Consider the following 124,247-nt stretch of genomic DNA (forward strand, 5'->3'; position numbering starts at 1 on the left):
ATACCGTTAGTTTAGAGAAATACATTTTTCCGAATAAGATGCTCTCAAACATATGCTCTAAGTTTGAAGTTTCGAATAAACATGTTAGAATCAGATAAGAAATGGCACAGCTTTTGTTCTGATACATTAAGAATACTTATCAGTAACTTTATATCAGTTGCAATTTACTGTCAGTTGTATAATAAGGGAGTCATTTAATATATGTCATTCGCAAATCATGCTGAAATATTGATAATGGATGAAATTGAACTTCACGTAAATACACATGCAGAAAAGAGCATAATAGAAGCAAATTAATATCACATAGACTTACAAATGATATCACTAGACTTACAACTAATATCAACGTTTACTCAACACATAATAAGGAACCACTTGTTAAACTTAATTTAAAGATTCCCTTGTTCTTTATTATTCAAAAAATTCAAACCTTAAACGTGTTTTAAAAGTGGTACTTTGAAGTGCTTTTAGATTTATGCTTCTATTGAATTGTCAGTTTAAATTACATTTAATAACTACGTTCGTGAGTTGAAGATGCACTTATTTACCAACTTCCTTATTTCAGATTGTCACATTCGTTCAGCATGGGGGACTACCGACATGTTGGATTTATTTTTGTTTTTGTGTATCTTAACAGATTTTACTTTTCACGTAAGTTTCGTCAATTTGTACATTAGTAATTATAAAGGAATGAACTGTTTGTCCTAAAACAATCCTATCAAGCGTGGTAAATGGTGTTTCAAACTCTGTCCGCAGTGTAGTTTTTTCATCTGTTTAATCGGGGTTAAAGAATAGAAAATTGAAATTATAAGAAATGGATTATCCACATTTATCCGTGCTAGCATCATGTAGAATACTGCTTTTTACAGTCAATGAAAGCAAGACTACTTGCATAATTCGCATGCAGAGTATGTTTCTTGAAGATCGCACTTGAAGCAAATGATACAAATCATACAAAACAATGTACATATACGATATTTGATGACTGTAAAGTTGACAGATAAGCATTCTGACAACCTGGTCGAGTTAAGATAGGATCCTGACAGCTTGGCATCTTGCCAGCGTCAATTTAGCTGTCTAGCAGTCAGACAATTTGACAACGTTGAGAAAGCCTGACAGACTGGCAGCGTGGCGTTAGCAGACTTGCAGACAGGCAACATGAATGAGCAGTTTGGCAACCTGGCAGCGTGATGGCGTACAGTTTGCAGCCTTACAAAATGACAGCCTGGCCGCGTGAAACATTAATATATTGTATGTCTTTAAACGACACCAATGCATGTACTACACAGACTTAAACAGATTTGATTTATGCGATATAAAATATGTGCTCCGCCTACGTTTGGAAACAACATTTCACTTTTTGTATAGAGTAGCATAAAGACCTGAACATGGAGTGGAAAATATCACCATTTTGGTTAGAGGAATAATTGTATTAAATGTATAACGCCATGAACACATCAAAAATATATTTTGTATTTCGTTTATTTGTTCGTCTTTTTTTAAACTTCATTTAGAGGCAACAATGTTCTTTTTAACATCGAATCATAAGATTGATGAAATGTACTTCTGGTACCTTCGTGGCAGTCTAAACAATCGACATTGCAAACAACGCATTCATACAACATTAGTAATAAAAGGATATCAAATGTCGGGTTTAAATGGTGTTAACATGAGTTTTTCGGAGTTCATAACATTTATAAGCTTGTTTTTTTTCAATATCTCATTACCCGACATTTCCCGTGATTTTGGCTTCAATATAAAAATTAAACAATGAACTAAAATATACATGTATGTTGATGGCTTTAACTAAGTTGCTCGGATATTTTTCTTGCTAATCGATGCCACAAAAATGAAATGTTGTGTTGAATTGTATGCTGGGCAGACATTTGATAATGTATACATAAAAACTGTTAAGTTATCTGTTCTATATGTACTCGTGTCGTATTAAATGTATATAATTCGAATTACTTACTTTGCCAGTCCCCTAGGCTGCACGGTGCTAAGCTGCTAGGCTTTTATGTTCACACTGCTAGGCTGCTAACTTCATGCTGCCAGGCTTCCAGCCTGCTCAATTCACGCTGCCAGGCTTTGCTGCTTACTTCACATTACCAGGCTAAGATGCTTATTTCACGCTGCTAGGCTGCTTATTTTCATGCTTACGTGGGGCGCACGTGAAAATATAACTTTATGTGATGGCGAGAGAAATAGTTTTCGATATAGCACCGAAATTAAACAACTCTTTGTGTCTGTTGTGTTACAATTTGCAGACATATATTCATTTAATTCTCCTTGATTGGCATCGCGCGAAAAACCCATATTGCAATCATTTTAGTGACATCATTTCAAATCAATACTACTTGCCAAAGTAAACGTTTCGAATCGGGTTTTATAAGCAACAAGGGCGCTTTAGTATACAAGTAAACTACACCTAAGTTTATCCCATAATGATTGACCAATTAACATTAAAAGTTATAATTCCTTTTTCTAAAGCAACATTGTTATAAATAATCTGTAAATCCAGGCCAACGAAATGTCGAACGCATAATTGCTTGGAGAAAAACATGTTTATCTAAAGTTTGGTCAAAATACATTGGAAAATGAAACTGTATCTAGGTCGATGGTAACAAAAAGGTGTAATACATATTTCTCCACAGTGTAAACCCCTTGTGATTATAAACATATTTTCTTGGCAATCTCTGCATTTATCTTAGAAATTAATTGTTTTTATCTTATATGCAAATATGCAAGAATGTCACGCATATGTTGAGTGCGTTTTACAGATGTAGCTTTCAATGAAGTAAGGTACATTATATGACCACACTTCCAGTGTGAGACTATAGCTATAGGTTCAATATAGGGTAGTACTTAACTGGCACAGATTTGCAGTGAATTTTCACCTTACGGCATTTCAATCGTACCAGGACATACGGCGACTTCGCGCCATAATTGTCAAGCAAAACTGAAGTAAATGTGCGTGGAAAGACCTTTATAAGTATAAGTTTCGGTCCTGAAACCAAACAATACGACTTTAGCATTTATGTATTTATTACTTGGATTGTACCTATATTGATCGTTTTAAATATCGAATTACCTATTTCAAGCGTAATTATTTACCCATCATGTAACTGAGGAAAACTACCCAATATTAGTTATAAAATATTTTCGAGGGTTATATTTTTTTTCAGTGAGTTTAGCCTGCAATGTCGACAGTAATGGTTTTCATCGTTTCGGGCCAGACTGTGAGCACCTTTGTCACTGCGTTGGAAACAAAATGTGTGATGGTAAAACAGGGGAGTGTGACGAGTGTGAAGGACCCTGGTTTGGACCCGCATGCCAGTACTGTAAGACATAAGCTTCACATACAGCATCAGCACTAGCAGAATAATCGTCAGCAGCATTATCATTAGTATTGTCTTTTTCGATGAAGGTGCTACTTTTATTTGGATATTTTCATGTACAAGGACGTTTAACGGGTTCATTTGGCACTATAATCATTCACTTTTACAATGGTTAAAACAAGCTGTAACTTACAATTAAAACTAGTCACTTTCTATATCTATGTGTACATTTCAGATGATATTGCATTTAAATTTTCTGACCCGAACTCAACGAGGAAAGCATACGGGTCACGGCACTTAGATAATATTTCACCACCAATGTATTCGCATCTCGCCCATGATGGAAACTATTCAACCTGTAGCTCCACAAACAACACATCTGCTGGAAGTGGAAGAAAGATCAATCCTTTCTGGAGCATTTACTTTATAAACAACACACGATTTAACGATTTTCAACTGGTGTTGTCAGACAATAAAACTCTCAAAGGTATTTTGAAATCATGAACTGTCAAAGCAATTCACATACTTATTCTGTAGTAATCTAAAAATATTCTTTTCTGACACAGCAATATAAATTTCTATTAACGTTAACACATTTATTTACTTTCCATTCAATATAACATTGTCGTCATGGCAAGTATATATCAGAGGTATTTTGAAATAATGAACTGTCAAAGTAATTCACGTACTTATTCTGTAGTAATCTAAAAATGTTAATCCGACACAGCGATATAATTTTTTATTAACCTCAACACATTTATTTACTTTCCATTCAATATAACATTGTTGTTATAGCAAAATATATTGCCCTTACATTGACAAAAAACACTAAATGTAGTGTAACCACAAAACGACGTTATGTCTCATTATGTCTGTTACTATTTACTTTCGTATAAACACTGAATCTCAAAAAATTCCCTGATTACAAGGGACATATGAATTTTATGAAACAAAATGCGCTATTTAAAAATCAAACGCACAACTAAAAAGAATAGAAAAGAGTATTTCATATTCTTCCGCATGAACCTTTGCGCGCTTTCCCATCGAAAATGAATTTCGGTAGCCTTCGTCAGATATAGTGTTTGTATACTGGAATATGTCTGAGCCTTAAGCATGGCTCGTCTTATTGAGTACCTTGTTCGTCCGAAAAAACACAAGATCTGGTTTATGCCCTTGAAAATAAAGTGTCTGTTACTCGCTAAAAACTTTTTTACCACGGCTGACTTGTAAGCAATGGCATTGTCGTAAAAGCCTGGAAAAATGCCTACTTCGAAACGTGAAAGGTCCTTTTTACCGGCCTCCATCGGTAGGATGTAGCGGGCTTAAACCGATCAGGTAATGGGTTGTCCTTCCGACACAGGCACTTTGGCCATATTCCTCTGCACGTGGACAAATACGTAACATTTTTTTCTCCTGAACTTGCTTGCTTTTTCAGTTTGTTCGAAAAATGATGTTAAGGTTTCTTCACCGGTAACAGTTTCAGAACAATGCAGTCACTCACATTCGCAATGGCAACATTGCATTGAGTTTCTAATTACTTCCATCAAATGATCCTTCTCCTCCTGTTTCAAATTGTAACGTTTCTATCTCACATTTACCTTGCAAAGCTTTACTTTATCTGTAATTATGGTGTGCATCGCCGCCAATGTAATGACACAAGTCATTGCTTTCATATTTTTTTATGCAACTCTTTCTATGTAGTCCGTCGAGCAAAGTCCCTTTCATTGAAGGTCGATATTGAAAGGGCGTTTTAACCGTTTTTGTACAACAATATAAATGTCACATGTGACAGAACAATGTGGCCTATACTTTACCTTGGTCGGGTCTATATCGATGCGATTACAATGGGAAACAATGTCCACTTTAATAAATCCCCTTTGCTTACCCAATTTAGCATTAAAAACCCAGAATTAAAATAGTATCTATGAACGTGTACTCGTATTATTCAGCGTACTTTAAAGGATATAAGATCTACATAGAAAACCTCACATCATGGGGTTACTCAGATGAGGAAAAAATCAAAGTACCGCTGACCACTAGTCGTTCCCTGTGTTACCAGCAAAACGGTAGCAAAATCGCGAATCGAACCATGGTTGTGCAGTGTGAAAATACCTTAATTGGAAACTCAGTCAGGATTGAGATGGCCAACAAAAATACACAGCTAGTTCTCTGTGATATCAAAATTAGCGCAGGTAATTAGCTCCATATCATGCATTGTGTAGTATACGCTTTAAGGTAACTAAATGTATATATAAATCCAACATGTAAGTCGATTGCCTCAATTATATATATGTGAACGTATGTTTAAGTGTGTCCTTTGCTATTGTTTGTAAATATATTTTTGTACATTAGGAAGGAACATAGCGTTTGGGAAAAGGTTAACTCTAAGCCCGAACATCATACAGACTACGTATTCATCAACAGTAGCAGTTGATGGAAACACAGACACAGCTTGCCCTCGGATTAACGTGCATGATAACCAGCCTTATTGGATACAAGTTGATCTGATGCAACAAGTAGAATTGAACTTGATTGAGATCACTAGATATCCAACAGGTACATATTTGTGCATGTATGAATAAGGAGACTATTGATATGTTTCCTTTTAAAGTAAAAATACTTAAAGGAACACTATTTGGACAAAATGTTTTCCTAACCTCAATGCACGTATAACAAATCATCAGTAGTAGCAAAACTAAGATGCTCAAATCTTACAACTTGCAGGAAAATACTTTAAACGTTTAAATCGCTAACATTGAACAGCTATTGTAAACCGAAATATGTGCGCATTACTATCAGTACTATCGTGTGACAACACTGCGGATAATAGCGCTAAATTTAAAACAGATTCCCAATAAGCGGTGATTAAGTTTGCCAGTAAATGTCTTATTTAAGAACAATATATATCGTATAGAAACAAACTAATTAAATCATCAGATTAAATCGTTTCCTTTCGATACAGTTCGTTTCAGATCTATACAATTGATTAATTAATAGTTTACACATCCTACACTTTCAAATGTAGATGGTTTCCCAGATACTGGATTTAAGATTGAAGTATACAACAATTCAACAAGTCTTTTCGAAAAGGTTTTTGATAATTCAACCGACGTTCGACCAATGACTGGAATTGTCTTGACGTCAAAAGGGCAGTATTTCAAAATACGACAAATGGCCGGAAAGCAACACTTAGATATGTGTGAAATACAAATGTTTGGATGTAAGTTAATTGTTTTAAAACATATCATGAAAGGTAACTGCGTCTTCATAAATAAGTACACATAAAATATATACTAATTTGCGTTGACCGAAAATGGAACACTCTTTCTTTCAATAAGGAATCCAACTTATTATTGTTTGATTCATATTATATAGAAACATGAAACCATTATTTATGATAAAGCTATTTTGATGCGTATATGGTATGCAAAATTTTGTGGGTGTTTTTAATTCGTGTATGCGGTGTTATACTTTTGTTTCTCTAGTTTATTGTCGTGTAGGCCATTGCCTTGTGCCTCGACCGTGTTTATGTTTAGAATTCTAGACTACTGGGCTAATCCCTGTAGTTTTCATCTTTTATTGTTTTCATTAAACTTTTTGTTTAAGTATGTCTAGCTTAGTAGGATATCAGGCTATCCTTCTACAGGAAAATACCAGAAATGAATAGACCGATTGTGTTGACGGTTTAATGACATCTTAGATAAAACATTAACCAAAGTGTATTGCTGTAAACGATTTATTGTTCCATTTTGTAAATTTTAATAATGTTTGTTTCGCTTGGAAACTGTCCTATGTAAACAACAATTGGCTTCAAAATTATATGAGAAAATATAAAGAAATTTCAATAAAGGTAATCGAAAAAAAAACGTTTTTATTCCAAATGTGTGTACACAATTTTTAATATCATGTGTGAAATTCTAAAAACAGTGTTTTTTTATTAAGATGTGTATTGAACAACGGTTATATTGTTATAAATTTTAATCAAAGCGATGTTGCTGTCTCGACCAGCATACATTTCATTATGCATATATAACCAAGTCAAATAATGCTGCATAATTATTTAATATACAGTTTAAACGTTTAGATTATTGATAACACAACTTCAATGGCTGTGGTATATGTTTGTTGTCATGGGAAAGTGTGTGGGTGTGTGTGCGTGTGTGTGTGTGTGTGTGTGTGTGTGTGTGTGTGTGTGTGTGTGTGTCATGCTAAGTGTTAGTTTGGTATTGAACCATGTACATGCACATCTAAACAAGGTTACTGGACTTTTCCCTGTCGTTTCCATTGTATTCCAGATTGTCCGGAGAACTATTGCGGATACAACTGTTCTATTCCCTGTAACTGTCGAGTCCCAGGATCTATGAAAGACAGACTGACCGGAGTTTGTACTTCCGGTTGTGCTGGCAGATCAACAGGACGAAATGGACTGTGTGACCATGGTAGGCTATTCTCGATAAACCAATTTTATTAACCCAAATCTTTCTCCGATTTATTTTAAATCTCAACCAATACTCTGTTTTACTGCCTTACACGGAATTGTGTTAGTGTCAATAGGCTGTGAAGGAATGCTGTCTTGTATGGAGCTTTCTTTTATTGTTGATAAATTGTTTATTGTCATTTACGACGTTTGTGTTGTCTTCCGTGATATGTGTCTGTTAAAATCGCGATTTTTACCATTAAGCACGAACATCAAACTACTTTTAAGCTGCTCATCTTCTTCCTGTAGTTTCAATAACATAATAATAACGATTAAACGTATTTTGGCATTCGATGCCAATCAATCAAATGCGAATTAAAGACGAGCTCTCTTGTTTTGCTGACTGTCCAATTGCCAAAAAAAGAATGTTGATGCAAATATAATTAGGATATTTTTAGTTCGTCTTTGTTGTTTAGTTTGTTATATGTTTGTTGTTTAGTCTATATGAGGTTATTTGACTTGTTTCTGTAGTTACTGTTGAATTATGCTATTAATGTGTACTTCAATTAAACAGTTTGTAGTAATACCACGTGGGGAGAGGAATGTACATATCAATGTGGCCACTGCAACAATGGAGATTCGTGCAACGTTAGCAATGGGCACTGCAAGACATGTGCACCGGGCTATAAGCCGACTCCAAAGTGTGAGGATGGTGAGTAAGAGAATGTATAATCAGAGTCAGAAGTGTAAAACAATACAATACATTTGTTGAACATATTTCAGTGGTTTAACGGATGAACAGCATCTACATCATTACTTTTAATTAAAAGCAAGTATTTAAAGAAAAACAAACAGCAACAATATTTCCTTACAGAATGTGACCTTGACAAGTATGGTTTCAACTGTTCGCGAAACTGTGGTCACTGTGGACTAGGGTTAGATTGTGACAAGGCGTCTGGATATTGTTCAGCAGGGTGTGATGCTGGATGGAACGGTACACTTTGTGACCAAGGTAATTCAGTTTATAATTAATTATTTGTTTATGCCTAGAGATGTGTATAAATAAAAAACACCGATTTTGTATACAATTTGAATGTATTGTTTGCAGAAGAATTGGTTAAAGTGACACTCGTTTTTAGATTCAATACATACACATGTATAATAAACGTGAATTTTGAGTGACCATTTTGTGTAACACATATCTACCATAAATGGTTGTAAAGTAGCGTTCATATTTTGATATTGAAACTAAAACATGTTTCGCATTTCAACGAAGAATGTGAAAATGGAACGTACGGCTCGAATTGCTTAGAAACGTGCGGAAACTGCGTTGCGGGGTGTAAAAAGAGAACAGGCACTTGCTTGGGCGGATGTTTATCTGGTTTTAAAGGCGAAACCTGTAAAGACATTGGTACGTTGCTTAATTTAATTTGGTGACAAATTATAATATATGCATTATTAGAACTTTGCCAGAATCGAACAGCAAAACAAAATACAATGAACTGGTACGTATTATAAATAATTGTTTTATATCCTAAATTACTGAAATCGTATTCTATCTACTGGTAAATCGAACATATACCATAAACCAACAAATATAGCATTCATAATAAATTGTTCGAATGTGTGTTTCTTCTTCAGCGTCTTCATCTGGGTCCGTTATTGCTGGAAGCGTTGTGGTTGTTATTGTTATCGCTGTCGGCATTGTCATCTCGGTTATATTCATAAGACGAAGGAAGGCCAAACCAATAAAACGGTACACACTTACTTATTGATTTAGCTAGTGTTTCCTTTACTTGTAGTCTTAAAGTTCTTTCAATAACATTTCTGAGAATGCATGAAATGTAAATCGCTGTTATGGTCTCATGATGTGTTTGTATTTTGTGATATTTCCAGACGTACAGCAAAATCGACTTATGCAAATGGAACTGAAGATGACCAATCTGGTATAAACATGGTTGGGGAAAACAATGTTTACATCAACACCACTGCTGTTCAACAGACGAGCACTGCACAAGGTATACGCATGTTTTATGACGTAAATGTATCTACGTTTCGACCATTTACGCTAAATATGTAGCTTGTGAAATTTACAAACAGTCATGCATTTACTTGTACATATTGCTCAAGTCAATGTTATGCATAGAGTGAACTTTGGAAAAGGCTACAATTATACAATGTGCAAGGTCATCATGAAACATGGGCATTCTATTGTTACGCCTGTTTGTTTCTTCATACAATCTCACCCTGTATAAATACAATGGACTACAAGGACAAGTTCAGTAGTCAAATATTCCAATATAAATCCTGTTAAAAGGCACAAAGTACGGGCGCAAACGACAATGAACTAGAGATACAAACGTATTTACACCGCATACTCAAGTACCATCACCACAAACAGACTCGTATCAAAATAGCTTCATCGAAGGTCTTTGTTTTATTTCAGACATCGGCGAGGCAACAGTTATTGCCTCTGGTGCTTTTAACATAACAGAATGTGATGAACCGAGTGTGTATTACAATACAGAACCTTTCAAAAGAAAGGCGTCGTTCCACTCGATCAATCCCATCGCTGTCCGTGAACTTGAGGGGTATTTAAAAGTACACTACAATGATATTGATTTCTTCGAAAGAAAGTTTCAGGTATAGTTTTCTTTGTGAAACATTTATTGCTCATACTCGATTTACTACATTAATGTTCTAAAGAGTTTAAAGATACATGTTTGTTGTTGTATTAGATTGCAATACATTTAGCAAAAAAGTAATTTTACCTACAATATGCTTAAAAGGATATTAGATAACAGTTGTAGTTTCTTTAAAAAGCATGCAAAATAACATAATGAAGGATAATTCTTCAGTTTTTGATTGCGATATATTTTATTGAGTGAATGTAATATTTACATTTAGCTTTCATGAGGTGAAAAATATTGATATCGTACATTATAAAAACAATGATAACGTGCATATACACGAGGATAAATGAATAGTCTGTATTTTACGGATGGATATGGAAAGGGAAAATGAAAGGCATACATAATTACCAAATAAAACAGTGAAAATACAGTACAGTTGTATTTCATTTCTACCAACCGTCCAATATTTTAAAATTGGCCGTTTTTGTTAAAATAAGGACAGTCAGTTGAAAAAACGTTACACAATACTATAGCCTACATAGAGAATAAAAAAAACAATGAATGACTATACAACAATGTTTCAAATATCGTGATACAAACCGAATGTGTTCTGGGGCGAAGCTAAACGATTTGTTAAAATCCATTTTACACAAATGCGGTCATTCGTAGAGTTACACAGTAGTTGAAATAAAACATAATCACCTCTGTCAATTTGTGATACTGGTTGTATTTTCAAAAGCAGTTAAAAGGTTGCTTATATGTTTGCCTTTAACCCATGTAACAGTTACAATACAGCTACATGTCCAATATGTTGTTATATTGATGGCTACTTAAATCTTACAGAAAATACAACTGTAGCTATATATTGGGAGACGTAACATTTATAACCTCCAACGTTTCAGTTATACACGTGGACCTATTTTGAATTAAACTGTTTGTATAATGTTGCCAGTAGCATCCATTGTCACCCACGAATGTTTTTGTCTTCGTCACATACAAAGCCGAATGAACACTACCGGCCACTACAGTTATATGTGCCTGGCTTCAACACAGTTGTTAGGTTCAACATAACATGTATAAATAATCATTTTTGAATATTTTAAAAGATATCCGCAAAAATACTACACATGGGTTTACAACTTCTTTTGATAGAAACGCATAACTATAATTTGATCTTGTATTGCCTAAGTTAATGTTTCGTTTCCCCCTTAATTACAATTATACGGATACAATCAGTTTCAGTTTGAAAAAAAGGCAATAGGTTCATTACAAACTTTTATTATCTTGAATTGACAGTAAACAAATATTGATAATTATATTAAACAAAATCAAGTTGAGTTATTGTTTTCATATATGTGTACAAACAAAAATCAGCAACTATCATATTTTTAAAACATAAACTGTTTATTTCGGTAACAATTGTTGTTTTACATCGGTAAACAAATATATTTTGAAATGTATGCCGTTTAATAAAAAAAACGGCTTTTTGTCTTGGCCACCTTTCTGTTAATGTCCAATTAGCTAAAAGAGAAGCCATTAAATTCACATCCTAAACGCTGTGTTTTCTGAGTGCCACCAGCTATCCTTTTTCTGTCCCTTTTCATTGTGTAATACTGGACAATTTCGGCATTTCACCCGCACACAACATGTTTGCATATTTTTTTGATTACTTTTGAACAATCAATGCTATCGGAATGACGTCCTTGACGTAAAGCTGATTTCCGGGCGTTTGTTTTGTCCTAGCGTAACAATTGGAATGAAATCTCGGTCTGTTACGCACACATGTTTGTTTATTGCAATACAAGTTATGCCGGTGATTCATCTTCTAAGGTATGTCAGCCTCTCCACCATTGAAAACACATGAACATCAAGAATATAATTATCTCTTGTAGGAAATCCCATCTGGCCTTCAGTTCCCTACAACAGCAGCAAAACGATCCGAAAATATTGGCAAAAACCGATATAAGGGATTATATGCATGTAGGTTGACATGTTTACTCTTCCACTATTTATAATCAAAAAGATTTACAAATGTATATTTATAGCTCACAAAGTATCTTCTATGAGTAATGTGGCTACATGTTTTGTATACAAATGATTAATTATTAATATGATAAACTGAATTATGGGAATATATATAATTACGTAGCATGATACAGATTACATATTAATAGGTATTACATAATTATATCTGTTAACTTTAAAAATGTTATGTAAAACATTGTTACAGACGACCACTCCAGAGTTGTCCTACAAACTGAGACGAGCTACATCAATGCCTGCTTTATAAAAGTAAGGTTCTGATGTGAACGAAAATTGCTAGTAACTAATTTTTATATAAAGTTCTTTGTTTTAGAAAATAGAATACGACGTTTTTAAAATATGTAATGTTTATAAAAGTATGACACAAAGTTAGAATAGGCTTGAGTTTAGGCCGGGGTTTTATATTTATATATATAAGGTAGCACCGTATCTAAATAGTTTTATTATTTCCACCGCTCGTTCCTCCAAAGTTAGAATTAATGTTAAATAACCCATATCTCGGAACCAACTAGTGAACCGTTTATCATTACTCTGATAGGACGTATACTAAATGCGCGGGGAACAGAACAGGTACTCGTAACCATTGTAACGTCCTATTGAGGCACTTTTCTATTCTCGCAATAACTGCAACTATATTGAAAAGTTATTCACAAATTTGTTCCGATGTTTATGTTTTTTTATTAAAATCAAACCGTTGAGAAATTTAGGCGTGTATATTGTGAATTGTTTGCAGCATGCTTTTGGTTTCTCGTGGAATATGAGATGCGCTTATTTTTGGCATCAGATCCAATGATTTCAAAGAGTAATGGCCATTTTAACTTTTAATCACACCAATATGTTTCATTACTCTGCTTTTTTCTTCAGTCCCAATTTATCTCCGTCAGGGAATTCGACATTTTTTCAAAGTAACCATCAAAAATGTTTTCTGAATATGTCTATTTACATTAATATTAAAAGACAGCCCTTGACAGTGATATATTTCAAAACAATTCAACCAAATTTTCCTAAAATCTATCACGGGCCTGAGTTTCGTATGGTATAACTAAATTAAAAGATTTAAATTAATGTTTTGTTCCCTACCATGGTTGATCATATACACACACTATTGTGAATTTCAACAAGTATATCATTTATGATGAATAACAATTAGCAGTTGAATTCTGTGTTCAGGTCATTATTTTCAGTCTATTAAAGGATCTTAATTCATGCATTTGAATATTTGCGGTATTTTCTCAAACTTAGTACAGCCGTTGAACAGACTGACACAAGTCAGACGTAATTTGTCTTCATGATTGAAGAATGTCTAAAACGTCCAAAAGAAGGTCGAGGAAAACCCCGTTTTGTGTCTTTTATTTTTTCCTTCAGGACCTTTTAACCTTATTTCCTCCCCCATAACAATTGCTTTCAAATAAACTCTCGAAAATTTAAAAAGCATTCTGGACTAAATGCGTATGATTTATATTTATATGTGTAGTTTAGTTGCACAGTAATTATTCTCTATGTACAACTGCCGTTCCATTTTGTTTCAGGGATTTCAAAAGACAATTTCCTATGTTGCGTCTCAGGGTATGTACTTATTTGACGAATAAAAAAAAGATCTAACAGGAGCAGAGCTTTGTGCTGCAACACACATCTTGAGATGTGTTTCTTTTTCACTGAAACTAGGAACCTTACTAAAAATTTCTGAAAACCAGAACGTATGACTTGCTAAAATGTGCTTAATTTCTCTAGCAAAATGTGTATCAAGTTATTTAAAAGTCTTGAGCGTTTGTTTTCTTGTTGTGGCCAATGTTTAAGTGGTTTTACTACGACGAAGACTATTTCGTGACAAAATACCTTGACCGTTTTTTTCTAAACACAGACGAGCTTAACACGAATACTGGAGGCTGTAAATGTAAACCTTACCATTGAAGCCATGTTAATATTACAAAGAACTCAGAAACGATGTGATTATTGCGTTTATATCGCTTTTAAAGGTCCTATGGAATCCAACATGGAGGATTTTTGGCAGATGATTTGGGAACAAAACATACAAACGGTTGTTATGGTAACCAATCTGGTGGAGGAAACAAAGGTTTGAATCTCTCATCCAAACATAACACATATCGGTGATAATAAACATTTAGTTTTAACAGTATTTGTTTCAAATTTACATATACAATGTTTTTAACAACAATACAAAAAATAAGGATTGAAAACATAGTAAACATTTGAAAACATAATGTAATCTAAAATCATACTTAAATGTGAATACATGTTCGCATTTGAACATGTTGTAATTTGCCTTTTTTCTATACATATTTGTTCGACTTTAGATGAAATGTCTACAGTACTGGGGCGAAGGACTCAAACATAAGACGGCTTATGGCAATTTTGAAGTTACTTTGATGAAGGAGGAAGTGTTTGCTGATTTCTGTATAAGAACAGTTGGATTTCACAGAACGGTATAGCGTTATATGATTACAATATGACCTGTTTAACACATTTACTATTATATACAAACAAGTATGTTTCGTTTTTGCATTTGATGTTAAAAGACGGAAGGCATTTCTTAGGTCAATTTGCTAATGACGTTTGACCTTGGTAAATGTCAGTGATGTAAAAAGTCGACGTTGAACTATTTTTAAATACTTTACATAATCCTATAGATATGAATATTTCAGACACATCCATCGGAACGTCGTAAATTGACACAGTTTCACTACACATCCTGGCCGGACAAAGATGTGCCACAAAGTCCTATAAGCCTTATACACTTCTGGAGAAAAGTCAAACTTCGTGGTGGCCAAAGGAAACATCCGTGGCTTGTGCATTGCAGGTCCATAGCATTGCTAACATTATTTACAAAACATGCAAACATTTTTATCATTACAAAATATATCTAAATTATTTTGTACGCTTCATTATAGAAACCGTAATGCATTTAATGCATTTTCAAAACGCTATTTTTAAATACACGTTAAAGTTTAATGACGGATGTAGTAACATTTATCGACTTCCGGTAATTTGTGATGTTGTATTTTTTATGTGAGACGCATGAAGCTTGAAGTATGAGTTTTTTTGGTTGTTTATGCTCTTTTTAAAGACGTATAAATGTATATTCAAACAAATTCCTATTGTGTTTGTTAGTGCGGGGATTGGCAGAACGGGGACATTCATAGCCATGGATTATCTCTACGACCAGGGAAGAGCGACAGAAGTTGTTGATATTGCACAGTGTGTCACAGATTTGAGAGAGGACAGAGTTAACATGGTGCAAACAGTGGTAAGAGGCTTGTAGTGTTAAGTTACCATGTTTGTATGTGGCGTGGTTGGTTTGTCGGTTTGTCGGAAGGGCGGTATGTTGTAAAACTTACGGAGCGACCTTCTTCTATAGTGTTGGATGCATTGTTCTGAAGCTAGGTACAAATACCACACATGACGTGTACGAGTTTCTTAACAAATAATTCGCCAATTAGGGCCATTCGGTTAAGTTTTATGGAACTTTATAGATATATGAAGGTTTGTGTAGCATATTCCTTACACAGCTTAAAAGGGATCCTAATAAAATTTGATACACATGATCACTTTATGGTTTACTAGTGCTTAGCACTTGTTTACAATTGCAGCAAATCATTTACGGGTTATTTGCACATGACTCTTGGTTTCTTAAGTTTCTTAATCAGACGTTTTACACTGTTTAAAAGAGGTCGTTCTTAAACCAAATTGATACACATGAACACAATAAAATTTTCTAGTGACAAACATATATTTTGCTAGTTGCAAGCTCTTGAACACTTGACTGTTCAAGCGTTAACTTCAGCGCGAACTGCTCCCATAGTCATACATGAATTATTCTCATATTTGGTAAAGATTGTCGTTGTTTTACAATAATAGCTTTAACTTTAACTTAAAACTTAACTTTGACTTATATTATTTGAAATGTTTTGAGTCAGGGCGGCGTGCGGAGGTAGTCATTGCTCTTGTGATAGCTCTGTTTGTTTCAGTATCATCATAACGAATTATTAAGTGAACCATGTGCAAAACAAGAACAACATACTCAAAGTATTTATTAAAACGTACGTAACAATTCTACTCTTCATTCATATTTAAGGGCCAGTACCGGCTCCTTCATCGTCTGATGTTGGAATTATTCGTACTCCCATTTGAACCAGTACGAAACGAGCTCTTTGACAATACCTTTAGAGAGATGTCACGTGTGGCACACAAATCAAAGTCTAGAAAATCCAGATTACGTCTTCAATACGAGGTTAAATCTATGGATTCTCTCTTTCCGTTTTCGACTGAAAAAAGTTGACTCAAAAAAAGCTGATCACACTTTAAAAATGCATTATTTATAAGCAAATTATAAATCAAGGTAAACGACGTGTATGAAATATTTCTCTTAGCTTTAAATTAATATATGATGCGTAAACACCGTATGTACATGTATACAGATATACATGACATATTTTAACAACAATTACATTTTGAATAATGAACATTAATCTAATTTTCGACAAATTATCAATAAATAAATATATGGTTTTGTCAGGACTTAGACAAAGGCCTTGAGATGGATAGTGTTGATGACGACATTGCTTGCACAAATGCACTTTTACCTGACAATTACAGCAAAAACAGATTTGACCATATACTTTCAGGTACGTCATATACCTTACAAAAATTAATCTGTATTATATATATTGAGATAAAAACTTTACTTTGTAAATTATGTGCGTTTTTGTTTGTGTGTATGTTTGTTTGTAAAATTGAACGTTTGTTTGTTTTTCAATTATGTGCCACTATAAAAGACCATAAATGGGGCAGCTAGGCCTGTCTAATAATTAATAACATAAGTAGTAGTCATAAACGGTGAAAAGAAATTGATGATTATACTTATATACATAACATGGTCTGCAAGACTGTTTCACCCGTTGCCGAATAAATCTCAAAAACAAATCATAACATACACCAATTGCCTACAACAACTTGAATGATCATTTATTTTCGAGACAATCGTGCTTAAATTGTTACACTGATGTTAAGTTATTGGGCAGGGGTGAAAACCTTCATATCATTCGTTGATACAGTGTTCTATTGTTCGGGATTATTGGTTGGTTCCTGGTAGAAAATTAAATGCTATGTGTAAATGTTCTAGGAATGTTTTAGTTAGTTATAAATATTGCAGCGGATGAATATCGCCCCTTCCTGCGCAGCCAAGGTAAGGGGAGAAACAACTACATTAACGCAGTCTTTATGCCGGTAAGTGACTTGCATTGAAATAGATATCCAGTTTACACAGTAATACATATATACATTTGTCAATGACCAAGTAAGATAAAAGATGTTATTTGCCGCTTACGTAGAAACGAGCTTACATTATACAGCGGTTGCTAGATAAAGGAATATGAACAATACTTAAATCAAGAGAAAGGGATAGGTTTAAGTATGAATTTAATGTGGAAAGCTTGCAAGTAACATACTGATTAATTCTCACAATTTCCTATTTTATTTCCGGTAGAGCTACACCAACCCAAAGGGGTTCATCATTAGCCAGTTGCCTCTTCCAAGTACAGCTGTCGACGTATGCAGACTCATTATAGACGAGGAAATCAATCTTGTTGTTCAATTTGATGATAGTGGGAAAGAAGAGGTAAAGACTATATTTTACTTAAGTAGAAATCTAATTGCACTGATGACGAAAATATACTGAACAAAACTGTAAACGTACCAGATAATGCTAAATTGAAAATATAGTTATCTACCTTATTTTGGATTGAAGTATTGTTGTTGTTTTTTAATGAACTAGCAGTTACTAAGAAATATGGTATTTAAAAATGCAGTTGGTTGTAAAGGCATACAAAAGAGCGTTTTTGAAAGGTCAAAGTAAACCTTAAATGTTTATTTGCTGCAAAATGATCTATTCGACCCATATTTTGAAATATACAGAACATAAGCACAGATTCACCCTACGTATGTTTAACCTTCTAATAATCCAAATAATGAGTAGTTGTTCTCGGGGTTTCACACTTTTTTCTGATAAATGCAACACATGTACTCATTTTTAAAGTATGGCAATAGCGCAGACAATATTTAGAGGGCTGAGTGATAGGCATTTGGTTTAGTATATTCACGATGTTGTTGCAGCTGACTTATGTTTTTGTGCGTCATTAAGAAGAGCATGCGAATGTTTATATGTGTTTTTAAATATTTTAAAACTACCCTTTCAGATTGGACGTTTCTTGCCTGAAAATGAAGAAAAAATGAAAATAGACGCGTTTGAAGTTAGACGAGTACGAACGTATTCAGGGCAAGATTGTCAAATACAGACAGTCTGTCTAAAACTGAATCATAGGGTAAATAGTTCTTATAACTTATGCGCAAATACATTTGTTTGCATAGTGCATTAAAGTTATAACACTTTTAAAATGTTCTACATTGTTTTTACAGACACGCACATTCAAACACATTCTGTTCAAGAAATGGACTAGAAATCGATTGGTTCCCCCAGACAGCAGCTCCTTGTTGAATCTTGTAAAAGAGGTTGAGGGACAGCAGTCTCCAGAAGATGATTGGGATTCTCCTATTCTTGTGCTTTGTTTGTAAGTTGGATCTACATAGTTTACAATTTATTTGATGTATCAATTCATTACCTTCTTAACATTTACACGATATTAAGAAAAACATGTTTTAAATCGTGTTATATTCAGTCATTGTCTTATGTTTACCGAAAGCCTTGTGAAGACAAAAGTGAATATATTTTCTCATATCTTTAGACTAAAAAATCAAATTACGAAGCGTAGATTGCTCAGGTCAATGTTAAACTTTCTTTTATGAATAACTAACTTATTTTAAATTATCACTTTTTGTAATTACGTTTGAAATGTATTCGTGCGGCTTTATGTGTCTCGTTGAATGTATGTTGGGATATGATCATTGTGCCTGTAGAAAAACTCTTTGACAAAGGATTGGACTGCTGGTGCCTTCGCGCCCGTAGATTCCATTGTATAATTAACTTACACTATAGGAACGGAGCTGAGAGGAGTGGTCTGTTTGTGGTGCTGATGAACATCTTGGAGAGATGTCGAGTGGAAGGCGAAGTATCCATTCCGCAGGTCATCAGATATCTTCGGTCACGGAGAAAGCAGATTGTCCCGAACTTGGTAAGTACGTTTTGAGTGTAGTGTTCGTCTATTGTACTGATGAAGGTCTTGGACAGATGTTGAGTGGATGGTGAAGTATCCATTCATTAGGTCATGAGACATATTCGGTCACGGATCAAATCAATTGTCCGATTCTTTGTTAGAACGATTTGATGCATCGGTAACGCCTCGTTTTGGTGAATAATGTCCTGCAGGCATCCCAGGTCACGGATACAGCAGTTTTCTTCACAACCTTGTAAGTACGAGTAAATTATGTCTGTAATGTCTCATTTGATGAAGGATTGACTGCAGACATCTCAAATCACGGAGTCACTAGAACATTCCTAACTTTGTAAGTTCGTTTGGAGAAAAGTGTTCATCTTATGTAAAGATGAACGTTCTGGCATGTCAAAGATGTCAAATAGACGGCATGGTATGTTGTGCGCCTTAAAAGGTTAGTCAAATTCTCTGATCATCAGGAACCAGCAAATAATTAACTTTGGATAAACGTTGTGATAGCGTCAAAAACTGACTTTGAATAAACGTTGTAAATTGATTGAGAATGATTTTTTAAGTCAGACCCCGACATTGTTCCAACGTCGTGATAACGACCAACATCCAACGTATAACCATGCATACGACACAGGAATCAATATGTACAGGATTTACGTACTTTCATTATAAAACAAACACCTCGGATTATGTACTGGTTTTATTTTCACAACAAATCTATACAGATACTGAAACTGTTAAATTACAGCATTGAATTGATAAAAGCACATCCAAGTAAATGACACAGGGCAAATTTATACCATATAAATGCATACATCTAAGCTAAGCACTTTTAAAGTTTAATTATCTCATTTGAAAAAAAAATGTATTATGCAGGCAATACAATTGTTTCATTGTCCTCCAAATTACAAGCGTGCGTCTCCTCTAACTTAAAATCCATGACCTGTCGGGCACTGACTTTTGTCCATTCATAAACAGTGTGTGTATTGCCACAATGGCACACAAAATACTTAGAGGGCAGCATGACGTATGCAAACACGCAATCTGTTGAAAGCGATGCTTAATTGAACACGTGCGCCCCTCTTCTGTTATATGTTTGACTTGCCCCTGGTCAGTCACTGACTTCTTTGCCAGTTGTCCTTTCTTGAACAATATATGTATTTGCATAATGTCACAGAAAAGTAGCGAGAGAGCAGGATGGTGATCATGATGCCGATTTGAAAAAGTGAACCCCTCTTACATTAAATCACTGACATGCCCTGTTCAGTCACTGATTTCTGCCCTTTGTCATTTCAGGAGCAGTATGTGTATTGCCATAATGTCACAGCAAAGTACCTAGAGAGCAGCATGACTTATGCAAACTTGCAATCTGCCGGCAGTGATGCTTAATTAGGAAGTAGACTATAAATTCGAATGACAGTGATTGGCTTAGTGTTTACATTATATTCAGCTTAAACATCACAAGTGTGTGTGATAGCTAACTGACGTATTAAGGAACCCTTTATAAGAAAGCGTTGTATTGTATTACCGCATTGCGATAGGGATTTAAAAATGCGACTATATATTTGCTGATAAAGCGGGACTAAAGCAAGTGCCTTCGAATAGGAATCGATATGTTTTAAGAAGCTTTTGTATGCAATGTTAACCCTGGTTTTATCATGTATGATTGTAATCCACGTCGTATAATACCTCTTATGTACAAGTGTTATACTTTTCTTCAAATATACTCTAAATATATGCTGACTTTATTTTTAATTTAAGAAAAAAGCACGCTTAAACACGTTGTTGTTTTTAAATTTATTAAATTTAATTCAAATTTTTGTTATTTTGGCCAGAATATGCCAACGTTTCATCAAAACTTGTCAGCACTCGTTTAAATTAAGCACAAGTACCTGCAGTATAGTCACGTGACATGTTTGATAGTAGTGTAGTATTGTCATCTTTGAATATATGTATTTTTGTCCATATTATGTTACTAACGTAGTTCACAGTTGATGACTCCAAAGACCGGATATGATAGACATTTGCATGATACAAGCTTTAAATCACTTTTACCACATACTGCTAAAAATGTGCAATCATTCAGTCAAGAAAAATAGTTGTCCAAGAAAATAATGTGTAACAAAGTCCCTTTTCTGACATTCAGATCATATAAATATCAAACTAAATCCCATAATCAGTGAATATCAATACAATTATGTTTTATAGGTCAAGGTCAGTAGAATAAATTACTGCGATTTAAAGGGTTTTCGAGAGCTTAACCTGGTATACACTCGCTCGAACAATGAAGTCGTTTTTTATGTATGATTTATTTATTTATAGCGGAATCAATATATAAACAGGGTTAACGAGAGCAACAATGTGTAGTCAATAAAAAATGCAGCAGACTTCATTCTAGTAAATCAGCTAAAGGCATCTAGGTACAAAAAATAGATCAATCACAAAATATATGAAATGCAAGGGAAAATCAAATTAAAAAAATAAAAACACATTTTAATCACATTGTAGACCTTTTAAAAGCATTTGTTGGATTTATTTTAGAAAGTAAACATAATAACTGCAATTTTGAAAAGGATACACAAAAATCTCGATGTTTTATATTTGCACTCTCATGTTTCGCTTCTGCCAATAAATAACAAACCTCTAAAACATATCGTTAGTTCCCCTCTGTAACACACAAAGAATGACTCATCCTTCATCGGAGAAATTTAAATAATTCGAATGCCGATTAAAATGAAACGTGTGAATTTATGCATTCAATGTATGCCTATTTTATAAGCTCGCGATGTTAGGTTATATTATTGTTATAAAACGTAGATCCTTGCTACGGATGGTATTTATTCTCGAAGTAGTTCATAATCGCATACACGCTGCTGAAGAAAACAAGGAGAAGTCCAAGAACGATAGTGGCGATCAGACAACGGTTTACCCGTCGCGTGTTGCGAGTTGCCGTCTGGTCATCGGTACTGGATATCCTGGGATTGATCTAAAGTATACCGAACATTGCAATTTAAACTCGAGGTTTCCTATCATCAGAAAAAATGAACAAAACAGAAAAGTGATCAGCCAATTTTTGGAAGTATTTCACAAATATTTTATAAAAAATATCGATGTTCTGCTTTCAGAATATATTGTTTTTAAAAGGTAATATTAAAAGACAAAACTGCCTACAGCTCTTACCACTACATTATAACTTCTAGCCTCACAGGATTGGTCGTAACCGTACCCTGGCTGGGCTTGTGGAGGAGAATTCACTGTATGAAGTTCCGCTTAAAAATGAAAAAGATCTAATGTGAAGTTAATGGCTTTCTCATTATCGATCAAAATCGTTCGTCTTTTATAGCATTTGCTACGTACTTGTTTCTCTAAGTGCATTTATACTTCATAAAACATGGCCAAATATAACGAATCCTTTTAAAAATATATTTGTTCTGAACTGCTTTGATAAATAAAACCGATATATTGACAAAAGGAATAGAAGCCCTGAAAAACTATTTATGCATACCTCATAAGTTTGTGAAAAACATGTTCATTGTAACAGTTATGCACTGCACTTATTTCTTTTGAATAAATGCTAAGTTTTCTTACTTATTTATTTCAATGATTTATTATTTGTAATAAATACAAGTTCAACCAAGAAATAATTATATTTACATACAACACGCATATCTGCAACTGACATTTACAACATAATTAGGTCTTCAAATAGAATTAATATCAACATCTCTTTACACCTTTTTTTAAGATGATGTACATTATATATTTGAATGTAAATAAAACAGAGATAAAACATGTTTTACTTAAGTTAAATATCAATTATGGTTTAAATCATTGATATGTTTATTTCTTTCAGAAACATGAAAGTATGTAAAATCTAGTGTTTAAAGGAAGCATTTGAAATATTTCAATAAGCTCTTAAAACGTTAAAACACTTACCATATGTCGTCGTAGCCATTTTTACTAAAATGTTGACTTCAATACAAACAGGAAGTTTTATGGTGATATCCAATACAATAATAAGCTAGCTAAAGTAGATGACGACCGCTCTGTTAACTCAATGTTTATCTCGCTCAACATTGATTCACCGGTCTTCTTATCTTACAATGGAATAAAGGAACAAGCCTAAAAGCCAAACCTATAACCATTGTTTACAATGACTTTGTTAAGAGGAACAATGTATCTGTTGCAAACGTCCGTTATTGTAAGAACATGCATATGCTAACTTTTGTAAGCTTATAGTTCTACAATGGCGTAGCTTCAGGAAGGCATTGTATGCCCGGGCATGAACAACATATTGTTAGATGTTTTCATATGAAAACGCTAGCGCTCCTAAGATAAATTTCAAGACTAAGCATGGATGATATTAGCTGGGGCTTCTAGGATGAATGTCCAGGCAGAGCATGGCTCAAATTCGCTAGCGCTCCGAGGATGAATGTTCAGACTAAGCATGGCTCATATTCGCTAGCGCTCCGAGGATGAATGTTCAGACTGAGCATGGCTTATATTCGCTAGCGCTCCTAAGAGGGATTTTAAGACTGAGCATGGCTCATATTCGCTAGTGCTCCGAGGATGTATGTTCAGACTGAGCATGGCTCATATTCGCTAGTGCTCCGAGGATGTATGTTCAGACTGAGCATGGCTCATATTCGCTAGCGCTCCGAGGATGTATGTTTAGACTGAGCATGGCTCATATTCTCTAGCGCTCCTAAAAGGGATTTTAAGACTGAGCATGGCTCATATTCCTAGTGCTCCGAGGATGTATGTTCAGACTGAGCATTGCTCATATTCGCTAGTGCACCGAGGATGTATGTTCAAGACTGAGCATGGATCAATTGCCACTGTTACTTAAATTAGAAAAACGGCTGAAATTGAAAATATTTAATTTGGGAGATATTAAGACCAAATATGGTATCTAGGAAAAATAAATAGAGATCTTTCATGGGATTGCGTTTGGAGCCGCTTTGGTCAAGGTCATTGATACTGAAAATAGTTAAAACGGTAAAAACTGAATATCGGTAGTTCGGGTTTGACATGTTGTGACCACACTTGGGAATATAGGAAGTATTTATGCATGCTTTTTGTCATCGGTGTGTAATCTAACCAGTTTGGCATGTTTTTTTTTACATACAAACAACACTAGACTTATCAGCTTAGTTATTATTCTTACAACACAGACTTAAGTTCTTCTGACAATCATTGAAATTCTGGTTTCGTCGAATTGCAGCATTTATTGTTTAGAAATTGTTTTAAGCCTCCGTTACTTGACCCAAGGGTACATATGCTTGTAGAAGTTCGCGATGAATAGGCATGTCGAGCCTCAATGCGTTGAATATCAAGAAATATATTTTACTGCTGAGTGAATCCCTATATAACCTATTGATGTGTGGGGTACTTATCAGTTACAAGCCAGTAATTTTTAACACAGTTTATGTACATACTTTTTATTTACAGATTTGATTTTCTCATTATTTTTTTAATAACACAACTTGTAAGCACAAGAAAGCATAGCATATCAATACGTATTAAATGTTTTCTTACTTACAAATGAACCTTTATCTGGTTTTGCGATGTAATGTTTGCAAATAATGGACAACCAATGAGATGACTTAACCATACAAATAAAATAAGCACAAGTGCAGCAAAAGTTCTCAAATTTTCATATAAAACATAAGATGAGTATTGTCGATCACTTTTTAACTGGCTCCATAACAGCAGATGGCGGACGGTGTTCTGAAATGAAAGGGGAATATAGACGTTAACAGCAGGGGTGGAAATGGTCGGTGTATCACTATGTTTTAAGCAGAAGCCAACTATACAGGGAATAAAAACCTTACCATCAGCGGAAACATCAAGAATGTATCTTTATTTGGAAGAACATATCTCATATTCCTCGTATTAAAATCTACCAGAATCACTCAGAGTTGACTCCGTACTTAAAGCTACAATCTTTCACGTCCCGATGATTCATAAAACTTTTGCGCAACATCGTCACCCTGTTACAAATGACGTTATAATTAATCGGGATCCAGCCTAATTAAAACCCTAATTCATTCCCTTGATTGGTTGAAAATTATTCGGTGACGCAAGAAATGACGCAACCTGTATGACAAACGTGGCGGTAAACAGGTATCCGTTGATGTTATTTGATCTTTGCAAAGACAAAAGTGCTGTATCTGTTCTAATCAGCTGATATGTACGCTAACCATGCGCGATGGCGGGTGTGTGGACGCCTCGCGGTTGACCATGACTTTCTGATGTGTACTACTAGGGATACAGCTGGGCATTTGACAAGAATGGCGGATGTGGCCCATGTTTTACAAAAAAGATGGAGTCGACTCCTGGGATTACCAGAATTGAGAGAAATGGTGCCGGATAATGAACATTCGAGGTTAGTTTTCGTTCGGTAGGGCGACTGATGCTTTTTTGTAGGTCTGTGTGGGGGGTAGGAGTGATTTCATAATTAGGGACAGGAGATTTAAGTATTTGAATCTTGGGAAGCAAGATGTAGAACTCAGAATATATTGGCTACCCTCTTACATAAGGGACGCTGCTGTAGACACTGTGTTAATGGTGTTGTGGAGGGTGTAAAGATGGAACCCAAAACATTCTTTGGTTATTCCGTTGAAAGTTGAAAGTGGCGTGAGTGCTGTCTGTCAAGATGCGATTGTCAGCAAAGCAATTCAAATGTCTGCCATACATTGCCACTCTGTCTGATATGTAAAAACCCAACCCAACTGCCCCTAATACATATATAATGGCGGAAAATATGGCGTCATATCAGGACACTAACCAGTTTAGTATTTTGTCTTTATCTCAGAAAACGGTTATTGACAGCATGTCACAAGCCCTAAGTCCTCATATTAAACCTCCTTATACTAGTAAATGGACTACGATTTGTGTCTGATGATTTTTACCCCGTTTTGGCATGGCTTCCCTTCGTTTTGAACAGTTTATGGACTATGATTATTAAGATTTTATATGCTGGAATCAAAATAAGTTGCCTTTGTTCTTACCATATACTTTCTTTTACTGTAACATTAATACTTACTTAAATTCTTGGCTAAATACCATTATTATTATTCTAAACGAATATTTCATTATTTTCAAAGTACTAGTTAAATAACGCCATGTATACACCCCTTTAATAAATCGCTAATTTGCCAGGTTTAGAGCGTATATTTTACACACTAAAAGCATGTGTATATTCTTGTTTATTCAGTGTTAAATGTATAAAATTTCAATACTGGTTTAAATTTAAACTGTATGCATAGCTACAGAATCAGTATAAATAATTTATAAATAAATAATTTCTATCCACTACGGAAGATAGGATTTCGTCTGCTAAAATAAACTATTAAATTATACATTCATTCGGAAGATTAAAGAGTATAAGTTTTCATTGAGGACAAGCATCTTGGTCAGAGGTTAAACATGTTGACTGTACATTGTGGCGTCGCTCGTTAGTTCAGGATCGCGCTAGGATAGCTGATAGGCTAAATAAACTCGGCAAATGCATCATAATGAATAAGTGGCAGCAGGCATTCGCCCGGGAAATTTTTCGTGTGATAGTGTTAGTAGTGACGTCACAATGGCTCAGTGATAAACGTTGCGACATTGGGTATGTATGGGCATCAGTGATATGTTACCTACCAGAAAGGATGGGTAACGTTGTTGTGCAATACTTTGATGTATCATCGTGAACTAAAATGACAAGTAGCTGCGCAAAACCCGATTACGCCATACTCTGACGTCATTGAAGCACTAAGGCACCAGGCTCAGCGCACACATTATGTTGAAACTTCCCTCTACCTACTACTACGATATAGTTACCTCTTTTGTTAAACCACTCCCACAAGGACGAGCTGGTAGATGCGTTGCTTGCTCTACGTGGCGTTTCCTTCTCTTTCTTTTCTTTTGATTTTTTCGGGGGTTTGGGCTTGCGAATGGCTTTCTTTGCCTGCTTTCCTGGTTGAGGTTCAGTCTGTTTATCATTTGGCTTTTGAGGTGGTTCTAGTAGAATCCTTAGCCTAGCAACTTCTGTTTTCGAATCACCACTAATCTTGTAAATAACTACATGTCCATATGCTTCTTCTTGCTCAAATATGCCCACATGTAGACGTACGTTGTAGCCTTGTTCGCAAGAGCGGCATATCCAAAACTGAATTTTCCTGTCTGAATCCGCTGAGGGTTCTTCGAAGCTTGCATTTCCCTTGTAAAATATAAAAGTAAGTTCAAAACAGAACCACCGTGTTCATACAAATTTAAGCTAAGGTTATTGCCAGATGCCATGATTTACCTCCTTGTGCGTACGATGCATAAAAACATAATAACGGCAGCAGTGACTTTCTTAAACTGATCCGTATAACTGCTGTTCATCGAATGTTCTATCAATTGTATATAAAACATCAAATATCAAAGAAATCAATACCATAGATCCATCTACGTATACTATAGAGATTTAATTGCATTTTGTATTGTATGATGAAAGAAGGTACATTAGATTCACTATTTAGAATAACCTTAGGTATCCAACGCATTAATATGTAGTCGCCTAGTGACTCCTTAGTATTTTAATTTATTTTAAAAGAAAGAGAATAATACTGTGTAAAACAAATACCGAAAAATTGTTACAAACAAGCTTTTATGGTATTGAAATATTGCAAAAAAGGCCAGGTCACTTCCGATTTCATTTGAAGTTTATATTTATATGAGTAACTCGAAGCCAGTACCTTATCAATGGAACCAAAACTGCATGGGAACATTGTGAATCACATTTGAACATTATCGATAATGGCATTTTAAAATGAAAACTAATTTTGTACAACGGATACGTTAATGAACAATCCCAATTTACACGCCCCTTACCACGACATCAATCGTGAATGTATCCCCAAGAACAGTCATCATTTCTCCTGTTTCAGGAGGGTTCTGCTCTTCGTATCCTTGGTCTAGCCATTTGTTTCTTGTCTTTTGACTTCTATTTGCAAGACAGCAATCCACAATCAACTTATGACCTAGGCCTGAATTCAATCAAAATAGTATGGTATTGGCTTGGAATTGTAAAGAGCATTTGAACACTTCTATAGACATAGTAGAATATAAAACGTTTCTACCGATTGTATAATAGACAATCAAATCAGAATTACTTGTTTCATATTTTACTTTTGACGATATAAACTTCCATACTTTACCAAACTTACATCAAACAATTGAATAATCGAAATAAACAAGTAATTTCCATGTACATATCCCATCAGAGCGCTTATGTCCTTGTTCATACTTTGCTTTAAGTTATCAAAGAAGGTTTTTAGACGTGTTCTAGTCAATGATATGTGTAAACATACCTGTCGCATCTTCCTCATCTTTTTGCACAACTGCGTAAAAAGAAACTGGTTTGCGCTTTTCTTTCACATTCAATAATTCTTCTTTGACTTTATCGACATCCCATTTTCTCCACGTTGCAGTGAACCTGAAACGTTGCTAAAATAGTATTGGTTCAACCCTTATTTACGGCTATTTACTTACAAGATGATGATTTTGAATTTTAGTTTGCACTAGCTTCATATTCAGTAGTCGTTGTTATTCCAGATAGTTGCTAAAATATGTGTTGCAATTATTGCGTTTTTTTTTCGTCTGTTTAAAATACAATACAAAGAGCCCACTCACATGCTAAAATGAGACACCTCGAAGATCAGACTAGTGTTGACAACCTTTGGTTTGAATGGTAAAACCTCCAAGGCGTTTTCCCGGGCAAGGTCTTGCTCATTACCACTTACAATGACTATATCGTCACCAGCTTTCATTCCTTTGCACATGGGAATCTGAACTGTAACCGGCTTCTTTGGCTGGTTCCCTGCATGCAGTTTTATGTAAGTGCAAAATGTTATAACGACTAAGTTTAAAAACAACGATTGTGCTTATGCATAATTATATACTTGAAAAATGCATCGTATCTATTAATATATCAATCAAAAGCAAAAAAATGCAGATTTGCAAAGGTGTTTCTCTAGACTGGTTAATCTAAAAGACCAATGCATACCTGAAACATTTATTTGAAAAACATCTGAAACGAGAATTTGGTCATCTTGTCTTTGTTTCATTTCTGCTTCTGGTGAGACCTCTTCATCCTCAGACATGTCCATCTCATATTTATCAGAATTGTTCGGATCTTGAGACTCAAATACCTATTTCGAAAAGTTCAAAATAGTATTTGATGATTAAAATGAGAAATTATACACTGCAATACTGATACAAAATTTCTGAATTGTTTGCATTTGTTTGTTTCAATACGTTATACATGTATTACGATAACCAGTTTCAGAATTACACTGCAACACTTTTTGGTTCGTATTTTTATCAAAGTGAATATACGAATCGCTTTATCTCATAAGCCATATATTGGAGTTGAAGAAAAATTGTGGTACCTACCTGTAATTTTAAAGCAGTGTCTGTGTCAAACGTTTCTCCTTGAATATCCATTACGAAGTCTTTTTCCATATCAGATGTTATCTTTGTTTCATTCTCAGATATTTCGTGTTCTTCAATTCTTGGACGAACGAATACAATGCAGTAATACATTGTCTCTGGGGTAAGAGCTATTTCCAATGGACAGTAAACGCTCTGAAATAAACAGTCAAACTTTTGTTTGAGCTTGGATAATTTGTGTATCAACCATATTCAACGCACTCATCCAACTTATATTGATGATGATTTGCGTTTTCAGTTTTTCTTAATTCGAATTCTGTTTTGAGTATGGCGATTTTATTTCGGAAAACCTTTGGGGAAAATATTAATTATTGGTTGACATATTGATAAAAAAAGATCATTTTACGTATACCTTTTGATCGCTAACGTACTCGTCTATGACCATATCTTCGTAAGACGAGTCAATGAAACGCAAAATCATTTGTTCTTTTTTAGATGGCGGCTGATATAAAGGCAAGAACAGCACAGAGTTGCACTCCTTATTGACGTTGAAAATCTTGAAATTGTACACGTCACTCAGCGGAAATTCTTCCAGAAAATTTGGCACTTTGATTGTTGAATTCTCAACCCGCTCACTGCGGCAGTATAGGTAGGTATAAGACGCTTCCGGAATATCCATGTGGGCAATAATGACATTAACGCGGTCAAGAAATATCCCATTCTCGACCTCCTTTCGCGTAACACGAGTACCTTGCGCTTTGATACCGCTGGAATAGACGTGGCATACTTTTGATTGTTTATTTGTTTCAAAATATTGGCGAATCTCAAACTTATGAATATTGACCGAAGGTCTTTTTATCAGAATTTGTTTAGCATTTGGTGTTATTTTCAGATTGAAAACAAATACTTTTAAACTTTGTATGAAAAAAGTGCGTGTCGTTTAATATTTCAAACAAACAAATACAAGTTTTATTTGTTGTTCAGGTTACTGATTTTTCAAAATCATACCCAGTTTTATAAGCAATGGCTAGTGAGTCATACATTCGAAGACTGTCTTTAATCGTACTTGTTCTGGCGACATGTTCGGGTTTCTTTTCTTCCTAAAATTTGCAAAAGAAAATGAATAATCAAACCATCATACATTATTGTCTTACAATTCCAAAAATAAACAAGTTGTAACAGATGAACACTATTAATCATAATATGTTTGCATATCTTTACTGCAGTGCCTCAGTTGGGCACATGTGAAATAAAGAAATAGTATGTTAATCAGTACATTTTGTAGACTTTTGTTTCATTTATCGACAAAAGGGGTCTATCTTAAATCAATATTTTGACATTTTTTGTTTTACTTTTAATACCTAGCACTTCCATCTTTTTTTACTACAATCTGATCAGTATTAACAAACTTAAGTTTATTAAAGATCAGTAAAACATTGATTGGTAAATTTTGAAAGAGTTTTAGCTAAACATTTAAAACGCAAGGACTGAAGTATTTAACTTCTAGTGATCCATATCGACAATAATATATACACTTTGTCTTTGGTGATATATATCATTGATTATCATCCGTCGGGTGACTTGGCATTACGCCAGTCAACAATGTTGCAAGAAGTAATTCAATGTCCTTACGTTATTTAACACCGCGGACCTTGCGCCTTTGATCAGAAGGGCCTCCATTGCTTCTTGTGATCCCAATTTCATGGCAACATGCAGGGGTGTGTCACCCGTCACCTTTCAGGATGAAGTCAGTTAGATTAATTTTGGAATGTTTTATTCAGAAAACAAAAAACAGCATACTAACATGACATATCATCATCAACAATGGTTTAACTATACATACCGAGTTCTGTAAATTAGGATCCATACCCACATCGACTAGTGTCTCAATAATGTCCATTGGTTGTGAGCCAATGGCCCTGTGCAAAGGAGAATCACCATCCTATAAAACAAGTGACAGATTGTTTAAACAACTCTGAATGGTAATAGTTCTTATCAAAACTTAAACTGTTGAATACTTTCTTCTTTTAAATGTTCATTCTGTGTTTACAATGATTGGACATTTTGTTTTCATCCGAATCAATTGAAAAAAGACTAACTTGCAAGCCAAGAACTGTAGTACTAGTAACTGTAGCCTGGTTTCACAAACCAATAAGATAGTAAAACGGACTCTGTTTTCGTCTTAGATTTTGAAAGTACATAGTCCAAGATGTATTGCAACAAGGAAGGAAACACCATAATTAGAGTACCTAAACATGCGCATGGTCCGCAATCTCATGTTTCATTTGTTAAATAATCCCTATGGTTTATATATTTATTTTTGTTGCCTCTGTATATTATTCTACATTACAAACATTATAAAACAAACTACGAAACAGGAAGAAAACACAAACTTTGTTTAAAGGGTTCATATCCAATTTCAACTTGGCGAGGTAGCAGACAATATCGAGATACCCATCTTTGGCAGCGTAATGAAGAACTGTGTTGCCATTCTGAAATACATCTACCTTGAGAACGTTTTTGGTTTATTTTATTCAACTCATTAACTCCCATTTCGGACGTAAACAGGTTGAGGAAGCTTTACCGTTCAATAAGTATCGTGCATATAAACAATTATGTTATCTTATACCGCACGCTAGTTATAAACATCTTGGAACAAACAGTAACGTCAACCAGTAACCACGTAATTAACCACGTAAACGCTCGCGTATAATTTAAATAACTCGAGTTGAGGCTGTAGTAACAATTACATGTTATGATACGTAAAAAACTATGTTATCACGAAAGATGTTCGCATATTAATGCTAATTTAATCCAACCGTGAAAAGCAGATTAAGGTGTCACCTATCATTCGATAAATCTGTCTCTAAATTAATTCTCGATAGCACCTGTGAATTTAGCATCACGTCAGTTATGATTAAACTAGTGTTGTTGTTTTTTTTTATCTTTGAATAAAAGTGGTTCTTTACTTTATATAACTATAAACTCTCATTTGTGTCGAAATATAAATATATATATAAATTTATTTGTGTTACCTACTGACCTACATTCATTTTGGTAAAAGAATGAAACCAGCACTACACAACAGTGAACATTCAGGGTCATGAAAGAATGGACAGCTTTTATGTGTTAATGGTTATGTATGACGTACCAGACTGCTGTCGGCAGCAATGATAGGGGTGTTCATGTCCCATTGCACAAGCTTGACCGGTGTTTTATTTTCACGAATCCCAGAATGCCGTAAAGAGGAAAACATGATAAAAAAAGGGATGCTTACAATGTTACGCTGAGCGAGATCCGCCCCTATCTTTGCAAGTAATTTAAGGACATCCAGCATTCCCTTCCTGGCTGCCAGATGGACAGCATTGTCCCCCCGCTGAAAATAACATCGAGAAGTAGGGGGTTATTTTTAAGAAATGCTATACTCGAGACCAATTTTTCCTCCACTTATTGTCTAATAATTTCATGATAATAGTTCGTCCACTTCTGTTTCAAACATACCTTAACGTACACTGGGCTTGTTTCGCGACGTCATGGAAACGAATATTGCATACATCATGCATACTAAATTTGGATTATATAGTTAAAAGCAAACTAATATACAACACGCATGTATTTAAAGTTAAATCATCTGTACTTACGTCAATAACATTGAAGTCCACCTTGTGAAAGCTTTTGCCGTTGATGACCAATTCAACTACTTTCTTCTCATCACCTTTATTAATGGCGTCCAGTAACTTACGACCCCTTTCCTGCAAACCATTTTTATAATACAATTGAAAAAAGAGCAAAAATATATAGTAGCGTATAGAAGAGAAATAGGAGCCAATAATTTAACGAAGACCCTGCATATAGGTAAAGGATTTTGCTTCTCACTTACACGTAATGGTCACATTACACGTCACTTTAAATTTCACAAAATCAGATGCGAAAGAATTTTAATAAATTCAGTCCAGTTTAATCAAAGATTCAAATATCAGTTCTTCCATTTTGTTAATATGAAATATTATTATATTTTCATAAAAAATGTAAAATATGATCAAAACGTAAATGATCATTTATGCTTACCGTTGGGTCCATTTCTTCTCAGTGAAAAGAATTGCTTATTATAATGTATCCTTTATTCACATTCGATTCCCATGTAATTCTTTCCTTTCATTGGTACATTCGATCTTTCTTAAATGTTGTTTGTTATCTGGTATGTTTATAATACCAACATACGTTCTGTCAATGAGTTAATCCCTAAATTGCAACTGTTTAACAAATACTGACTGTGATATTTTATAAAAAAACGACAACTTCCGCCTTCTGTTTAACAAATGAGTGTGACTTTTTGGCAGTTAGATGGACGATATGGAACGATGAAACAATAGCTGATTGAGAATTGAACAGATCTAATTGTTCAATTTGGAATTACGCTGTATAAAGACAAATGGCATTCAAAAAACAATTATGTCTCCGGTCAAAGTATTATAATTCTTCAACTTGAACTAGTGTCATATGAAGACAGATCGTATCTTGTATCTTCAAATCCGATCATAAATAACGTTGCAATTATAATAATGCAATAGAACACGGACAAAACAAGAAGTCCGAATATATAGTTACAATATAAATGGCACACAGATCAACGGTAAACAAGCAAACCTGAAAGAAGCTCACGATGCATTCAGTTTATTATTGTATAGACATTTGATCATTATGATAATTAGGATAACAAACTTGTACCAGTTTTGATGCATATTCACGAACGGCTTTAGTCTGAGTTTTTGGCAGGTACTCAAAGAAAGCAGATTTTTTTGTGCTTTTACAGGAGAGTGGTAAAAAGCCGTTTTCGTTACAAATAATTTATTCTACAATCAGGTACACGTGTTTGCCAAAATATCTTAAATTATAGTTTGTTTGAAACATTTATGATTTCAAATTTCAATGTGTTCGTCAAGATTGACCCAGTTAAGTCAGATAGTGGTTTCGGATGCACAATCTCGCGTCAGCACAAGCAACGTGAAGGTATATGTCAAATAAATTAATATAACAAAGCTAGCAAGGCAAAGTAGTAATTTCGATTGGAGTTATGACTGCTTTACGTTGAGCACTTATATTACAAAATGATTTGTAATATTACCAGATATATAATCATCGATGATAATGAGAAATTCATTTGAAATAATCAAAATTTGAACAACGGAATCAAGAAAAAAGAGAAAAGGGAATAAACGCGCATGTGTTTGTATATTATTTTCTAATTTAATAGTATAAGATACATTTTACAACATGCGCCCTGTGTGTATTTGCACAATTCATTGTGCAGTCAAGTAGTCCTTAAATGGTATGAATAATACATAAAATCATATAGATAATGTCTCATCGAAAAGGTGCATGTATGTATATTAAACTTAATACATTATGTACAAAAACGAACAATAGAAAAATAAGTGGAAAGCAATGCTGAAATCACATTTTGTAATCAGTATAAAGGCACATGCATTATAGAGAAAGGTTTATTAATCTCAACGGAAAACATAAAACAATACTGTTAATACTGTTGTCAAAACACAAAAACCAAATGAGCTTAATACTAATATTGTAAAGAATGTATAATCTGTGTAACTATCATTTACATGTCGGAAACCGTCATATAACTGAATGTCTGATTTTATCAGGTTGAATACAATCATTAATAGTTCATTTTCTTCTCATAATTTTAGAAGAATCCGTTTCGCAATGCTATAGAATTGCACTCTGAGATCGTTGTTTATATGGATCTTGACGTTTACTTGGTTGAGTGCCATTTCCTTAGCCTTATCGTGATATCATAAATGGTTTGTTCTTGAATACGGTATGTGGCTGCAAAGTCACTCGTTGATTCCCATTTTTTGTGAATTCTTAGTAGGGAGTGTCCAATGAATATTGCAGAATAGGCAGCTCGTGATTATGAGACTAATCTTTCAATAAACATTTCAAACGATTAGTTAAAATAGCGTGTCGCCGTAATCAAATAAAAGCCATTAATATTAAAGTGCATGTACCATATATTGAAATACCCGGTGGCATCAAAGGGGAGACTGTTGTACAATTGGATGGGACATAAGAAAGAGCGTTCGCATTTCGCTGCCCCTTTATAATATTGCTTTGACAGGGACAACAGCAATCCTTTCAGAGGAATTATACGCCTCTATAACAGCTGTTTCGTTCAAAGTTGTAGAACTCAATTTTGCAATGGCGTGATCAATGAGTTGCGATGTTCCTGCCACTTCTTTACTAATACTAACATTAGCTACTCTTACTTTATCTTCAACTAAATAGCATATTGCCTTCTCTCGGCGAATCGCTAACCTATCACAGGTTTTCTTGTCGGTCAATTTATCCGTGTTTTCAGACACTTGTAAGTGTTCCTAGTTTGAAATTATCACTGATGTGTTGGTAGAAAAACATGTCTCTTTTTTCGCTCTGGGCATACACCGTTGCAACGAATCAACGAGTTGGTTGCCATCGCGGTATTTCGATGCCACTTTATAATACAACACGCTATTTAAGATTGGCAGACGAATACCGTACGTGAGCAACATCGAGGTACTTATAATAGCATAGTACTGGTATACTAGTAATAGTTTTGTCAACTTGATCAAGTTTAGATCGTATAGGGTTAAACATCATGCCCGTATAACTCGACGACATACCATGAACTGATGGGTGCAATGAACTTAAGTTAAGCGATTGGAATCCGAAAAGGTATGACCTTGTCTTCCGTAAGGAAAGACACTCGAACTACATGTTCTTTTTGGCCTTTATACCGACTGTAATATGTTGCCTGGCGCGTCAAGTGATTTCTCGATGTCGTTTCTTTCGATAAGAGAAGACACAATTTTATCTGCAGTTGAATATAAAGCAAGTAAAGTATCTGCATTACAATGTGAATCAGTAATGGATATATAAAAGAGAAAATACTGTTCCGCAGCATCGAGAAGAAACATGAAAAAATGGCGAATATTTCCACAATAAAACGCTGTCATAATAATTTGTTTTTTTTTCTGTTCAAAGAATCCAAATACCCAAGTTTGCCTCGATCTATGGTCCTGAATATAGTTGTATCATTGCAACGATCCTAACTGTCGAGGAGATGCAGGACTTCCATTTGGTTTACGATAGATTTGCGATGTCTGTGTTAATTTCAGGAGATACATTTCTCACCAAATCGAAAAGCTCCGTCGTCTTTCAAAGCCACCTAGTTGAACATTCAGAACACCATATTTGACAATAGGATTTCTTTCCTGCGAGAGATAAGTCTTAAGTGTTTCTAATCCATTCTAGCATTTCGTGGACAATTTTTAAAGAATGCTTATCTAAAGATCCGGGCATCTCTTAGCAATTCATTTTCGCCCCAGCCTCCAACGACTATAAAACACGTATTAAGCAACACAGACTTTTTTTTAATTGTGTGGTAAAAGGTCTTTACCACTTTGATGGCGTCATATGCCTGCGTTGCTCTTATGTCCTAGGCGGTAACGAGGCGCTATTTTTTTATCTTTGTTTGGCATGCCTTACAGTTTACGTTTGAAAAAAAAATAGAACACATTTACACATTAAAACGAGTAACATTTTAACTATGCATAACTCAGTAGACATACATACATGTACATTTCAAAGTCATACATACTGCAGCACGTCGGAATACAAAAGACAGCAGCTACATATCATTATAAAGCACCATATGCACGCAAAAAAATGACACATATACATATACTAAAGTCACATCAAACATGCATATTCACACATAACATAAACAACTATTACCCAAAAAACAGCTGAACTTGAAGCCTCTCCAGGTCTGGATCAGTCTCTTGAACTCACCATAGACTGACCTCGCTCACCATCACGTGTTTAGTGTTTTATTTTAGTATTTAGACTTGCAAATAACTAAAGAATTTACATTATTGTTTGACAACAGTAAATAGCATACGTAAACATTTACGAACTGAGCTTTTTTGTTATGTACCGCATCTTTTTGGAAGTTTTTTTGTGACCCGCATCACGGACCTGTAAGGTTCCCGCATTTGAACCAATACAATAAAATGAGCACGGTACGGATACGTACGGGCTTTACACGTGGAAAATTCTCTATGGTTGACTGTTGCCTCGGAAGGTAATCCTGTAGTTGTTTTTATTATGAACGTGTATACATGTTTCATATGTATCATATCAAAATAAACATTGCACATTTTTAGGTGACACGATTGTTTTGTGTACGACTCTTGCAAAGTTGTAAATAAGTGCTTGTACAGTTTTAATTCATATTTTATTTTTACCTGTTTTAAACAGGTGTTTGTTTATCGCGCGTTAAAGTTAAACCTCATTTTCTAATTTCTAAAGTAGGGTAACTGTCGTAGAGGCCGAAACGTTAAGAACCTGTTGCTAAATGCACGGTATGCAAATGATTAAACTTAACAGTTTTCCCAAGTGCATATATATAAATCAATCACCTGTGTTACACTCAGTCCAGGGTTCTGTTAGTCTTGATAATATTGTCCTTGATGTTGGGGATAAGAAGAATACAGTATTAAACATCAATTATTTTATATCACACATTACTATTTATTTATTACATGTTTAGTAAAGAAATTTTGTCAATGACAATTACCAATTAGAATATGACATGTTATATAAAATACACATCTGCCTCACCATGTAGCTACAATAATGAGTGACCAGGGATACTTTTTTATTATTTTGACATTTCTTATGTATCCCTGCAATGCTACAACTCTCTACCATTTAACACCGGGCGAAATAATATATAGTAATGTTATGCATCGATGTTAAATAATAATGACAAAATTGGACTACCTCACCATGCACAGTTTAATTGTTGTTCTTTGCTGCTCTGTATCTATAGGTGGACTAGTATAAAGAACTACAGTTGCCCTTACCATGGTTACAATTCCTGTCTGTGCACCACTGGTTCTGTAAGCAATTTCGGAGAACAACTAAAGAATCGTAGAAATAAATGAATGTGCTTTACTGATTATTGCTTCTTTTACAAAAATTGATACAGGCACACTATTTACCCTCTTGTCCTTGGGCCCGTCCCAATTATTTTTTGAAGAATGAAACCCTGCTTTAGACTCTGAAAACAAAAGAAGACGGCTAGCACAGTTCATAAATTTATAAATTTTGTCGATCAATGTTAACTTACTCATATATTGACTTAAGTTCATGATACCTGTGTTCAATGCATTAGTTTAGTCATTCTTACCAATGAAAGATTTCGAGGAGTCTGACAAACACATGTGTTTTTTAAAATGAAAAATGTATACAAAATGACAAAGTACAGCCATTATATTTGAGTTCAGCCAACTTTATTGTTTGCTTCAATCTTTTAAACCACTGTAGTATGGACAACAGCATTTTTTTATAGAAATAAATAGGTTCAAAGCGTGTCTAAAAAGTGACTTATCTGGAAATGGAAAAGTAGGGACTTGCCATGGCAGTCGGCATTTAGTAGTTTAACAGTTAAAAAACGAGAATCAATTCATTCTTACTAGTAATATACTTAATGTAAGGTGTGCTCTGGATATGGCAAGCCATTTTTTTTATACTCTGTGCAGATGCACTTACCCTGTGCAAACTAACAATTTAAAAATACAGACAAAAAACCTCTAAAAGTGCTTACAGAACCAGTATGGCCCACATCCTAACAACCAGAAGGCTAATACTTTCACTGTGTCCCATTCTGATGGATAAATTTCCCCACTAATTACCAACAATAGTGTTTCGCCAATTTTAAATATTGATTTTCAAGGTTAAAAGAGAACTTATATATCCTTGGTGTTATTCTGTGAGCAAAATTATAATAATTAGATCATTATTATAGACTGTCACCGACATCATAGGACTGATGTTTTTTAAGGACATATAAATTAACCTTCAAAATAAATATGCTGCATGTCATGCTTTGTTTAAAAAGGAAACTTTATGTTGACATAAATTTGTGGGGTCCGGATTGAAAATATGTGTACATGTCAAATAATTGCATTTTATTCATGACCTTGACTTAGCAGATTAAAACGTTTGTATGCTGTTTCAAGATATGTAATAAACAAAAGTGGGTTTATTATTTTCTTCGTTGAAAAATAAAAGATTACAGGCTGTTGAAATTGCATGAATAATTGAAAAAAATCATATCAGAAACTTCTTCCTTCCTGTATTCTCCCTCTGTGTTGATATAACATTAGTCCAAAAATTTCCTTGATGTGACTTACAAGCCAAAAATTCCTGACCATTTCAAAGCTGCTAATGGAATGGTTTATGGACACCAGTACTGATTCAAGAGTGATTATATGAGCTATCAACTTAAGTCACATTTGAGCTTAAAAAAATCAGTATAAACTATAAAGCAATTTGTTTTTATAATTTTTAATTAATTTTGAATAAGTACCGACAACATACGGTTATCTCTAAAAGCATGTATTGCAATAAACCGATCGATGGGTTTGATGGAAATTGTATCTTGGTTTGATTAATTCTGTCATTAAATTACTGGTATAAATAGGTATACCAGTATGGTATAATGGGCTTATTGAAAAAATCATGTTGCAACCATAGATATAGAACTAGAACCATTAGTGCACTATTATGTCCATTATTGGCAAATGAAGTGTTATTTTCAATGCTTGAATCTGTAACAGATCCAAGGTAACTGTAAAAAACGTTGGTTAAGCTTGTGATACATGGATTTAGTTATGGGTGCTGCACTTTGCCCTATTTTTGGTAGTATCTCAGAATCTGCCCTCATGGAGACCAGGAGGTCACGAGCTTAGCACAAGGCAGTTGTCACTCTTTTTAAAAAGTGATATTTTTTTATATATTTTAAGCTTTTTCACCCTTAGGACCTTGTCCCATTTCTGAGTAAATCATGATTTAAAAAGTAAAGTTATAACGTGCAATCTGATGACAAAGTGAAGGTCAAGATGGCAGCTAAGGTTGATTTCTTATGATGTGCCACATTCACGTCCAAGGTGGCAGTTAAGGTTGATTTCCTGTAATGACTGCCACTTTCACCACTCAGTATTACATAGTAAAGTCCAGGGTGGCAGCTAAGTCAATTTTCTATAATGTGTTTTTTTAATACCACTTTGGTATTATTTGGATACCTCTTTTGAGACCTTTTTAAGACCTTGAATGTATTTTTTTCACTATTGTGCTATGCTAACATGGCATGCAATATGGATATATCAAAGAATGAGTTTAATTTTTAAATGCAATATAATATAGGAAGATCCATGGACATGTACTTCAATATTTACTCTCCAACTTAACCCTTTATTTGTAAGGGTGATGGATTTTCTTCAATGGGAATATCATATTAAAGTTTAAGGTCATTTTTCCAAAGCCTGAGGTTGTTTTTATTTTCTAATCTTAACCTATTGAACTTGAATCAAAGTCCCCAGCATAATATTTAGACAAGTATTCTTTGATGGATAGTAATATTGTAAAGTGTTGTAAACTATCAAGCGCACTGATGCTTCCCCTATTATTTTCACACGCTTGTGATGAACTACATTTGAATTCAGTCAACCAGGCAACTAAAGATCTGTCCTTTCAAATCTTAATTTTTGTATCATATGATCATTTAATAGACTTTAAAGAGGGATATAAATGCAGGTGATTTAAAGAGGTACTGTTTTCATGTGTTTATGCAAATAATAAAGAACTATAATATTTGAGGTTTTATGTTTATTATCAGTGTAATATTACTGTCATGGACCTGGTTTATAGGGGACCTGGTTTATATGTCCGTGTTACCATGCAGTTACATATTTTCAATTTTAGATGTAAAATTGTTGTGCATTCTATAAATCTATGAAGGTCATGGCTGAGATGGTAGATTTATGTATAATACACTATGCATTGCTAGAAATTATGTCTCCCCCTCTCTGGGGGAGACATATTGTTTTTGCCCTGTCCGTCAGTCCGGTAGTCCGATAGTCCGGTAGTCCGGTAGTCCGTCAGTCCGTCCGTACGTCACACTTCGTTTCCGATCGATAACTGGAAAACCGCATGACCTAGGATCACCAAACTTGGTAGGGAGGTTGGTCATGAGGTGTAGAAGATCCCTATTGTTTTTGGGGTCACTAGGTCAAAGGTCAAGGTCGCGGCGACCCCCAATGTAAAAAACATTTCCGCTCAATATCTTGACAATGGTTTGACCTAGGTTCACCAAACTTGGTAGGGAGGTTGGTCATGAGGTGTAGAAGATCCCTATTGTTTTTGGGGTCACTAGGTCAAAGGTCAAGGTCGCGGCGACCCCCAATGTAAAAAACATTTCCGCTCAATATCTTGAGAATGGTTTGATCTAGGTTCACCAAACTTGGTAGGGAGGTTGGTCGTGAGGTGTAGAGGATCCCTATTGTTTTTGGGGTCACTAGGTCAAAGGTCAAGGTCGCGGCGACCCCCAATGTAAAAAACATTTCCGCTCAATATCTTGAGAATGGTTTGACCTAGGTTCACCAAACTTGGTAGGGAGGTTGGTCGTGAGGTGTAGAGGATCCCTATTGTTTTTGGGGTCACTAGGTCAAAGGTCAAGGTCGCGGCGACCCCCAATGTAAAAAACATTTCCGCTCAATATCTTGAGAATGGTTTGATCTAGGTTCACCAAACTTGGTAGGGAGGTTGGTCGTGAGGTGTAGAGGATCCCTATTGTTTTTGGGGTCACTAGGTCAAAGGTCAAGGTCGCGGCGACCCCCAATATAAAAAACATTTCTGCTCAAAATCTTGAGAATGGTTTGACCTAGGTTCACCAAACTTGGTAGGGAGGTTGGTCATGAGGTGTAGAAGATCCCTATTGTTTTTGGGGTCACTAGGTCAAAGGTCAAGGTCGCGGCGACCCCCAATGTAAAAAACATTTCCGCTCAATATCTTGAGAATGGTTTGACCTAGGTTCACCAAACTTGGTAGGGAGGTTGGTCGTGAGGTGTAGAGGATCCCTATTGTTTTTGGGGTCACTAGGTCAAAGGTCAAGGTCGCGGCGACCCCCAATGTAAAAAACATTTCCGCTCAATATCTTGAGAATGGTTTGACCTAGGTTCACCAAACTTGGTAGGGAGGTTGGTCGTGAGGTGTAGAGGATCCCTATTGTTTTTGGGGTCACTAGGTCAAAGGTCAAGGTCGCGGCGACCCCCAATATAAAAAACATTTCTGCTCAAAATCTTGAGAACGGTTTGACCTAGGTTCACCAAACTTGGTAGGGAGGTTGGTCATGAGGTGTAGAAGATCCCTATTGTTTTTGGGGTCACTAGGTCAAAGGTCAAGGTCGCGGCGACCCCCAATGTAAAAAACATTTCCGCTCAATATCTTGAGAATGGTTTGACCTAGGTTCACCAAACTTGGTAGGGAGGTTGATCATGAGGTTTAGAAAACTCCTATGTTTTGGGGGGTCACAAGGTCAAAGGTCAACGTCGCTGTGACCTCTAATGTAAAAAAATATTTCCGTGCAATATCAGGAGAATGCTTTGATCTAGGTTCATCAAACTTTGAAGTGAGGTTGGTCATGATGTCTAGTTGATTTTGCAATCAGTTGGTCAAAGGTCAAGGTCACTGACCTTGAGGTGAAGAACCGGTTTCTGCTCAATAACTCAAGAACGTTTACACCCAGGAACTTCATACTTGGTATGCCAGTTAGTCATGACTAGTTGATGGCCCCTATTGATTTTGGGATCCATCATTGATTATTTCTCACCTACGACCACACAATGGGGGAGACATGCGCTTTTTCGAAAAAGCAATCTCTAGTTCTATCATATTTAAAACATGGATCACTTTATTATGTTTAAACATAAATTTCCTAGTCTGCTTATTTTTGCAAGCATTATTGAGTTGCTAGTCAACTACCTTGATAACGTGCCAGAGAAGAAATGGTTTTTCAATTTTAAATCTTCTTCTTATCTGCAAGATCTATTGTATATTTAAGTACTCATAATCGTGTGATGTTTTGAGTAATAAATCAAAATTAAAGTTTTTCATACTTAAAAAGCGTAAATTGTGTTAATAATGAATCACCCTGTTAAGTTACGTTGAACAAGGGTTTCTGATCATCTCTCATTTTTAGGTGATGATCTTATACTTTTTTCTTGCTACTAAAATTTTGTCCATCAATGGACATTGCATTTTTTGTATTCACCTTTGATAGGTTAGTGTGACAGGTTTGGAAGAAGACCTTTTTTCAACCATGAGATGCAAACTAAACAGAATTGTTTTTTTGCCACTTCAGTTTTGCAGTTACATCTCATTACTGTACTAGAAATCTAGTAACCAGCGCCTCTCAGAGAATCTAAACAGTTTGGAAAAAGTTTACTTGAAGTGGTGGTGGTGTGGTTTATGGCTGCAGGAATCATTACCACAGAGTGGTACTTATAAAGTGCTTACAGGATACTTCTGCTGGAGAAAAAATTAACATACAAATACAGGCTGAAGATGGAAGAAAATCAAACTGAATATTAGCTTGTTTTAATTCTCTTCTTTTATGGTTGAATATGAAATATTCCGTATAAAACTTGGTGTGGTTGTTAAATTTTGAATGTTTGAGTGAGTCTGACTACATATTAATATTAACAGGCTTGCTTCTAGTAGAGGTTTTGTGTTTTGGTGCTTTTTTATTCATGTTATTTTAATAAGGAATTAAAGCGATGATTCATAATGAGTTTGTTATCAACCAAGACATAGATGTGAATTTGGTAAGGGTGTACCGATAATCAACGGATATTTAGAAGAATTTATATATTTTTTATTCGACCTTATCAAGGCTTGTGGTATATTTTTTGACACTGCAAGTTTTATCTGTTTAACATGGTCCAAGGTCCATGTTCCATCAGAAACTGTCATGATTGAAGTCCATGTTTCACTCTTTGTTTGGATTTTCCTGTACTGGTAGGTCAATATGTTTTGGTAAATGTGTGTGTTTTATGACATTTAAAATAGTGCCATCATTTTTAGATGAACTTTGGAAGTGTTGATTTTACTGCTATTTCACATTTCATTGAAACCTTTTTTTATTACAAAGAGAGTATAACACATTTTAGAAAAATAGCCATATATATATAGTTACCTTATAAGAAATAAATGATTTACCCGTTGTCAAGGTATGAAAATTTCTTTTATGCTTTGCAAATATAATATAGTGTTATGTTGTTTTAACTTTATATTTTGGTTCACCAAAATGATGTCATGAAGTTTCTCTTGATGACAGAAAATTCTATTTTACTTCATTTTTTTTAAAATAATGCTTCCTGCAATCATTCTGTGATAAAAAATATAAGAAATATCCTCTTTGTCCTTGCTTTTATTTTAAATCTGCTGTTGTCTTTATTTTCAGGTGAAGTACATATGGGCTGAAACTATCAGTTGTCTGTAACCTCCAGGATACGGGTAAGAGCATCACCATGGCAATGGCAACAGGGCAGGAATCTCAGAAAGAGGATCTGAACATGAACCAATCTCACAAACTGTAAGAGCTTTAGAAGTTTATGAAATTAAATTTGATAGGGGCATACTTTATTTTAAGGCATATTCCTGTACACCCGGGCCATTGAAATCAATTTTGCTTTCCCCAAAATATTGGCATATATGCTGAAATCTTGAGATCAGGATAAACAGATAAGTCTAAGGATGTGAATACATTTAACTTTCAACTGGTTAAAGGGACTTGTTCATATTTTATAGGGTACGTTTACGGTAAGACAGCGAAAAATATTTTTAGTGGAAAAACCTAATAAAAAAACACTATCAAAATTTTCGGCTTGGCTTAAAACAAAATATGTTTAAATAAGTATCTGCCGGCTGCTGTGTGGTGTCTGTTCTTAAATGTAAGTGAAATAACTCAGTTATAACAAATGTAAAAAAAGTTGTCAAAATAAAATTAAAGAAATCTTAGTCCCTTTAAAATTTGTCATGTTTCCAATCATCGTTAGCCTTTAGAATACAGTTGAAACCTGTTGGCTTGATATCCAAGGGACTGACAGAAAAACTTTGAGGCTAACAAATAATGAGTCAAGTGGGAACGCTTACACAGATTTAAACAAAATCGGACCTTTACATCCAGTTCGAGCCAATGACGGAATTGAGCCATCGATATCGAGCCAACAGATTTCGACTGTACTTAAAAATCGTTATTTCATGTCCCGTAGAATTTTAGGAAATAACCCTCAAGATGACTCACTATGTTTAACATATTGAGAACAAACTTAGCTTCACATGTACGACCAATACAATAAAAATGCTACAGGTACACTCCTGTTTAAAGAAGCATGGTTAACTCGTTTAATGACAGTCATGCTGATTATAAATGCCTCTGTTATGATATGCTAGCCCTACATTAATTTGAAACTATCAGAATGAGTTTAATCCTCATTGTCTGCCAAAGGTTGGTGAATAGTATGTTGGGATATGGGGAAGACACAGAAAAATTTGAATACCTGATTACAATCACAGGTAAAAAATACATTGTAGTTAACAACTGAATAGATCTGGGTCAAAGTAATAAGATCTTCAAGATTTAGACACTACTTAACTTATTCATGCATCATGAATAATTCTATACAAAGTATTCTATACTGATGTAGAATTAAATTTAGTCTTCTTGTTTATATTGAACAATGTAATCTATGCATTCAATTATTCAATACATGAGACTGAATCAGACTTTTAAAAACTGTGCATTACACTAAATAACAAGCTTAGTCTACATTAGGGCCTTTTTTGCACAAAGCATCTGCTACTCACTCAGAGCCTACACAAAATCAAGTTCCTTGACCTGATCCTTAGATTCCCCTCTCCCCTCTTGGCCCTACCTTATCCGCACTTTAAGTAAACAACATGGTCTCTATCCCTGCCCCTGTCTCCAACTCTCAACTATTTGTACTTGCCCGTACCAATAATACCTCCCTTCACTGATGCTTGCCTCCACCCATGTTGTCTGTGACTTTAGCTGAACCTTAAACTTTAGCTTGACAATTACTAGTATCCCAGCCCTATTCACTCACACTGTATTTGCCAATGGCTATTTTGATGATTTTGACATACATGTCTAAAGCATTATTAATTGTTATTTTGATATAAATGGTTGGGTAATATTAACATTGCAGCTTTTATAGCTATAATATCCCCTCTGATCACATATAAGTTAGTCTAATAGAATAACCCCACATAGTGGTCTCGTTCCATATTGCTCCATGCAGACCTACCCTAAAATCCCCTCCCTCTGATCCCCTGCTGCAAGTGCACTTATCCCACAAAGACTCTCCTACCCCTATCCCCTACCCCAAAATCCCCCATCCACCAAATCCTCTGCGACTGATCCCCTGCTGCAGGTGCACTTATTCCACAAAGACTCTCCTACCCCTATCCCCTACCCCAAAATCCCCACATCCACCACATCCTCTGCGACTGATCCCCTGCTGCAAGTGCACTTAACCCACAAAGACTCTCCTACCCCTTTCCCCTACCCCCAAATTCCCCATCCACCACATCCCCTCCCTCTGCTCACGTGCAGCAAATGCACTTATCCCACAAACACTCCTACCCCTTTCCCCTATCCGAAATCCCCCATCCAACACATCCCCTCCCTCTGCTCCCATGCAGCAAATGTACTTATCCCACAAACACTCCTACCCCTTTCCCCTACCCCGAAATCCCCCATCCAACACACCCCCTCTGACTGATGCCCTGCCCCAAATGCACTAAAACCACAAGCACACTCCATGTAAACCCTTTTCCCTATCCACAAACCCCCCCATCCAACACACCCCCTCCCACTGATCCCCTGCCCCAAATGCATTAAAACCACAAACACACTCCATGTACCCTATCCACAAGTCCCCCATCCAACACACCCCCTCCCACTGATCACCTGCCCCAAATGCACTAAAACCACAAACACACTCCATGTACCCTATCCACAAACCCCCCATCCAACACACCCCCTCCCACTGATCCCCTGCCCCAAATGCACTAAAACCACAAACACACTCCATGTACCCTATCCACAAGTCCCCCATCCAACACACCCCCTTCCACTGATCCCCTGCCCCAAATGCACTAAAACCACAAACACACTCCATGTACCCTATCCACAAACCCCCCATCCAACACACCCCCTCCCACTGATCCCCTGCCCCAAATGCACTAAAACCACAAACACACTCCATGTACCCTATCCACAAGTCCCCCATCCAACACACCCCCTTCCACTGATCCCCTGCCCCAAATGCACTAAAACCACAAACACACTCCATGTACCCTATCCACAAGTCCCCCATCCAACACACCCCCTCCCACTGATCACCTGCCCCAAATGCACTAAAACCACAAACACACTCCATGTACCCTATCCACAAGTCCCCCATCCAACACACCCCCTTCCACTGATCACCTGCCCCAAATGCACTAAAACCACAAACACACTCCATGTACCCTATCCACAAGTCCCCCATCCAACACACCCCCTCCCACTGATCACCTGCCCCAAATGCACTAAAACCACAAACACACTCCATGTACCCTATCCACAAGTCCCCCATCCAACACACCCCCTCCCACTGATCACCTGCCCCAATGCACTAAAACCACAAACAAACTCCATGTACCCTATCCACAAATCCCCCATCCAACACACCCCCTCCCACTGATCACCTGCCCCAAATGCACTAAAACCACAAACACACTCCATGTACCCTATCCACAAACCCCCATCCAACACACCCCCTCCCACTGATCACCTGCCCCAAATGCACTAAAACCACAAACACACTCCATGTACCCTATCCACAAATCCCCCATCCAACACACCCCCTCCCACTGATCACCTGCCCCAAATGCACTAAAACCACAAACACACTCCATGTACCCTATCCACAAATCCCCCATCCAACACACCCCCTCCCACTGATCCCCTGCCCCAAATGCACTAAAACCACAAACACACTCCATGTACCCTATCCACAAATCCCCCATCCAACATACCCCCTCCCACTGATCACCTGCCCCAAATGCACTAAAACCACAAACACACTCCATGTACCCTATCCACAAATCCCCCATCCAACACACCCCCTCCCACTGATCCCAGTGTTGCAAATGCACTTAACCTACAAACACACCCCTCTCCACTTATCTACATACAATGTATGCTGTCAGTGCACATTGTTTTAACAATAGAAGAGGGTAATTTGATGATATTAACGTTATCTATTAATTGAAGAAGTTAAACCCAAGATAAAGCATCAGCAGATACAGTTAATTGTATTCAATTTGCCTCCCTTTACATACTGCTTTATCAAGTTGAACTTCATGATTTGCATCAATAGTAAATAACTACTCTAGTAAATATTATAAATAAATGATGAGGTTTTGTAAAGGGGAATAGATGGTGGTAGTACCACATATAAAGCATGGATTATTGATTATAGGACAGACAATTTTTATGCCAGTGATTTTGTTTACTGTTTTAGCAATTTCTTTGTAACTTGTAAGATAACAACATTGTCTGAAGAAAGATGTTAAACAAATGTAGCGAATGTTGAACTGTTGTTAATGGAGTTTATTGTGTTCTGATACAGAAGGTATTGTTTTTAAGCCTGAAGCTTTTTAAATGTTATTAACTATTAAAATTTAAATGGAACAATGTTTTATACTTCAAATTTGGGTCATAAATTGGCATGGGCTTTTGTATTGAAATCACCATAAACATTGAGACCCATCACACTTTGTGCAATTCTCTTAAGAAAGGAACTTAATTATGTCTTTAAATGCCATATTTTTACTAGTTGAAAAGGTAAAGCAAATATTCTATTTTTAGTATTAAGTAATTTTAATGGTAAATGCTAAGGGGTAATAGGACAGTTTCAAACAAGAGTTTCTCAAATTAATAATGATACAATTCTATAAAACAAGCCAGAATATTATCCTAAAAATTGCTTGACTTCATTAGCTATTAAGCTTTTTTATGCCCCCACAAAGTGGCGGCATATAGGGTTGCCCTTGTCCGTACGTCTGTCTGTCTGTACGTACGTACGTCCCGAAGATTGTTTCCGATCTAATTCTTGAAAACCGTTTGTCCAATCCTCACCAAACTTTAAACACATGTTTGTGACCATAATATCTTGATCAAGTTCGATAGTCATGGAAATCGCTTTAGTCATTTAGGAGTTACGGCCCTTTTTTGCCAAAAATACTTCAAAAATATATGTTTCCAATCTAATTCTTGAAAAGTATGTGTCCAATCCTCACCAAACTTTACATACATGATTGTGACCATAATATCTTGATCAAGTTCGATAGCCATGGAAATCGCTTTTGTCATTTAGGAGTTACGGCCCTTTATTTGCAAAAAAAGACTTGAAAAATACGTCCCGAAGATTGTTTCCGATCTAATTCTTGAAAACTGTTTGTCCAATCCTCACCAAACTTTTAACACATGTTTGTGACCATAATACCTTGATCAAGTTCGATAGCCATGGAAAGCGCTTTAATCATTTAGGAGTTAGGGCCCTTTATTTCCCAACAATACTTAAAAAATATCTTATCCGATCTAATTTTTGAAAAGGATTTGCCCTTGTGCAGATTATCCTGAATAATCATTATGGCTTATTTTCTGTGACAAAAAATCGAAGTGGGGGCATCCGTGTCCTATGGACACATTTCTAGTTATTCCATGCATTAAAAGTACTTGGCACCCTTAGGTTTTATCATGTACCAACTAAAAAACAGCATTACTTTTGGTTTATAATCTGAATTCATTAATGAGAGGAATTTCCAAATTGGTTAAAAATTTACATAGTTACTAGAAATTGAATAATTTAATAATAAGGGAAGACATTAGTGTGCCTGATTTAAAGTTCTCTTTTTTGGTCAACTTATTGAATTCATGTTCCTTCTTTGTTTTAAACATTCAGTGAACAGTAAAGGCTTGAAACAATCTATGATTTAAGCTGATATGTGGCTATTAAAACTAACAATGGCATTTCCCACTGCCATCAATACTTGAAAAAACTTAATACTCCTTTAACCGAATTACTTATTGATTGACTGAAGTTTTTTTTTCTGTTTTGAGTTCAGTTTAGTCAGTGAGTTTTTTTTCAATATTGATACTCATAACAAAAAATGGATTTTAGTTTCTCTAAGAATTCTTGTTACATATATATACCTACAAATTGTATGATGCACTTCCAGAGATCTGAGTGGCGGCGGTGAGCAGACCGCGGAGTTAGTGACCACGCCCGTTGAAGCGGCTGCTGCGGGTGACATTGGTGACGGAATGGGTAACTCAAGTAGTGGAACAGGGGCAGTAACTCTCACACAGATCCAGCCCCTTTCAGAAAAAGGGGATGTAAAGGTTGTGGGAAATGGTGTCAAGAAAGGTCAGTATTTGAAAGTTCATGGTTGAATTATTGATTAATTGTTGAAAAAAACCTTATTAGAAACCTAACTGTATTTATAATTATATGATAATTTTACTGGCAGTGAGTGAGACTTGAACCAGACTACATAGATAGTATTCTGCCAAACATAGTTTTTTCATTTGTACTTCACAGGGTTCTCAATAAGTTTTGGTTGAACCGTCTCAAATAGTAAAGTAACCGACCAGCTTCTACTTATTCTACTGAAAATCAATTTAGTTTTCCAAATTTGAAGCGGCCCTATTGCCACTTGAACCGTCCATTTTGGTTTTTATTGAGAACACTGCTTCAATCAGTGTAAAAATACCATAAGCAAAATAAGCTTTCTTTTGCACAGCAATAGTCATCTTATCAACCTAGTCAATATGAGTGTGTAATAAATTTATAGTCATTTCCTTAAAATCATATGGATTAATGGTGAGAAGTAAAACAAAAAAGTATAAATATAATTAAAATGCAATGACTCTTAAATTACCATACACAAAACAATGTTTCTTTTGCACTGCACTTTCTCCTCATCTTAGTCAATATAGGTATGAAGTTTAAAGTCAATACCTCAAAAAGTTATGGAGAAAAGTAGACTTGACCGGATGTGCCAGGGCAGATGGACAGGACGAGGTGATTCCTTTATAGAATCCAACACCCAAGTAGTGGAGATATAAACATACATAGTTATATTTAATAAACATGTTTTTTCAGAACTGGATGACCTGCTCAAAGCAACAAATCTGACCACCACATCTATAGATGGCGCTGTAAGGTTACGGATGGAAAACGAGGGGTATGGTGCTGAGAAACCAATAACTGTACAGACCATGTTCCTCCAGACAGTACAACAAGTACCAGATAATCTTGCACTCGGTGAGTGATTGGAGAAGATGATTTCTATTTAGTTCTATTCTTTGTAGTTTGTATTTGTATTTGGAAAACCTAAAAATGTTATTGTCAAATGAGTGCTGCAGTCAGACACAGAAAGGATGGAGACATTGTTTCTATGGTAAATAAAGAAAGTAAAAGTAAAAAAATAGTTTGCTTATTCAATAGTATTCTAAAGTATTTGTTATGTGAAAATTTTATTTGTATTTATTCTATGATTAACATTAAATAGCAATTATATTGTTACATTACAGCTGTGAAAAGGAATGGAATTTGGGAAAAGATTACATTCCGTGAATACTACAATCAGTCGCAACAGGCTGCCAAATCACTCATCAAGGTATGAATAGATCATATACCATTAATAGTTTGTCCATTTAAGGATATTTGTCAACTATGGCATGGAATTGTTTTACCTTTGTTCATACCTAAAATATTCACATTACGCACATGAAACTTGGTATGCATGTTACTAGTCTAAGCACTATACTTTTGTTTAGCAAGGCCCTTAAGTCTGGATTTAAGAATTGTTGAGTTATGTCCCTTGATGAGGTGAGAAACTCTATGAGCGTTGGCATGCCTTTGTGATGTTCTTGATTGTCAATTGCAAAAGTCTATAGACAGCCATGCTATGTAATCAATTTATAGTAACAGCTGAAAACCATCTTAATTTGAATTTAATGTTCTCTTTTTGACTAAATCCATAGTCTTATCTTATCTAACAATGTTGGTTGATTGATTGGTCACAGCAATTTACAGGGCGCCAAACCATCCTGATAAATACTCTTGATTGTATTGGCCAATGTAGAGATTAAGTAGTCACAACGATTACCCAGGACAAATGCATGTTGACTTGGCTTTCAGTAGGTAATAATCAAGGTTTAAAATGTATATTTTGCTACATATGGATAGTAAAAATGAAAATGATTAAGAAATTCTGTTATTCAAAGACAATTATTCAATCTAATGAGTAAAGAATCTAAAGAATAAAAACCTGATCATAATCTTGTACTCATACATTTCCAGCTTGGCTTAGAGCCCCACCATGGCGTGTCCATCCTCGGGTTTAACTCACCAGAGTGGTATATCTCATTCCTTGGTGCAGTGTTTGCAGGGTGAGAATATTTAATAGTTGAGATGATACGTTTAAGTTTCAAATGTTTAAAGAAATGCAAGTCTATGTATGTTCATTAGGTTTGCACTCCTATGACTGCCACAGTAAATATGGTCAACTTTTACATTGACATTTACTCTAACTAAATACATTTATTATACATATATAAGAAACATTATATACATAATTCTTATGAAACAACACTCCTGTTAAGTTTAACACTTGTGAATTTGTCATAAATGTTGAGAAATACCCATTGTTTAAGCTGTATCATAACTGGTCTATCCTTCAAGAGGCAAGGGGACGGGTATCTATGCAACGAACACTGCAGAGGCGTGTGGGTATGTTTTGAAGAATTCGCGGTCCAATGTCGTTGTTGTTGAGAACCACGCACAGCTGAAAAAGATCCTACAGGTGTGGGAGGAGCTTCCTGACCTGAAGGCCATCGTACAGTACACCGGTGAGGTCGCTGAACGCAAGGATAACATATATTCAGTAAGAGTTCATGAAAACTTACACTTGAAGTTTCGACAACATTAGCTGAAGCTTGACTTAGGAAATACCTGATTTGAATATATACAGTCTGTAGGTCAAATATAAAAGCAGAAAAAACACCTTTAAAGCAATGACCTATTTGTTGCGATTAGATGTTCTGTTTAAGTCAACCAGTATGATATACTTTTAAAGCCCTGCCATTGGGTTTGGCAGAATGCCAAAACTTGTACAGTTGTTTATTATGTTAATTTTCCATGTGTATAGCTACTCATTGTGGTAAAAATAGTTGCACAGTTATGTTCCTTGTAAATTTGAAACTGCATTGCCCAAATAGCACTAAAGTCATGCTCCTTTTACAGTGAAAAACAGTTGGCTCATTTCTTGCTTTGGTATAACAATCAGACAGTTCTAAAACTCAGCTTTGACTCATTTACCATAAAATTACTATATTTGGTTGGCAATTGATGAGTGTTTACATCAGGAGACTCATCTTATGTCAGGGATATCTACTTATCCTTCCTGACACTGTCTCTCATTTTCAGTGGGCAGAGTTTCTACAATTCGGTAAAGATGTCCCAGACTCAGCGCTGGAAGAGAGAACCCTGATCCAAGCCCCAAATACCTGTTGCTCACTTATATACACAGTATGTGAGGATATAATTGAATTGCGTAAATTTGTATGAATATATGTATACTTTTGTTTAGATTCTTAGTTGTCATAAGATAATTGGTTGTAAATTATTTGTTGTTTCTTTATAGGTATATTTTACTGGAACTGTTCTTTTAATAATAAACAAATGTGGAAAAGTTCTGTTTTATGTATTTTCTTATTTTGTATGTTGAAATGTTGGGTATTCTATTGTAAAGGACCTATCTTTATAATTAATTGCTTATGCTTTAATTCTCTTTTAATTATTACAGTCAGGAACAACTGGAAATCCAAAGGGTGTGATGATCAGTCATGATAATGTAAGTTCTTTTAAATCCTTCACACCGATTTTGTGATAATATCATTAAAATTGAATTTTAGTTCTTGCGTAATTTAACTAGTTTCTGTGCATAAACAAGACAATATTAAATCATAATGCATGTCATCTTAAGGTTTTCCTCCAGAAACAAACTTAAATCTTTTAGTTTAAACTAAACTTTAATTTTTAAAGGATGTAAACATTTTAACAAATCCATTATGCAATTTTTTTGTGATTGGATGCTTTGCTGACCTCCTGTTGTGTTTGGTGTATAATTGTGTATCAATTTAAAGCGCAAAAATTCACCTTAATGTTTCAATGAATGTTTCCACCAATATGTTGCCAGACAAATTCTGATTTAATAATTTAGGAAGATTCTGACCAAAACCGTCATTAATAAATCTTGTTAATTGTATGGGCAAAAGCTAATACGGGTGTAATCGGCTCGTCCACTATGACCATTAACTATGCTCTACTTATGAAGTAAATTAAGAGAACAAACATGTACATGTTAGACGTATTGGAATGTATTTTTATTCTTTTTTAAGTATACATGGGTAGCTGACAAAGTTGGCCGTCAGATCAAGGTGGTGTTTGGGAAGGAAATCTCCATATCGTTCCTCCCCTTGAGTCACATAGCGGCACAGATGTTGGATTTCATCGTGGCACTGAAATTCGGTGGTGCAGTATACTTTGCTCAACCAGATGCCTTGAAGGTATATTTTTAAGTTAAGTTCAAAATTCAATTAAAAATGGGCTAAAGTTTTATAAAGTATTAATACTAAATTCAGTACATTAGAAAAAATTCTTCCTACACAATGTATGGTAACAATGACATTTTCAGTACTGAAACAACCAAGTTTAGTATTTTTGATTTTCAAACTTTCATTTATAAATACGGGACATATGTTCATTCATTGAAAACAATTAATCCAATAAAAGTGAATATTTTAAAAAAAAATATTTTTTATTTTTTTTAGTTATCATTAATTACCATAAATATTGTTACCTTTTCGATTATAAGACTGAAAATGATAGAAGCACATTACAAATCAGCCAATAAAATTGATGATACTAATTTATTTTGTGTGTATATATATATATATATATATATATATATATATATATATATATATATATATATATATATATATTTATATATATATAAATGTATGGCAGTATCTGATATCAAGATTGGAATTCCAAAATCATTCAATTCTTATTCTATATTTTTTCGTAGCACCTTACTATTTTTAAAAATTGACCAATATTTTAAGGTCAATATCTGTTAAAACTAGAACACAACAAATTTTAAATACCCCTTGTAGGGCTCATTACTGGAGACCTGGAAGGAGGTGCGGCCGACAACTGTCTTTGCAGTCCCGCGTCTTTGGGAGAAGATCAACGAGAGACTGGCATCAGAGGGGTCGAAAAGGTCCAACATGGCCCGCAAGATATCAGCTTGGGCCAGGGATAAGGGCCGAAGGGGCTCACAAGCGCAAAGTAATGGGTAGGCATAGCAGTGGGTAGGCATAGCAGTTGGTAGGCATAGCAGTTTACTGTCCTTTTCATTAATTTTCATGCTAAATGTTTTCATTTTATCAATGTACAAATTGAATACTATCAGTTAATATGGAGCAAAATTATCCTTCACATACATTTGCAAATGTTTATAACACTAAATGTCAGCCACCAGAATTGTCCTATACGGCAAGATAATTTCTGAGAAAATCCCATCTTTCACAGTTTGAGTTAAGAGTAGAGATAAAGCTTTGTATGGTGTCTACAAAAATTGAAAACACTATTAAGCAAGTATTTGTATGTTTACAGCAGGATGGTTCGTTCTTTTAGGCAAAAGAATGTAACATTTATGAAATAAGATTTAAAAATCAATTTTGACTGATAAAAGAGCAGAGAAAACAAGGAATTGACTGTTTACTGAGCATTAATGCATGCACAATTTAAAATCATTATGTACATTTCTATTTTCCAAGTGGAAGCAAACCATGGGGCTGGAGTATAGCCAACATCCTTGTGTTCCGTAAACTGAAAACGTTGCTGGGACTGGACCGATGCAAACTGTTTGGTTCAGGGGCTGCTCCTATCATGAAGGACACGCTAGAGTTTTTTTCCAGCCTCAACATTCGCATTGATGAGGTGTATGGAATGAGTGAATGTACAGGTGGGTGGCATAATCAAACATTTAAATCAGATTATGAGCATTATAACATGTTTGTACTTGTTGTGGGTATCTGCCCTAATTGGCATATTGTCTCTCTCTAGCACTTAAGCTTAGTAATGAACTATAGTTTGGATTTTTTATTCAAAAAATGAAAATACATGAATTTAAAGTTGTCCTTTTTCGAAAAACCATGAAATTTCATACCCTTAAATATAATGGATTTCACAGTATTTAATTTTATTCATTCTGTCCCCCTCATAAGGGCCTCACATTTTCAATATGAATTCATTGTACTTCTCAGGGCCGCACACATTCAACACAGATGGAGCATACAAAATGACGAGTGTTGGCAAGGAAATGTGGGGGGTTAAGACACGCTTACATGAGATGGACCATGAGAGCAATGGGGAGGTAGTGTATGGTTTAGTTTCCATTTTTCCATGTCCTCGTTCTGGGCCTCACACATTCATTGGGGGGGGGGGACATGCAGGATGATGAGTATTGGGGGTTTAGACACATCTTCCCACATCCCTGTTCTGGGCCTCACTTATTCATTTGGTGGGGAGCATACAGGATGATGAGTAGGGTAAAGACACATCTTCCCATATTCCTGTTCTGGGCCTCACACATTTATTGGGTGGGGGTGGGGGAGGAGCATACATGATGATGAGTATTTGGGGTTAAGACGCATCTAAACGAACGAAACCAGGAGGGCAGTTTGGAGGTATTTTAAGGTTAAGTTACCATTTTCTATTTACCTTATCAGCATCGTATGTTCAACCCAGAGTGTACAAACAGGATGAAGAATGTTTGCTATAAGATGTGAGGGTGAGACGAACCTACATTAGATGGACCAGGAGGGAAAAGAGAAGTTTTGTTGAGATTTGTCTACAATTCAATTAAGACTAATTAATAAACTACCATTATTTGCTATTGCATACATACATTCAGCCAACAAAACTTCACTTCTTACTTAAGGGAGACTCATTTTTTGGCCATCATGTGGCAAAGATTTAAGAGGCTAAAACCTCCTTTTTTAAGCATGCAACATTCTAGCATGTCAAAGACTGTTTACTGTTTACATATCTGTTGCTGGGGTTGACATTCCATAGCATGTCATAGATTGTGTACTGTTTACAGATCTGTTTCTGGGGTCGACATGTGTTCATGGGATATCTTAACGAGCCAGAGAAGAACAAGGAGATATTCGGCGATGATGATTGGTTACATTCCGGGGACATCGGCAGACATGATGAGGACGGCTTCCTCTATATTACTGGAAGAATAAAAGGTTTGTAAGCAGGGGGTGGAGGATGCTTTCTTGACTTGATTCATCAGCTTTTAAAACAATCCAACATATTGACACTAGATCGGAAATTATTTGTAATTTTTTAGTTAAAAAAATACCTTATTATAGAAAAAAAATCATGTGATTTTTCATCTATGGACACAATAATGAACCTCAATTTTGCTAATATTCAAAAGTGTTTCATCTCTAAACTTAGATTTTCACTTAATTGCTGCTACATCCATGTACTTGTATTCCATTTAGCATAATTTTCTAAAAAAATAATCTTACTTTTATATCCCCTGCAATTAACCAGTTTTTCATTTGTTTGGATCTAACATTTTCATTTTTTTTCAGAGTTGATCATCACAGCGGGTGGAGAGAATGTGGCCCCAGTACCGATTGAGGACAATGTGAAGGAGGCCCTGCCTTGTGTTAGCAACTGTATGCTCATTGGAGACAAAAGAAAATTCCTCTCCATGCTCATTACACTTAAGGTGGGGTTTTAATTCTAGTTAATCACTGTTTTTTATGCTCCAAAAAGGATGCGTGTATTTAGCAGTCACACTGTCTGAGCATCCGTAACTATCATTTTACAACTGTGACTGACTCACTTTGAAATTCCATAACAAAGAAATGTACAACAGCATGGAGAAGGTGTTTTGTGCATGGCATTCATGCTTATGTCTGAAAGGCCAAGATCAAACTAAGAGGTCAAATAGCGATCACTCAAACAAGGCCGAATCGGGACTTTTGATAGGTTCCTGTAAAAGCTCTTTAGCAATTGGTTAAGTGCAAAAAGGTTAATTTTTAGTTATTGCAGGTAAATTGTTTAAGATATTCACATGAACTTGGTCTCCATGCTTATAAATACAAATATTTGTATGTGTAGCAAGTCCAATCCCTTTGGCCAAAATAATTTGTGTTCTGCCCTTTGGGCGGGTTGTCTGAAAAAAACAACAACAAATGATTTGACAATATTGCATACATTTCGTTTACTTTAACAGTGATCATTATTATGTCTTCTGTGAGATTTTAATAAACCATATCTGTAGTAATTAGTTGTCTGCCTTATCTACAGACTGATCTTAACCTTGACACAAATGAACCACTGGACACACTGACCAAGGAAACCCTGTCATGGTATCAGTCGATTGGCTCACAGGCTCGTACAGTAGAGGACGCTCTCAATGATAAATCTGTCTTGCAGGTTTGTTATTATACTATAGAGAGGTTCTAAAGTTCAAGATAAATTCTGAAATCAGGACTGACAGGTTTTAAATCCGGACTTTTGTATAGTTAAGATTGTTTTCACCATATGGACATTTCTAAACAACAACTTTTATTGCAATTCAGGCAAAAAATGCCAATACATGTTCAGGGTTAGTAATTGAGCATGTTTTGTGAACATACAACAAGTGTAAAACATACAACAAGTGTAAAACCTATTGAATTCACTTATTTATGAGAGGCATTATAAATAATGATGATGAACAATGATGAAAATTTTAATTATACAAGGGACATTACAACATTCTATATGATTATGTTAAGTTTTCTGGATTAATCTCCCCTAAATAATCACACTGTAATGCATTCGGAACTCCTCACACTGTAATGCATTCGGAACTCCTCTGTCATTTTACAAGGAACATAACAACAAATTATATGATAATTTTAAGTTTACTGAATTTATCTCCCCTACGTAATCACACTGAATAATGATGTAAATTTAATGATGCAAGGGAAGTTACAACGAATTAAATGTTAAATTTAAGTTAACTGAATTGATCTCCCTTATTTTATGGAGAAGTCACATGTAATAAGAGTTTACAAATCATAAATATAGGTACAACAATTACTGATATTCGTTATAAAACATTTTAAACAACAGACTGTAAATGTAATAAAACAGCACTGGCTGACAAGATCAAAGTGATAGATTGTTAAATGTCTTATGTGTGTTTGTGAACTTGAATAAAATGGTGCGATTTTTGTCCAGGGTCATTTCATTGCAAAAATACTAATCATCTATCATATTCCACAGGCTATCCAAGCAGGAGTGGACAAAGCAAACAAGAAAGCTGTATCTAATGCAGCTCGTGTCCAGAAGTGGACAATTCTTCCAAAAGACTTCTCCCTTCCAGGCGGTGAATTGGGTATGTAAACATTTGTATATTAGTTAATTTATCAGCAATAACTGTGATTTAGAAACCCTGGGGGTTCTTCCTATTAAATGATGGAAGAGGAATGTCTCAAAAAAAGATCATCATACTTCTCTAAATGGGCATTTAACTGTGTGTATGTGATACTTATCATACTGATTTTTAATTACTTGCATTTGAAGAGGAAGAGCTTTGTTGGAATGTTTGTGACATTATGATACTAAGATGTGAATAATCTTATGTGAAGAAGATATTGTGCCTGAAATAGGAATTACAAGTTGTGTTTTTCCAGAGTGAGAGTGGCCTACTGGTATAGGTGTTCGCCTCACACCTCAGGGGTTTTGTATTTGGGCCCCACCAGGGTGAGAGTTTTCAAGTGGTAAAGGTGTCTGCTTCTCATACAAAGTTTGTGTAGTCGATCCCCACCCGTTGAACTGTCTTGTGCCCACTATGGCACTAAAAATTTGCACACCAGTTTTTTTCGGGGGAAATGGAATCTAGTGTGATTTAATATGCTGTCAGCTTTCCAAGTATAAATTTAAGTACATATTTGCATATATCCCATGTATGTACCGGTATATTTTTGTTTTTCCAGGGCCAACATTGAAGCTTAGAAGACCGATAGTTGTAAAAATGTATGACAAGACAATATCTGCCTTCTATGAGGAGTAAATGTGTGTTAGCAAGTGAATGTTGCTGCTACACAATGATTGATCTGATGTCATTTGATAAGTTTTCAAATTATGTGTAACATTGCATAATCAATTGGTATGTTGTTAAAATGGAACTTAAAGCACATCGCATGTTGCCATTCAACTATTTAACTGACACAAAAAAAGGGGTTAGATTTGTACAATCAAATGGGTAACTTTGACCTCCTGATAAACTAGTGACCAGGCAGAGGTAGGTTCCCATTTGCCTAACGCTTATTGCAATAATTGAAATCCATTGTCATCAAGTAGTCTTCAGTTTGCTCAAAATTTATTTTTTGTTATTTTTGTTAAGGAAATTGTAAAATATTTCGACAAAAGCCTTATATAAGTAGTAACTACTTAGAAAGCACCCATGTATGAGGTAGTTTACCTTATTTAGGCCAATGGGGTATCTGTATTTAAAAAAATGAGGTAAATATTGTGAAAAGATTATACAATTGTGAATGCCATTTCATATGAATACACAAACTTTTTAATTATTTTTGTACTATTTTCAGACTATATAATGATGTAGTGTCTGATTGTGGTTGTGATATTAAACCAAACCAAATTGATTTTATGTTTAGGGTCAGGTTAAAATTTTTAAACCTACCCAGTAGGAAAAAACAAGGGCTTTGAAAAGTACAATCATCTTTTGGTTTCTTTGACAGCAAGTACTAAGCTGATTTTATCATAAATATGTAATTATAAGGTCACATACATGGGTAGGTCCTTATATGACAAGAAAATAAACTACATGGTAACAACTATTTAACCTTGACTGATCCTGACTCATTTGATCATTTTCAGCACCTTAAATATGTTTACTCTGGCTCAATTATTGTGTATTGTAATTGTTGTGTCATTTTTTTACGATTTTAAAAAATGGAAAACTACTTGCCTAAAAAATCAACATAAAACCGATTTGAGATGGCCCTATGCCTTCAGACTGCTTTAACTTTGGTGCTTTGTGCTTCCTTTTTCCATGACACTATTTTGATCTCACATTGTTGGCCTCAGTGGTCCAATGTTCCCCTTGGTGACCTGGCTATTGACTGAATGGTATTGAAAACTTTTATCAGTTACATGTTATGTAAGTGCTTTAAGGTTATAGTAATCGTTGCTCATTAAGTTCAATCTTGTGAGATGCATAAACATGTGTAGTTGATTTGTTAATGTTAAATCTTGTTCTTAGTTTTGTTATGGAGTTACACACTTTTAATTAAAATCTAAAAATGTTTAATATCTGATTTCACATATAATTGTACATACATGTAGTTTGTATTTCATATAATATTGCATATCTTTATAATTCTGTGAACACTGTTTTTTTGCATTTATCTCCAATGTTCTATGACACAAATTATGCATCATTGTAATTCTATTTTTGTAACATACAAATAAAAGAGACACACTCATGAAATCATCATCAGTTATGTCAAGTTGTGATGTTAAACACTCTCAATAGAATATTGAGATATTTAGATGAAGCATGTAACCTAAGAGAGGAAAACATTAACCTTTTAGCTGTTTCTTAAAGCTGCACTCTTACAGATTGAACGTTTGACAACTTTTTTATTTTTTGTCTTGGAACAAGTCAATTGTTTGCGAAAATGCATGGAAACCAGTTATATAAGACTGCTGCCAGAAAACAAGATCACAGATTTTTATTTTCAAGTTCAAAAATTGATGTTTTATGCATTTTCTTAACCGTTAGTAAAGGTTTAAGCCATAAAACATTAATTTTCGAACTGAAATATGAAAATCTTCGATCTGATCTTTTGTCAGCAATCTTATATCATTGGTTTGCAGATATTAATGCAAAAATTTGCTCTTTCGAAGACAGTATATCTGTGAGAGTGCAGCTTTAAACAGCTTGGTTCATGATGAATTAAAATCTGTTAATTTTATTTACACTAACTACTCATCATTATTCATATCTTAGAGTTGTGTTTGAGTATCAGTTTCTTTAAGGCTTTACATTCCTAAAAATGCTTGAAATTAGTAGTTAACTGCCTTATCCACTGCACTAGACATGCTTTATTGAAGGGTACCTGGGTATAATGGTATGCAGTGGAGGGTTTCATTGGAATGTAAAGCCTTAAGAAAACACATTATATGATGTTCACAATGTTTGATATTTTTTCCAGAACTATAATGCGATATGTGTACACTATGTTAATGTGCTATACTGAATATTATTATTTGTGCTGGTTAATTGATGTGTTCATGATGATGAATATATTTTATTATGTAATACAAAGTCCCTATCTCATAGTATCTGTTTCAAATTTTTCATATACATTGTATCATATCAATTCTGATATTGTATTTTTGTAGAACTACATTGTATTAAGGTATAAGAAAAGAAATAGTTTGTTTCCGGTTTCCTACCAACCTACTTCTTATTGCCACTGGACAATTTTTTTTCTGGTGGTTGGATTTTTATCCTTTTTAGTGTTTCAACATTTTCCTGTAACAGCAAGAGGCATAAATGTAATGATTTTATAGAGTCTAGTTAACATGCACCCAGACAAAATGGTTAGGGTTACATGTGTGAAAATGTCATTCAGACAAAACTAAACCTAACATAAAAATCTCGACCTTCCAATTAGTTATGTTTCGTTGATCGATTATTATTATAAAAAATCCATTGGTTGGGCCTGAAATGGTGACAATCTTTTGTATTTGATTAGAATCGATCATCGAAAAAAAAAAATATATATATATATATTTATGTGTGTTCAGATTTTATCTTTCACAAAATGGCAGATGAAAGCCACATTGAGCAAGTAAATGAACTAATTTTTATACTACAACACTTAATAACTTCAAACATAACATATATGCATATAATTATTAAGAGTTCAATTCTGTACATGAATAAAACTACAATTCAGGTACTATATATTATTTAAAAAAAAGATTGAACTATCGAAAATTGGTTTAATACTTGAGTGGAACCGATTATCGATAGTAAACTTGGAACTGATTCCCATCACTACTTCCAATGCTATTTTCTGGCAGTGAAATCGGGAACAAACAATTGTTTTGGGGCCTGAAGAATTAGTATAAAGTTATGGTAGTTAATAATATTGATATATTATAGATGATATTTTTGGGTAGGGAATTGCCAACTTGTATTTTAATGCTTGGTTTCCAGGTTTATACACATTTTAGGAATAGGCTGTTATATGTAATATTCATGATTTCAATATAGTGCCTTGGTGTTATTAATGGTGATTTGTTTATTGGCAATTTAATGTTACTTATTGTAAGATTAGTCTGGTTGTTGTTAATTTAGAATCATTTTAAACAAATGCAAAGAAAAGTATGATTTATGGTTTTACTTTTCTGTAAACAAAAAAATGGTGCTTCCAAATTGTTCTTGATCTTTCAATGATAAACAATTATATTTTTTATTGGAGTATGACAATAGGTTGGCAAAAGACAAATAATAAATAATAATATTGTGATATTTCCTAATATTTGCATAATCTTCTTTCTGTGATTACTGGCTTCTGGAGTTATAATTACAGTGAGGAAATTATATCAGCATCAAGTGGTTAGAGATAATGGGTTCATTAGTGTCTTTACTTAGAGAAACTTCGAACATTTCTGTTTTCACCTCTTTTGTAGTTTTCTACCCATTTTCAGCAGCTTTAAATAAAACATTCCAGCATGCTTTTGTGTTTCATTTTCTATGCATAAATGCCTTTGTTTATGATGTACATATTGAATCATTCGGCTAGATGGATGAATTAGAGTTTATTTATGTGAATAAAGGGATATTTAAGAATGTGAGTTTTGTTTTTTATGGACAAAATTGGATCCCTGATCTTGGGCCTTTTTCAATCATTAAAGTCAATGGACTAATTTATAACAACTGTCATGATATTTTAACCCATAAAATTTAAAATTACCATGGAATGTCAGATGCAACAAGCAATTTGTGGTTATGCAAAAGTTTCATGTATGCCTCGAGTTATCACAAAGGATCTTTAAACAAGTATGTGAAGTTTGGATGCCAGTGACCCCATATTATGACCCATTTTGAAAAAAGGGCGAATAGGTTTGCAAATGTTGGTAATTTGGATGGAAGGTCGGTATACCAAGTAGTTTTTGCTCTATAACTTGAGAATGTTTTGACCTAGTACCATGAATCTTCAATGGTATGTTGCTCTTAACCAGAGTAGGATTTCTATCGTTTTAAACATTAGAAGGTCATGGTCAGGGTCAACAGTACTAATGAATTTCAGTTGTAATAAAAAAAAATAAAAATACAAAATTATCTTTATGAAGGTTTGGTTATTTATTTAGCATACTAGTTCTCAGCAGGAAATACTCTCTCAAAAACAATATACTTATGGTGTCGTCAGACATGAATATTTAACATTAGGGTTAATGGCTTGAGCTATGGGAGAATTAGCTTATTTGTAGGTCAAATGTATGTAATGCAATATTTTGTAGCCACAGCCTGAACTAAATTGCATTCTTCTTCCCTTTGGTGTTTTGAATATATTACTTTATCTCCATTCATCTTAAAGGTTCGAATTGATGATAGGGATGTAGAATTAAGGATATACTTTCATAATTGTAGAAAAAAAAGCATTTTAGTTATTTGGAACAAGTCCTACAAAGCTTGGACTTACTGTAAAGGGATGTAACTGCTTCATAGATTTTAGTAAAACTGTTGTCTGCTACTGTCTAAAGTCAGTGTTATGTGGCCGAAGATTTTCAATATAGGTAAAGTTTACTCCCTTATTTAAATTTATACCATGGATCAAAAATGTTTTTTTCCCGGTAGAATGGAAACGGTAGCTTCTGCGACGTGTAAGAAGTTAAAACGGGTAGGAATCATTTGATAGTGCTAGTAAACTATTGTCTTTTTGCAACCTTTATCAAAATCCGTTTTTTTAAATAACCTGAAATGTTATTATTGGTAGTAAATGAGTTGTAATCACACTGGCGCAGGGTTTTCTCTCGATATTTTTACCCCATACGTCAAATCAAATCAAACCAGATTTTATGTTCAGTCAGTATGACATAACAGAGAAGTTTGCATTCAAAACAGTTAAGAGGGTTAATTCATGCATCAGTCAATTGTAACCACGGTCCCCCGAGGTCCGGGGAATAGCTGGGACTTTGACTTTTGGTTCAGCCAACCCCGGGTAAAATCTCGGGCCTCTGGGGAAGAACCGGTGGTAAAATCCCCGCCAAATGCCAACATACCCCACGGACCCTAGGCAAGGCCCATTCCCTGCTAGTTGTGGCGCGAAGACAAAACAACCGCATTCACCCGCCACTGCGGGGCCACCTGGAAGGTAAAAACACGGCCTATTTCCCAGGCTATCCCTGGTATACCCCCGGACCTGGGGGGGCCGTGATTAAAATTGACTGGTGCATTAAGGATTGATGTGAACTCTTGCCAATTTACCTTTAAGTGCTTAGAGTGCACTCAATGGAATTTCAAGAATGCGCCCTAGTGCAATGATTCATTAACACACAGAAAAGGGATCAGTCCTAAATTGAATCAGAAATAATTTGCCTGTGGTTATTTTATGAGTTTCGTTCAATTCGTTATGAAATTATATTCTGTTAATAATCAGGAAATTCTTATATAACAAAAAATGCAGCATATAAATATTTGTTTTCAGATACATATTCTGATTGTATCCAGCTCTCTACTTTGAAGAGGTTCTGAAATTGATTATTCCTTTTTTGACCATGGAGAACACAACACCAAGTCTCAGCATGTGTGAAGTACAAGATGTATTTACCTGCAGCCAAGCTCGGTCTCTGCTTTGTATCAGGTATGGAAAAAAGCACAACAAAGTTCAGTGTGTTTTATATATGTAAGGGTGGTCATGGGTTTGATCCCCACAATATTCAAAAAGTGATCTTGTGTTGGAAATATATCTCTTTTCTTAGCAAATTAAATCAGAACAAGATATAATTTTAGTTCCTACATTTAACCAACAATAACGCAAACGTTCTGTATACATTTGTACATGCAAATATCTGTAATCATAATACTTAATATGAACTGGTTTGACTTAATTTCTTGATACAAATTTGTATCCATGTACATAAATAGGCAAACGCTGCGAAGATCTGCGAGAGTGACGATACATGGGAGCGTGCTCTTCTTGAGTGGCCTTGTAGCAGTGAAGGACACACAACTGTTCCTTGTGAGACTAGAGCAAGGAGTCAACATTATTGTCAAGGTAGGTAACAGTTTAATAGTAAGTTAAATGTATAATACTTGACCCAATTTCTTTGATGCCATTCGATGATTGCTTGATGCTGTCTTTCTATTCCAAATAACTTAATTGATAAGGTAATTGTCGTAGTTTAAATTCTAAATAGTATATTCAGGTGTAACATTGAACACTGAACACCTTCTAAAAGGTGATTTACATTAAACTGTTCACACTAGCAAGTAGTGTGATGTCTAGTGCAATTATATACTATGATGTATCTTGATAGTATGCTATTTGTTTTAGAAATCCAGCTACCTTTACTGGCAGAAGGAGCTAGAGTTGAATGAAGACTATGTGTTCACAGAATTGATACCTACATCTTTACAGAAGGTGACCTTTAATACGTATTCCTTTATAGTCTTTCATTTTTCTCCCAAAAGGTAACTGTTGCAAATTACCCGGTAGAAGTATTTTCTAATTTTTCTCTATGACAGGCTTAAAATATTTTTTTGAAAAATGTAGTATTTCAAATTTGCCAAGGTCAGTTTTTTCATGTGGGTTTTGACAGTGGGTTTCTGGCAATAATCACTTTTGTGCCTGTGAAAATTTGACCTTTCAAGAATCAGAACAGCTTTCTAGCTTGACTTATAATCACTGTATATTTTCTCTGTATTAATTCTGTGTTTTTTATGGAATCTTAAAACTTCATATTATAATGATTTTAATTGTGGACGCAGTATGTAATCATGCTGGATCTGACTGTCCACAGGGTAGCAGGGAGCAGCATCTGCTGTATGCAGTAAGTGACCACAGTCAGTTACATGAGGCTTCCAAGGTGAGATTGACCCTGGTGAACATTGACCACTGGCTAACTTCACACAGGAGGCCTGTGACTAATGATGCCCTGCCAGGCGACTATCAACTGGACAATGGACAGGCTGAGACTGAAGACAAGCTAGATGTCTTCTCTTACCAGGTTAACATCAAGGCATCAAACACACAAGCAATTAAAAATGTTGATTTTTTTTATCATTTAAGCATCCATACATATAATTTACTTTTTTTTTTCATTCCTGGAAACATTTTACAGAAATGTAATCTTATAAAAATCAGATAATGAAATGAATTTGGCGTCACGATATGATTTTAATGAGATTTACAGTAAAGGTAAGGTTTTTGCATCAATATGGGACAAATTAAAAATAATAGTATTTATTATCTATCTATTTCTATTCCTCGTTTCCAGGGTATGGTGACTGCAGTTTTGGATGCCTCTGTTGGAGTTTTTGAGCTGGATGGAAAAGTCAGGTAGAACTCAACCAATCAAATGTTTTCCATAAAAGTTCACTAATCTTGAAGAAATGAGTTTTTTTTGATAAAAAAATTTCTATGAATGTTTTAAAGGCTCTCTATTAATGATTGTATGACAAATCGTTTTAAGACCAGGATTTTTGTCTATTGAATTAATAGTATTCAATGATTTAAAATGAATGATTTCCTATTTAAGTAAATGCCTTATAAAGAAAACATATAATATTGAGATAAATGATCATATCATCAGAATGATTTGCTTAATGCCTGAATTAAAAGCTTGAAGTAACATGTTTGTATTGAGAAAGTTATGTAGATGTTTGGCTTGATTTTCCTCAATTACTACACTAAGGACTGTTTGCGCCAGTTATTTGCATTTTCTGCTAGCCAGTTTGAGGGTAAAAAAATCTTGGTATTGTGATAAGCCTTGTTGTCATTGTTGGCGGCCGTGTCTGTGTGTTAAAACTTGGTCATATGTTAAAAACATTTTAGCCCCTTGTTCAACTAAAATAAGACAAATGAGGGTTGGTGTTTGCTCTGCGGCCTCTTGTTGAATTATTGAAATTGATCTTACAAATTGACTGGTACATGTATATTTTTGTCGCAAGGTAGATAGATATTCAAATGTAAATGACTACTTACAAGGGGAATGCTTGTCCAATTTTGTAGATTGTATGCTGGCCATTTGCATAGCAGTACCACAGATCAGCTGAAAACTGGACAGATAGTTCTGGTACAGAATGCTCACTATAGACTTCATACCAAGGTAAACTTGTGGCTTCTGTGGAATAGAAGCATTGACAAATACTTTTGAACTGAATATGATAGATAACAAAGTACACAGTAAACTCACAAAAAGCATACTGTCTGACCCGGTGCTCCACCCAGGATTTGAAAAGGGCAGGGTGCTAGGTCAGATAGGGCACTTTTGATAGACATTGAATGACAAATGGCCAATTCATGTACTTTTTTCAGAAAATTGTGTCAAACAAAAGGGCACAGCAGGGTGTAGTTAAAAGGCAGCAGGATGCTGGAAATGGGCAGCAGGGTGCCTCACCCTGCTTTTTAGGCCTTGATGGAGCACTGACTGTCAACCTTATACTGAAAAAAAAACAAAAAAACAATGTTGTTTTCTTATCAGCAAGCATACCATAAGATATTATTAGAACATGAAATTTGGTTTATATATGTAAGGTAACTTATGGAATTCTAATGTCCTTTGCCAATTCATCCTAGCTGTGTCTTCTATGGCTAATTAGACATTTTGTTTGAAGAAACAGTTCTAAAAAGTGATCGTATGATGCAATGATTGATAATAGTGTCTAGTTGTCGGCTTATAAGCCAAATGCACTTGACTTGTATATATATATATCATTGTGATATATGAATCATTTTAGTCCTTTTAGTTCTTCAATGTTCGTCCACTGCATTGATGAAGATGTCTTAAAAAAGGGATATGCCGCAAAGGCTGGCAATATACCTTAATGAATATTTCTGACAGAAAATCACTCTTTTTCTTAAACTGTTGCAGCACTCCATGTTGTCCCTGTATTGCTGCATCCTGGCGAGTGTCAGTGTGATAGAGGGACCGACTGCTGATCAGGTATAAACCAGGGATGTAGGTACAGACACTTTACAGATACCACCAGTTGACATAGTTTACACTGTCTCGCCTGGATTAATAATGTCAGTATTCAATCTATTTGGAAATGTGTTGTCTTTTTAGCAATTTATGTGCAAAAATCTGGCTAAAAACGCTTTCCACGAAAAGGACCATCTAGGTAAACATATATTTCATCAGTTAAAGAATGATGATTTTTACACCCCTAACTCATTAGATTATAAGCACTTAATTTTTATTTTAAAGTGATTTTGTATTGTATTAGAATTATGATCAATTATTGTTCATTAAAATACATGTACAGGTACTTTATGTTTATTTTAGAACATCAAAACACAGTCTTCAGATGGTTTAAGAAAGCAGATTTATACAAGCAGTCTGTCCCAAGCCCATATGGACCTGCTGGGTCAGCTAAGACTTAAACTAAACCTGCAGTTTCTGTCTGGGTTTGGTCAGAAGTAAGTTCAAAATAGATTTATGGTAATATTGATATAATATGAAAACCTGAAGCTGTAACTTATTAAGCTCTGTCAAAGTTAGGATGATTTGCAGTAGACTTTAAATATAAAATCATCAAACATATGAGTATTATCCATCTATTGCGGTTACTTCCCTTTACCTATAGCCAAATGAATTTGTACATAATATTCCTTGCCTTTGATAAGACTTGATGCCTTTGAAGGATGCATTTAAATCATAAAGAATCATGTCAATTTGTTTAAGGTCACAATAAATGCTAATACTTTTTGTTATTTTTTCTCCTTTTCAGGTTTGTAGACAAATTATTTAGTCGGCTGTTGAGCACAGATTATGCCCAGCATGTGAAAATGGACGGTAGGTCGCGTAATGCTATTGATGAATTCCTTACACTACCTCACCAATGTGGGCTCATGGTACAGGGAGAGGAGGTATGTAAAATAAAACTTTATTGAACAAATTTTTAGCTGAAAATTTCAAAATTCTTCATGTCTCTTTTTAATTTAGTTATGTTCCTTTGAATTTAAACGATCAAAAAGAAATATTAGGAAGATGCTTTTAGTCTTTAAAGACAATTTCTAATAAGAATTTAACATGCTTCTTTTATGAACTTTGAATGTGTTTGAATAGATGGATTAACGGTGAGGGTGGTCTAGTGGTAAAGGTGGCCGCCTCTCACCCAAGAGATTGCTTCAATCCCAACCAGGAGGTACTATCTCATGGCCTTTCAAAAAGGACACAGTACTGGTTTCTGCCCAGGAAAAGGACCCGTGATTGATCTTGTAAGCAATCAGCTATCGTCACAATCAAGCTAAAAAAATTAGTATAAACCAAATAAATGCATTCAAGTTGAAATAAAAATGCTGATTCAGAGTTTTTATGCATTATGTCTTACTTCAGATCCAGTTGAAAATGTGTAGTATTGCTGATATACAGAAAGTCAAGCTGGCTGATAGCCCTGCTGTGGCAGTAGAAGGGAAAGATGCCACAGACTGGTGCGCTAATATAAAGGCTCTCCCTGACATGGTAACATCCTTTGAATAGTTCTTTGTAAGGCTTGTAAAGCTAGGAAGGGAAAGGGTGAGACTGGTCCTAAATGTGTCCTATTTTCACCCAAAAGTTTGTGTGACGATCTGCACTAAGGATATTTTCTGGCTCTCAAACAGGACAGCAGTACTGGCTTCAACCAAGAAGGCGGACTTAAGTGTGATTTATAGTAGCTTTCAGCTGTCTTCGCAATCCAGCTGAAAGAGATTACTTTAAATAAAGCTAGGCAATAGGTTTCAAGTTGGTGTTGTTAGAATGGGAATGATCAGAACACATATTATACTGAGACATAGGTGTTCTCTAAAATAAGGATAACTCATTAACTTCAATGATATATTAATTTCCTAGCCAAGTAGATCACATAGGCTTCCATGATAATGTATCAACAGCAATGTGTAGCTTTGTTATGCACTTGATTAGATGCTTAAATCAGGTTATGACCAAACTTTTTAGTCAGTTACATTGTATACCAAAAGAATATATTGAATCCATGTCCATGTGCATTAGTTTGTCCAGAGATTACCCTTTATTATATGCTTTCCTGTTGTTGATAGAGATTTATCCGTGAAATAAGATTAAAATTTCACTGTTTCAAACAGTGAGAATATCAAATTGATTTTTTTCACTGTTTTGAAGTTTTAGTCCACTCTCAGTTCCAAATCAAACAACAGCCATACAGGGCTGGGACAAAATTTCAACTACACCATTTCCGAAATTATGTTACGACTGCACATTCAAAATGGCGCTTTTTTCTAGAAAAGTGTATTTGAAATTATTAACTCCAACTTTAGGCATATAATAAAAAAATTGTTTGTATCAGTGTATATATATTTCACCTCGTGAACACCAAAGTGAATATATCACTCGTGGCTAAGCCATTCGTGAAATACCTCTTTTGGTCGTATACTGAAACAAACAATTATCCTCTATATCATGTCACTGGTTTAATTTCTCCATTAGATAAACAGTTACGAGTATCTATATCAGGGTCGTTTGGCGTCATATTCATTTCTCTGTAGGTTGTTATACACTTTTTCATTACTGCTAGTTATTCTTTCAGGAAATTCCCTGCATAATAGATACTTGCAGAGAAACAGGTCAACTCATTCTGCATGACAACACTGGTAGAATAGGTGTGGTTGTTTGCTGTCTCCATAGCAACCATAGCGATAAGACTGCCTCCCTGGCAACATGTGTACATGGAGGGAAGACGGGAGAAAATTCTGCTTCACTAGTGAATCAAGAACAAGAACAGCTTCCAGAAGATAAATATATTAGTGAAAACAAATCAAAATTTTGTATGGATACATCTAAGCAAAATGAAGAACACAGCTTTGAAAAATGTGAATCTGAATATACTAGGTTAAAAAATGAAAACCTTGAAGCAGTAGAAGGTAACTCTGGTAACTCTGCTGACCTACCTTCGAAAAATGAGCAGAAAGGAATAGAAATGAAGCATATCTGTGATATGAAATGTAAATGTGATAGTCTTCAACCAGGACAATCCTTCACATGCCCTTTTGTTCATAAATGTTGCTTAGGGAAAGCAGTTTTGGTGAAAAAATGTTATGTTGGTGAAGAATTGAAGTTACAGTCAAAAGTTGATCTGATGGTTGCTTCGACCTCAAAGAGATCAAGTAAACCAATGGAGAAAAAGTGTTTATATCTCTTTGTAGATTTACGATATGTTTTTTTTATTTGTCATAGTTCAAGAAAATCAGAAAGTAGTGCTAGTGTAAGTGGACATCTTCAAGGCTTAGAGATGGATAGATCTACATCAGTATTCCAGAAAGAAACACCTATGTTACACACACATGAGCGTGAAGATGGTGGAACTATTTTCTGTAGGAAGAAAGAATGTTATGTTAAAAAGACTCCTGGTAAATGTGAGATCAACAGTGAAAACAAGAACACAAGTGTTGAATATATAAACAGGAATGATACCTTGTCAAATGTAATGAGGCTAGGTGCAAGGTCTGCCAGTGAAGAAAAGTTAGCCGATTCTTGTTTCAAATCGAGTTTGTCCAATACCAGTAAGTCACAAGGTAAAGTGTTTACACCAAAATTTGTTGTTAAAGGAGTCAAAAGGTGTCATGTCCGTAACAAGGACAAACATGTCAGAAAAACAACACTATCAGAAAAATGTGTTCTAAATGAAAAACAAAATATTGATGAACATTTATCATTGACCACTGTCGATAATTCAAAGCTAAGGGTTGTCATTGAAGGAAGTTCTCAGACTGAAAATTCAAATCATTCTGCCAGTAAATTAAAACTGATTTCGAAAAAATGTGACTTAAGTGATATCAACAGAGTTTGTGAGCTGACCAAGGTTGTGATACATGTTGAAAACAGGGGCAGTGTTCAAGATGAAAAGATTGTGAAGGATGGCAAGCATATGAGGCAGTTTTACATCGACTGTGAACTGGTTACTGGTGACAAAACTTTCAAGGTATGAAGTAGAGCTTAGAAAAACAAGTATGCATTGAGTATACAATGTGGAGTAGATGAAGATGATGATGAGATCCTTTGAAATATTTTTCTGCATGAAAAATCTGGCAATTTTCTGACCCAGCTGTTGTTGTTTAGAGTTTATAAATCTGCGTCGTCTGGCTGCATTTTTGGCTCAATTGCTGGGTATCCCAGCATGATTTAATATTATTTATATCTAAATGCCAAATAAGGCATCAGATAAAAGGGACTGCAATTATCATTTACATGAGATTTGCCTAGAAAAAATCATTCTCGATCATAATATACATGTACATCGAAGTTCTACTTAAAATCATTTTCTTTTCAGGTTTGTTTGCAATTCCCAGACGGACTGATTCGGTATCACGCAGTTATATCCCCTGGAGCGTTTTACTTACTCACCGTTCCATCTGAGTTATCCCCCTTGCTAGCTCTTAACATTTCCAATGTGAAGGTACAAAAGGCTGCCCTCAAGAGTAAAACAAGGTAGGTTTATACACGTTATTGCAAATTAAATTGAACAGCATATAGGATTAACATGATGTTAGTAGAACAATCCTGATTGTAAATATTAATAACTGTTAAACCAATGAAGAGATTCACGAGTCACATACTAACCTGGACACAAAAAAACACAAATAATTCTTTGATCCAATGTTTTCTTTTGTTAAACTAAGAATAAAATTATTGTGGGCGGTCATAATGCAATTTAGCATCACATCAATTGGTTGTCTAGGGTGTTGGTCAGTAAGTTCTGTTGGAAGTCTTTAACAATGTTTTGTAGTAAAATGTTTCCACAGGGCTTCCATTAGGAATTTTAAATTGGAAGTATAATCTTCCTTGTAATCATTTTTGGAAGTTCTCCCAAACGTTGAAGTCTCTCAAACACTAAATATTTCACCAAGTTTTTATGTTTTGAACTTCTTCTATTTAAAAATATGGAAGTTTCTGTAACTCCAAGGACTAAATTTGGAAGTTTAAGCACATTTCTAGGGAGTAATATACTTTTAAACTTCTTTTAAACGAAGCCCTGTTTCCACAGCTTTATTTGATTTACAATTAAACTTGATTAGTATAAAGTACTTTCTGTATTTCAGGTTGTTACTATCAGTTAATGACCACGCAGATATACAAGAGGCATGGAATGATGAGTCATCACCATGGCAACCAGAGTCATCACCATGGCAACATCTTGTTTCCCTAACAGCATTGCTTCAAACAGGGTAGAATATATATTTTTAACTTACTAGTAATTCGTTAGTCTACATTTCGAAGAAGGGAGTCAAAATATTGTCATACCTTTGATGTTGTTGTTGTCTTTCATATTTTTTACATAAAGCCAAAACTTACAAACCCTTAATTATGTTAACACTTAAATGACATAGACATGTACACATGCTTACATCTGGCTTATAGCTAGCAAGTACCATAACTCTGGCTGAAGTATTTAAGTAGTTATGCACCTAGACCATTTGCTTCAAATGACAACTGTTGGCGTCTGCTTGGCATACTTATATACATCTAAATCGAATGGCATTGTTAGTAAATAGAAGAAGTATGTGTATTTGCATTTATTCATTTTGTAAGAGAGATTTATTGAACATTAATTTGTCAGGATAAAGGTCATGCTTCTTGGTTTGTTTGCCAGGTTTTCCGACACATTTGTGAGTTTTGAGGGGTTTATAGTGAAGCGTTCTTACACGAATATTAGCACGGATGCTCGGACTGTGGACATCTCAACACGACAGTGTGTGAGGATACTTGTGCAAGACTGCAGCCTGGAGCATAAGAAAATATGGGTAGGTTGGGGCAAACATACAAATAATCCATTACATTGATGTTTATTGTGTCTTGATTTAGGATTTTTCCAGTAAATTATTTTGAGTCTACAAGAAATGATTTCAAATACTTTACAGTCATTTTAACATGACTTACTTTATATGGAATTTTGAGAAGTAAGAAATTGTACTGATGCAACCACTTTAAACCAATAACCAATAATAGTGTGATAAAAAGACATACATATTATTAACAGGTATACATCAATGAGCGTGATGTTCCCATTCCCCTGGGTCTGATCCCCGGGGTAAGGCTGGTGTGCCATGCTCTTGAGAGAAGGGTGGCCAAAGGTGGCAATGTCTACTGCAAAGTCTTACCATTTTCCTCATTACATGTGTTGTGCTATAACAGGTACTTAAATTAGTTTACTGCAGAAAGATGTTTCTGTTATAAGATTTTTGCCTATATTTATATTATAGGCAGAACATTTTCCATAGCCTGGCATTTAAAACTGAGGGCTCAATGCAAGATAGTTTTTATTTTTTCTTGAATTGTCGAATTATTTTGGAGGTCTAAGATAATTGGATGTTTGTTTGATTTCAGTGTGCATTTGAAATTTATTTCACCAAGTGATTACAAAAAGCGATAGTCAATGAAATATATTAATATATTTCATTATCACATGAAGAATAAATTTGATCATACACCACTGTAATTTAGCAATTTTTTGATATGTTGGCTTTTGCGGTGGTGCTTTTGCAGTGGTGCTTTTGAAGTGGTGCTTTTGAAGTGGTGCTTTTGCAGTGGTGCTTTTTTCTAAGTCTGAATTGTTATCATGCCAGATTATATATTTTTTTTACAGTGATCACTCTAAGAAGTCCTCTGATACCACCCTGACCACAATGGACATAGATTTTACCAGTCTCCCCACCCACTTTCTGTCAGACACCTGGACAATGCACACAGGCTCAGCCATGTTCCAGTGCACGTGTGACGTGACCAAAGTATCTCGCGTTTCTCTCAAGTGTATTTGCGCAGTGTGTGGCAGTGTGCTCATGCAGGGCTTGTGCACTAGTGAGGGATGTGGTGGAGGGGATGGCTACGCTTTTAGTGTACGTGCAAGGTAAGGGATATATTTGAAAGCCTTTTGGGTTCAACTTTGCTTTCTTATTTTTATATCCCCGCTTCACAAAGTGTTAGGCCGTCCTGTTTTCGTATTCTCCACATCTTTCTCATTCGTGGTCTGAATTGTTTGGCAGGAGTAAACACCATAGCATTGGAATGTGTTGCGCAAAAGACCAATGTCCCTATCTTCAAGGTCAATCTTACTGATAATGTTCCTGTCCGGTACATATCTGTGTCATACAATGTAGGTTTTATTTAAATTTATATTCAAATATTTATTTTGAGTTTGTTTTGTAGCTCTCAGCCTGTTGAATATATTGAAAGAGTACCGTCATGTTTTAAAAGATACTTGTACAAGTGTTAAATGTATGCTTAATTTATCATGGTAGGGAAAAAAGTATTTGAAAAAGTAAATGCTATTGAAATAACTTCTGACCAGCATATGTAAGTGAACAAAGTGTCTTGATTTAATTCAGTGTGGTAGTAGATGATGGGACGAGTGTTGCCATGGTAACCCTGACAGGAAATGATGTAAGAAGCCTGCTCCAACTGTCACATGACCAGTGGGCATGTCTACAGGAAGAGGTCGCCCAGGTTGGCGAAGTATTTGTACAACAGGTAGGTGTGCTTGTTGAGTTGAGCAGACTTTCAAAATGACTGCAGCCCTTTAAAGTCTTCAATCCACCTGTCACATGACCAGTGGGCATGTCTACAGGAAGAGGTGGCCCAGGTCGGCGAAGTGTTTGTACAACAGGTAGGTGTGCTTGTTGAGTTGAACAGACTCTCAAAATGACTGCAGCCCTTTAAAGTCTTCAATCCACCTGTCACATGACCAGTGGGCATGTCTGCAGGAAGAGGTGGCCCAGGTCGGCGAAGTGTTTGTACAACAGGTAGGTGTGCTTGTTGAGTTGAACAGACTCTCAAAATGACTGCAGCCCTTTAAAGTCTTCAATCCACCTGTCACATGACCAGTGGGCATGTCTACAGAAAGAGGTGGCCCAGGTTGGCGAAGTATTTGTACAACAGGTAGGTGTGCTTGTTGAGTTGAGCAGACTTTCAAAATGACTGCAGCCCTTTAAAGTCTTCAATCCACCTGTCACATGACCAGTGGGCATGTCTACAGAAAGAGGTGGCCCAGGTCGGCGAGGTGTTTGTACAACAAGTAGGTGTGCTTGTTGAGTTGAGCAGACTTTCAAAATGACTGCAGCCCTTTAAAGTCTTTAATCCACCTGTCACATGACCAGTGGGCATGTCTGCAGGAAGAGGTGGCCCAGGTCGGCGAAGTGTTTGTACAACAGGTAGGTGTGCTTGTTGAGTTGAACAGACTTTCAAAATGACTGCAGCCCTTTAAAGTCTTCAATCCACCTGTCACATGACCAGTGGGCATGTCTACAGGAAGAGGTGGCCCAGGTCGGCGAAGTGTTTGTACAACAGGTAGGTATGCTTGTTGAGTTGAACAGACTCTCAAAATGACTGCAGCCCTTTAAAGTCTTCAATCCACCTGTCACATGACCAGTGGGCATGTCTGCAGGAAGAGGTGGCCCAGGTCGGCGAGGTGTTTATGCAACAAGTAGGTGTGCTTGTTGAGTTGAACAGACTCTCAAAATGACTGCAGCCCTTTAAAGTCTTCAATCCACCTGTCACATGACCAGTGGGCATGTCTACAGGAAGAGGTGGCCCAGGTCGGCGAAGTGTTTGTACAACAGGTAGGTGTGCTTGTTGAGTTGAACAGACTCTCAAAATGACTGCAGCCCTTTAAAGTCTTCAATCCACCTGTCACATGACCAGTGGGCATGTCTGCAGGAAGAGGTGGCCCAGGTCGGCGAGGTGTTTGTACAACAAGTAGGTGTGCTTGTTGAGTTGAACAGACTCTCAAAATGACTGCAGCCCTTTAAAGTCTTCAATCCACCTGTCACATGACCAGTGGGCATGTCTGCAGGAAGAGGTGGCCCAGGTCGGCGAGGTGTTTGTACAACAGGTAGGTGTGCTTGTTGAGTTGAGCAGACTTTCAAAATGACTGCAGCCCTTTAAAGTCTTCAATCCACCTGTCACATGACCAGTGGGCATGTCTACAGGAAGAGGTGGCCCAGGTCGGCGAAGTGTTTGTACAACAGGTAGGTGTGCTTGTTGAGTTGAGCAGACTTTCAAAATGACTGCAGCCCTTTAAAGTCTTTAATCCACCTGTCACATGACCAGTGGGCATGTCTACAGGAAGAGGTGGCCCAGGTCGGCGAAGTGTTTGTACAACAGGTAGGTGTGCTTGTTGAGTTGAGCAGACTCTCAAAATGACTGCAGCCCTTTAAAGTCTTCAATCCACCTGTCACATGACCAGTGGGCATGTCTACAGGAAGAGGTGGCCCAGGTCGGCGAAGTGTTTGTACAACAGGTAGGTGTGCTTGTTGAGTTGAACAGACTCTCAAAATGACTGCAGCCCTTTAAAGTCTTCAATCCACCTGTCACATGACCAGTGGGCATGTCTACAGGAAGAGGTGGCCCAGGTCGGCGAAGTGTTTGTACAACAGGTAGGTGTGCTTGTTGAGTTGAACAGACTCTCAAAATGACTGCAGCCCTTTAAAGTCTTCAATCCACCTGTCACATGACCAGTGGGCATGTCTGCAGGAAGAGGTGGCCCAGGTTGGTGAAGTGTTTGAACAACAGGTAAGTGTGCTTGTTGAGTTGCACATACTCTCAAAATGACTGCAGCCCTTTAAATTCTTAATCCACCATTAAGCTTAAGTTTTACAAGAAGTGATTCTTATGTTCATGTTGACTGCATAGAATGGTTATCTTGTTCAGAGGCTGTAGACTTATGTCCCCTCTCTATCTTGAGCATTTCTCATCAAATCTTAACTAAATTTGGTCCATAGTATTTTTGTGAAGTTTAATTGCATTTCTCACTCCAGAGTTATTGCCTTTCAATTGTGAAATTGATCATTTCAAGTAAATGACATGTTCAGTTTGAAGAATATTAGTTTTTAATGTTTGTGTATTGTTTCAATGCTGCAGGTACGTCCAGTGTTGGACACTCCCTTGCACCAGTTTGTGTACCAACTTTGTGAGAGTGGTGGGGTAAAACAGACCTGGGTTATGGCCCTGAAACTCTCTAGGGTCCACCCAGATGTTAACAACATGGACGCAAGTGGTATGTTGAAAAAAAATGCTTGAAACAATGTAGTATTGAAATATACATAATGTACAGATTGCAAAACAAATTTGTTAGATTTGATTAATCTGATCGAGAGCTACAATATTAGGTACTGTGGTTACCATTACTAGAGATGAGCTTGTTTTGCTACATTTCATTCTATTTGTCATCTCAGTCTTTTGCTTATGGAAAATATACATATGATCACTTGTCTATTATTTATTGTGTTAATGTGCATTGACATATTCCTACAAAGTAATGTTTTAATTAAGGTATCCATTGTTTCAGAGTTTGTGTGGAAGGATTTTGACACCGGGACAGGCCATATATCCACCCAATGTCTGCCATTCTTGCACCTACACTGTGAGAGACTGGCCTTATTCCAGCCAGAGGCACTAGTCCATAATTACATGGGGAACCAAGGGACAGTTTGATATGGGAACAGGCCATATATCCACCCAAAGTCTGCCATAACTAAACTGTGAGAGACTGGCTTTATTCCAGCCTGAAGGCACCAGTACACAATTACATATACGGTGGTGGTGTTAGTAGTTTATACTCCGGGTCCCGGCGTGAGCACATTGAAGGGTCCCAGAGTGACAGTTCAACCACCGCACACCTATCCTGGGCGGTGAACCAGTACTAGGTGCCTTCACTTCTGCAAGGAACTGACAACTTCTGTACATGCCAGGGACAGTGGTACAGTGCGAATGGTCGTAGAAAGGATTTCATAACCAATCACAACAGAAGTGACCTGGTCCGCCCGGGAATCGAACCCGGGTTGTCCGATTAACAGTCCAACGCTCTACCGACTGAGCTAACCGGGCGGATAAAACATATACGAAACTAGACAGGCCTTATATACACCAGATGCCTCCCATCAATACAGCTACACTGTTAGAGAATGGCTACATTACAGCCTGGAATACTTGTACACAGTTTCATGGGACCAGTTTGCAATGGGGACAGCTTAAATATTGACCCTATGCTTCCTATCCCAACAGCTACACTGTGAGAGACTGGTTTTATACCAGCCTGAGGCACTAGAACCTAATTACATGGGGAAACTAGGGACAGTTAGAAATGGGGACATACCATACATCAACTAAATGTCGTCCATTTCTGCACCTACACTGTAAGAGAATGGCTATATCCCAGTCTAAAGTACATGTACACAGTTCCATGGGAAATTGTTGACAAAGTAACATATCATATGAATAATGGAAAGCTAGGAACTGTTTGATTGAATTAATGGCATGGTGGATATTTTAGAACACAGCAACAAAGCCATCACGTTTAACACTCCATGTCTTATATGAAGATTCCAGAAGCCTATGACCTTCTTGTAAAGCTCAGGGTAATTCACATAAATGCTCTTTATGTATTTCCTTGATAACAATCCATGATAATAGCATTAAGTAATATGAACTGCAATCATAGTAAACAAAATTGATGGCATGATGAATATTTTTTTTAAGATTCTTATTTTGCTATCTAACCGACATATTACACAGGGCCCTGGTAGAGTTAGTCTCCCTTTACCTGTTAGATGTTAAAAGGTTTTATAGGCTTACATTATACTCTTCATGTGATCATTGGGCATTGCTTTGATTTTAATTAAAAATGATAGCAAATTGTTTATGCTTCTAAAATATATTTTTATTATCCTAAAATTTCCGTACAGCTGTGGAAGTCATATTCTTTTATTTAAGATGTCAATGCTCTAAAAATGTATTGCTTTATTTATAAATCATAACAATATGTCTTTGTAAAACTTTTAGGGGATTCTCATAATTATGAGTTTGTACATCAATACCAAAGTTCCGCTTGAATATATATTTAAAAAGCATGATGTGTATCAAAGTACTGTTGGATTTTTTTTGAATTTCTATGTACACATAAAGCACAGAATGATTATTTTCTTTAAGTAATCAAAATGTATTGATTAGAAACATTCAAATTTAATAACGTTTACATAACTTACCAAAAGTAATTGTATACTGCATTGGGTTTGTCAAAGTCATTTGAAGAATATTTGATAATTGTAATGTGATCTTTTAACAAGATCTTAATCCTTTTTTAAATGAAATATGCAATGTTATTATTCAATTTTATTGTCATAATTGTGTCAAATTGAATGTTTTTATTCACTGAAAATAATGACCAAATGCTTTGGCTGAAAATGGTAGCAATTGTTTACAAATCAAACTGAGCTTATAAATGTTTTTATCTCTGTTTTTCCTGTCTGTTTTCTTTCTTCTATGTTCTGAAGTTGCAAAAAGAAACTTGATCAAACTCATGTTTGTGTTGAATTGTATTTCTATTGAAGCAAGTACTGTGCATGTCTGTCAGGGTTGAAATGTATGCAAATCATTAAACTGGATCCTTCTTAAAATTACACTATTGCATGATAAAGTTTCGAGAGGCAGAAAGTGTCTTTTAGGAGCGGTATAATTATATGCAAATTAGGCTCCAATGTAACAGCTTGAGTGGATTGGCTCTGACTGTATATGGCTCTGCAATATCGCCTGCGTATTGAAACGACTCTGGAATACAGTAATTGCCGTCATCATTGCTAGATATCACTCATGAATGACAGTCTATCATATTAATGGATCTTGTTTCCTTATGAATAAGGGTTATTTCTTAAATGTTTAATTGTGTCGCATGAAGCTCCAGTAGTACTGCACCTACGTACACGCATGAAACTTCGTAGGTCAGACTAATACAAAATAAATGTCCTGTATTATTCATAGGAATACTGGTCAATTTTGGAAATGGTGCACCTGCGATTTCTGTGACATTTCATTTTATCTAGCAAGAGTTGTTGCCGTTTAATTTTGACAAGAAAGTCTGAACAATCTTAGAATGTTGCTTAAAAAGTATTGCTCTTCAACACACGGAACTTCGAAGGCATGTTCATCAGCATCGGATATTGTGCACCTGCAGACTTAAATGTTATTGGTGTTAATTTCTCCAACTTTAAAAAGTTTTTTAGATAAGTGTCACACTAAATTTCATGCTCTAAATGCCTGAATTTGGTGTTCTGTATGTCTAATTTTAATTTTATCAAGGGGCATTACTCTGCTAGGCACAGCCACAAACAAAACCCGAGATCACATGCTGGTTTAAGTTTCATGACTCTGGCTCATATACTTTTAGATGTATAAGTTTATACAAATTAGCAAGTATATTCAGCTTAACTCTTTTCATAAATACATGCCAAAAAGAGCATGAGAACATTTAATATCATATACATATTGAAGGATTGCAAATATTATACACACTCAACATAAAATAAATAAGAACATCTTGTATAAATTTCATAATTTCGTAATTATATTTAATTTTGTTAACATTATAAGTATGCCTTAAGTTGAGATTATTACACATGACACCTTACTGAAACATAATATATAACTCAAACAAATAAAAACCAATGAAGGAGTACATAATCGGATTTAATTTTTAATATATCTTTGAATTTTAAAACATTCTTGAGATAATTTTGATACGGGTGACACATGATTCCATAATGTATATGCAGTTGGTTAACTTTCCTATAATGTTTCATGACTCTACTCTCCTATTTTTGAAGACATGTGCTAAACAAGACTGCATGCTCTATGCCGTATTTGCATAAAGTCAAGTGCGATAACTCTGTGTTTTTTCAGCGAAACAACACGCACAACTGCACATATGCAGGTCAACGTTCATGTCAAGTTCCATGACTGGTTTATTTTCCTTACGATACACGCACGACACACTATTTCATGCTTAAATACAGTCAAGGGCCACAACTCCGCAATCAATTCTTTTAGCCATTCATAAAACCCAGGTTATTCAATTGCCATGGGTAAATTCTATATCCCTTCTCAAGAATTGGAACACAAATGGCTTGGAGTGCAGTACTTATTTTACAGCAACCATTGTCCAGATGGTGAAACTACGATCTTTCGTCAAGATCAAGCTTATAGTTGTTTTTTTTAGTTTATTAACAAATACAATAGACAATATGTCCATGAGTATACATTTACAAATAGAGAATTATATGCATGTAAGTAATCAAATGGTCAAATAAATCACCAATGATCATATAAATAAATATTCATGTTTCATGTCATAATAGAGACACAATATAGCATTATGTACATGTATATGACAGCGAGAGATCATTGTGTACATGAAAAACACATATTATTAATAGTAATAATGGTATTGGTTTCTAACATTAAATGCCTTATGTATATACATAGCTAAATTTCTATTCACTTTACAAACAAGCATTATTACCGCATGGTACTGCTATTAAAATAGGTTGAGGCGACAGGAAGGATAGAGTCAGATCGGAATTATTTTAATATGCCTTTTTTACGGATTCCTTTACAAGCGGTTGAGGCTTATTATATAAATATCTGAGATAATATGTCCTGATCTATATGTGTGTATGTATGTATTTCTTTCGACTTTGTGGTCAAGGATAACCCGCGAATGAGCAAGCACTTATTTCCAACTGGGTCCTTTGTTTTTGCGGAAGGGACAACACGGGAAAGAGATAGTGGTGGGATACAAGGAAGTCCGGGTGCGATACCCTAGCTCGATTGCGAAGAGACCCCTTTGTTCTTTTACGTGCTCGGTGTAAAGCACCGATGCACGGGGGTTCAACTTTCCTGGGTTAAACCAGTACTGAGTAGACCACAATTTCAAGCACTACCCTTTAAGTGCCGAGCGCCAGCCTACATATGCCATCACTGCCATTATATTCTTAATTTGATTATTACCACAACAATGTTTGTATAATCATTTCAACAAAAGGTGCGAGGAGATACCAGTACATGATGGAAATGGTTAAAAGAAACGGCAGTAGATACACTATTGAATTTGTTTTCTTACTATCCATTACAGTATAATGCGCATGTAATGAACTTTATCACTGTCATCGAAGCAAATAGTTGTAAGGTGAACTTTTCAATTAAACAATTGAAGGGACTGTACACCGGATTGGCACCAAAAAAGGTTTTTTACTCTGTAACGAATCTCAGGACAATTATTTAATAAAATGTTTTACTCTTTAATATCGTTATTGTAAAAAAATACCAAAAATGCAAAAGAAAAATCGAGTCGGAGAACCGGGTTCGAACAAGTGTCACCAAAATTGCAGTCCAGTGTTGCATCCACTGTGCTACGAAGGCTTACCCGAAACAGTTTGAACATTTAAGCTATATACCTAACTTGGTAATATCACGTGTTGACATCGACTAGCCAATCACGCATCTGGAATAAATTATACTATAAAGTAATCTTTTTTTATGGAAAAATACGAAAAAACGGCAAAAAAATAATTGTAAACTATGTGGTACTTCAGTTAGTAAGTTTCAATACATTGTACACATCGATACCAAGTTTATGTCAGTTTTCGACAATTTTATTTTTTTCGCTATTTCATCATACGGAGTACTGCCCCTTTAATAGATATAAAAAAAATCGAAGAAACATTTTATCATCGAGTAGAAAAAATAATAGCATAAACAATACATACAAACTTGTAGTTTTATAATTTAGTATATATATATATATATATATATATATATATATTAATTATGAACAGTGCTTAAGATTTTCAGGTAACATGATAATACTTCAAACCATATCTTGTGAGTGATGAACAATGTTCCTCCAAATTAAAATGCACATTAGTTACGTATTTCGAATTGATTTGATTGAATGTGGATTAAAATTCAAGGTCAAGATATGATTTTGTTCGACATACTTTAATAGCTAGAAAATGTGAATACTTTATTTGGAAGAAAACGTTAAAATATGTCTCATAAATAACGCGATTTGGTAAGAAAATGACGAGCCCCATGTAACAAAGTGATCTAAGACACTTCTTTGTAACACGTGTCAGGCGACTTTAAACGTAAAACTTATTGTTTAGTTCGATGGATCGGCGATAATGTTCAATTTTGAATCAAGAATAAAGGGACTTTGAAATTATCAAATATTGTTGGTCCTGGTTGCTTTCGTCCCATGAAATGTGCGTTTTCAATGTTCTGTCTGACGTTAATCGTTTCTCTTGGCCTTCCACCTGTCTTTGATGGATGGGTTTGTGTGGATAACATTGCTATAAATTGACGGGAGATGCAAGTCCACATATCAAGAATTACAATAAGAAACAAATTATCGCCATTATTCATTGTTTTAGGAAATACGGCTCTGGCTGATTGATTATGAGAGATTCTCGTTGTATGCTTCCAGATAAAGAACAACGGAATTTGAGAAAATCCAACCTCAGCAAGACGTCTGACATTAATCAATATACGCCGGAACTGATCTTTGATTAGAGACGCTAATTTCCCCCCGTTCAATAACATTCAAATTAAGGGCAAGAGCGCATTATTTTACATGTCGCTTCACCTCTTATCGCAAATTGCAAAACTATAATTACTATAGGCGTTTAATTTAGAGAATGGAATTCGAAATGAAATGTTGAAATGTTAAACTATTTTGTTGTGCATTTTTCCTCGTACCCATTCAGTTTTGCCAAATCATGTCAAGTATATTGACACTTCCGACGTAGCATTTATGACACAATTTATCACGTGGTATACACACACTGTCCCTGAAGTAACTCTCCCCTAGGGGCAAATTCTGGACATTTTTCGATATAGTTATGCTTAAGATTTGTTTTAAAATCATACTGTATTAACTTTTAAATCATAATGTATTAATCTGCTCGTACATATTGTTATTTATGAAAAACGTAAAAGGGGCGCGTTTTTATTTAGCATTGACATTCAAATACAAAACAAACGAAGCGGCACAATTGTATTTACTTTTACCACACTGTACATACATGTTTTATATCAAATGTACGAGGTATTTATTTATCTTAGTACTTTAGGAAGTTGTTCATCTTGCTACGAGTACATTTTTTATACTAAATTATGAAATTCAAGATATGTAAAGGAATATGTGAGTGATTCGTACGCAACAAATTCGGATGGACGTGTTGCTGAACACTTGATATTGATGGGAAAAGGAATTGGCAACAAAATGTGTTTGCCTTTTCCCAAACTTGGCTTACTCTTAAAGAATCAAATTTAATTCAAGGGTAAGTTAGCTACTCATAGTCGTCAAGCCTAAACTAAAGAAGATAAAAATACATGTACAACTGCATTGCAAGTTAACTTTAAGAAGACTGTTATTCTACAAGCTGTTCAATTATTTAAACATCATAAGCAGTCATAAACAGATATATTGTACAAGAGCATTAAGTTTAAAGTGCAATACTAGACACTTTTGTGTATAGTTTTAAAGGCACCCAATCGCAAATGCCTTTATAAAGTTAGATCTGCATTTACAGTTATACAGTTGAAAGAAAGCTGCAAAATCAGCGACACAAATGAAACACATTTTGAAAATATAAAGCCCATGTGGGGGTCCAGATCTATCTTTAAAATCGAAATACTAAATAAACTGCATGCACTAGTAGATCTACCATTAATATTTAAATATAGATAATTTCATTATAAGCCAGAAAATGATTATCCCTATTTCTAAACTTATTGTATGGATAAAATTTGGACGACATCGAAATTGATTTTTTTTTTGTGATTCTTCAAATCATTGCGTCGCATATGTCTGTTCGATATTTGTTTTTATTACATTTGTTGTGTATAAGTAAGAAAGGTATATAATAAAGCATATTATTTAGGAAGTTTATCATAGACTTAAGTCACACTTAAACCTTTTGGTCACAGAAGAAATACATATATTTCATGTGGAATTAACAACATAGTTCTATTTTTTTTAGTTCAAATAATATAGTATGTATGTGGATATACAATTCTAAAATGATAAATACATATTGGTTAATGTAAATATGAAAAACTACAGAAACAAGCTCAGTAGCAAAAAGTTTAAACATTAACCCCGTTTCATGGCACAGGCTTAAACCAATTGTTTTGTATTCTAATTGCTTTAAACAACACCACAACCGTTATCATCTCCTTGAACAGAATAAGTCGCTCCGTGTAAGTGGTTGCTGAGGATTATGGATGGATGGCGCACTCAGGAAGATTGTCAGAGTCCCTACTGTACAGGCGGAAGTGAAGAGGAACAGGAATAGGCGGTCCATCACCATGGCAACATAGTTCCAGTCCAACATGTCCTGAGAAAGAGGTATCAATAAATAATACATTGTCCTTGAAAACTTCGTATCATAATTATTATTTTATTGATTTTTTTTTTATTGAAGACTTGTAATAAGGTGTGTCCTCTTTAGACAAAATATCTTTACATAATATCATATATTGCCGCCTACCATGCTATTTTAACTTAGAAGTAACGAAACGTTACCTTTTTTTCTTTGTCGCTATTCTTCATGTGTTCAGCTATATAGGTTAACCCTCTTAATGATGCTTTGATTTTGTCAGGATAATTGTAAATACTTTGTATGGACCTTATTCGGCGAAATTTGGCTTCACCGCTGTTTAGGTTTTCAACATCTTTGTAATATTGCCGTAACAAGAATCTCGCCGTATTTTTCTTGTTTTGAGTCCCCTCACTTACAATTTCATCCATAAGGTTACACAGCTTTATATCATCCTGATCAGGTCTTTTCATGCACAAAACTTGAGGAAGTATTTCAATAAAGAGTTTTCTCGTCCATGGCGTCATCTTATGAGTTGCAGGGGAGCGAAAATGAACACTCAGTGTGTACACTGTCAGAAATATAGACATTGTCACAACGATCATAGTGAAGAGCAAATATTTACCGATCAATGGTATCACCAATGACGTTGGAGGACTGATATCATAGAGCAGCAAGAAGAACACAGTAAGTGCTAGAAGAATAGAGATTGACAAGGTTATCTTCTCGCCAGATTCACTCGGTAAATAAAACACAAGAGCAGTCAGTGTTGAAATGGCAACAATAGGCATTATCAAGTTAACTGTATAGAACAAAGTTTTGCGACGTATTGTAATCCAGAACGTTATATCAGGATAAGGCTTGTTCTGGCAACAGGGATAGAACTTTACTTTCCTTGTAGCGGTAACGTTGATGATATCCCACTCGAAGTTTTGACTGTAATCACACAGGTCAACACCCATTGGAATTTTCGTTTGATTGTTTTCAATGATTCCCCTTTCCTCTTCCCAGACATGGCGGAGGTCAACCTTAAGATAAATTAATTCTAGTTAAACGATGATATATGATATATATGACATATTAAGCATTTTTTACTCGCGGGGATCTAAAAAAACACCATATTTTGCATTAGTTTTTACGTTCTATTTTGTCTGAAGAATTTGCAATACCTAAACTGATAATACTGATAAATCGCAAACAGTTGTAGACGCAAAAAACATTAGATTAAATTAAATAGGCTTTGTACATGTTCATTATGGACCAGAATTCGCTGCGTGTACGTGAGTTTCTTTGTTTTGAAATACGTCATGCAAATTCTTTAGTTTCTTTTGTTGATTTGGAGCGTTGTCATGGTCGCACGTATCATTACTGCCAATGAACAATTTCAATCAAACTGAAAAAAAAATAATTGTACCTCCGACTAGTCTCTCTTCCATAACATTAATATCCATCATGTGTTTCCGGTACGGATTGAAAAACAATCCGATCTGAACTCACGTTCCTAAGCTTATAACGAGGATAGTCAAGTATCTGGCAACGCAGTTTACTAGAGGGTTGGTCTTTTCGATCGGCAACGGAATGATTAATCATTGTTTATGCCTACTTTAATGTTTACATTTGTGTTTAACTTGACCGTTCCAATGCGGTACCTATTAATCCTTGATAAACACACCTAGTTTTTATTATATAGTATTCAGTACTGTGGAGTTGTGTGCTGTTGATCCACAATTCTTGTTTGTGACTGTTTGCTTTTGTGTTCAGTTTTATGTCTTTGGCGTTTACCCTGTGCTCATAAAACGGGGTTTATGTTTATGCCTTTGGCTACTGAGCTTGTTTCTGTAGTTTTTCATATCAATATTGAGAAAGAAAATACACTTTTGAACATTTCACAAAACAGCATGCTGTATACGCGAACTATTAAATGTAAGTTAAATCAATTTTGACGTCAGTTCGTATAAAATCGCTTTAAAAACAAACCATTTATTTAACATTTATATTTAAATTGCTTAGCTTAATATATGCTGGATTGCGCTCTTTTGTCATGCCGTGCTTTTCATAAACTTCGTAATTAAGAAATAAAAATTAGCGCGTTATTGCTCGTAACTTTAATGGCATAGGGTGGGGATGCCAGATGGACTTTTACCATTTTACCAATTTCACCATTAATGTCCTTTTCGGCAACAAATATGACAAGTGTGAAAACAAAGTTAATATACGATGCTGAATCATGTTTGATATGTACAAAACGTTCTGCGAATGAAACAATACATACGAATGTTGAAATTAGAAGAATCGGCTTGATTAGGACTTCTCATCAATAAGTGCATTACTCAACATCTATAGCTGATCAATGTCCACGTCGTTACCTTATTATGGTATATATATATATAGCGTGAAACTAAGACAACATGTTTCTTATTCATGCCTGATGTGTGCTTCTTAGTAACAGTGGCACATACGATGTGTTCCCTGAGCGTATTTTACAAACAAACATCACTAGCCATTATACCTCAATGCCATCATACGCCCATGAGCTGAACTTGAAGAAGCATTCCTGCTCATCAAACGGAAAGTACTCGACATTTATTGGACAATAACTCTTGTAAATGGCTGGTGGCTCCCATATAACCTTGCCCGTGTACATAACGTACGCTTTTACTAGAAGGGTAACCTCAAAATCGCCATCAGCACTGCAAAATGCAGGTAAAGGTTAATTAGAAAACATATTATTCAGCTATCAGCAGTTCACTGAAAACTAGATTTCACAGAGTCTGCTAATTTATACTGCGTTATGCAGTTAGGCATATACATGTTTAACGCTTTAACATTAATGTTGTACTATTAGATGCCAAAAATGTGAACAGTTAGTTACTTGTTGTAAAGAACGATGTCTGGTCGCCACATATCCTCAATGGGAAAGTGTGTATAGGTGATATTCCCAAAGTCTGTAGGGTCCCACTTCATTCGAACATCGTACCACTCCTGTTAAAGAGTGCGTCAGTGAGTTGGTATTGCTACATAACAATAGAGCAGTGTGTGTTCAAAACTGAGAAAATTCTATTCCATGTGTACATATTAACGGAATTATTAAACCTAAATTGTGTTTATTTAAAGCTTAGTAATTTTACTAGACATCAAATTTGCGGATAGAGGGATAAAATGAATTACACTTCTTTTTGTCATAAATATGTACTTACATGCCTCAACCACATTTTCGTTGTAACAATTTGGTTTCTTTCAGACTGAAATGGGGAAGTAATAACACCGTTAAAATATGCAAGATATTTATGAGTGTAACTGCGGCGTGAATCATTTACTGATTTGCAGGTATAACCACTTACTGTCGAGTTTAAACCAAATCTTTACTGCACTAATCTATTTTACATCATGATAGGAATAAGGAAACTGGGCAAAAATCCAAGTATTATTTTAAATTTAGAACAATATTAACTCGTATCTATGGCTCTCATGTTTCCCCGTTTCATTTTGAATCTGATTTGACTGTTCAAAACTTATTTAAGACTGTTCGGTGATGACTTTTTACATTTATGAATAAATTTGTTTTAAACTCATGAACGATGATCAAGGTTTCAGTTTCTTTCAATTTAATGGTTAATCACAAAACGAAAACTAACGCAATAATGATTCAGAATTAAGCCATTGTAGAGAAATAAACCATGAGCACATATCCACAAATGTATATGTCCTCGTTTGTACATGTTTAAAGAAAATTGCATTACCCATGTATATATCTCAGCAAATACTGTTTTCGAGTACTGTTCTTAAACATGACGAAGCATGATTGGAAAACTGAAAAAACGCGGTCATTTATCAAAGTTCTTTGCACATCTTTTTAAAGTATTTCCTGCAACATACAAGGCATTTTAGAAATGGTTCGTCTGTTTGCGAGTTTAAGTCATGGTGCTTTCACTTATAAACTATACTCACGGTACAATACTTACTACATACAGAAGCTCAGATAGCCTCATAGCAATTTTGACGGTCAATGTATTGTTGTCACCTTCCCCTGGAGGTTTTATCAGCTTACTGAAATGCCGTTTCTGCAATATTGTGCATATACGTTTATCCACAATAAATATATAATAAAATTCTTATATGTTATATAATTGTAAGCTTCATGGTGCAACGACGATGATATAATCGGATCTACTATTTTTATACTTGATAAGAGAGGTACAAAGCCTGCACTATTAGCTGCAAAAGTGTTTCATCATTTGTAATGATATTTGCATGATGAAAATTAAGATAAGTAAACCAACCTGCATAATTTCGTGATGAAGCCGTTGCTCGTCTGTAATAATTCCAAAGGCATACCTCAGAACAACTAAGATGGTAAAGAGCGAAGGAAGTAGCTCCGGAGTCATTTCAAATGCATTCAAACATCAGCTGCAGGCTTCCTTGTCAGTTTCAGACAGCCGTTTGCATTCAGATCTGAACAAATCCCTGTTTCTGCAGAAGAACATTAATTACACGTCCCTGCCCAGAAAATGCAACAATGTTAAATATGTAAATCACGGAATGTTCATTCTCAGATCTTATTATCCGTTAAATTGTGTTTTGTATTCAATCTCGCAATTCCGTAAGACCGCTGTCAGTTTATATTTTAGTACTTCATCATCACTTAAGATATTACAGTTCTCTCTCAAGATTTATTTTGATCATATTAACGATATTGATCAACGGTTTGTGTAGCTGTCAGCATATTGAAAATTGCTAATATTCGCTAGAAGGGGTATTCAAAGAAAGCTGGTATAGTAACTATTGCTCACTTCGCTGTCAGTTAGGACATGCATACATGGTGCTTTTAATCAAATTATGGGTATGTGGTAAAATATTTCAAGAACAATCGTCGCTTATTTCCGATGTAAAATGATTATTTGAACGAACACAATCAATAGTTTATAGTTTAATGTTTATCAACCTATTTATCTAAGCACTTTTTATCGCCATGCAGTCATGATATTGTTCTTGCCGTTTGTATGTCAGTTTTTTTTGCAGTACATACTTTCAAATGTCCATTGACATAAAAGAAGCTTAAGACTAGTATACAAAAACAATAATAACTAGCAATTTTACGTACTTATAAATACCTGTCATGTATCACGATTCCGCCGTGTGTCTCACGATTTTGGCAATGAAATCACGGTCTCACGCTGGCATGTAATACCTCACGCATTTCAATCAAAACAAAATTCAAGAAAGTAAAATCTATAGTTTTATGAATAAATCGCTAGAAATGATTAATGTATGAGTGTGCCTAATGTAAGCCACCGGAACAGGTGTTAGTATATAATATACCAGTATATAGTAGCTCGCCTTCAAAAAGGCGTCTTAACTCAAAGAAATATCGTGGTGCAACCGTATATAAAAGCAACTATGATGCTAAATGTTCTCAGAACCGTCTCCGTACCCTAGTGGTTAAGGCGTCCGCCAACGGAGCGGGAGGTCGTGGGTTCGATCCCGGGCCGCGTCATACCGAAAGACGTTTAAAGTTGGTACAAGAAGCTCCCTTGCCTGGCGCTCCGCATTTAAAGGGTAGTGCTTGGAAAAGTGGTGTACTTAGAACTGGTTCAACCCAGGAAAGTTGTATCCCGTGTATCGTTGCTTTACACCGAGCACGTTAAACAACCAAGAGGTCTCTTCGCAAAGAGCTAGGGTATCGCACCCGGATCTCTTGAAGCTCAGTCTGTTTCTACAAGTCTTCCAATGTCTGGATTTGACTGCGAATTGCTGTCACTTATATCTCATGTCACGAAAGGCATTCCAACACAATTTAAGTCGTGATGGTGTCACGGCTGGGTCAAGCCATAATGCAGCCAATGGGCGCGGGCAGATCTTGATAAACTCAAATAAACAAACAACCAATGGTCTCAGAAATACCCCGTTATTTCGTCAAAGATCGCATGCAAGATTCATTTCACCGTTTATGACAGAGATTTTAGTTGTGCCATACAAGGGGAAACCGATGTTAAGAGCTTTTCTGACTACCAAATAGTGTGTGCTTTTTGTAAATAATAATTTCCTAGCATCACATCACAGTGTTGCTGTTTCTGAATTACTGTAAATTCATTATACCGAAGTAAAAGAAATCATACAACTTTAATGGAATTTTTAATACATTGATCTTGGAATCGACCCCTTGAATTTGTTTTCACTGTAAGGTTCTTCTGAGTCTTGACAGCTATGCACAATATATGATGGAAGGAAAAAAGGCTTTGTTTATTAACATATAAACGCGCGTTTACTTATCCGCTAGGATTAGTATATGCGGAATTGATTTACTTTACTTTACACAACAATCTTTATTTACTTTTGGTGTTCACGATGTCAAATATGTTGCGATCTTACACTTCTCAGTATTTCTTTTATTGTTTGTCAAAAAGAATATAAAATAACAGTTGATTATAGTTTTTAGGAAAAGCGCGTCCAATGTATGTATTTAGAGATTTTTTCATATGTTAGGCCACTCCTTTTTTATTTTTTGGTTTACAAGAATTTTTGGGAAAAATGTCCACCGGGCGGTCGAAAAAAAAAAAAAAGGAAAAAAGTCACAAAACATACTCTTAAAGGGTAAAAATCAGAGAACAACATAAAAACATTGAAAATTTATATCATTTACATGACATTTTAAATTTTTAAACTGCTAATGCATGTTTTAATACACTCAAAGTTTCAAATTTCTAATTAAACATACAGTTTAAATCTTACATACTGTGCATATAAAACATCAATGAAATTGACTATAAAACATGTTTACATGTATAAACTACACTTTTTATCAAAGATACATTGAATATCACTCAGCAAGACATTTGTTAAGCTTCAAGGGTATGCTAAAGCAAAAGTGAATGCAGAACACTAAACTGAACAATATTAAATTGAAAAAAAAGAGAAGGCAATTTTACGCATTAAAATACAAAAAAAATGCACTGTATTAAAACAATACATAATATTTTCTAAACATTGTTTCAGTTATTTCAATATTGGAAAATGCCAATAAAGTGAAATAATTACCAATTTTGTAAATAAGGAAGTAACATTTTATGAAGACATTTGAGCTTTAACATTGTGAAAGCAATTCCTGAAAAACTAAAAATCAAACTAGACCTAGATTTGAGTTTTAATAACCTTTACCATGGTGGGTCCTAGTTGTGTGTAACCCGATCCATGCTAAGTTCGGATATTTTCGGACCGGGATATTTACCATGGGATGTTCACCAAATCCATTTCAAATTCAAATCTTGCATCAAATTACCACATCAGTACATAAAAATCACATAACAAAATAATAAAGCTAGCATGTGACTTAACTTTATGTACCAATGATAGTAACAGAGAAATCCATAATTATGTATCGGATATTTTCATCTTCTCCCAACTCCGCCATTTTGTGTATACACGAGTTCACAGGGCATCTATACTTCGTGCTTGTTTATTTTTCATTTTAAAGAGAATTCCTTGATTACAACAAGAAATCTCATTTATAGTGAAATATCAAGTTCATTACAAATTGAAATGGACTTATTCAAAATAGTTTTCCGTGTAGTTTTATATAAATGTTTTGCACACAACTCATGGCATTAGTATTAAAATGTCATTGAGACATGTGTTCAACTCTTTCATTGTTTTTACTCTACTATTAACCCAAACATGAATAAACATGTAATCTAGAATAAACACAAGCTTTACATGACTCAATAACAAGAATTTCCAAACCATTTTGTGATTTCAAATCCATAAACACCATCGACCGAACTTGTGAAATTAGGTCACCGGTATCAACTTAGAAATTTTACTTTCGATTTCACCACTCACACTTAGTGCACTGTTATTTGATATTTAACCATAAAATGTTATAAAATGTTTTTCTCACACATAATTTACAGATATTTGTGTCTACTAATTCGATGGTAGCCGCTGACAATTTTATTTTTTATCTATTAACAACAATATTTTCATGACCTAAATTGGCGGGGAATAACAACAATCACGTGACAGTTATTGTTTGTGTCGGCTGTTAAATTTGCCAATGTTTATTGCTATTGTTATTTTAACAACTCCTGCATATTTTAATTAATTATTTCATACAAAGAATGACTGCTATCGTCAATTCCGCCATTGCCATCGGCGCTGCCATAACAGTTGACTGGCTCACATGCTATCACTATAAATTGGCAAATACGGCCACGGAACAACAAACCAGTCCAGATCTACTGCATTCGTACTCTTATCTGTGCGTTTTTCTTTCCTTTCACACCAAAATCAATACGGTCGGGAAAATAATTTTGAAAAAATAGTGAAATTCATTTTTTATTTTTTTTTGTACTTTTCGGAAAATTAGACCCGCCGGTTTTGTAAACCAATTTATATAAAAGTAGTGGCCTTAGTATATATAATAGCAAATTTGTGGAGGGATGACTATAATCAGTTTTGCAGCCCGTAGAACGTTCGCACGTGAATTCAATTTTCGCCTTAAAATCAATTTTGTCGACTGTGTTATAATGTTTCAACTACATAAAAATATTGATATGCTGGAACATATCTATTATTAAAATCCAAAAGGGAGGCAAACGCGAACGCAGAAGCGGCAAACTTAAATTTACTTGAAAAACAGCCGCTGTTCATACATGTTGACATCAATAATATGAGGTATTGGTTTATTTAAGTACTAACAGTCGTTCTACTTGCTAAGTGTTCATGTTTATTGAATTAAAGTGAGACATCCAGGACATGAAAAGACAGATGTCAGTGGTTCGTACAGAAAAAAATCGGATGGACGTGTTGTGTAATTTTCAAGGTGATCAAATGAATTTGAATTGATTGGAACATGAAATGAAAACAAAATGTTCTTGCCTTTTTGCTTACTCTCGAAAACAGAATTTAATTTGAGAAAAAGGTTACTCATCGTAGTCAAGTCAAAAGGAAATAAGAATGCACAACTGTATTGCAGGTAAACTTTAAAATGAAGACTTTAAACTTACAAAATAAGAAAAACAAACATATGTTTAAAAGAGGTTAATACACGGCGTAGCTGGCCCGGCCCGTTGAGTGACAATTGGCCCGAGTGACTCATAATGGCCCGAGATGTAGTGTATTAACATCTTTAATACATATGTTTGTTTTCTTATTTTGTAAGTTTAAATTCTTCATAATGTTTTAACTTAATAATCACAGTTTAGCTGCTTGAACAGATTAATTATGAAAAACTGAAAGGGATGCAAACGCGAATGTAGTATAGGAAAATATGCTAATGTTCGATAACCAGTGTAGTCCATTAGGGCCTCGTTTTTATTAAGCGTTGTCATACACAAAACAAAACAAACAAAGCGGCTAAAATGTATTTACTTGAAAAACAACACTGTACATAAAGGTTTACGTTTGGCGTACATGGTTTTTGCTTATTTTAGTACAAAAAGTTAATTTTAACATATATAAATTGTGAAATTCAAGACATGAAAAGGATGATGTCAGTGGACAAACAAAATAAGCGGATAGACTAGTAACTGAAAAATGGATGGGAAAATGAATTGGCAACATTTTTTGTTCTCACAAATTTGGCTTAGTCTCAAAAATAAAAGAAAGTTTTCTCATCGTCGTCAAGCCAAAAAAAGGTAAGAATGTACGACTGGAGTGCAGGTAAACTTTGAGAAGAATATAGTAAATTAACAAAAGATGAAAAGACGTATGTATTAAAGTGGTTTATAAATGGCGGAGTTGCCACGAACTTTCCATTAGTATAGGGCCCATATGCACGTTGCATTTTTTGTTATTAGACATTCAAATACATGCAGCAATTCTTACCATGATTGCCCTTGAAATATCAATTTTACAAGGAAATTTAAGATTCTTGAATTACGTCACTCAAGACATTACCTGGTAGTGAATATGGCCCCATCCATTTAGGCAGCTTAAATAGTCATACTAGAGGTATGATTGCACTTCGCGGTTTTATAAGAATACATGCACAAAACATAGTCAATTTACAACAATATCTATATTGAATTTATGACAGCTACTACTGCCACTTTTCATAGTATTTGAGCACGACACTCATTGAAAATTAATAACTCGACTAATTTGTAACAACTGGCAATAAGAGGAATGGTACAAAAAGAAATGACAATAAAACTGCCTCTTTTTTAATTAAGTTGCGAATGACAACTGTAATCATACATTCACAAGTTTTTTAATTATTCAGATATACCGCTTGATTACCTGTTTTGTAGATTATATTGTTGTAAAACAACAATGTACATACATATGTTCATTTAATTTATGATACGGCAATAACATAATAATATGATCACACTTTAAAAACAACTTTGAATGGTATACGTTTTACATAGCATATACTCCAAATCTCTTGTACAACATTAGCATCCCAAGGAGCGGAACACTCTTCCAATATATCTTACGAGGGTCGATCCAGAAATTGGTTAATTTCGCTTCTAAAATTCGTTCATTTCGTACCTTTAAAATTTGTACATTTGACCTCTCGTAAATACAGAATTATATTTGTTTACTGTCAATCTCTTGTACAACATTATCATCACTTTGAGCGGAATACACTATGTGTATATTTCTTCTGGTCCATGTTTGACCTTAAACAACCTTGCAGTCATAAACAGATATATTGTGTTCTAGCATAAACATTTTCAAAAAGTGCAATACTAGGCACTACTTTGTGTATACCTTTCAAGGTACTCAATCGCAAATGCCCTTATAAAGATAGATCCATAGTCACAGTTATACAATTGAAAGAAAGCTGCAAAATCAGTGACACAAATGAAACACATCTTGAAAAGTTTAACCCCTTATTCTTTACTTATTGTATGGATGGAGTTTGGCCGACTAGTCACAGTTATACAATTGAAAGAAAGCTGCAAAATCAGTGACGCAAATGAAACACATCTTGAAAAGTTTAACCCCTTATTCTTAACTTATTGTATGGATGGAGTTTGTCCGACTTCGATTATTATTTTATTTTGTGAAACTTTTTGAGTGAGTCGCATAGGTCTGTTCGTTTACATGCTTGTCTTTAAGTCCGAAAGGAATGATGAAGTATATTTGTTCCGGAATTTTATCATATACTTAAGTCACACTTAAACTGTTTGGTCACATAAGGGAAACAGATATTTCAACTGCTTAGTTGTATTTTGTTTTTGTAATAGTTCATTTCATATCGTATATATTTGTATATACATAATAAAATGTGTCGTTAAAATGATCAATTCATTTCTGTTAAACAATTTGTTTTGTCTTTATTTGGCCTTAAACAACACCACAACCGCTATCATCTCCTAGAACAGAATAAGTCGCTCCGTGTAAGTGGCGGCTGAGGATTATGGATAGAGGGCGCACTCAGGAAGATTGTCAAAGTCCCTACTGTACAGGCAGAAGTGAAAAGGAACAGGAACAGGCGGTCCATCACCATGGCAACATAGTTCCAGTCCAACATGTCCTGAGAAAGAGATATCAATAATCAATACAGCATCTTTAAAAACTATATCTATATTACAGAGATATTTTTTATTGAAAAAATAAATCAAATAAGACTAGCAATAAGATATGTTCTGTTTTGACAAAATATCATCTATATAATGTAAGAGAGTGCTGCCTACTATGCTCCTTTTACTTAGAAGGTACCGTACGATACCTTTTTTTCTTTGTCGCTGTTCCTCATGTGTTCAGCTATATAAGTCAATCCTCTCAATGATGCTTTGATTTTGTCAGGATAATTGTAAATACTTTTTATGGTCCTTATTCTGCGAAATTTGGCTTCACCGCTGTTTAGGTTTTCAACATCTCTGTAATGTTGCCGTAACAGGAATCTCGCCGTATTTTTCTTGTTTTCGGTCCCCTCGCTTACAATTTCATCCATAAGGTTACACAGCTTTACATCTTCCTGATCAGGTCTTTTCATGCACAAAACTTGAGGAAGTATTTCAATAAAGAGTTTCCTCGTCCATGCCGTCATCTTATGAGTTGCAGGGGAGCGAAAATGAACACTCAATGTGTACACTGTCAGAAATATAGACATTGTCACAACGATCATAGTGAAGAGCAAATATTTACCGATCAATGGTATCACCAATGACGTTGGAGGATTGATATCAGATAGAAGCAAAAAGAACACAGTTAGTGCTAGAAGAATAGAGATTGACAAGGTTATCTTCTCGCCAGATTCACTCGGTAAATAAAACACAAGAGCAGTCAGTGTTGAAATGGCAACAATAGGCATTATCAAGTTAACTGTATAGAACAAAGTTTTGCGACGTATTGTAATCCAGAACGTTATATCAGGATAAGGCATGTTTGGGCAACAGGGATAGAACTTTACTTTCCTTGTAGCGGTAACGTTGATGATATCCCACTCGAAGTTTTGACTGTAATCACACAGGTCAACACCCATTGGAATTTTTGTTTGATTGTTTTCAATGATTCCCCTTTCCTCTTCCCAGACATGGCGGAGGTCCACCTAAAGATAAAATAGCTCTAGTTGAACACATGAAATATTTAACATTGTTTTTACTCAAATAAATGGATCTACAAAAAAACATTTAATTGCATCAGTGTTTTACGTTGTTTTTTTTGTCTTGTGACAAAAATAGAAATAAGCAAACTTTGCAATACTGATGAACATACTTTAGGCAAAATCAAACTTAAAGTATCGCGAAAAAAAACGATGAGCCGCAACATAATATCAAAAAGTCTCATAAATTTATGACCTCGTATTTGCTAAAGTCTTTATAACAACGACACATACAGCGTGCTGCAGTTGTATTACTATTAGTCTTACAAAATAGTGTAAAAGGACATTTTCAGAAGCCAAACATTCAACATGCTCTTGTATTGGCACTTAGATCAACGCCGCGTAACACATATTTCATAAATAATATTTAGTTTTTATACACTTTAACAAAAACAATAAACAAGAGTAAAATAAAAAAACGCGTAAAATTCAACAGGTACAGTACATTTTCATTATGGAGCAGAGTCGAACCGTAACAACGTACTATACATGAGCTTCTTTATTATGAAAAATGTCATGCATTTTTTATAAATTTAGTTTCTTTAGTTGCCATGGCCAGAGCGTTTTGAGGGTTGCACGTATCATTACTGTCAATGAATAGTGTAAAACAAACAAAGATAAAAACAAAAAAACTTTGTTTATCCGGTAGGGATTGTCGAGTAAATGGTGACGCATTGTACCAGAAGGTTGGTCTGTTTCGATCGGCACCGGATTCACATGCATTATTTTAGTATATGCCTACCAATTGGTGCTTTACTTGACAAAGAAAAAGGCCCTTTTAAACATTTCACAAAACAGCACTGTTTACGTTAACTAATGTTGGTTCAATTTTGGCGTCAAATAGTTCATATTTAATCGCTTTTAAGTATTACACATTTATTTTAAATTTTCGATTAAATTGTTTGGTGAAATATATACATGTACTCGATTACGCTATATTGACATGCATTACATTTCTACGTATGAGATTAGAAGAATAGGCTTGATTAAGACTGTTTATCAATAAGTGCATTACTCAACAGATACATGTCCACGTCGTTACTTTATCATCGTTCATAGCGTAAAACTAAGACAACATGTTTCTTAGTCATGCCTGATGTGCGCTTGTAAGTAGCAGTGGCACATACGATGTGTTCCCTGAGCGTATTTTACAAACAAACATCACTAGCCATTATACCTCAATACCATCATACGCCCATGAGCTGAACTTGAAGAAGCATTCCTGCTCATCAAACGGAAAGTACTCGACATTTATTGGACAATAACTCTTGTAAATGGCTGGTGGCTCCCATATAACCATGCCTGTGTACATAACGTACGCTTTTATGAGAAGGGTAACCTCAAAATCGCCATCAGCACTGAAAAATGCAGGTAAAGGTAAATTAGTAAATATATCAATCAGTAATCATCAGTTCACTGAAAACTAGATTGAACAGGGTCTGCTAATTTCTACTGCGTTATGCAGTTAGGCATTCGTATGATTTTAATGCTGTAACATTAATTTTGTACTAATAGTTGCTTAACATGAGAAAAGTTAGTTACTTGTTGTAAAGAACAATGTCTGGTCGCCACATATCCTCGATGGGGAAGTGTGTATAGGTGATATTCCCAAAGTCTGTAGGGTCCCACTTCATTCGAACATCGTACCACTCCTGTTAAAGAGTGCGTCGTTGAGTTGGTATTGCTACAGAACAATTGAGCAGTGTGTGTTCCAAACTGAGAGGACTTCATTATTGCTTTATAAATGTTAGTAATTTAATTAGACATCAAATTTGCAAATAAAGAAATAAAATAAATAAAACTCCTTTTTATCATAAATATGTACTTACATGCCTCAACCACATTTTCGTTGTAACAATTTGGTTTCTTTCAGACTGAAATGGGGAAGTAATGACATCGTTATAATATGCAAGGAATCTATGAGTGTAACTGCGGCGTTAATCATTTACTGATTTGCAGGTATAACCACTTCTTGTCGAGTTTTTAAAAACCATATCTTAACTGCACTAGTCTATTTCACATCAAGTAAGGAATGACGAAACTGGGCAAAAATCCAAGTATTACTTTTTACTGGAACATAACTCGCATCTATTGTTCTATACGAATAATGTAGATGTTTTGAGCAATTTTGAGAAATTCACACTGATAATTTGGTTTTTAATTAGGTTTCCCTGTTTCATTTTGAGTCTGATTTGACAATTCGAAATTTTCATACTTACTACATACAGAAGCTCAGAGAGTCTCATAGCAATTTTGACGGTCAATGTATTGTTGTCACCTTCCCCTGGAGGTTTTATCAGCTTACTGAAATGCCGTTTCTGTAACATTGTGCATGTACATGTATCTATGATTAATCGTAAACAATTCTTATACCAAGCGTAAGCTTTATGATGCAACAAAGACGTATAATCGAATTTACTATTTATATACTTGATAAGAGAAGAGAGGAACACAACCAGCACTATCATCTTGCAAACGTGTTTAATCATCTGTTCTTGATAAAAATCAAGATAAAGGTACTAACCTGCATAATTTCGTGATGAAGCCGTTGTTCGTCTGTAATAATTCCAAAGGCATTCCTCAGAACAATTAAGATAATAAAGAGCGATGGTAGTAACTCCGGAGTCATTTCAAATGCATTCAAACATCGACTGCAGGCTTCCTTGTCAGTTTCAGACAACCGAACGCAATCAGATCTGAACAAATCCCTGTTTCTAGAGAAGAATATTAATTACACGTCCCTGCCCAGAAAATGCAACAATGTTAAGTATGTAAATCCAGGAATGTTCATTCTCAGATCTTATTATTCGTTAAATGGTGTTTGGTATTCAATCGCACAATCCGTAAGACCACTGTCAGTTTATCTTTTAGTACATCATCATCACTTAAGATATTACAGTTCTCTGTCAAGATTTATTTTGCTCATATTAACGATATTGTTCAGCGGTTTGTGTAGCTGTCAGTGCGACAGCATATTGAGAATTGCTATCAGACGCCAGAAGGGGTGTTCAAAGAGAGCTGGTACGGATATTATTGCTCACTTCGCTGTCAATTATGACATTGGAACATGATGCTTATAATCAAGTTACGACCATATTTACGGGTAGGTGGTAGAAAGGTTTATCGTGCAGACACGCGAAAATAAGCGTCGCATATTTCCGCTGTCAAATGATTTTTTGAACGACCACAATATATAGTTAATAATTTACATGTTTATCAACATGTTCAGACCTATTTATTTCAAAGCACTATTTAACGAAAGTCATTTTAATGTTATTGCCGTTTGTATATAAGTCTTTTTTGCAGTGCATACTTTTCCAAATGTGCATTGACAGATATTACAGACGTTTAAGACTACACAAAAACAATAATTCCTAGCAATTAATTACAACATTGATGAACAATTTAGGAGGGAAGAAAAAAAGTTTCTATTATTCACATAAAAACGCGTTTTCTTTTTCTGCTAAGACAAATGTATATGCATGTATTAAGTAAAGTTTAGCTACGGTCAACATAATTGCTTTAAGCGCACATTTAGCATTACTTAAGGAGTACATGTAGTCATTAACTTCTGCTTAAATTCTTAAGTGAGTATTTATTTAGTCCGTGTAGATTGTTATATGACCAAATATAGAGCTAGCAACACGATTGGTTAAGTTTTCCAACGTGTTAATTGTTCAATGACATTTCATCCTAAATTGACTAGTGTAGCATTATATACTCACAAATCCGGGCTAACCATTTCATTAGAAACAGCTGAATTTCTGATAAATACCTTTCCTTTTTTATAGATGTCAGTTCAACCCCAACGCCTTAAGTGGCTATTACAAAGTTTTACGAGGATTTGTAGCACATATATATCATACATACAAACATTTCTAGGCACATATTTTCACAGAACATGTTGACTCGCTTTGAATACCACTTAAAACAAGAGGGCTTTGCAAATAAGCTGTTATAAACATAAAACAGATGCTAGTTTATTAAGTGATCAGTTTGTTTTTCCAAAAAATAAAACAGGAATTGGGAGTATTATTATGTTTGCTCCGAGAAAATATATTGATATCAACGGAGTTATCGGAGCATTTTTACATGCCAATGAAATAATAAACATGTCAGGAAAAGTTGTAATAAAATACAGCCCACAGATGTTACCAATATAGTTTTACTGCCTTGAAGAATTCATAATATTCGTATGCTAATTTGAGGACCTGCTGTTGCCATGTGGCCGCTTGAACAGCATTTACAAAGCACGGATGTTCAATGTGAAGCTTTGATATGAATGGTCTATACACTGATATATACCCAAATGTTCATTTAAACGACTTAACATTTCATGCAGTTTTATTTCCATCAAGCAAAACAATGTTTCAAGGTTAATATAGTCGATACCTTTTTCATGTGAAATAATAACAAACAGTATTATCTTTATTTATATTTTTTTCATTAACAAAACACAACAACTGCATGCGATATCTTCCAAGAGAATATATCCAAAATAATTAAAAAACACATCTTGATCTGTTTCATATTACAATGGTGCTCAGATTCATGACATATTCTATATATACTTTACATAATCACTGTGCATAAAAAACCTTACCTTGAATAAAGTTATTTATGCAAAAGTGTAACTGTTCTTTGACCGATGGCCATATTAACTCAGATCACTCATTTACGCTGTTAAGTGAAACATTATAAAAATTTACAATTCAACCGATTCCCAAACATATCCGGTCACTTATCAACGCGAACAGTTGACGTTGTCTTTTGTGAGCGCCACTGCAGAATCATACAGTGTGGGAGGTAGCAGGAAGATGCTGGTGGTTCCAAGGAAGGACGCGGTCGTGAAGAATATCAGGAATATACGATCTAAAACCATGGCAACGTAATTCCAGTCCCTCTCCTCCTGCATTACAAAAGAAATCATTCAAAATATTGTAAAACAAATCAAAACAAAAACAAAAAGTGTTGATAAGTTAAGTTCAATTAATATTTACTGAAATTGCTAATGCTTATTTTGTTATGACATTATCCATATATTGTAAAAAAGGGTGTCGATAGTTAAAAGTTCAGCTTATAGTTACTGAAAACTTGCTTATGCTTGTATTGATTCTGACAATTATTGACAAAGAATTGTTAACCGTTCAGCAATCACATTCTAACGGATCTTTTTATTCATGTTTAGTCAAAGTTTATATATATATATTTATATGAAGAAAACAGAGAGGGTATTTACAGGACTTTCAAAATAGATAAATTGAATATAAGTCTAACCGATATTTCCACGTCTTGATCATGTAAATGATCAGCAATATAGTTCACCGCTTTCAACGACTCCCTTAGTTCTGGAGGGTAGATGCCGACAGATGATTCCCCAGCACGCCTTCGAAGGTTCTCATAATTTGGCTGAGTTTTGTTGGAGTCCATTGTGTCATGTCTTTCACGTAAAGGTGGTGTTCCCGTCGGTGTTTCTCTAATTTCAGTGCCATGTTCAGTTCTTATACATCTTCTATTCATTGTTTGTTGCGGAGGTCGTTTCATGAAAATTATCTTTGGAATTGTATCAATAAACATCCACTTCACCCAAGGTGACATTCTGTGTGTGGCCGGTGATCGGAAATGTACACTTAGTGTGTAGACCGTCAGAAATATAGACAACGTCACTACTATCATTGTAAACATCAGATATTTTCCTATTAAGGGAATGACAATTGATGTTGGCGGATTGATATCAGACAAGAGCAAGAAAAAAACGGTCAATGCCAGCAAAATGGAGATAGACAGTGTGATTTTTTCACCGGAATCACTAGGCAGGTAAAACACAAGAACAGTCATACAGGATATGGCGACACAGGGCATAATCAAATTAATCGTATAAAACAACGTTCTCCGGCGAATTGTGATGTTGAAGGTAATATCCGGGTAGGGCTCCGGACAACAGGGGTAGAACTTTTCCTTTCGCCTTGCAGTGACGTTAATGATATCCCACTCAACGTTCTGATAATAGTCGCATAGGTCCACACCGTTCCTGATCACCAGCTGGTCGCCGACCCACACTCCTTTCTCCGCCTGCACATGCTGAAGATCGATCTGAAGAAAAAAAGAATAGGAGTTAACATGTGGCGAAGATAGGTATGAGCTGATATGAATCACGCTCCAGTCCATTTTCATTTCATTTTCATTTTCAGTAAAACTGTCCTTACTGAGAGGCCAACATATCGTATTCATGGTGAGCTCAAAACTACTCAACAATAAGTGCGAGGCGGCCACACGGTTTAGATACAAGTTACCCGTTTTGGACCAATTGGAAATTCTTTAACGTCCAGTGAAATACCAAGCAATATAGAAATCAGTCATGATCAAAAGATGTTGTTGGTTCTATTAACACTAAGACTACGTTTCTCTTTCACATCTCAGAAATTATCGGTTTGCTTTCTACCCAGGACACGGAATCTCATTCGAGATGTCTTCACAATCGAGCTGAATTAACTTAGTCTGATACTCATGAATGTGTTCTTCTTTAAATCAGCCGTCAATTACCATGTACACATTATCTAGTACATACATTAAGAAAGATATTATTGTGATATTCAGTCGAGAAAATTGATAACAAAACGTTATCAATGATTCTTGATGATTGATGGATTATCTGCATAAATCTAGACATGAGCATTGTAATGAACGCAGGTATAGAGCTTTGTTGGCAACTCTAATAAAATTAAGAATAGTCATGGAATGTTGTATGGTAATATTCGCAATTGCTGATCTTTCCAACTTATTCATATAGCATTATTGATTCAGCAAAATAAGACTTTGTGTATGTGTATGTACCTGATGTCCATCAAATGTCCATGAACTGAACTTCATGAAGCATTCCTGTTGATCGAACGGGAAATATTCGACGTTGATAGGACAGTACGTCTTGTAGATGGCCGGGGGCTCCCAGACTATCAGGCCGGTATAAAAGACCTTGGCCTTCGTGAGCAATGTCACCACAAAGTCACCATCAGCACTGGTTGTAAGAAAGGAAATATGGTTAAGAAAAATAAATGCATTTCTTTGTTCCTTGATATAAAACGAATATGAATTGAACGCCTTTATTTAAGAATACGTTTGTAGTATTAAAAAGAAGTCAAATGCAATTTAAGATTTTAAGTAACTGAAAAGGGATTTAATCTAAAAATGTTTACCAGAAAACGCAATAAACGAAATATGCGAATGCATTGCATTAGATTGAGCCATCCTTATCGAGAGAACCGTCTCGTCTTAATTGTAACATTTCATTGATATCTATCTATATATATATATATATTTAACGCTGACTCTGTCGACGGCTTAAGCGGTATTTAAGGCTGATGAACGTACTCAATCTCCCTGAGGGACAAGCAATTACATTAAACATCAAGCCCTACTTGTTATATAGGGTGATGTCGGGCCTCCAGAGTTCTGAGGAGGGAATAAAGGTGCTCACGATACCGCCGAACAACTGCGGGTCCCAACGAAGACGGATATCCACCCATTCCTTGAGGAAAAAATAGCACCATTGTCGACATTTACATGAAGAGGTGTTGCAAAATTAGAATGAACTCAGTGTATGTTGCCTTGTGTGTTTTTGTTACTTTGATCCTTGCGCCATTCATAATTACACAGTAAATTTATATGAATTTACTGGTATTACAATATTGATACTGTCAAAAACCTAAAGTACATTGTATATTATTTAAATACCACAAGAAATAGTAGCTCTAACATATACATTATATCTTATTGTCGGACTTACATGTCGAAGCCAAAGATTCGTTGTAAGTATCTGGTTTTTCTCGGACTGAAAACAAATAAAGAAAGAAAATAAACTCACTTGTTTTGAGCCTCCTATATTAAACAAGTGGAAATAGAAGTACACTGAAATCTGAAAATTTCCGACCGGAGATTATTGAAATCACAAAGTTGCACAAATAGATGTTTATTAGGTTTCATGGAAGTCTGCAGATTACATCGGCGAATAAATAAAAACAGCTAATTAAATGAAAACTTTCTGGAATATCTTTCTAGCCATTAAAATATCATTAAAACTGGCAGAGCAACCTGTTTGTCTGTTGGAATCTTATTAGGATGTTGCTCATCTCGTGTAAGTGTCTACCATTCTGACTTTAATGTGATTTTACGGTTGCCCGATTCGACGTTGAAATTAGACAAGGCATAAATGTGGACAGAACACGCTAGCATCAGGCCTCGAATACTATTAGAAACTCACAACACAAGAATATTTCACCCATCATTAATATATCATTCGATATTTTCACGATCCGGGAAATGAGTCGCCGATAACTTTAAAGCGTTGAACTAGATAGCAAATAACAGTCGCACTAACAGTAGGTTCCTGATTTATGCTTGCTGCAGTGAAGTGTTTTACCTTACAGAAATGACAATGTTCATGTAATCATATAAATTTTTAAATTTAATTTTATTTGACATAAAACTTGTTGGTTTTGTAAATCTAGATAAAAAAAATCAGAATCGTCAATGTGGAAGAGCGTACTGTTTCACATTCTTCTTCATTTCTTAATTACCAGGGATCTGAGTCGTGCATCTTCTTTTTCAACCATTTGAATGTTTATTCAATATTCATTACCGGTTTTTGGATGTTTATTTGATTTATTTAAAGCGCGTGGTTTTTCGCTTAGTCATGGCTGTGTTCTTATTGACCAAGTGCATTTCAGAGAAACAAGTAGGCAAATTGAGGACAAAAAGTCAAAGGGCAATATTCACTTAATATCCTGAGTCTAATTTTCAGACCTGGTGCGAAAAAAGTGAAACTCTTCATTTTATAAAATATTTCCTACCTCGAAGGCGATAATTGTGGAAACAGCTCTCTATATTGCAAACAAAAAACGTGACAACCAGAAAAAAAACATACTCGTAGTCTAACTTGTTTGAAAGTCATTGGCAACAAGCTGTGTCCATTGATCAATTGAAAATATCTGGATAAATCAACTTAAGGGTCCTCAAATATTTGTATCAGGGATGGATGAAATATTGCTAAACCATGAAGCTATCCTGATTCATGGCAACAGCAGGGATAATTCCCTTAACATGTCAATATATGTTTTTAATCTTTATATTTTTACGATGTTTGATGTACTGTTAAACGTTAACGCTTTTTTGCTGTTGTTAAATGTATGCGATTATTTAGTTATTTCATTTTGAGTGAATTATATCACATACAAATAGAAAACATATCGACTCTTTTATCAACATATTAGTTATGCACCAGTCAATTGAAACCACGAACAGACGGTAAAATCCCCACCAAATGCCCCCGTACCCCAGCCAGGGATCCTAGGTAAGGCCCATTCCCCGCTCTATTTAAAGCGAAGACAAAACCACCGCATTCATGCTATCAAAGAACTCCCGGGCTGTTATCTGCCCTTTTCACCAAGGGAGGATTGTGTCTATTACAAAGAATATGCTCGTCTATCAGATCCATTCACTATCTTATCACACGTGATGTTTTCTAGCATATATCGTTTATCATCCGCCAAAATTTCTTAGCAGAAAATATACAATACACCCTCATTCCGACTATCAGAAAACAGCTATTTCATCTGTTGCAATTTATAATTGTTCGAAATACATGAGGGTTGATCCACATGTATTCAAATATTACGTTCGTTGTTGAATTATACCTGTGCTGATAAGACACATGCATTCTTGAGATATGCATGCATGCTGAGAAATAAATATGGCATGCTCATAAAAGTATATTACATGCTCAGAAATGAATATAGCACGCTACGAAAAGTATATATCATGTACGGATAATAGTACATGCTCAAAAAGGTATATTACATTCACAGAAATATATATTACATGCTCAGAAATGAATAGTACATGCTTAGAAGCCTAAAGTACCTGCTTCGAAATTTATATAACATGCTCAGAAATATTTATTACATGCTCAGAAAAGTATATTATGTGCTCAGAAATGTATATTATATGCTCAGAAAATAACATGACATGCTCAGAAATGTATATTGTATGCTCAGAAAACAACATTAATTGCACAGAAATATATGTTATTTGCTCAGAAAAGTAAATAATATGCTCAGAAACGTAGTTTATATGTACGGACATGTGTGTTACATGCTGAAAAGGGTATGCTACAAGCTAAGAAATGTATATCACCGCACAATTATATCACATACTCAGACAGGTATGTTTTATGCTCATAAATGTATGTTGCATGCTGGGAACTGTATGATACATGCTCCGAAATGTTTATCACATGCTCGGTTATGTTACATGTAATATATAGACAAAAAAGTATTTCGGTAGCCAGGGGCGTACCTGAAGCATTTTGAAATGTACAGCTGTACACTTGAGAGCGGTGAAAAAGTAAGGGTATTTCTATATTCTGGTCTTAATATGATATATGGGGTTGGACCAATATCCCCTGACAGGAGACTTATTTATTGGCCTTTGCGCGGGAACCTTAACTCATTTGTACGTCTCGGCGTACTGGAGTATGCCTAGGTACGCCCCTGGACTAGCGGTAGTTAAAATACAATCAAGTCCGATAGACATCACAGTTATCAAATGGTCGTTTGTCTATTTTCAATATATAGATTGACGGTACTTAGGAGGTAGTTGGTAGCTGGTAGTTGGAGATTTAAAAATCAAACCATCTGCTAGTTGATATCTAGGTAATTTGAATATTCAACTACGTGCTCGTTGCCAGTTGGGATTAAAAAAACTACATGGTAGTTAAAATTTGATAATGGTATTTAGCTACTTGACCATTTATATTTGGTTATTTGCGAATATCCAACAACCAAAGAGTTATTATGCCTGTAAACAGATGTATTATCGCGAATTACCAACTGAAAACGTACGAAAACCCGTGAAATACAACAGTTTATGTAACGAAGGCAGTCGAACCCTGTTGGCTCGAATTCGATTGGCTCGGATTCCTCGTAGGCTCGAACTTAATTTAAGGACCGATTTCTTTATATTGAAGGTAAGGATTCCCGCTTGGCTAGAATTTTTCGATAAATAAATAAATAAACAAACAAACAAACAAACAAACAAACAAACAAACAAACAAACAAACAAACAAACAAATAAATAAATAAATAAATAAATAAATAAATATATGAATAAATAAATAAGGCTGTGTTTTTCTTTTATTTCTAAATACATACATAAACATTTCTATGCGATTGTTCTTAATTTTATATCCAAGTGCAAAAATCTCGTTAACAGGTGGAAGAGCACAAGACATATGTGTTTCTAGTTGTTCCTTAATCTTCTCCTTGCAAAGACATCAACGAACTCCTGACGCCACGAAGGTATTATTTCTGCAATTTTAATTATCTCTCGTCTGTACTCATGGGATTCACAACGGTTGGAAAGTTCTATCCAGGAATTTCGCAAGTTAATTCTAGTAGCAACCGTAAAACACTGAAAGTATGGCACTGAAAGTATGGCACTGAAAAACGGTTACATACAACATTTTCTAAAGTTTTTTATCGGTTAATTGGTTGAGATATTAATTCGTTTTTTAAGTATGCATGCAGGGGTGCACCTTTGCATACTCCTGTACGCCCAGGCGTACACTGAATTAAGGTTCCCGCGAAATGGCCAGTAAAAAGTCCCACGTCAGGGGATATCGGTCCCGCTCCAATCCCATATATCATAGGGGGACCAGAATATAGAAATACCTTTACTTTTTTACCGCTCTCAAGTGTATGGGCGTACATTTTAAAATGCTTTAGGTACGCCCCTGGCATGATTATTGTAACTAAACGGATGTTAAATCTTGAAAATGATATTTAGCTATTCGACAATTTCTATTTAGGTATTTGGGAATATCCAATAACAAAACAGTTGATTGATTTGGATAAAAGTATGTTCTTGTTTTATGTTTGAAAGGTACACATGTCAAGATTTTTATGCCTGTTCACAGATGTATTTTAGTGTTGTAAGAACTTAAAATAAAATGTTAAAATGCTAAACAAGTCGCAGCTATTGACATGTATAGCGATGAACAGATTCATGTATTTCCACTTGTCTTTAAAAGTTTGAATCTTTAAAATTCAAATAAATTGCATTTTTGAAATCGTGCCTTTTAACACATTTTGTCAAGATTTGCGTACTATTACTACTACCCATGGGAAAAATAACGTACTAATATTAACAAACACACATTTTAAAACGATTAAAACATCCTCAATAAGCTGTTAAAGCCTTATGCGCAACGTTGCGGTCAGGTGCCGGTCCTAATTTAGATTTTTTATGACCACATTTGACCATTATTGTACGCCATATATCCACAAATTACCACATATTGTAGCCGTGAGAGCATCGAACCGAGATTTGAGGTCAGGTGCCTGTCCTAGTTTAGATTTTGTATGACCACATACGACCATAATTGTACACAATATATCAATTACTCACCACATCGAGTAACTGTGAAAGCCTCATCCCCAGTTTCACGGTCAACTTGCTGTCCGCCGTTCCGTTGATCGTATAGCCCTCTGGCATCACCAACTTGTTGTAAGAGTTGCGCTGTAATGGTAGAAGATAAATGGTTTAAAACCAAATGTTTCAAAACTAACTGCATCGTTTTAATACAAGAATTTAGGACTCGTCATTGATTAACGTCTATTAACCATCCCTGACCAATAATGTCACCTATGGTCAGGGCCTAAGACCTAAAACTATAGGATGTACCTGAAGAAGGAAGAGATGTAGTCGTTGTTCTGTTGGGGGCTCCCTTTCTCCCTTTGGCATTGTTAGCATGGACACCAGCACCAGAACAAACGGAATCAAATGTGACCTTATAGCCATTTTGTATTTTAGTCCGTATTCCGCACTTGTACTTTTTACTTTACAATTTCATGGATTTGATTTTTTTTAAAAGCACTTTCTCTAGATATCTTAATAGCTTTTGATATCGTAATGTTACACTTTTATACAAGTCTGTAAGGACTTAATAATACAGTTTATTCACATATGGTTCACATTGATTCGACAGTTTTATAGATCCGTTTTATTGCAGCTCATAAATAATCTGCATAAATATTCAAGCGTTGTTTAATGGTTAATCCTGCAGTTTTTCATTTCTCGTGCATACATTAAGCCGTATGATAAGTGGCACTGTAAACGCTCCGGGAGACACTGTTTCTCGTGCCAGGTGCCATAACCTTATCACTGACATAACCTTCGCCCTCCCATGTTAACACTAATGAAGTTAGGCCTTAGACTCACATAAAACCTTGTCATTTCTACACAACTACCTGTATGTGTCTTCAACAAAACAAAAGCGGAACTTCACTGGGATATGAATAATAAAAACATCACTAACGCTAACTAAATCTGTATATCATTAGTTTATATATTAGTTTTACATGCTTTTCTGAACATCACCTATTTGTATAGGCCAACAGATGTTCGAAGTATTCAAAGAAAGAGTTCGGAAAAATGTTCTTTACAAATGATAGGTTAAGTGGAGAATACTTGTACTTTTTCGTTCTGAGATACAAACATATGTTTTATTCTATTTCTATTTTTACCTTAACTTTAAAATCGTATGTTTGTGTCATAGCTATTTGTTTTCAGACTTGAAGTTTAGCATATTGATGTCATAATATCTTCTTACAAATATCATTATGACAATGTTAATCATTTCACCATAAGGTAATAAAAAATGTAAATTGCAAAAAAAGTTTTATCAATTCGGTGGGGACGAGTTTCTAAAAAATATTTATATTATTATCTGCTTTCAAAAGGACGTGAAATACGAGTAAATATGCATATACTAATAGGTCGGCCCTTGGCACTCTATAACGCCAATGTAATATTCAATTCTGAGCATGTAATACACTTTTCTGAGCATGTAATATACCTTTCTGAGCATGAAATGTTCCTTTCTGAGCATGAAATATTCCTTTTCTGAGCATGAAATATACCTTTCTGAGCATGAAATATTAATTTCTGGCCATGTACCATTCATTTCTAATCATGAACTATTTATTTATGTGCATGCATTAACCTTGCTTGGTATTTATTATTCATTTCAGAGCATGTATAATACCTTTATGAGCACGTAATATTCATTTCTGAGCATGTAATATACCTTTCTGAGCGCATTGAAATCATTTCTGAGCATGCAATACACATTTCTCAATAATGCAGGTGTTCAGCAAAGTGAAAGTATTACCTTTTACACAGAAAGAGCAAATGGAAACATACGACATAGTATAATGGCAATAAAATTGATATTCAAAAAACGAAAATCATGTTGTAAAGATAGAAATATATTAGAACTGTCTTTGTACGAAGATAAGTACACACACATAGGGGTTTAATGCAATTCAAAGTACCTTAATTTCAGCTATATTTTTAGTTTATTACAGTTTTCGAATCAAATCATATATATATATATACTTTTTTGCAACAATGTCAGATATTTTTAAACGAATTGCTTACACACACAGGCAATCGGCTGTTGCCACTCAGTCAATACAAAGACCCTTTGTGATAGCAGCCCGGTGGATATCGGCGGAATCTGACAAATTGTTAACCCATGTAGATGATGTATCCCATATATATGCAAAGATAAGATCCGTAAATCTGCCTCTTCAATAAACCTGCTTTAATTGCAGTAAATGAGAATAGTTGATAGCCAGTTTATTGGCGATGATTTAGATTATATTGGTTTCTTCTAGTTCTAAACATCTGGGACATATTTTGTTAGAATGTGAGAACGGTCTCAATTGATAACATGATGACTTGGATCATATACTTATCATGATGACATATAAACAGAACAAATGCAGTTAGCAAGCGTTCGAATAAATATCGTTAACAATCAATCAATTATGTAATAGTTAATGGATTTGTAAATTCAAGTTAAAAAAAAATTAATGAAGATTTGTTTAGTAATATACAAGACATATAAAACAACTGTTGGAAATGAAACGCGTAAATGGGGCTTATTTCTTCCCAATGTAAAAAGGGATTCGTTTATTTAGGCGACGTTAAAGGGGCTATACACCGTATGATGAAATAGCGAAAAAAATTGTCGAAAACTGACATATCTTTGGTATCGATGTGTACAATGCATTGAAACTAACGAACTGAAGTACCACATAATTTACAATTAAATAATTTTTCGCAGCTTTTTCGTAGTTTTCATAAAAAGATAACTAGGTATGTATACATAGTAGAATTGATTCTTATGCGTGATTGGCTAGTCGATGTTATCACGTGATATTGGCAAATAAGGTACATATCTTAAATATTCCCTTCATGTAAGATAAGCCCCGTAGCACAGTGGATATAACACTGAACTGCAATTTTGGCGACCCCGATTCGAACCCGGTCTCCGAATCGATTTGTTTTTACATTTTCTTTTTACAATTATGATATCAAAGAGTAAAACATTTTATTAAATAATTTTCCTGAAATTCGTTACTGAAAAAACATTTTTGGTGCCAATCTGGTGTATAGTCCCTTTAAAGTCGTAAATTTACATGTAGTGCAAACCAACCCGAATTTAAAACTCATGAAATTGAAGGGATACCAACCTTTAAAGAAAGAGTTGGATCTATGAGTATTTTAGCATAATATAAGATCCAAACCATGTTATGAAATCTATTGTGGCATATTGCTGCCGTAAGATAACCTGATAACGTTCGGAGACTGTTTCGTGTTAACCACTTAATCTATTTATAAATCCGATAACAAGTAATTATCTTACTTTTAAACTAGTTAACATGTTAATGTTGTACAGCTAAAATAGGTAACAAGTGGCAGTTCTGGGCAATTTAAAGCCAGTTTTTGGTCTTACGATATTTATCTTACCGAAAAGGTTTTGCGAATATTAACTAGATAGCTAGATAATTATCACGAAAATCAAATGGCTTACACGAAAACATTCGCGAACTTTTAAAGGGGCACTCTTATTCAAAATCCACACATACACATGCATAACAAGCATAGCTTTTGAGTGATAAACTTTAAACTATTAAACTACTACTCGTCTCATAAGGTAGGAATACCATATTATCTGCACCTTTCTTTAAAAAAATACAATATTCTTCATAAAAACCATTGTTTTCGACATTTATTAAACCTTTTTGGTATATTAAAACAATTGTATTAATTATGCTTAATCTTATTTGGGAGTACGAGTGCATTTTTAAAAAGTTATCTTACGGCAGTTATATGCCACCGTATATATCTTCATACAGAAGGGGACAATAGTTCCAAAGAAGGCAACACAAAATACAAATGAACGTGAAATACGATATTGAGCTTGAAAATGAGATGGATTTCAACAAGATCATTTTTAATGACATCATACCATTGAACTAATTCTTATTATTATGAACAGAACATCGTGTAATAGATACGAAACTTTAACAGACCGCCTTGGGCGTAACTAGCCCTCTTTTCATGTGGATTCATTATTGTGCTTTTGAGGGGGGACGTGCCCCCTCGGAAAACCATGGTGCAATCTTGGCGTTTTGAGGTGCTTTATTTAGTATCGGAAAATGGACAGCTTCAGGATTATATAGTCAAGTACGCACACTGCAACTTTGACTGTTTTTTCTCTCTTTTTTGTCAGAATCATGTGGATTCAGCCGCGTATTACTTCGCGTTTAGGCCGCTTTTTATCGAGTGTCACTCAGTAACATTGGGTTTTTGCTATACTTCGTTTTTACCATAAAAACAACAACACAAATGTGCAATACCAGACGAGTTGTTTATTAGATGATGTCGTGCAGCCAGGTTAAGTAAGTATAAAACGAGCACATGTAGAGCACAACACAATAAAATTCACTGGCTAATAAAGTCCTATGCAGTGCAACCGACCGGCCAGGCAAAACCAGAGACGGTTAACTCTGGAAACCTGTGTTCGTTTGCCAAGTGTCGATCCACAAAGTATGAATGTCGAACCTCATTCATTTGTCTGGTTTCAAATATGGATATAAAACAGTGAAACAAAATCACTAAAAATATTGAAGTGAAAATTTAGGTTACGAAGTGAACTGAGTGAAGTCGACTGGTAGAATGACTCTACACGCTAATATACCAATATAGCACGAAATCCTCGTGCAAGACCGACCACTACTGTATTAAAATACTATCATTTCGCCAAGACAAATATACTAACGAAACGCGTGAAATGAATAGTCTTTGCTTTACTTCGTTTTTACCATAAAAACAACAACACAAATGTGCAATACCAGACGAGTTGTTTAGAATACGAAAAGAGCGGACTTGAACAATGAGGTGAAAAGAATAGCTTATCAAAAGGATAATATGTTTTGCAAAAACAAATGACGAATTTCGAATCATTACTCTTAAATTAATCTTTAAAAAACTACAAAGCTTAAGATTTAGACACTTGCAACCTCCTCTACAAGGAGTCACAGACATATCTTTCCATACTATTTTCGCTCTTCCAGCGACCATGACGTTTCCAACAACGATCATTAACACCGGCATTCGCCGCGCACGTGGCGCCACCTGCACGCAAAGAGTGCAAACCTATGTTCGAATCCCCAACCACTTCTCTCAATCTAGCCAAAAGACACTCACGAGTTCTCGTGTAACTCAGTGACTTATTCTTTGAAATGAGTTTGCATTTATCTTTCGATCTATTGATAGGCCGAAAAAGAAAACTATTTTCAGACTAGACAAATTTGCTGCGCTAAAATACCTTTGTAACAAAGTGTATGGACAAGCCGCTATAGAACCCATAGCAATATCTACTTTATCACCCCTGCGATACTGGTCTTGCTTCCCCTTATAGCTATCGTGAAATAATACGGTCGTTCCTTGTGGCGGTTTTTTAGCTGTCCAGATATGGAAAAATAACTTTAAACTTCCGGCATTCTAGAATAAATGCCCTTATTTCAATTCAAACAAGTGTTGTTATTATTTCCATACATAGTGAAACCAGGTTGTCCATTACTCCGGAAACAATAGAACATAAATGAATTTTATAAACATATAAAAGTATTTATGTCTTTGTTTGATATTAATAAGATGTATATTTAGACCAATGACGTCAGAGCCAATTGTCTTATCGTCTTAAATCATGTGACCGAAACTTTAAACCACGTGTCTAATATCAGCCAATCAAGGCACTCCTATTCCATCACTCTTCGTTCAGATTCAAAGCAGAACCACGCTAAAAAAATTTGGAAAACCACCTCCTCCTCTCCTCCTACCCTACAACGTAAGACATTATTGGCTCACCTCACTTTTAAATTTATTTTATTTTTCTTTTCTTATTCCTTTTGTTTTTATATTTCATATTTGTTCTTACATTATGGCGGTTTTTTAGCTGTCCAGATATGGAAAAATAACTTTAAACTTCCGGCATTCTAGAATAAATGCCCTTATTTCAATTCAAACAAGTGTTGTTATTATTTCCATACATAGTGAAACCAGGTTGTCCATTACTCCGGAAACAATAGAACATAATAATCGTAAAACTTTATGCAAATGAATCAATTCATCAAAACGCAAAAATCCATTAAACGCTAAAACAATCATACATAAATCACGTAGAATGTAAACATCTGTAGTGCTAGAATAATTGTTACACAAACTTATTAACGTGTCAGTTAAAATGGGATCCTTCCGTTGTGTCGGTTTTGAAAGGGTTCTTTTTGCAGTTTCGAGCAGGTTTGTCACAAATGAACTAGCAGAAGGATCCGGTAAACTCCTGAGTGAATGTGCCCATTTAATGCTGTACACAGTTGCACTTATTACAGAACTAGAAATGCGTTTGTCGATTAATTCAGTCAAATATAAGGCAACGTGAATTGGTGAAGCTGGAATTGCGTTACCTCCCTTTTTATGTAATGAAATGCTTCCACTTATAAAAATAACTCGTATACTTGATGTTCGTATTGTCACTCCTTGAACCCGCCAAGTTCGCCATCTTGTCCGACAGATTGCCGAATACGTCACCATTCAATCCACTGGTGCTTAACTCGTTCTGGATACCCTCTCTCAGGTTTAGGCCTGCGAAACATAAACATACATGAGTTACATAAATCTCAAAGCCACAAATCCAAATTTTAGCGGCCTGCCGTCAAAAATCCCGTTCCTTCCGCGTCCCCGCCTTGAGAGACGACCAGGCTGAAAAACAATACGATCATGTACAAAACCGGCCTTTTCGCTGGCACTCTGCAAACATATTGGCCAATACGGAGCAGATTTTCACATAGGAACTAACAATTTTGCTTTACACTGTTCTTTCTTTATCTTAATAATGCAGTTATTGATCAATCTCGGTGGAGGAACTAGCCAATTGTTCTCTCCCGACCATTGTACACTGAAAGCGTCAACAGACGTAGTACCCGGACACCAGTACTTTGAATTAAATTTGGCACATTTAGCATTGTAGCTGCATGCAAAACGATCACATGTATGCGGTCCCCATACACGTTCTAAGTCATTAAAAACAAATTGCTTAATAGACCAGTCATCACTTTCCGTACACCTACTCAGAAAATCATCTTCAGTATTGTTTTCCCGAGGTACCCACTTTGGGACGAGTGTAATATTGTGCGTGTTACATACATTGTCAACATTCAAGGCAATATCATGCAAATAAGGCATTTTACTGCCAACCTTCAAAATGCTAGGTACATTTTTATTGTCTGAATTCACAATGGTCTCACGCCCTTCCAGGCAGCCAACTGCTATGTAAAACTCTATATACAGCCTCAAGCTCTCTTACAAATCGAGCTTAAACCTCTCTCAGTTTCAGACCAACAACCTACCACGACGCTGTCGTTAATGCCTTCAATATAACCACCAAAACCAGCTCCACTGGCGTCACAAAAGACGACTGCTTGATCGCTTACAACAGGCACCTCGATCGTGTTATCGGGCTCTAACTTGCCACAATTTAATCTCTTTATAACACTTTGCATTGATATCAACTGACCAATAAGACGTGCGGTTAAACGTACTTGAAAAGTTGTCTTGCCACTTGCGAGTTTTGCAATCAAATCACTCAAAAGATCCAGCATGCTCTCATCACGCTCAATGCTTACAACAAACGTACCTTCTAACGTGTTCCAAACGAAACCAAGCCACGTAATAGACTGACACGGCTCCCAATGACATTTGTCCTCCGCAATCAAAACCCCAAAACTTACTAGATCTCAATAAAAGAAGTTTGATGCAAAAACTGCATCATCGTAAGTTGTTGCACCACAATGTTATGGCCTAAACTTCTCCATTTTGTAATCAGAACTCTCAGAACTTTAGTAAATATGAATCCTGCAGTTGATATCCCGTAAGCAAGCACGTTATAGACGTAGAATTTTCCGTTCCAACAGAATCCTATAAAAGTTTTATGTTCATGAAAAATCATGATATGGTGATAAGCACTGCGAATATCAAATGCAAACAAGTAATCTCCCTTAAAGAACATTCCTTTAGCAACTGACTGATCTTCAAAACAACATTTATACTTGAAAAGCTCTGGGTTTATATGGCGACAATCAAGCACTAACCGTGGCTTACCTTTCTTGCCAAATGCAACTGTCAACGGATTTATCACAAAAGGAAATTCGCTAACCTCGTTATACAACCTTTTTTCAGTTGTGTTTCGATTTCATTGGTCACGAACGATACATTGTCTAATGCAGATTTGTTATTATTTAAAAAGACAGATTTAAGAATCTCTCGAAAAGGTAATTTGTACCCATCCCTCACGACATCTAAAATATACTCTCGTTTGCACCCGCTTCCTTCCAATGTGTATAGCAAATATTTTACCTACCAACCGGTGAATCAACTGAATTTACTTTTTTCAATTCTCTGAAATTTTCTACAACGGAATTCAACAAAGATCTACTTATCTTATTTTCCTTTTTTAATAGTGCACCCACGTCAGGCACCACAACCTTACATTCCGCCCGCCAATGTCTCGAACGCCTGCACCGGAAGCAGAGGCCTGGACGCCTCGTCTGCGTACCGCCACCACCGACCACAGGTATCGTAGAAGTTGTCCTGCTTCTCACGTCGACGTTGTCCGATGAAGGAACTCCGTGATACGGCGTGAAACGCCGACCACGTGACTGCCGCTCTTGACGCAACTTCCGGTCCGCTTTCATCTGGGCCCTGCAGATTTTCTTCTCGTCATCCGAGTCTTCTGCAAGAGGGTAAGCCTCATACTCTTTGACAACTTTCCATCCACTATCAGAGGAATCCGCAAGCTTAATCATTTTTGTCTATGAGATAAAATGTCCATACCCTCTGAAATTTTCCTGTGCGCCTCGGCCACGGGTTCCGCGGAGTGGTTACTGAAGGAGTCCTGGAGATAGCCGTCAGCTTCTTTCAATTTGCCAAGAACTTTCGCGTTGACCTTATGCTGTTCTTCGTTTCCTTTCCGCCGGAAAGAAAAAGACTCGTGCTGGGCGAGATTCTCTTGTATCGAAGAAAGCTGAGATTGAGAAACGTGTTGCCTGTCCGAAATACGCTTTTCAAAAGCATCCAATTTATTTGTAATAATGTTTTCTAAATTAGATAAAATGTTATTTTCTTCCATGGCTGCACGACCTCAAAACTAGAAATTTAGGTTACGAAGTGAACTGAGTGAAGTCGACCGGTAAAATGACTCTACACGCTAATATACCAATATAGCACGAACTCCTCGTGCAAGACCGACCACTACTGTATTAAAATACTATCATTCCGCCAAGACAAATATTTCACGCTATACTTACGAAACGCGTGAAATGAATAGTCTAAGCATTGTAGAAATAAATGATTAATAAGCCATATATGTTAAACATCACATGGTATAAATAGAGTGGCATAAATATCAAATGTATTACAATTATGAATAAATGACATTCCACTGTGTTAAACAGTAGCAGGTTAAACAAATCATATCTTAATGATAATCACAGAAAAAAGCGTTAAATTTGAACATGAATAAACAGAAATAAAGTAATGCCCCATAATTAGTTGAGCCAAATTGCACGTGCTGTTCATGCAAGTATTTTAGTTTCTAAAACTCAATTTTTACATGGCTTATGCTGTTTGGGGTTTTCGTTCCATTTGAGGGTAAACATTGAGCGTGCATGGTAATATACGTTTCTGTAAGTTTGATACATTGGTTGATGTATTGTGGAAAACATATACAGAAGGCAGAAGCCCATGAGTACAGTATACAAAATACAATAGTTATTTCATTGATATAGCTGGCGATGAGCATTATGTACATGCAGTAAGATACAGCTAAAGAAGAGTAACTTACAATACAATTAATAATTTCAAGTAAAATCTCAGGTAAAATTAATTGTTTTAGTCTTAGGAAAGCACCTATATCTATATTAATGTAACGTTTATGTAAGTGCATACAAAGGGATTTCATTTGTAAATACCAATGATTGATAATATAATGAGCCTTTGGGAACATTGACATGAAAAAAGCGTATCAAGTGACTCGCTCATGTTTTTGGACCAATAATTAGATTTCCCGGTAATGCATCTAAAACACTTATTTTATCATTACTTTACCCTATCATATTGAAAACATACAATTTGGGCATAAAAAGAATTTTGGTTTAAGTGGGGTTCGAACCCACGCAGGTAAAGTCAAGAAAAAAAGGTAAAAAAGGAAACAGCCGGCTTGTAAATATGGCCACCGGGAATGACATTTTGCACATGTTTATTCACCTTATATATATATATACTAACCTTTTCATGAAAAATTGTGGAATATTTTTAAAAATGACACATATTCACTATCTTGACCAAAAAAAATTTATAATTATTTTTAATACATATTACTGTATCCAGGCAATTTGACGAGCACCTGTGAGCTGTAACTTTTTCTTGGTTTTTATTAATTGAAAATAATTTCCCACATGTGTACCACATACCAAGTGGACGTTTCACGTGCATCAATCGTATCGTCTAAGATCAAGGTCATACTGACTGTGTTTACCATGAGTTACGTGGGTTTGTTAATTTAACAAAATCAGTTGACGAATATACACATGGTAACAATACTCTACTGGTTAGCATTAGCGACCTTATTATTCGCCCGTACCACTTTTTCACCCACCCAGTTAAAACCAGTCAAAACG

The 124,247-nt window shown here is 35.3% G+C and overlaps 7 protein-coding genes across 13 annotated transcripts; 3 read left to right on the plus strand and 4 right to left on the minus strand.

The window, feature by feature from the left end:
- Positions 1–535: 535 nt before the first annotated feature.
- Positions 536–21,304, plus strand: LOC128228451 (receptor-type tyrosine-protein phosphatase T-like). The gene is made up of 28 exons (XM_052939767.1): positions 536–651; positions 3,186–3,341; positions 3,574–3,825; positions 5,288–5,530; positions 5,691–5,894; positions 6,364–6,558; positions 7,634–7,777; positions 8,330–8,467; positions 8,630–8,767; positions 9,032–9,166; positions 9,397–9,511; positions 9,652–9,773; positions 10,202–10,398; positions 12,281–12,368; positions 12,619–12,680; positions 13,961–13,997; positions 14,408–14,505; positions 14,747–14,875; positions 15,095–15,249; positions 15,561–15,696; positions 16,525–16,680; positions 16,966–17,074; positions 17,602–17,675; positions 17,935–18,066; positions 18,644–18,769; positions 18,864–19,015; positions 19,441–19,576; positions 20,864–21,304. Exons 1-28 carry the CDS (start codon positions 585–587, stop codon positions 20,954–20,956), a joined length of 3,789 nt encoding a protein of 1,262 aa, XP_052795727.1. The 5' UTR covers positions 536–584; the 3' UTR covers positions 20,957–21,304.
- Positions 21,305–24,937: 3,633 nt separating this feature from the next.
- On the minus strand, positions 24,938–34,275 carry LOC128227679 (uncharacterized). 2 transcript variants are annotated; one of them, XM_052938430.1, is made up of 15 exons: positions 34,061–34,275; positions 33,634–33,744; positions 33,270–33,368; positions 32,386–32,484; positions 31,836–31,934; positions 31,625–31,726; positions 31,001–31,092; positions 30,405–30,759; positions 29,996–30,187; positions 29,607–29,751; positions 29,234–29,420; positions 28,912–29,036; positions 28,433–28,587; positions 27,398–27,776; positions 24,938–25,297 (listed from the first exon to the last, which is right to left on the minus strand). In XM_052938430.1, the coding sequence occupies exons 1-15, from the start codon at positions 34,070–34,072 to the stop codon at positions 25,254–25,256; spliced, it is 2,196 nt and encodes a 731-aa protein (XP_052794390.1). In that variant the 5' UTR covers positions 34,073–34,275; the 3' UTR covers positions 24,938–25,253. The 2 variants fall into 2 exon arrangements, with proteins under 2 accessions (XP_052794390.1, XP_052794391.1); XM_052938431.1 differs by lacking the exon at positions 32,386–32,484.
- LOC128227678 (long-chain-fatty-acid--CoA ligase ACSBG2-like) lies at positions 30,399–65,017 on the plus strand. Of its 5 annotated transcripts, none has more exons than XM_052938427.1 (18): positions 30,399–30,641; positions 45,360–45,491; positions 51,212–51,399; positions 52,138–52,299; positions 52,569–52,654; positions 53,341–53,429; positions 53,722–53,923; positions 54,466–54,567; positions 54,845–54,892; positions 55,440–55,607; positions 56,220–56,401; positions 56,886–57,073; positions 57,375–57,484; positions 58,214–58,364; positions 58,719–58,858; positions 59,443–59,571; positions 60,409–60,520; positions 61,122–65,017. In XM_052938427.1, exons 2-18 carry the CDS (start codon positions 45,427–45,429, stop codon positions 61,196–61,198), a joined length of 2,199 nt encoding a protein of 732 aa, XP_052794387.1. In that variant the 5' UTR covers positions 30,399–30,641; positions 45,360–45,426; the 3' UTR covers positions 61,199–65,017. The 5 variants fall into 5 exon arrangements, with proteins under 5 accessions (XP_052794387.1, XP_052794388.1, XP_052794389.1 ...); XM_052938428.1 differs by lacking the exon at positions 30,399–30,641 and adding an exon at positions 38,104–38,135; XM_052938429.1 differs by lacking the exon at positions 30,399–30,641 and adding an exon at positions 38,281–38,415.
- A 970-nt stretch (positions 65,018–65,987) lies between these two features.
- On the plus strand, positions 65,988–82,820 carry LOC128226807 (uncharacterized). The gene is made up of 20 exons (XM_052936869.1): positions 65,988–66,068; positions 66,876–67,031; positions 67,316–67,445; positions 67,725–67,811; positions 68,191–68,397; positions 68,668–68,729; positions 69,402–69,498; positions 70,264–70,335; positions 70,678–70,811; positions 71,123–71,261; positions 71,731–71,856; positions 72,938–74,329; positions 74,678–74,835; positions 75,447–75,572; positions 75,998–76,148; positions 76,385–76,539; positions 76,991–77,251; positions 77,730–77,871; positions 80,260–80,395; positions 80,687–82,820. Exons 2-20 carry the CDS (start codon positions 66,946–66,948, stop codon positions 80,830–80,832), a joined length of 3,807 nt encoding a protein of 1,268 aa, XP_052792829.1. The 5' UTR covers positions 65,988–66,068; positions 66,876–66,945; the 3' UTR covers positions 80,833–82,820.
- A 4,456-nt stretch (positions 82,821–87,276) lies between these two features.
- Positions 87,277–93,730, minus strand: LOC128228036 (acetylcholine receptor subunit alpha-like 1). 2 transcript variants are annotated; one of them, XM_052939069.1, is made up of 8 exons: positions 93,655–93,730; positions 92,834–93,023; positions 92,516–92,614; positions 91,751–91,795; positions 91,426–91,535; positions 91,063–91,243; positions 88,760–89,581; positions 87,277–88,571 (listed from the first exon to the last, which is right to left on the minus strand). In XM_052939069.1, exons 2-8 carry the CDS (start codon positions 92,936–92,938, stop codon positions 88,404–88,406), a joined length of 1,530 nt encoding a protein of 509 aa, XP_052795029.1. In that variant the 5' UTR covers positions 92,939–93,023; positions 93,655–93,730; the 3' UTR covers positions 87,277–88,403. The 2 variants fall into 2 exon arrangements, with proteins under 2 accessions (XP_052795029.1, XP_052795030.1); XM_052939070.1 differs by lacking the exon at positions 93,655–93,730 and having other exon boundaries at positions 89,179–89,581; positions 92,834–93,173.
- Positions 93,731–98,829: 5,099 nt separating this feature from the next.
- Positions 98,830–104,088, minus strand: LOC128227899 (acetylcholine receptor subunit alpha-like 1). Its single transcript, XM_052938834.1, has 7 exons — positions 103,631–104,088; positions 103,326–103,424; positions 102,936–102,980; positions 102,649–102,758; positions 102,284–102,464; positions 100,231–101,052; positions 98,830–100,035 (listed from the first exon to the last, which is right to left on the minus strand). The coding sequence occupies exons 1-7, from the start codon at positions 103,733–103,735 to the stop codon at positions 99,868–99,870; spliced, it is 1,530 nt and encodes a 509-aa protein (XP_052794794.1). The 5' UTR covers positions 103,736–104,088; the 3' UTR covers positions 98,830–99,867.
- Positions 104,089–105,534: 1,446 nt separating this feature from the next.
- Positions 105,535–114,390, minus strand: LOC128227898 (acetylcholine receptor subunit alpha-L1-like). The gene is made up of 7 exons (XM_052938833.1): positions 113,842–114,390; positions 113,566–113,676; positions 108,890–108,934; positions 108,522–108,631; positions 107,941–108,121; positions 106,384–107,199; positions 105,535–106,015 (listed from the first exon to the last, which is right to left on the minus strand). The coding sequence occupies exons 1-7, from the start codon at positions 113,956–113,958 to the stop codon at positions 105,851–105,853; spliced, it is 1,545 nt and encodes a 514-aa protein (XP_052794793.1). The 5' UTR covers positions 113,959–114,390; the 3' UTR covers positions 105,535–105,850.
- Positions 114,391–124,247: the final 9,857 nt, after the last annotated feature.

This window comes from Mya arenaria, chromosome 3 (assembly GCF_026914265.1).
Source record: "Mya arenaria isolate MELC-2E11 chromosome 3, ASM2691426v1".
NCBI lineage: Eukaryota > Metazoa > Mollusca > Bivalvia > Myida > Myidae > Mya > Mya arenaria.

Bases quoted from the DNA above. Each gene is read 5' to 3' on its own strand.
- LOC128227679 (XM_052938430.1), bottom strand. The intron at 30,188-30,404 runs GTATACGTAAAA...TGTTTATTTCAG, and splicing joins AGTACGTTAGCGATCAAAAG to AGCGTTTACTGTCCATTGGA. The intron at 27,777-28,432 runs GTAAGGGGCGTG...ATATTTTACAAG, and splicing joins CATTCACGATTGATGTCGTG to GGAAATGCAAGCTTCGAAGA.
- LOC128227678 (XM_052938427.1), top strand. From the start codon at position 45,427: ATGGCAATGGCAACAGGGCAGGAATCTCAGAAAGAGGATCTGAACATG. The intron at 52,300-52,568 runs GTGAGTGATTGG...GTTACATTACAG, and splicing joins ACCAGATAATCTTGCACTCG to CTGTGAAAAGGAATGGAATT. The intron at 53,430-53,721 runs GTGAGAATATTT...CTATCCTTCAAG, and splicing joins CTTGGTGCAGTGTTTGCAGG to AGGCAAGGGGACGGGTATCT.
- LOC128227898 (XM_052938833.1), bottom strand. From the start codon at position 113,958: ATGGCTATAAGGTCACATTTGATTCCGTTTGTTCTGGTGCTGGTGTCC. The intron at 113,677-113,841 runs GTACATCCTATA...CTACCATTACAG, and splicing joins TACATCTCTTCCTTCTTCAG to CGCAACTCTTACAACAAGTT. The intron at 108,935-113,565 runs GTGAGTAATTGA...ATTTGTTTTCAG, and splicing joins TTTCACAGTTACTCGATGTG to TCCGAGAAAAACCAGATACT.
- LOC128226807 (XM_052936869.1), top strand. From the start codon at position 66,946: ATGGAGAACACAACACCAAGTCTCAGCATGTGTGAAGTACAAGATGTA. The intron at 67,812-68,190 runs GTGACCTTTAAT...GACTGTCCACAG, and splicing joins TACCTACATCTTTACAGAAG to GGTAGCAGGGAGCAGCATCT. The intron at 77,872-80,259 runs GTAGGTGTGCTT...TCAATGCTGCAG, and splicing joins GCGAAGTATTTGTACAACAG to GTACGTCCAGTGTTGGACAC.
- LOC128228451 (XM_052939767.1), top strand. From the start codon at position 585: ATGGGGGACTACCGACATGTTGGATTTATTTTTGTTTTTGTGTATCTT. The intron at 9,167-9,396 runs GTACGTTGCTTA...TTTCTTCTTCAG, and splicing joins CGAAACCTGTAAAGACATTG to CGTCTTCATCTGGGTCCGTT. The intron at 9,512-9,651 runs GTACACACTTAC...TGATATTTCCAG, and splicing joins AAGGCCAAACCAATAAAACG to ACGTACAGCAAAATCGACTT.
- LOC128228036 (XM_052939069.1), bottom strand. From the start codon at position 92,938: ATGACTCCGGAGCTACTTCCTTCGCTCTTTACCATCTTAGTTGTTCTG. The intron at 91,536-91,750 runs GTAAGTACATAT...ACTCTTTAACAG, and splicing joins CGAAAATGTGGTTGAGGCAT to GAGTGGTACGATGTTCGAAT. The intron at 88,572-88,759 runs GTAACGTTTCGT...CCTCTTTCTCAG, and splicing joins ATAGCGACAAAGAAAAAAAG to GACATGTTGGACTGGAACTA.
- LOC128227899 (XM_052938834.1), bottom strand. From the start codon at position 103,735: ATGACTCCGGAGTTACTACCATCGCTCTTTATTATCTTAATTGTTCTG. The intron at 102,981-103,325 runs GTAAGTATGAAA...TCCCCATTTCAG, and splicing joins TCTCTGAGCTTCTGTATGTA to TCTGAAAGAAACCAAATTGT. The intron at 100,036-100,230 runs GTATCGTACGGT...TCTCTTTCTCAG, and splicing joins ACAGCGACAAAGAAAAAAAG to GACATGTTGGACTGGAACTA.